Consider the following 144,179-nt stretch of genomic DNA (forward strand, 5'->3'; position numbering starts at 1 on the left):
TGTGTTTCTTGACCAAGAAGAGAAAGATAAAGGAACTTTAGGTCAAAGAAAGGCACAATTTTAAGCTGGAGAAATTAGAAGGCATTACAAGATAAAGGTTAAGAATCACAAGAAAGTGGGGCACCTGGCTGGCTCAGTGGGTGGAGCCTGTGGCTCTCTATCCCCAGGTTGTGGGTTCAAGCCCCATGTTGGATGTGGAGATCAATTAAAAATAAAATCCTTAAAAAAATAAGTCACTAGAAAGTAAGAGGTTGGCTATGTAGAAAAAATAGAAAATGGCGGAAGAAATGGGAGGGCTGTGGAAACATAAAAATGTGGGGACCATGGCCTTGAATAGGATAATGCTCTTACTAAGCACAACACACTATAAAAAATGCATCTCACTCAAGACTCAGTACACACACAAAGATATACACCCAATCATAGATGTAAAAGAAAGTTTAGGAGACAATATACGTCCTTACTGCATGTTACATACCCTGAGATTCTCGCTTTTGCTCTGGTTTATTTCTTGAACCATTGCTGGTCACAACCCACCAAGTTGACTGCATGCCCCACTAACTGATCAGGGCCTAACGTCTGAAAGGACCCTGGAATGAGAGAAATTGCTTTCGGTCTCTAAAACTTCAGTCTCTGAATCTTCCGAAATTAGAAGAAAGTAAAATTGGGAAAAAAAATGAGGATAAATCTGTAGTGATACAGAGGTCGCTGAGGCATTTCAGGACTTCCGGCCTCACGTTTCTTCAAGTAGGAGCTGAGGCCATGGGTGGAAGATGGGGAAAATGGAGTCAGGGAGTGGAGGGTTACACCCTCCAGTGGTAGAGGGCATAACGAGAAGGGTGAAGATTTGGGAAAGACACTGAGGCGAATGAAAGGGGATGCTCTGCCCCCAGAAGGGACAGGCTGCCCAGCAGCACTGGGGGCCCATGGAAGCCAGAAACACAGAGTTTATTGCAGCCTGAGCTTTGATGGTTCTGGCGATCAGACTCTCAGTTCCTCCAGACTTGTCTCACTTACTACTCTTTCACAAGAGAATCTAGTAATTTCCCAACAAATAGTTAACTGAATGAATGTCGACTCAAAGATACTCTATGTACATGAGCTAGTTCAGTGCCTGAGTTAAAAATGTCACACGGACCGTTGCAATTCCTCTCTCATGTGCGGAGAAGATACAGGCACTTTCCTTAGATTCGCCTCCCCACCAGCACCCCCCATTAAGGCTGTTCTCAGAAGCTTTTTCTGCACTCAGAGAATTGTTCAACTGTCAAGTTGAAAGCACTCAACATGGCACTTGGCACCCTGTAGGTGCAAATTGTTTACTGATTGGCACCCAGTTTGCAATATATTGTGGAAGTATGCTATATAACCAGCCTTTGTGTTTATACTGTTTGTCCAACAGAACAATACTATGCGATGAAACTGTGACTACTTGACACAATCTGGCTCCATTCATTCATTCAAATATTTATTGAGCACTGACTACATGCCAGGCACTATTCTAGGCATGGGGATGGAGTGTGAAAAAAGAACGACACGGTCCCTGCACTCAAGGAGCTAACATTCTCTTTCAGAGCGAAGGGGAGATCTGTTTTGTTGTGTTTTTTGTTTTGTTTTGTTTTGTTTTGGTGGGGCGGGGTCAGGATGGGGCAGACAATAACCGTGCAGGAAGGGAGGACGGCACGCGCGAAACTAAGGCTGGGTGTAACATGGAGCTTGGTGCTGGCACGGTCCCGGAACTGAGATAGAGCCAGTGTGGCTACAGCCCAACGACAGAGAGGACAGGCCCAGATTGCGGGCCTTGTAGGCACTTCAGAGACACTCCTCTCCCTCCTAAGAGCAAAGGGAAGCCATTTTAGACAGGGGAATGATGAACAGATTGCCAATCCTGGATGCACCTCGGAGTCTGAGCGCTTATCCAATTGTTTATCCTAGTGAGGCATCTCTCAGCTGGCAGATTGGTCCGAGATCCGCTTTCCGTTTTACTTTGTTTTGCTTTTGCCCCAAATGCAAGTGTTGGCTGAGCAGGGTCTGCTGAGCCACTTCCCTTCCACCCTCACGTTTCACTTTCACTGTCTGGGGGCCCCTTCTGCTTCTACACGCTCCAACTCTCAGGCCAAATGGAGACACAGTCTCTGGGGGGAAATTTACATTAGGAAGAGCCCAGGGTTTGTGAAGCAGATACCACCGGACCCTCAGGAAGAGTTTGGAGGCCAGCTTGAATTTCCACTTCACAACACAGAACGGTACGGGTGTATTTCCCTTTGTCAGAGTGGAGGGTTTTGCCTCCACCCGACTCAACAATACTGACTTTATTCCAGAGGGGGAAATCTTGGAATGAAGTCCATTTTGCCTTCTCAGTTTCCTTCTGGGTTTCCTGTTGCCTTGGAGCCTCGGAATCCACGGGAACAGCTTGCTCCCCTCCCCTCAGCTCCAGAGGTGCCTGCGGATCAGAGCTGGTGTGCAAAACCGACTGCGGGAAGTGTACCAGGCTGGGTGTGGCAAGTGTAAGCTCCGGTGTCCTGCACCGGGCTCAGGCTCCTGTCACTGCAAATCTCCAGGCTTAATGATTAACTAGAATGAGAACAGAGTCCTGCGCAAGGTGGCCGCCCAGGATTCTAGCACTGCTTGCTTGGACTCAGGAAGGCCTGACCACACTTGCCCCTGTGGCCACGGACAAGGGACCGATGCACGGTGTGGATTTTATTTAAAATACCTGCCCTTTGTCAGGGAGGCCATGAAGCTCCCACCTCCAAAGCCACCACCTCCACCCGACTGTGGGGGGGAGGGAGCTAGCTCACCTGACTGTGGAGCTGGTCAGGTTTGTAATTCTCTCCACACCACTTGCTTGCTAACTTTGGATCTCTGCCCCCTATGCATTCTGAGACTCTCCCTAAATTCTAGGAAGTTTTGCATTTTCCCTCAATTCTTTGTGCCTATCAAGCCAAGTTTTCTTTGATCTTTAAAAAAAAAAAAGTTTTCTATGATTGTATCGAAATGCAATTAACTTAGCAAACAGATCTGGCTTTGAGCCCAAGCTCTGTGTTTCACTACTTCAGTAATCTACACCTCGTAGAACTTTATTTTCTCAAGTAGATAATGGTGGGGGTAATAAAAGTCACCTCATTGGGTTGTTTTGAAGATTCAATTAAGTGAGATAATGCAGGGGTGCCTGGCTGGTTCAGTGGGTAGCGCGCGTGCGACTCTTGATCTCAGGGTTGTAAGTTCAAGCCCCGCGTTGGGCCTGGAGACTCCTTAAAAATATATAACCTTTAAAAAAAAAAATGAGATGATGCAGTGTCTGGTCAATAAAGATTAACTGTTACTATTGCCTTCCCCTAATCCAGGCAGGAGGGGATCGTCTGGAAGTTGATCTTATGTAGAAATTTCAGACACGGAAAGAGATCCGAAGTTTGTATGCTGCAGCTCAGTGCTGTGCATTCTTTGGTGTGCACAAGTGAGACAGGATTTCCATCAGTTCTAACAGCCAAAATTTGGAGGTATGGATGGGGCTGAATGCCACCTGCCAGATGCAACTCTGTGTTACACACATGTTCTTCAGGACTGTGCACTCCTCCTAATAAAGGGACTCATGTAATGGAAACACCAGCATCCTTCATTTAGAGTCAAAGTCCCGAGCCAATAAACGCAAGGTTCCAAATTTCTAATTTCCTAGAATCTGGTGAAATCCTCCCAGACAGTGCTGGTGGGTAGGTTTGGAAACAACACTCTAATCAATCCCATGCTTCATCCTTGTCTGTAGCGAATTCCAAAGCCGAGTCTTCTCCTTCCTGTGGCTAAAAATCTTCTCCCTGGGCCTTCTGGCTGCTCATTTCCCACCCTCCATTGCCGTGACTCACAGCTTGTTTACTGAACCTTGGATGGGCTTCTGGGCTCTGTGCAAAGTGTTCCAGAAACATAGCGCCTGTCCTTAAGTTCCCTTCAAGTCTATTTTTTACTAAAATTGTACTTCCCCTTGTCCCCAAACATACCTGGTGCTTTCCTGCCTCCGAGACTTTGACTGTGATGTTTCATTCCCAGAAATGCCACCTCCATTCCCTACTTTCTCTCCCCACGTCCATTACCTCTGTTTTTCAAAATGCCCCATATCGATTTAAGCTCAATTCAAATACTGCTCCCCCCGGCAGCATTTCTCTTATGCTCCCATATCCCTCTTCCTCCTCTCATTTCCAAGATTAGAGTCACTTTATTCAACTTGCAGTGCCGCTTCCTGTGTATACATTTCTCTCCCCTAGTTCAGTACAATATACTCGGGAGAGAAACCTGTGCTACTCGTCTTTGCGTCTCTCCAAATGCTCACAGAACTTAACAGTAAACACTACAGGATGAGTGACTGAGCGAATTCATTCATTCAACAAATATTTATCGACTGCTTGCTATGGGCCGGATACAGTTCTAGGTACAGGAGATAGGTTCTTAGACAAAGTCCTTGTCCTCGTGGAGCTCACATTCTATAGGAATAATTTCCAGAATTGTTTAAAAGGAAAGACACAGGTGGGGCACCTGGGTGGCGCAGTCGGTTAAGCGTCCGACTTCAGCTCAGGTCACGATCTCGCGGTCCGCGAGTTCGAGCCCCGCGTCAGGCTCTGGGCTGATTGCGCAGAGCCTGGAGCCTGCTTCCGATTCTGTGTCTCCCTCTCTCTCTGCCCCTCCCCCGTTCATGCTCTGTCTCTCTCTGTCTCAAAAATAAATAAATGTTAAAAAAAAAATTAAAAAAAAAAAAAAAAGGAAAGACACAGGGGCACCTGGGTGGTTCAGTCAGTTGAGCAACCTACTGTTTTGATTTCTGTGCAGGTCACGATCCTGGGGTTGTAGGACTGAGCCCTGTGTTGGCCTCCACACTGTGCATGGAGCCTGCTTGCAATTCTCTCTCTCTCTCTCTCTCTCTCTCTCTCAAATAAACAAAATAAAATAATTTTTAAAAAGGAAAGACTCAGGAGATATATATATATGTACATATATATCATAATTTTTATAATATATATAATATTATATATTATATATATTAATCCATTGTTAGCACAAGACAAGAAAGTATTGTAAATATTTCAACTCTTGATTATTCCTAAACCAACTTTCCCCATTAATAACTAATATTTATTTAAAATGACTACGATTTATTATTTCTTCTTTGTTGGGAACTCTGCTAAGTGTTTACCAGAAAACACTTCATTTTATCCTCACAACAATGCTAGGAAGTCAGGACTATTACTACATTTGAGGAAACCATGGCTCATGAGATCTAAATAACCTAGATGAGCACAAGAGCATAAATTAATGAGAAAGCTGGAATGTGAACCCAGAGATAGGTATGTCTCCAAAACATACTTTCTACCCACCACTGTGTTAGGCCACCATGAGCTTTGGGGCAAGCATCTCAAGGCCAACAAGAGTAAACCACGTAACCCACAGTTTGCATTTTGCTGGTCTTCTATGAGGTACAATATCCCTGACACCAGACTTCCCGGCCAAAACTTTGCACGCCTCTTTCGATAGACATTACCAACATTTTCTCCACGAATTTCAACAAGTTCCATTGCTGCGTTTAGAAAAACATGACTCCAGCAGTTCCTTTCTCCAAAGGTCATGTAATTAGAAGAGCAGCCATTGTTAACTCGGGGTTCACAATGTCACCTGCAGGGACAGCTTAACCTTTTGACAAGATTGCCACACCCCACATACCTAACACTTCAAACTACTCACAATGGTTCCATTCTCTGCACACTGAGTCAGTGATTAGCTTATAAATTGCATTTTAAAAATTCTCAGTATTTCAACATAGATATTTCTACAGAGATTTGGTGTGATTTATTCAATATCATCCCTTTTGTAACCAGATCCTAATGGAATCAGTTGACCTTAGAGACGGATTCCGACAGTCCTTAAAATAAGGTGCTGTAGAGTGAACTCCCTGAGGAAAAAAAAGGACCGTCTTTCAAATGTGTGTCTCTCTCTACTGACTACTCTATGTCTTGAACACACTCCTTGTTCAACAAATGTCTGTTGAATAAAATAAGCAAGTAAACAATTTATTTTTTTTTTAATCACTCTGAAAATAACTGAATACGAGATGTACAGTGTTGCCAAAAGAACACTGACCCTGCGGGTTTCAATAACAAAAAAGTTTGATTCCTTCCTACTTAAGACCTGCATTGTGTGTGGCTTCTTGCTAGTAAATAAACTGCTCTATAGTTGCGGTGTCATGGGAATGATGTTATTTTGTTTGACTCTGTGAAGAAAAAATAGGATACCGTGGTGGAGCGCCGAACAGTGTTGATACATGGTAGGTCCCCACTAATGTTTCTTTCATCCAAAACAGAAAATCCACTTGTTGGGTTACACTTTTTTGTGAAACAAGAGATCACAAGAGTTAGATTACATCTGGGATGCATCGTTATTCTTGCTTGAAAACTCTTGCTTTGTGGAGGCGGCGGTTGTCTATAATTTTTAAAAGCTACTGATGGGCCAGTCATAGGGCTGAGTTGCTCCACTTTCCAGGAAGTTGGTGGTGGCACATGATCTAGCACTATAGGTCATTGTGCTCCTTGAAACATGTGCAGGATTCACAGAAAGACCATAAGCCATTTTAGCCCTTGATCTCTGAAAACTTCATAATGGAGGGAGTTTCAAGTATCCAGGAGTTCCGATCATCCCACACAGGTGACTGTTACTCTTATTTCCCAGAGCTTTTCGTCCAGTGATCGGATCTGCTATCTCCAGATATCTTGGGGTCTGAATAAAGGGGCACAAAGTGAGCAAGATTTCAAGAAACACTCAAGAGTGCGTGAAACATAAGAATGGAAAGTCGGCTCACGTGGCTTTTCCACCCATGGGCTCTGCCATCAGGAGTGGCTTGAAAAGCTGTAGGTAAGTCTCTGGGTGGTGTTGTCCAGTACATAGCTGACTCTCAACAAATCTTACTTCCTCTCCTCACTCTCCTCCTATAAGAGATCCTCAAATACAGCCACAGTATTTGGGCAAAGCTAAAAGTTGATCAAAGAAAGAGAAACCAGAGACTACAGTGCAGTGCCTTCAGCAGCTGCCAAGCTACGTGGCTTTGAGCAATATTTTTTACTTGTGTTACTGAGTGACAACCACTCACAAGTTAGTTATATTTCTATACCCGATCATCAGTTCTGTGAGATAGGTATCATTATCCTCATGATTACAGATAAGGACAGTGGTTATCAGAAAGGTTAGAAAGTTCCCAAGATCGTACAGCTTATGAGTGTTAAAGCTTGATTAAAACCCGAGGTCTCCTTAACTACAAATTATGGTTCTTCCCTCCGTACCTCCTGGTCTTTGGCCCTAACGTGGCATCCTTAAGGTCTTGTCCCAGCTCTAAGTATCTGTGTGATTTATTATTTAATTTATTCAAAAAACCTTGAGGTTCTACTATGCTAGGTGTAGCTGAAAAATAAACATGAAATTTAAGATCTATGTTGATACACACACAATAATTGTGATGTAAGATAGAACCAAGGGGCTCTAGAAAAAGGGCTCAGGGACTTTAATGGACAGAGGAATTAGTCTTGCTGAGCAAACCAAGAGGGACTTCCTGGAGAACAGGATCTAGACCTCAAATGTCCACTCAGTGTTCAAAAATCCTTCTATTTCCCAGAGGCCGAAACTCCCAAGCTTTTTCTGTTTATCCATTAATGTTGAGAGAACTCCTCTGTGAATGGAGAGCTTCATACTATTTTGGACAATTCAAAGGCAAGAGAACTCCAAGTGCCCGTAATAAAGTACCTTCCCAAGTGCTTGCTTTAAAAGGCCACGACATTTAAGGTTCCGCTCATCTAAATTCTTTCAATTCATCATCTTTGTCATTTCTTCTATAAATCATGAATACATGGATATCCAAGTAATGCCAAAGTCTTACTGTCAAGATGCTCCTTTTGGTTTGTGGAGAGAAGGGAGAGAGTTTAGATTCCAGATCTTTGACAATAAAAAGAACTCTACTTGGTTAGAAATCATATGACAATAGTTAACATGAGTGCCACTCACCGTGTGCCAGGCGTGGTTCCAAGTGCTTTATATATATATACGTATTTTCTATTTTTTTAATGTTTATTTATTTATTTATTTATTTTAATTTTTCTTTTTAACATTTATTTATTTTTGAGACAGAGAGAGACAGAGCATGAATGGGGGAGGGGCAGAGAGAGAGGGAGACACAGGATCGGAAGCAGGCTCCAGGCTCTGAGCCATCAGCCCAGAGCCTGACGCAGAGCTCGAACTCACGGACTGCGAGATCGTGACCTGAGCTGAAGTCGGACGCTCAACCAACTGAGCCACCCAGGCGCCCCTAATGTTTATTTATTTTTGAGAGAGAGAGAGACTGAGAGAGGCAGAGAGAAGAAGACGGAGGATCCAAAGCAGGTTCCATGCTGCCAGCAGAGAGCCTGATGCGGGGCTCGAACCCACAAACCGTGAGATCATGACCTGAGCCGAAGTCGGACGCTTAACCGACTGAACTACCTGGTCGCTCCTAGGTGCTCTCTATATATTATTTTCATTCGATACATGCAACCTTCCTATGAGATTGATACTATTAATATTTACCTTTTACAGATGAGGAAACAGACTCCAAGAGGTTAAATAATTTGCCAAAGGTCACTCAGCTGTCAAATGTCAGAGCCTGGGTGTAAACGAACAAAGCCTAGTTCTACAGAATATGCTCATTACCATTGTTCCACATGGTATGCTTACCCAAACTGATTTACCTGGTTACAAGCAACCAAAGGAGGAAAACTAGCATGATTCTAAACGTTTGGGGAAGCCAAAAGTGTTAGTTTGCTTGTTTTACTGTAAACTTTTGGTTCGATGCATAGCCATAGTTTAGCAGTCCAAATTTTGTAGGCTTAGATTTGAAAACTTATTGTTAACATATTTGTATTGTTATTTTCCTAACTGTAATGTAAATCAAGGTCACTGTAGAAAAAATGTTAAATATAGAACAGATAAAGAGAGAAACAAGTCCCTTAGACAACCACTATTTGCATTTTGGAGTATTTCATGTCAATTATTCTTTCCAGTGTATGTATTTGCGTTCTAGATAGGCAGATTGAGGATCATGGTATATTCAGTTCAGTGTCTCAATCTTTGTCTGTGTTGTACTTTTTTACAAAAATTTCTTCTAAAATCTCATCATAAAGGCAGAAATACATGCCACCAAATGTGTATTCTATAATTTATTTAATCAAATCACTATTTTAGCCATTCGGGTTGTCACCATTTCCCTCACTGAAATAAATGCTTCCAGGGGTGCTGGGTGGCTCAGTTGGTTGAGCATCCGACTCTTGATTTCAGCTCAGGTCATGATCCCAGGGCCACGGGGTCGATCTCCACGTCAGGCTCTGTGCTGGCGTGGAGCCCACTTAGGGTTCTTTCTCTCTCTCTCTCTCTCTCTCTCTCTCTGCCTGTGGCCCTCTTCTCTGCATGCTCTCTCTCTCTGTAAAAAATAAAATAAAATAAAATAAAATAAAATAAAATAAATAAAATTAATGCTTCCATAAACATCTTTATACATTTTTTTCAACAGTATTTCTTTTTAGGCTCCATTAGGATTGTATCAGACTTCATTAATTAGTTAATTCCACAAATACTTACTCAATATGTATGATGTACGAGCTGCAGTTGAGGGGCTACCGTACTATTGTGTTACTGGGTCAAAAGGATGGAATATGGTTAAGAATCTTGACACGTGGGGGGCACCTGGGTGGCTCAGTCAGTTAAGCGTCTGACTTCGACTCGGGGCATGACCTCACAGTCCGTGAGATCTAACCCCGCATCGGAATCTGTGCTGACAGCTCGGAGCCTGGAGCCGGCTTGGGATTTGGGGTCTCCCTCTCTCTCTCTGCCCCTCCCCTGTTCGCGCTCTGTCTCTCTCTTACTCTCTCTCAAAAATAAATATTCCAAAAAAGTTTTAAAAAGGAAAGAATGTGGGCATTCTTGACACATGTGGGCAACTGTTTGACTTGAAAGGCTGTTCCGATATTTTATCCTACAGAAGCTGCTTGAGAATGCATTTTGCTGAATCCCATACGGACCAAGAATCAGATTTTCCAATTTGAAAGGTGAAAAATTATATCTCATCGTTGCCTTTGTACTTTTTTTTAAAATTTCTAGTGAGGTTATACTTCTTTTGTATATTTATTATTCATAAATGTTTAATTTTTAAACTCTTGTTCCGGCCTGGTCTAATTGGAGAAATTTCTCATCTCATATTTCTTTATAGCTTGAGAAAATGCAAAAATGCTCCCTGAAAGCCTTAATGTTGCTTTTTAGTGCCCATAAAAGTCAAGGTCAGGCTTTTAATACATCCAGCTTTCAGGAGTCTGGGTTATTGGAGAACATCAAAATGGCCCCACTGTATGAATTGAGGACTTGGAATGACCTGGACAGGGACATTAAGCAAAATTGGGCAGAAGGTATAAAATCTGTTGGTCTTTTGGCTCCAGGAAGTTAAACACATGCTGTATCAACAGTTGGAGTTCTTCTTTTTACAAAATATTTTTTTAATCCAAGCTTTGTCTCTAAGGCTAATTGCTAATTAACAGAACTTAACGTAAATTAATGTAGTAATGTTACTTAACTAACGTGCATCTCACTGAATCCCATATGCATAAAATACTTCAAAGCCCTTTAAAATGTACTTTTGTAATTTTGTCATTCTCAGAAATGACATCCGTTCACCTTTGCCATATTCTATTAGTTAGAAGCGAGTCACTGGGTCGTTCCCACTCAACTGATCACACAGGACGTATACACCAGAAGGTGAAGGTCGTTAGGGGCTGTCTCAGGGGCTCTATCCTTTACCTGTCTTGTGAGGGACTTGATCTATCTTGTTTGCCACATCACCGTTAGAACCTCAACTGGAACTGGCATACAGTAGGTGTTTAATAAATACTGTTTAGTTAATTAATTTATTGATCTGATAGACGATAATGGACAGGGAAAGAGCTAAGTCTGTCAAGTCAAACAGACCTGACTTGAATTTATGCCTTTGCCACTTGCTAGCTGTGTGACCTGAACATAATCCCTCAGTGTCCACATCTGGGAAACGGGGATAATAATATCTACCTTGCAGAGTTATTACAATTCATTTTAATCATAGATGGATGGATAGATAGATATCATGCATAGTCATTTCATTTCATATCTATCTATCTATCTATCTATCTATCATCACAATTCAGAGGATGACTCTCCTAACCTGGGGGTACAACTAAGCCTGGCAGCTGACACCATGCACTGAGACCCCTTGGCTATAAAGACCAACCTGGAGAAGAGTGTGTGAGTCACTTCCCAGGAGGCTTCACTCCCTCCACACCCACCCCGGGCCTTGTGTGGCCAAACTTAACCATAGAGAAGAGGGAAAGGGGGGGTACCGAAGCAGAGACACGGACCAAAGGTCAGGCACGCACTGCAGGCAGCTCATTTCTAGTTACCATCCAGCCCCAACCGCTCTCATGGTGAGTTTGTGCCAAGCCCTCGCGCTCTTTCACTCTGTACCCCCGGAACCGAGGGGGAGGCCCTGCCCCACAGAATTTCCCTGGTGCCATCTGGGGCTTGGAAGCTAACTGTGCCTAACCCCAAATAAGGGCAGGACTGTATAGGAAGCCAACCATCGGCACACGTACTGACCAACTGAACTGAACTGCTGGGGTCACAATCAGCCGAGATAAGAAAAGTCCATCGAATGACGGTGAAGCTTTTCTACTTCGGCAGACGGTTTCACGCTAAATAAAAAATGCACACAAACACTCATAGTAAATAATATGTCCATGACTTGTCTGTCCACTTACTCCACAGTCATTTATTTAGTATTTGTGTGCAAAGCACCATGTATGGTACAAGAGGATTCGTAGAGAACTGATGTACAGTAGTCCCGCCTTAGGGGCAAAGGATGCGATCTGCGACCCCCCGGTGGATGCCTGAAACACGGATGGTAACAAAACCTATATACACTATGCTTTTTCCTGTACGTACATACCTGTCATAAAGTTGAATTTATAAATTAGATGCAGTAAGAGATGAACGACAATAACTAATAATAAAATAGAATGTTTTGAGATGATGTGAGATAAGATGCCTAGTGAGGAGTGGAAGTGAGTGAGGCAGGCTCCGTGACATAGCATTAGGCTACCGTCGGCAATAGGTCGGCAGGATCATCTGCTTCCAGAGGGCGGTGTGACCACAGATAACTGAAACTGTGGAAAGAGAAACTGGGGGGAAGGGGGTTGGCTGTAGTAACCTTGTGGCTGTGCAATGGGGACTGCAAGGGAGCTCCTAACTCAGGTTTTCACGTAGGTAAAAACACCAACGACAACCACAAAAACTTCGAAATGAGTTTGGAAGAATAAAAGATTCCTTGCTTCAATTCATACTTATCAAGCTCTGAAACCCTATACTAAGGAAAGTGCTAGGTGATGTGGTGGAGAAAAAAATAACAGTGAAAAACCCGCAGTTCCTGCCTTCAAATTGTTCATGGTCTTATGGGAAATAAAAGGGTAGGGGGAATTCTCTGGGGGAATAGATGGCTATCGGATTTTAGAAGAGGGAAGTTCAAGGCTTGGTTAGGAGACAGCAGTGTGGCTACAATACATAAAGCGTGGGGATGAGGGGAACTTGGCAGGGGGTGGTGGGAGGCAGGCCTGAAGGGTGAGGCTTGGTTCTGACACGAAAAGCCTCATGCCAGGCCGAAAAGTTCCAACAGTATTCTGTGGGCGGCATCAGGCCGTAGATGGGGTACATAGGGGGCTGATGTTATCAGTTCTGTGTCTCCCAAGATCCCTCGGGCCCTTTGTATCATATATAGTTGAAGGGGAGAACGGTTTTGCCATTTCCCGGGCAAGAAATAACTGGGCCCTGAACCACGAAGGCAAGAGCAGATGGAAAGATGGGGAAGGGGGGGCACCTGGGTGGCACAGTCGGTTAAGCGTCCGGCTTCAGCCAGGTCACCATCTCGCGGTCTGTGAGTTCGAGCCCCGCGTCAGGCTCTGGGCTGATGGCTCGGAGCCTGGAGCCTGTTTCCGACTCTGTGTCTCCCTCTCTCTCTGCCCCTCCGCTGTTCATGCTCTGTCTCTCTCTGTCCCCAAAATAAATAAAGACGTTGAAAAAAAAAATTAAAAAAAAAAAAAAAAAAGATGGGGAAGGATTCAAGAGCTAGATGGGAGGAAGAAAAACTAAAATATGGGGAGATAACTGCATAGTCTGAAAGGATTTTTGGACTCTTTGGAGTCACCTACGTTACCCCTATTTCACAGCTAGGAGAACTTCCTACCAGAGAGGTCAAGTAACCTGCCCAAGATCACGCAATGGCCAACCTCGCCGGGGCTGAAGCGACACTGGTAATTGTGGTGATCGCCATACCTACTGGTTAGCTCGGGCTGCTTGTAACAAAACACCACAAATTAGGTGGCTGCTTGAAACAACAGAAGTGTAGGGCCTTACAGGCTTGGAGGCTAACATCTGAAATCAAGGTGCCAGGGGGACCGTGTCTCCCCTGAGCCTTCGGGGGGAAACCTTCCTCGCGTCCTCCCAGCTTCCGGTGGTTTGCTGCCAGTCTTTGGTGTTCCTTGGCCTGTGGCTGCATCATTCCAATTCTCTTCACATGGCATTCTCCTTCTTTGTGTCTGTCTCCACGCTGTCACCTTCTTATAAGGCCCCAATTATACTTGGTGAGGGGGACCCGCACTACTCCAGTACCACTCCATCTTAACTAATAACATCTGCGGCAAATCTATTGTCAAAGAAGTTCACATTCTGAGGTACTTAGGACTTCAATATCTCTTTTTCTTTTCTTTTTTTTAATTCTCAGTGGGGAGGGTGGGGCGGGGAGGCCCAAATTCAACTCAACCCATGACACCGTATCAAGTTGTCTTGAAACAAAACAGCATTCTCTTGGAATACTTTTTTTTTTTTAATATGAAATTTACCGTCAAATTGGTTTCCATACAACACCCAGTGCTCATCCCAACAGGTGCCCTCCTCAATGCCCATCACCCACTTTCCCCTCCCTCCCACCCTCCCCCCCCCCCCATGAACCCTCAGTTTACTTTCAGTTTTTAAGTGTCTCTTACGGCTTGGCTCTCTCCCTCTCTAACTTTTTTTTTCCCCTTTCCCTCCTCCATGGTCTTCTGTTAAGTTTCTCAGGATCCACATAAGAGTGAAAACATATGGTGTCTGTCTTTCTCTGTACGACTTATTTCACTTAGCATAACACTCTCCAGTTCCATCCACGTTGCTACAAAAGGCCAGATTTCATTCTTCCTCATTGCCACGTAGTATTCCATTGTGTCTATAAACCACAATTTCTTTCTCCATTCATCAGTTGATGGACATTTAGGTTCTTTCCATAATTTGGCCATTGTTGAAAGTGCTGCTATAAACATTGGGGTACAAGTGCCTCTCTTGGAATACTTTGGCTTCCCTTGCCTAAATACATGTAAAGTTCCGTGAGGACCTATATGTGGAGGTCAAGTCCTCAAAAACAGGCAATCTTGACTCCAGTCAAGGTAAATCCACTTGGATTTGAAGTGATTGGATTAAGGGAGGCAGTGTGAGGGGATCTCACCCTCCTGCAGTGTTTCCCCAGCCAGCCTCTGCATTTTGCCTCCGGTGTGGCCTTTCACAATTTCCAAGCTTGCCCACAAGCTATCAGTTTATCTGGTCGTAAAGTGGGAAGATAGCAGCTTCTTAATGCCTTCTCCCTGGTACAATAAGCCTTGGATGAACAGAGAATCGACAACATTTCATCTTCCATAGCAAATGCATTTTTCAGAGGAAATGCCTGGTGGAAATAATAGAATATTACCACTCTGTAGTTTTCTTGACTGCTGACTAATGAGAAACCAGAGTCTAAAATAGCTGATTTGGTCTCGCCCAGGAAATGCTCTCCCCCCACTTCCTCCTATTTCCTCCCCTGGGCAGCAGCTCTGACCTCTAACCTGCCCTGGGGCTTTCACATCCCCTTGGACTCCCAGTCTGACCAGTCTGCAGAAAGTCTTTCTCAACTCCTCCCGGCACCAGGGAGCACGTCCCCTTGAGGGATGTTCAGACGAAGAAGGGGAAGACTAAGAACAGGATAGCTTCAGATACCTCACGGCTACACCTTTCTTGTAAAGAGTGTCAGGACTTCAGAGAAGCATTCAAAGGCTCACTGCATTCCCTCCAAGCTCCCCCAGAAAGGTAAAACTTAGATCACACTAAAGCACCTTCATTTGGAGCTTGGGGTCATTCAAACAGAGTGTGAACAAAATTTAATTTTGCCCTAGCAGTAAGGATTTGCTGAGCAAATTAATGCAGGAGTGTAAACAAGGCTTCTTGAGTCCGCCTAAGAGCCTGTAAAGGACAGCCTGCTTTCAAGGCTTGGAAGCAATCCTTTTACATGCTAATTACAAACCCTTCGGTGTTTGTGAAAGCGGGTCCCTCTGGGATTTCTATTTGCCAACAAGTTGTTTATTTCCAGTGTAAAGGGAGTGAAGGGTCTATGAATTATTGAGCGGCTACACAGTGTTTTGCCTGTGCGGGAGGAGAGGTTGCTTATCTTTATCTTCACAGCCATCCTCGGAGCTAAGCAGTGCCCCCGGGGTTGCACCTGGGGAATGGAGGTTTAGCCCAAGGCACCGGGAGCCTAGGTAGTAGGTAGGTTGCGGAGCCAGATGCAAAACGGGGGAGCCTGAACGCCCTGCTCCAGCATGTTATCAACGTTTGAACATACTAAGTCTGCTTCCTTCCAAAGTATATTCCCAAATTCAGTCTCCTCAGTATTTCAGAACGGCCTGTCACTAAGCCCAAATTAGCTGACTTTCGGAAACTCTGTTTTCATTTCAGGCACAAGGAAAATGGGGCATTCGGCCGCGAAGCAAGGGGTCAGGGGAGAGGCAGGTCTGGGCTACTACCTGGTGGTCTGTGTGCCTTCCTCAGCTCTACCAACCACTCTGCAGGAAGACACGATGGAAAATCACTCCCTCTTTGTTACATCTTTTCCTCTTCTGGAAAGATGTGTTTTCCCCACTCTCAGCAGAGACAGACTTCCTGTGGTCTCTGGGTGCAGGCCAGATAGGTGAGAAACTTGCTGGGAAGTGTAATAGCCTGGGATGCCAGTTAGGTGGGGTTAACCATTTGAGCCCTTTTCCGGTACTGCAGGCACTGTCTGCTAAGGTCAGAAAACCTGACAAAATGGCAGGCGGTAACATCACGTTCTTAGAACAACTACAGAGGTCTACCCTCCCTCACCGTGAAGCGATATCTACAAGTCACATCATAACCTTCCCACTTAGACTTATTTTTAAAGCATACACAAAACACATTTCAGTGAAATTAGAGAACTGGAGCCTTTGACCCAGAAATGAAACAGCTGTTGGCTTCCAGACTGCTCGTCATTAGAGAGAAGGCTTGAACCTTCAGATGCAAGTTCAAACTCTATAAGGTACAGTATTGAACTTTGTATATAGTTCATGTGCCAAGAGCTGCCCAGCAGCACATAGTGCATGCAACTAAACAGGTTTCCAACAGTTATAAGGCACAACATATAAATCAAGCATTTAAAGTATTTATTAACGTTGAAATTTTTGAGGCAAAAAAAAAAAAACCACTTGCATAGATATGACTCTTATTACCCACAGGACCCACTGTTTGGATGCAAATAATCTTAACTGCTTGCACACCCATTGGTAGCCTTTCAGCTAAGGAGCCATTCAGTCTCAGCTTCAAGTGCAGAGGAAGTGCAAATAGCCTCTGCACTTCAGAGCTGAGTTTGCTTTGCTAGGAAACCGTTGAGCAAAATCCCAGCACGCTCTGATTCATTCTGCCTGCTGATTGGCCGCTCTCCTGGCCGCTGACGTCATCCTGTTGCTGGGTGGAAAACTGCTGCGGAGCCCTGGATCCCGACTTCAGATTCTTGTGAAGGGGACATTGTAATCAACAGCGAAATCAGATTGTAGCTCAAATGGAATGCTCTCCTTCGTGGGTGATAGTTTCAATCATTTTACGCCTCTTTTGTGTGCCTCCCCCCACCCCCACCCCATAATGTGGCAAAAGCTTTTGTGTGGCACTCTCCTCCAAGCCACCCAACCGCAACCCCGTCTAGAATACCTTTCTTCTTTGAGTGTCGGTGGTAGATGTTTTATACACCTCCCAGATGAGGCTGGCTTGCCGATTAGCTTATGTTCGCCTTTATCAACAGAATTGAAGTCTGTTCTTACTTGCTACTGTGAATCGTGAAGTAGCACTTCGGACTTTGTGCAATAAATGCCTTCCCAGCTCTCATTTATTCTCACGGTATTCTATGAGGCATTGATAAACGGGGGAGGTGAATGGCAAAGGCCAGCTGAGCTATTTATTGCCCTTTACAGTTAGCGAAGCACTTTCTATGCTCTTTCTCATTTGCCCCTCACGACAATGCCATGAACTGAGTATATTACTTCCTCCATGTTATAGGTGAGGAAACAAGTCCCCCCCCCCCCCCCCCCCGGCCCAATATTACATTGTTTGCCAGCCACATAATCGAAAATGACAGAGCTGGGATTCACACCCAGGCTTTCTGACTCTCCTTTCTGAATGTTTCTTATTCGGACGCAGCATCTGTAGCCCAGGGGGACTTAAGTGGCTTGCAAGGGTCGGTCCAAAGTAAATGGCTAACCCCGTGCCAGGATCCAGCACATCGCATTCTCAGTACAGGGTCTTTTCTTCTAAACCCCTTGTGAGCTCTCAAGACAGCATTCTTCAGGTTTTCTTTAGGGATGTTCTTAGATACACATTTATTTTAGAAATCTCTAGGCTTTCACGAGCTTTTACTTATTAAGTGAAGCTTTCAGGGGAAAAAATAGAAGGCTAATAATTCAGATGCACATTTGCATACGTTACATAAGGCTTCTATAAGAGGTAGGATTCTCTAGTTGCAGGCTTATTTTAAGTTCCAATGGAATGACTTTGACAGAGCAGAAATCGCAGGCTCCTTACCCAGCTCAGTAACTTAGATGGCAGAGGCATTTCTGCCGTGGAAAGCCGGGCTCCTCCTCGTCCCTGAGGAGACCCTGGATTTCTCTTGTTGATCTCCGGCTGGGCTGATGAGCCGCCATTTGCTTGGCTTTCATCTTGTTCGTTGCTCCAAACTTCTAAGTTGCTCTTCAACTTTTAAGACACATTTGGAATATTTCAGCCTCCCTAAGTAATTTGTACATACGCAGAGCAAAACCCAAGGAGTTACTCCTTGGAGCCCCCCACATCTGGTTTGCTTAGACAAAAACAATACGCCCTCACTCAGCTTCATTTTAAAATGGGACAAAAATCCCTCCGCCACGACTTTGGAGGCTAAAATGTTGGAGGAGGGAATGAGGGAGTGAGGGGCACCGATGCCTCACGGAATTATAGGTGTTTATTTTCTGTCTTGACCTTTGTGACTGCAGCCCCAAAACATAGTACTGTGACTTACACATCACAATTTACGTAGCTGATCTCAGGTACTTGACATGTTTCTGTCGTTCTCTCAATAGTTGCCTTTTCCCCCTTTGGGGACATTGTGGGGCTGCGTGTCCCTCTCGGTCCTCATGTTTCATGACTCCTGTGTGCGACTGACGTATTCACAGGTCACTCTGAATTGCAGCAAAACGCTCTGTCTGAAACTGCTGACACTGCTCAGATGTCCGTGTTTTCACTGCCTGTGGAAGTACAAACATACTGATTCTTGTCTTTCTGTGTTATTTCAAGCCAACAAATCATTTTTCACATTGAAAGCCAGAATCTTGGTCTCATGAACTCTCCAGAGGGACCCCAGGCAGTCTTCACAGCTGATCCTCTCCTCTCTGTTGAGTGAACACACTATACCTTTGCTCCTACCGTCCCTTGCCGGAAATGTGTATCTTACAAAAAGCACAGTTAGCTCTCAGTAAATGTTCAAGAAAAAAAAAAAAAAAAAAGAATCCTACGGCCACATAGCTAGTTGGTGGCACTTGAGATTAAAATTAGATCCTGACCTCACTTAAACAAATATTTTTTTGAGGAAGAAACACATTCACGTAGGTTAAGAAATGTGTACGGAATCCATCTTGTTCCAAAACCCCAGGCATGACAGCTCTCTCCTGGGATCCCCGGAGCTGGATCACCCCTTCCTCTTAATCCATCAACTTCCCCTCCCTGACTCCCACTCTCTCTTGGAAGATTCATTTTGCCTAGAAGGTGACAGAGCAAACCAGATCACGGAACATACATCATGCTCTGAGCTAGATGACCTCAAAGGACACTTCTGCATGGCATCCTAGGTCTTCCGGTCTTAATGCAAAATCACGTGGGCTAGGTTGAGAATTCAGGCCCCGGAATCAGGCCTCATTCAAACCTCAGCTCTACAACACATCAGCAGACTGAGAGGAGGGACAGAAACCAACGTAAATGTGCGGATAATTTAACCTCCCCATCTGTTTCTTTTTTTCTTCTTCTTCTTTTTATCAGTCAAGGACAGTCATGGATGTACTTCTCATAGATGAGGATTAAAGAGCACGAGGCCCATGAAGTCCGTATCGCAGACCTGGGATGTAGGATGTAAAAAAGTCCCAAAAAACGTCCCTGCGTATTTTTGCCAAACGGACAAAAATTCAGATGCAATAAGGAAACAAACCAAGGCGATGAGGGATTCAGGAAAGCAGATTTCAAGAATGAGTGCCTGTGGTACCCACAGTCTCATTAAAGAAAAAAAAAACAAAACGTGAAATATGCAGGGATAAGACGAGAAACTACAAATACATCTAGAAGCTTAACATCAAAAAGAAGGACTTTTGCTGTTGTTCCTGAGCTTTGCCAAATAAAACCGGGGCTTTTATTACATTTGGTATGTTTGTTAATTAGAGTCCTGGGGGCAAAATCCAGCCCTTTTGATGTACTCTGTGGATGAAACTGGGGATCGGTGATACATAGAAGGAGTTGCACATTTCTTTTCTCCTGGTCTCACTGCATCACTTGCAGGCTCTGTAGAAGAAACTCCAGAGACCAAAAACTTTCACAAAATATCAGAAAACGTCTCTGGAGAGCAAAGCGCATGAGGCTGTGGCGCCAACTCTGGGGAATGAACGTGAGTCCGCGTTACTCAATCATCATGGAGACCTGGGAAACGTCTGAAGAACTAAACTTTACATTTCTGTCCTGGAAACGTCTCAAATATCCAGGATGTTCTGTACAATTTCTTCAAGCCTATGAAAAATCATGCAGGCTAAGTTCCTGAACAAATGTGTACTGAGTGTCCACCACATGTAATGCACCTGTGCTCGGTGTGCGGAATCCCCTGATGAGAAAAACAGCCGCCCCATACGGACAGTCAGGTAGGCAGCAAAAGCAAGATACAATGTCACAAGTACTGTGACGTGGGGATTCACAGGGACCCTGGGTTCCCATCAGTACTGCACTTATCTCAGGCTATGAGACAGGGAGACACTTCCCAGGATAACAGTACCATATGGTCTCCAACATGCATTGATTAACCAATCAATAATCACCCAGAACGGAATCTCTAAATACTGCCATGCTAGGGGGCTTAAGGTCCCTCTGAGACCTGTCACCCAATTTTAAAAGTAGGATCTCAAATTAGCAAAAAGAAGACATGTTTATCAGATCTGCATATGGCATCAAGTTGGGAGAGAGCGCTAGTAAATTGACGACTTAAAAAGCAAGATTCGAAAAGATCTAGCAGCCTGGGAGGATGGCCTGAAACCAAGAAAAATGTAAAAATTTGTATTAAAAAACCAAATACATAAAAACAGGAGGAGAGAGAACTGGCTCAGAAGCAGCCTATGTGAGAAGACATAGGGAACGATGAACTGGAAGTTCTTCTTGGTTTGACTAACAAGCTTCTTTAACGAAACAAAATGTCATTATTAAACCGTAATAACCTTAAGGGCAGGGATCACACCTTAAATATTTTTAATATCCCTCCTTTGCCTACCATAGAGCCCAACACAGAGTAAGAGCTCTGTAGGACTTTCTTAAACGGGGTCAGAAGCGAAAAAGCCTCGAGTAATAAGCTCCACTAAACAATGGGTTGTGGTCGGGACCACCGGGGAAAGCTATGAACTCTTCTCTTACGTACAACTTTCTTGATACTGCCCTGGGCTTTCTCCTCCTGTTTCTTAAGCTGATAACCAAAATCAGAATCCTTTGCAAGACTTAGAAGTCTGACTCGATGCCCGCCTCACCTCCAGTCCCACTTGACAGGGTTCTTTTTGTTCACACACTGTTCCAGCTTTTTCGGTTCCTCCGAAGCCAAGAAAAAGTGCTGGGCTCTGCACAGGAGACTCCTCCCCACCCCACCCTTGCCCCGCCTCACCCACAGGTTTTCCACCTGCTTCTCCCGGTTCACTATGGCACACTGCTTGAACTTGCTCAGGGAACCCTCCCTGAACCGCAGCCCAGGCCCGACCCCTCTATTGTACATTCTTCCAGCTCCCAATGCGTCCCCTTGCTAGCACTTTCTACAGGCCTCTTTCAACGTTAGCCAGGGAATTATTGTTGAAAATCTGCCTCCCCTGCTACAGTGTGCACTCCATGAGGGCAGGGGCATTGGCTGTCCTGTGCCTTCGCCACTGGATCCCACGTACCCAGGCCAGTGTTTCTTAAACTTTAGTGCCTATGAATGGCCTCAGGGATCCTGTTAACCTGCAGATTCTGAATCAGGAGGTCTGGGGTGGGGCCTGAGATCCTGCATTTCTTCCAGACGATGCTGACATTACTGGTCTTCTGATCCACTTTGAGAAAGCAAGTTCCGCAGCACAGCCTATGCAACACCCTCTTCCTCCCAGATCACCCAGATGATCTAGTCCCGCCGAGCCGGTCTTCCCGCCTTGGGTTCCTAGCGGTCCAGCCCCTAGGCCGCACACCTTCAAAGTGTCTTTCTGCAGTGTGAACCCAATCATGCTTCCCCCCTTCTTTTCAAAACTTTAGAGACTCCCTGCCACCTTGTAAGAAAAACAAACAAACAAACAAAACAAGCTTCTGGGTATGGCATTCAAGGCTTAACCCTGCCTACTTTTCGGGCCCTACCTCTTCTGCATCACCATCTTACAACCCAGACTCCTGCCCTCTCGAAGCCCTTGCAGATCCTCAGACTCACTAGGCTATTTGACCCCTCTCTACCTTTGCTCAGGCCACTGACTTCCCTTGGAATACCCTCTCCGGCTCCATCTGCCTGTCAGAAAGCCACACTCTTGGGTGGCTCAATCAGTTGAGTGCCTGACTTTGGCTCAGGGCATGATCTCCTGGTTTCCTGGGTTCGAACCATGCATCGGGCTCTGTGCAGAGCCTGCTTCGGATCCTCTGTCCTCCTCTCTCTCTGCCCCTCCCCTGCTCACGCTGTCTCAAAAATAAAAAAATAAACTGAAAGAAAGAAAGAAAGAAAGAGAAAAAGGAAGAAAGGAAGAAAGAAATCCACACTCTTATGCTATGTGAGGGACATTTCCAGGATTCTCCTCTCAAGGAGAACTGGCCTCTGCCTTGTTTGGGCTCTGCTGCAGCTCCTTGTGCTGTTCTAGATTATTTGCAGGACAGCTGTCTCCTTCCTGTCAGTGAGTCCTCTGAGCACAGAATTGTGTCTCATTTATCCCTGTTCCATTTATGCCTGGCACATGGCTGGCACTTAAAGAATGTGGGACACGAATGAATGGGTGTTACCATTCTCTGCTCCAAATGCCGTATTTTAAGGGGGATCCTTTGCCACAGTGGAGCCCTCCTAAGAAAGGAACACCAGCATTGGTCCAAAACCCACATGATACGAGAAACAGTTCAAGAAATGGCCTAAACATAAAGCGTGGAGAAAAGATGTGCCTGCGTTTAGTAGGTGCTCAATAAATATTTACTGAACGAACAAATGAGTCAGAATAGCTCTCTCCATCTGGAGCTCTCAACTAGAAGAGAGATTACCTGCGTTCTGAGTCATCTGTCGTTCCAGGAGCTTGAACATTATACCAAAGGCAGAGATCTCAGTCCAATAAAATGATGAATTTCCTAACCAGACCAAGATGTACCAGATTGCTCTCTCTCTACTCTAGGAGCCATCTAAGCCATCTCTTTCTTTTAAGTGACGCGACTAAGTCTCTGGACCAGTAAGAGTTATGTTTGTGACAAATGACAGAAAAAAATTAAGTCGTGGGTGATTTATTGCCTCCGACGGTGTCACTAGGCGCCCCTCTTTTCCTCCCACCACCACTGCCCCTGTGCTGGCTTCAGTGCAAAGTCCCCACAGCTCCAGCTCACTTGTCCCAACGCAAGGGAAGGACATCCTCCTGCTCCACACTCCTGTGACAGGTCCAGCTGGGACGGTGGCTGAACAAAACCCATGGCCCCAGGAAGGCAGTTCTCTGGCGGAACAGAGTATCACCTGCCAATGTTGGGCCCAGGGCAATTGAGGGAGAAGGACGGGGATAGGGCTGAGAGTGAAGGAGAGGACGATTTCTCAGACCAAGACAGCATATGAGTTACCCAACAGAGGGGCACCTGGGTGGCTCAGTCGGTTGAGCAACTGACTTCGGCTCAGGTCACGATCTCACGGTTTGTGAGTTCGAGCCCCGCATCCGGCTCTGCGCTGACAGCTCGGAGCCTGGAGCCTGCTTCGGATTCTGTGTCTCCCTCGCTCTCTGCCCCTCCCCCACTCATGCTCTCTCTCTGTCTCAGAAATAAATAAACATTAAAAAAAAATGTTTTTTAAAAAAATAAAAAAAAGAGTTACCCAACAGAAAAATAAGAGCAGGGAGACAAAAACCACAGTTAGCCACCACGGCCCAAATCTTTGTTCCTACCATAAAATGTGTAATTGCATTCAATAGTTGATGTGCACATAATATACATTTGGTTGACCACCACTGGTTATTAAAAACTCCCAAGCAATTCAACGCACATGTTACTAACCTGGTGAGAATTCACTAGACCAGAGGACTTTTGTATATTGACTTTTTTTTTTTAATTTATTTATTTTAAAGTTTATTTATTTATTTTGAGAGAGACAGCAACAGCATGAGTGGGGGAGGGGCAGAGAGAGAGGGAGAGAGAGAATCTCAAGCAGGCTCTGAGTTGTCAGCCCAGAGCCAGACGCAGAGCTCGAACTCATGAAACCATGAGATCGTGACCTGAGAGGAAACCAAGAGTCTGACGCTTAACCGACTAGCCTCTCAGGCGCCCCTGTAACATTGACTTTCTTTATTCACCTCTTCAAAAAATGTTTATAATATTGAGGATATAATGATGAGGAGAGCTGTCCTCATGAAGCCAATAATCTCATGGAGCAGGCAAACAGGAACAAAAACAATTGCCAAGCAGGTGCCCAGTAGCATGAGGAAATCACCTATATCCATATTATCACATCAAAATCTAAAAAGATAAAGCGAAAGTTTAATCAAGCTTCTTCACCACTAAATATCAGTTTTCTTGGTTAACGTGACCAGCTGCCTCTCTGAGCGGTGATACAGATTGGCAGAAAAGTTATTTTTGCTGAAGGAATCTCAGTGTTTCCCCGGCGTATGGGAAGAAGAAACGCTACCCCCTGGCTTGGGGCCATCAGTTCCAAACCTAGCAAAGACTCACGGACGTCACATCGCGGATACTGCAATCCCCCACCTTCAGAGCACAGAAAACAACAGCTTACTTTCAATGAGATGAGCAGCTCCTATCAGCCACTGTGTCTATAAAGAATAAAAAAGGAGAAAGGGAGGAGATAAGCAATGTCTTGATTCGCAAACCCTTTAATTCCTTGCGTCACCCATACTTCCGACTTTAGTCCTCAGTTTCACTGACTTTTCTCAGGTTGATGTTTTGAACTTCTACCATGATCCCACTAAGCGTGCGACCTCTCAGGTGTCCTCTTCGCCGTAGACATTCTTTTCTTCGTCTGTAGTAACATGGCCTGCTCCGCGTCCTTCAGAACCTGCCGTAAGTGAGAAGGTTTGAGAATAACAAACCTCAGGCAGAGAGTAACAATGCTATTTTACTTGTCTCTCTAGCCTTGATCCTATATTTCAAGTTTGCTGGGTCCCGCATGATAGCAGTGGTGGCTGAATTTACAAAGCTTACCAGAATTCTGTTCTCTGCTTTTCACCTGGTTTAAAAAAATGTTTCCTGTTGCCTATTGAAATCTTAGCCGCTCTTAAGTAGCACGCTGTACTTATCCTGAGTTAAGGAACATCTAGGAAAGACTCGGGATTATTTTGTTATCCCCTTTTACAGGAAGCACAGATGCGCTACACTTAGGTGATCTAAGAGGCAAGGGGTTCCATTGTCATTGCTGGCCCACACTGTGGGCCCAGCTGGGCTGACATTTTAATTTGTTTCTTTTGTGGCTTCCATTATCCTGGGGACCAAGGTATAAACGTGTCTGGAATCACAATTTGTGGAAAGGCTAGTAAAACTTTGGAACAGTGCCAGGACCATTCAGTGCTTGGGATGGATTCCTTGGAGTCACTCCAAATGTATGGGTTGTCCATTTGTGCCATGTGGCCAGACTTGAGTCTAGAGTAGACAATTAAGACAAAATGATGTTTACTGCAGCCTTGCTGTACAATGGAAAAAAAAAACAAGGGAGCAGTCTGGAGAGGGTTGCCTCTGTGTTTAGAAGACTTCAGAAGGTTCCATAGAGGTATGCTGCTCACATGTGGAGAAGCTTGTAGATGCTTAGAAAGCAGTTGCTATCCAGATATAAAAGATGATTCAAAGGGGAAGTGATGGTTAAGGACGAAAGGGCTCTGCTTTTTGGTAATTGTTCTGTCTATTGAAAGCAAAGGTAGCTCTATGCGATAAACCAAAGCGTGGCATCCTGGTTCAGCCTGGGTTGGTACCCCAGCTTCCCCACTTGTTGGCTGTCAGACTCTGAGAAAGTGAACTTCTTCTCAGAAGAGCAACCGTATTGTGAAGTTAGGGTCAACTTAGGTAATACATACAAAATGTTTAGCATAGTGCCTGACCGCTGGAAAGCGTTCTGACAAGGCTCATAAGCAGACGATCTAAAACATTATATGAATCCAGTGGCTTATAAGGCTTTTGGGGTCTCAAGCCTTTCTGGAAACCTACTGAAAACTATTGGTCCTCGTTCCTCAGGGGGAAAAAAATGCACACATACAAAATGTTTGCCCACAGTTTTAGGGAGTTCAAAGACACAAGGCTGTACAGCAAGGTTAAGAGTCTTTGTTCTAGGGCTAAGTCCATTCCAAAAAGAGAGAAAAGTCCTCAGTTTTATTTTGTATAAGTTTTGATCATTTATGATCAGAATTTCATAACTTTTTAGATTAGGAAGGGATTTTACCTAGTCTAAATCCCCTCCCCTTTGTTTGGAATAACAAAATATTAAGATCCTAAGAAAACACTTGGTGTCAGGGAACTCTATCAATTTCACCTTTACATAATCTAAAAGATAAATTTTCCTTTTATCAACTACTCTTCATTTTGAGATATTCCTTAAGATCTATTGTATGTCCACTCTGTTCCTAACTCTGTACTCTGAGACACATTTACAGTGCTCAGCTCATGTCCATTCAAAGCCCCACGATGGACACAATGACCATTAATTCTGTGTATTTTGATCGGCACATCTGCTGTACCCATTTGATATTGTGCTATTTGTTGAACTATATTGCTGGAGTATAACTTCATCAAGTAGGAATTCGTATGAACAGAGTTATTGAGCACTGAGACTGGGACAGGCTCCATTCTCTCCTCCTAGGATACATGGATGAATAGACAGAGATGTTTTTCTCCCCATGGAGCTCACAGTGAAAACAATCTTTTCTTTTGGACAAACATGGCTAGGGTTGAGATTCTATACGTGGACAGGAACAGAGGTAACCTGCAAGTTTCCAGTCAAGGGAATGTCACCAAAGCCTCCATTACCATTCCCCAAGGACACATGCCTTCATTTGCTTAAACAATAGTTGACAGCATGGACAGCACTAAACACAGAAAAGCCAAAGTGTGTCTGGGCATAATCCCACCCATAACTTCCCTCTGGCAGGAGCAAGAACGATATATCAAGGGGTAAATAGGCTATGTTTAGATAAGTCATCCCTTGGTTTTTCATTGCAAAATGCTTTTAAACACTTCTACTTTGCTTCCAGGATGTTTTAGGTGACTTTTGAGGAAAATGTGAACAAGAGAGCAAAGGCCTCTTAGCTGTTTATAGTTAGAATGGGGCAGAGAATATGGCTGCCAATGTGGAGAAGATGCTGATTCATATAAGGAACAGGAGACTGGAATGTGAAAAATTGGAAGTAGGTCAGATAAGGGACTGGGCCAAAGCAAGAGACACTAAAGGCTTTGAAATCATGGAATCTTGTTCAATCTACTCCTGGAGCCCCAGAAGCAGTAATGACACAAAGTCAGTGTAGCTAACACGTCGCTGGGATCCATGGGCTCTGGGCAATTCACCTGATCTCACTCAGAATACAGGTAGAATGGTGTTGCTGTAGCCCTGAAGACGCAGGGCAGAGACAACAGAGTCCAGGTGGTGCTGACCTGGCTCAGGAGCTGACAGCTGGGGCTAGAGCCTCCACTGACCATAGCTTCCTGTCCTGTCTAGTGGAACGGACTACTGGCTTTCATCCTGAAGCTACTTTGGGTAACACCAGGTCTACGGAAACTATCGCACCAACACACCCAAGCATCTCCTTCCCTTCTTTGCTTTCCTACCTAGAACAATCTCATCCATTTTTGCTGCCCTCCACACCTACAGCCTCATCCTTGTCTGGCTAAATATACTCCACAGTTCTTCGGAAAAGGGGAAACACTCTTCTTGACGTTATCAGGAGGATCTAACTCAGCCTTCACTTCAGCCCTTTTTTACCTGAGACGTGACTGCGCAATAGCCTAAGAACCATAGCGAAAAAGCAAAAATCACGTTCGTCACATCCGAAGAAGGTGAAATTAAGTGAGTTGTGTCGTTTGCTCAAGAGAACAAAATCATTTGCTTTTGACCTGGTAATGCAGTGACCTTTCTTACGTGCACCCGTAATGTGCAAGCCACAGTATTTTTGGCAGAAGACTTTCTTATCTCCCCTCCCAGTGAACGCTTTGATAGACGACAGTATAAATATCCTGTAGCCTGGGTCCTTGGTTTTGTAAACAGCCAGGAAATAAGATATTTTGCCTGATGACCAAGGCAGACTCACAAATAGGCTCCTATAAACAGAGGGCAATTGTAAAAGGCAAAGACAAAACCGATGGTTTGGTCCATGCTTTATATTTATCTTGCCCATTACACCACTCAGAGTACCCTCACAGCCCAGACCTATGTTTAAAAAAAAAAAAAAACAGACCTATGAATATGGTTAAGCCCTTGCTTGAGTCATACAGAATCCATCAGGTATATTATCTTTCATGATTTTGTTCATGTCACAAAAGATAATTGCCTCCCGCAGACTAAAACTGGGGATCCTCAGCTATTGGCTAGTAGGCAAAACTCTTAAAGTATTCCAAGCCACTCTATCTCAGAATTCTAGCTTTTAAATGGATATAATATTTCCTTTTCCTGAGCTGGCAAACTGCCACCCTTCAGTTAAAACCTTAAGTAATAATCCTGACTGTCTATCTCTAGTTTAGCAAAAATAATGCATTGAGCACAAGACACATAAAGGTACATACACATACGTGTGTGTGTGCGCACACTCACGTGTGTACATGTATAAGCCCAAGTTCCAGAGAAGATCATCCTTCTGCACCCAGAGAGAGGTCAGAATGAGGAATACATTGTCGTCACCTCATTTCTCCAAGCACTTATGTTCTTCATTATTCGACGTTATCTCTGACAGGGAGTTCTCTATCTCGGAATGCGATTGGATAGGCTAATGGAAAGCAAAAATGTTCTTTGCAAACACGAGTGCAATAAAGATGCTTAATGATAAACCTTGCATGTCATCAAGCACTTGAGGCCCTTTTAAATCAAAACAAACCGTGGCAAATGGTATGAGGGAACCCAAAACATTAAAATTCAAGTAAACTTCAATGCCTCTTGGAAAAAAGTACGATTGTTGTATGAAACCTTTAAAAATAACAACAGCGAACATCTGTAGAGTGCTCATGATAGGAGGAACACTGTTCTATGCACTTGGCATATATTTTTTTATTTAACCCTCAAACACCCTCTAAAGTTCAATACTTAAAAACGAAATTTGAAGAAACATGAACAGTGACTAGAATACACAATATCGCGATAGAACAAAAAGTTTTCAATTTTGCCCTTACAGAGCTCTTTTTTTAAATTTTTTAATTTTTTAAATTTACATCCAAGTTAGTTAGCATGTAGTGCAATAATGATTTCAGGAGTAGAATCCAGTGATTCATCCCCTACATATAACACCCAGTGTTGATTCCAACAAGTGTTCTCCTGAATGTTCCTTGCCTATTTAACCCATCCCTCCAGCTACAACCCCTCCAGTAACCATTTATTCTCTGTATTTAAGAGTCTTTCACGTTCTGTCCCCCTCCCTTTTTTACATTATTTTTGCTTCCCTTCCGTTCTGTTCATCTGTTTTGTGTCTTCAATTCCACATATGAGTGAAGTCATATTTTTGTCTTTCTCTGCCTGACTTATTTCACTTAGCATAATACCCTCTAGCTCCACCCACGTTGTTGCAAATGGCAAGATTTCATTCTTTTTGATTGCCGAGGAATATTCCATTGTATATATATACCACATGTTCTTTATCCATTCATCAGTTGATGGACATTTGGGCTCCTTCCATGTTGGCTATTGTCGATAGCGCTGCTATAAACATTGGGATGCATGTGCCCCTTCAAAACAGCACACCTGTATCCCTTGGACAAATACCTAGTAGTGTAATTGCTGGGTCATAGGGTAGTTCTATTTTTAATTTTTTGAGGAACCTCCATACTGTTTTCCAGAGTGGCTGCACCAGTTTGCACCCCCCCCCCCCAGCAGTGCAAAAATTTCCTCTTCCTCCGCATCCTCGCCAACATCTGTTGTTGTCTGAGTTGTTATTTTTAATCATTCTGACTGGTGTGAGTGGTATCTCATTGTGGTTTTGATTTGTATTTGCCTGATGATGAGGGATGTTGAGCATTTTTTCATGCGTTGCCCTTACAGAGCTCTTAGGCAACATATTTCAGGTCACTGCTAAATTTGTATCTTTATATTTACATTTATAAAGATGTATATGTATAGAATTATATGAAGGTTTTTCATTTGCTTCCATTCCTCGACATTCTAGCTCCCCATAGGTGTGTGAATCTCTGGAGATTCAGGCTTTCTCAGAGACATAGGAAATGCAAAGTGACAAGTCTCAGACACACGGAAATAACGGCAGAGTGATGTCATCAATAGCAAGTCCAACACAACCACAACCCTTCCCTTATGGCCCAGGGGAAGAGCCATTTCCTTCTCTTCCCCATCCATAAAGCTTTCAAAGGTGTGGCAAGGCACACCTGCAATGATGATCCTCATTGATGAGGTGAAGTACCTCCCTCATTTTCCAAGGGCTTAGCCTAGCCTAAGAACTATTTACCTAGGAGATAGAGAACAGTTCAAGGCTTGCTGAGCTCAGAATGAGCCCAATGTAAAAGAGAGAGAGAGAGAGAGAGGCCTTAGAAACACAAAGGAGCAGTGACTCCCGCACAGGCAAGGCATATGAGGCACAGGAATGGAAACCAAGAAAAGCCCAGATCTACTAAGGCTAGTGATTGGCTCTACAGAAACAGCCCAGTTAGTTAGGAACATTCCACATCTGGCAAGTTGAATCAAATTAAAACACTTCTATGTGTTTATATTTCCAAACCAAAATGACCTCCTCGTATATGCCTGGTCCCCTTTGTACCCCATGAAGACCACCAAAGTGATCTTTAACCTGCAGGCTGACACAAAGTCACGCTCATTCACTTTATCTTTTTCTCGACTACTTAGTTCTTGGAACTAAGGAAATTTGAGGAAATTGAACTTTGATTTCTGTTTGGTTTTACTTTTTTAAAAAATCTTTTTGGTTCAAAAACCCTAGAAAATCATTAAACCCGGCCAGCAGGCATTAAGTCTGAATGAAGAATAAAGAGTGAGCAGGGAGAAAACTTTTTGTCTCCCAAAGTTTTCTTCACAGGCAGTTGCTGGCATGGGCACTTTGGAATCACTTTGGCATTTAACCTGAAGGCGAAAAGCAGTTTGGGTAATAGATTACTGATATCCATTGTGCAACTAGGAACACAAAAAGTTTCTAAAAAGTTTGAGGTTCGTGCAGAGCAGACTTTCTTCATGAAACGTGGGCTGTAAGAATTTTTTATGTGCAAAAACTAACCTGGGGTTTTCTGGCCCAGTGAGTTCTAGTTCTTTCTTCTGGGCTGTCTGACTTTCACATCCATTTACTAATGAGAACTAAAAGTAGTATGTCATATTTGTAAGTGCTTGACATGGAAACGAAGGAAGACTGTTTCAGTCCGTCTTTTTTGCTTGAAAGAAACAAAGGTGCATTCAAGTTACTCCATAAAATTGGTGGCGGGAGGAGATTAGATGGGGGAAGGGAATTATTACAAGAATATGCAGCAAGGACTGAACAGGAAACACATCAGCACTGAAGGCATCTCTAACTACGAGTGTCTTAGTGCCTTTGCTTTCTTTCCGTGTGTTACTATGGCTGCCTCAACATTCACTCTCTATCTGTTCTGATCCTTCAAAGTTTGAGCTTGCATATGGTTCACGGCATCCTCTTACAATCTGACTGCTGCCAACTGGCTTAACATCTTAGCTTCCCATTGCCAAATCTCCAAGAGAGGCATCTGATTGGCCCTGGTTATCATTTTAAGCTAGTCTATACAGATGGCTGGCTGGGTTACAGAACGGTTGCCTTCAAACCAAGTGTCTACCCTTTGGTCCACTCATCTGAGAAGAGGGGCAAAGGCGTGGCATAAGAGCATGACTATTTAGAATGAGGCCCCAGTGGAAAGAGAAAGATATGGATGGGGCAGGCTGAGAAAAGTATCTCTAGTTTGCTGGCAGATTACGGGAAACCAGTTTATCCATCTTCCTTCTGAGTGGAGCTAATCTTAACTAATCACAGCAGACCTGGACTATTTTCGGAGTGGCATGGGAGCATGACAGCGCCATCTTCTTTCCTCTCCCTTGCCCTCAACTTTATCACCTTTATCTCCATTACATCTACCACTCTATCGCCATAACTGACCAAATGCCAAGGAATCTGCAGACTTCTGTACAAAGTATTCGGAATTTCAACTTAGAGCGCCAACAAAAGTATTTCTCATTTTCCAGGGTCACTCAATTGTTTTATTTTAGAGTATCATGCTGGTAGACAATAAAATATTAGAATAGGGATCAGAGATACCCCTTGGCCCACTCCCATGGCATTTATTGCAATAGGAATTCAATCAACAGAAGCGCCCAAACTATATTTGGTGAGGGTTGGGAGATCTAGGTCAGCTGACCTCACCATTTGGTAACCTAATACAGAGAATTGGTTCAAAGAATATTTACAATAATGACCGATTGTACAATGCCAAGACATGATTGCATTAAGACTATTAAACTCTGGCATCAAGCAAATATGGATTCAAATCACAGCTCTGTCTTGCAATATCTGTGTGACTTTGACAAAATTGCCAGTCCCTGTGAATCACTTGTTAAGTGGATGTAATAAGAACCACTTCACAGGGGTTTTGTAAATATCTAGGCAAGATAATATTTATAATATTATTTAAGATAAATAAATATTTAGGCAAGATAATTTAGGCAAGATAAACCTGCATAGGTTATTGCAACATGCCTGGCACATAATAAGCACTTGGTAGGTGATAGTAATGGTTTCTATTGCTCTCACTATTATCATTCACATGGGTGTTATGGGGATTGCAGAATGTGGATGAGAGATGTGAGGATTATCTTCAAAAACGAGACATCTTAGGAGAGATGACACAGACGTACTTATTAGAAGTGGGCATGCATTGAATTTGCACATACACAAGCGGGACTCAGAAAAATGGTGGACTAAGTGGGAAATGTTATGTGTCAAACAATGTTAAGCGATAGTCTTTAATTGGGAAAAGGAGGTTCAAATTCTGGTGAATTTTTAATAGGGATAATGCCTCTGCAAAAAGAAAGGAGAGATCGCTCCCAGTGTGAAAGTGTATCTGCTGTAATGTAACAGGATGCCTAGGAGTTTCATAACTGGAACATGAACCCTATTAAAAGGGGGAATTAGAGCATCGAGCATTGCAAATGGAAAGGACCTACTGGATGGAAGACATGGAAGTCATTGTCAGAAACTAGGGACAGCCCACTGCTTGGGTGTACATTTCACTTCCCTGGGGAGGCTTAAACCTCCCGGGTCAGTGTCCCCTGCTGTATATTCTCTTCCTGTGTTTTCCCTACTAAAATACTCACTACACAGTGGTATTACTTGTTTGAGGTCTATCTTCTGCTTATAAGCTCTGTTTGACCCTGACTCTCCGTTTATCGCCTTGTTTCCGCAACTGGCCAAGTTCCTGGCACGTGGTAGGTATTCCACAAACATGCTGAGTGAATGAACGCATGAATGCAAGAATGAATTAAGTAATGAACATGGAATTCAGAGGTGATTGCATCATATACTGGTCTGCATTGTTCTCTAATATTTATAAGGATTAGTCCTACCTTCCTGTTGACATTATAAATTGCGTTGAGACACAGCAAAAATTCTGCATCATATGTCTCCACCACTATGAGATATCCAGTTACAGGCACAAATGGTCAAAGGTCTTTCTGAGCTCTCTACTAATAATCCTTTTTACCCTCTAGTCTCCATTTTCTATTCTTTTTATACCAATGCAGAAATTATACCTCTGTCTCACTATTACGGTATAAACATGTCTTTTGTTATTTTTCTCACCAGGACTTACCACTTGGTAAAGTCCCTGTAAATAAGTAAGTGACTAAGGGAATATCTGGACAGTACATATTTCAGAGCACACTATCCAAACTTGCAGACTTCTAGAACCTCACACATTGCTGTTGTGATTTCAGGCTTATAGATCATGCAGGAATGCATCACCTCAAGCCAACATTTTGGGTTGAAATTCCTGTCTTTGTTGTTACCATTCACACAAATGTTGAATGTTTCTTCTCTTGTTAACAGGGAATATTTTACTGTTGCATGAAAATATTTTTACAATTTTAAGATAACTTGAGAACTTTTGTTGGTAAAAGTAACACGCTCGGCTGCTTCCTAGTTAGCGAACTCTAATACATCCCATCAGTTCATCCAACAAGCTTTTTTGAACACCTCTTAGGTTCCAAGCACTTGAATTACTCAGATCAATAAGACTGGCCCCTAAAGATGCTCCAAGTCTTTATGTATCATAGCCATCTTCAGAGGGCCTGAAAGTTGAAGTGTAGACTATTCCTTTCTAAGGGCCCCTTCAGTCTCACCTCTGTCCTGCATGTTGACTCCTACAAATCCCTCACAACAGACTACCATGGCAATGGCATTTAAGACTTCTGAGTCTATAGATCATACTTCCTCTCTATGAATTAGATCCTACTCCCAAACTTCCTTACTGTCATGTAGATTTTTCTGTTTTATCCATCTACTTTCCCTTTTAGACAGCATATTTTACAATCATCTTGCTTTAAAATATATAAAATATTCCTCTGTCTGAGTTTTCTCATCTCTGAAAGAAGGACATTGAGAATTTGGGACCACGATTTTGGAATATCAAGGAGACAAACAGGTTAACATGGAGAAATAATCCCTGAGTGAACAAAGTATAAACCAGCACAACTCTGGCAATTTTTAAGAATAGAACTTTTACTTTCTCTCTGCCTGCTTGAAGAACTTCTCCTGCTTCTCCTTTATCCTTCTTACACTAGATTCTCATGGAAATCCTAAGATAAAGCAGATCCACAGAATTTTAGAGCTTGAAAAGGTCTCTGTACTCCAACATGAGTTAACCACGAATAAAATAAAGTTTATGCCTTAGGGTCCAAGGCCCTGGGAGAGGTCCAAGCAATGTGTGCACATTGTTATCTTTCTAATTAAATATCAAAAATAAGGGTTTTTTAAGTTTATTTATTTATTTTGAGAGAAAGAGGGAGCGCAAGCAGGGAAGGGGCAGAAAGAGGGAGAGAAAGAGGTAGAGGGAGAGAATCCCAAGCAGGCTCCACACTGTCAGCGCAGAGCCTTAAGTGGGGCTTGGTCTCACGAACCATGAGATCATGACCTGAGCCAAAATCAAGAGTCAGACATTCAGCAGACTGAGCCATCCAGGTGCCCCAAAAGTAAGCTATTTTAACCATTATTGGTAAAGATTATAGTCTCTGCAGCCTGATTTACTTCCCTCAAACTTCCCCCTTGGGCTGGAGGAACTGGGGCAGCCATGGGTATTTTTGTTGATCTGGCTAAGGAGCAGTTGAGATGGAGATACCCTTAGTCCGGGTATACTGGGTTATATCCACTATATGTGGATCACAGTTGTTTCAGGGGGTAGTTGTTCTTTTGAGTTGTTCCAGTGTAAGGATGGATTCTAGGAATAGTTCCAGTGCCCAGTGGGCTAATTAACTGGCATCATGTCACAAAGATGTAGGATTAGAGGCTGTTTCCTGATGCATATCTGTCTTAGGGCATTCAGCACTGGCAATGTAAGCTAGGGAAAAGATAAATTATCTTTCTATCCTCCCTGAGAAGATAATATTGCAAAAACCATTGTCATATGAAGAGGAAATCAGCCCCCAAAATGTAGGAAAAAAAGTAAGAAAGGGTGGTATCAGATCGTTAATTGATAAACAGTTATTGGATTTTGTGATATTTATGGTATTTCACCCTAAAAATTTGTTGTAATTTTTGTTACTGATTTTAAGTAGCTGTTCACTTTCATAGCTAATTTTGGATCTATGATTTTATATTCTTTTCATAAAAAAGATTCTTATTATATAAGCTTCAGTCTCCCCACCTGGATTTGGCCCCAGCCCTACTTAATCACCTCTCCCCATTTAACAGATGGGGAAACTGAGGCCTAACCATACCACATAGTTCCAAGCAGTACTGAACTAAACCTTAGGTCTCCTGACTTTTTGTCTATTGTTATCTTTACCCACATCATCTTACTTTTGAGAAGTACCTAAAAAATTAAATATCTCTACTAAAAAAAAAAAAAAAAAGAATCAAGTAAAAAAAAAAATCTCCTGACCACGGTATGTAATAATAGTAAACCCTCACATAGCATTTCTTATATGTTAGGCATTGTTTTAAAGTGTTTCACATATAGCTCATTTAATCCTTAAAACAACTCTATGATTAAGCTAATATTGACACCCGCATTTTCAGAACAAAAATTTGTACAAAGAATGGTTACGTAACTAAAGTAAGGTCACAGTTTGCAGAGAATATAACATCCTTTGTACTGTGGATCCAGCAGCAAACATTTTTTAAGGGCTTACAATGTTCTAGGCACTTTGTTAAGCACTATAGTTAGTGCATTATCTCGTTCAATCTTTAAAATCACCTGTTAAGATAAGTAGTATTATTACTTCATCTTATGCTTGAGAAACTGAAGTACAGAGAAATTAAACAATTTGTGCCCAAGGTCATATGTCTGGTGAGGGGCAAAGCCAGGACTCAAATCCAAGCTTGGCTCCAGGGTCAGGGCTTTGAGTTTCTGCATGATACTGCCCATCAAGGAAATACCTTCAATGACCTACCATTGCCACAATTCCTGTGGTTCCTTTCCCCTAAAGTTACAATTAGAATGGGTATGTGGGCAGAATTAGAATAAGGAGTGGGGTTAGCAGCCTAAAGGATATAGTAACCCCTTCTTTGACGACTGTTCTCCACCTTGTGAGATTTATATATAATCTCACTGTACAAACACACACACACACACACACACACACACGTTTGGATCTTAGTGGAATATTTGTTCTTTGAAAAATGAGCTTTGAAAAGAATTATCTTGGTGGTGATGGGTGATTGAGTGTGTGTGTGTGTGTGAGAGAGAGAGAGAGAGAGAGAGAGAGAGAGTCAAGGCCGTACATCATAATACTCCCTGCATCGGATCCTGCCCTCAACTTTTGCTGTCCCTTAGAGATGGCCACTTTATTTGTGACTCATATCCTGTGATAAAGTTAAGAATGACAGCCAGCAGATCAGTGATTTAGATGCTGCAGAAGGTCTATCGAGGTGGCAAGTCCCTACAAGTGTCAATAAGATAATGTAAATTAAGTGGCAAAATGTAATCCCTAGGGAGTGACAGAGACCTCGGTAAATAAAGTAGAGAGCACATGTCCAAACTCGAATAGCAGATACCGGCCTCCAGTAAACGGTTGCCATGTGGCAATATAAGCCTAGTGTGACCATATCTGACCATTCTTCAAGAGAAACTAGAAATCTAGATTTTTGGTGTAAAATCTCCTGAACTGTAAAAATTTTAAACTAATTCAAAAAAAAATTTTTTTGTTTTTAAAGCACTGCGCTCGCTAACATTGTGCAGGCCAAACACACAACAACAAACCCCACATCAGTAGGCCTCTCCCTGGCAGTCTGCTCCAAAGGGGGTTAAATGCAGGAAACTCCGAAATGGGAAATGACAAGGGAGGACTGACAGAAATTTGGATCTTGGCGGAATATTTGTTTCTTGAAAAATGAGCTTTGGTAAGAATTCTCTTGGTGGAGGTGGGTGTTTCAGGGTGTGGGATGGATATGGGCACTAAAGCAGTGGACATTTTGGATCAGATCCTCTTAATTCCTCCTCTGGTGTAGTATTGGTCTTGGGCCCAAGGAAAAAATAGCAGAAATCTAATTAACAGCTCAAAGGGAGCAATCAATTTACAATTGTGTGAAGTGCAAATTCCTTTGTGCAGGAAACAAATTACAGTATTTGCAAATTTGTAAATAATGCAGCACTTTCGGCTATCCAAATGCTTTGGATGCCCCCAGGGAGAAGGAAACAGAAGTCTGAGGAGGCAAAAATGTTAGAAAATGACCTATTGTCTCACGAAATGGGATTTTAAAAACATCTTTAGTAATTGATTTTTTCAATTGAATCCTTATTTAGGAACTATAAAGGGGCCCAGTTCTTAGGTCAGTAGGAGAATATCTAGAGAAGTAAACAATTTCACATCCAAAAGTCACAGCATGTTATTTACAGGGTAACTTGTTTCAAAATTTCTGAACATAAAAAGTTGCCTCCAACTCTTCCTATGCTCTTGGTTTGTGGCTAGAACTTCCAATTTATAAAAAGAGATAGCAAGCCCTGGCCATAACAACCATTATGTTCAATGTCAGAGAAGGAATTGGTGACAGTTCAGGACATGAATCTGGTCTATCTGTTCCATAGCAATAATTTTGTGAACTGTTCAATTCACAGAGATTTATGGAGGCCCTTTTATAAAATGCTAAGCTGTTATTAGAGATTCACAAGGTGCCCTGGAAGAGTGTGTGGTGTATTTAGGAAAGTAACAGTGAAAACTCATTATTTTGGCCCAAGATTTTTGAAGCACTTCTCTTTGGGTTGAGCTAGGAATTGAGAATAAAGTAAACGTAACTTCATCCTTACCCTGAAGATGTTCACAGTCTAATGAGAAAATAAAATTTAAGCCAAACACCTCAATGCGGAGATGGGTGCTAAAGAAGAGATATGAGGGTGAGCGCGTGGACACTTTGACAAGTGCTTGACTCTACCAGGAGATCTTTCAACAGGCGATGAAAATCGCCAGGCAGAAGGGCGTGGAAAGCATTAGAGATAGAGGTAAGTGGACTATTTATGGGCCTTATGTTGGAGAATGACGGTTCAGATTTGTGCTTTTCAAATATTCTTTCCCCTGTGTTCTCATTCACTATAAGAGGAGTGCAAATTGGTTGAACCTTCCCACAAAATATTTTAGCAAATCATTAACAGGACCCTTAAAACATATTCACATCCTTTCTGTTAGAAATTCCATTTCCAGGAATCAGAGGGACTGCCAGAAACGTATGTATGAGGAAGCTTATCACAGCATTATTTATAACCATGAAAAACTGGAAACAGCCTCCATGTTCAATAATGGAGTAATGGTTAAATAAGTTATGGAACATTCAAACCATGTGATTTTAAGCACTAAATGGAAAAAAAAATCACATCTTAAAAGAGTATTTCAAAACAGGCAAAAGTTACTTTAAAAAACAATGTAAAACAAGGGTGCCTGGGTGGCTCAGGTGGTTACGTGTCCGACTCTTGGTTTCGGCTCAGGTCATGATCTTGTGGTTTCTGGGTTCCAGCTCTGTGCTGATGGTGCAGAGCCTGCCTGGGATTCTCGCTCTCTCTCTCTCTCTCTCCCTCCCTCCCCATCCTGTGCACTCTCTCAAAATAAATAAATAAACTAAAAAAAAAAAAAAGAAAGAAAGAAATAAAAGAACAATGTAAAACATTTAATAAAGTATTATCCTAATTTTATAATAAAAAGTTGAAAAGTACTTCCCAGTGTTGGTAATTTTCACCAATATCTTAACTTTTCTGAGGGTTTTTTTTTTTTTTATTCCATACATACCACACAACAAAAGGGAGTTTCTCCTTGTTCTGTGCGAAATCTGAAGAAGTGACTTTTGTTTTCTTCCCTCTTGAAAGTGTGATCCAGGATTCACAAGTCAATTAGCCTCTGAGTCGCATTCTCTTTATAATAACCAGGCTGAGTAGAAAAGGAAGGGAGACCACGTAAGGAATGGAAGAGCAAGGAAGGATCCAGAAGTCGAATGTTAACATGAGAACAGAAAAGAACAAGTATGATGAGAGTGTGGGAGGTGAGGACTAGAAGAAAGGGTGGGGGTTGTGTGCTGAGGAGTTGCCGGATTGAAGATTTCAGGGGCGAAACATGGACTCATACGTAAGGGTTCCATGTAAGAAATGTCCCAATGCAGTACATGGTTAAATGCCAAATAAATGGCCCTATGGACAATTAATGTTATAAAAGTTTGGAGGAGTTTGGTGGAGACCACCATTATTTGGTCACATACATGAATCTATGTATCGGTCAAGCTATTCCTTTAAAACCTCCCTTTAGCAATCTTTGTCAGAGGGTGTAATTGTGTAGGCTCCACTCTCTTGGCCATCTTTTCTGGGGAATTTAGTTACTGAAGAGCTTAAAGAACCATTGTGAAAGGGTTTTAACTACTAAGTAAAAGGAACGGTTATAAGAATACGATGGAAAACAATTTGAATCTGAAGTACTATTTGAGAAAATTCAATCTCTCCACAAAAATTCACTTCAGCCTTCAATATCTCCTATCCTTTAAAATGCATTCACATAAAATCTGCTTTACAAGGGAGAACCAGCCAGGAATATAGCCCAAGAAATTTACCACTAAACAGGGACACATATGTGTTTCAGTTCCTAGGAAAACTGTGCCTTGCTAACTTTCTCCCTGGATTTCTTGGTTCTCCGCATTGACGAGCCTATGGTAATTTCTCTCCTTAATGTTCTTGCTTTTACAGTTTTTTCTGATTGTCAAGCACCTTCCCCACACCATTGCTATTCTAGGCTATACATGTCTACAACAGCATCAAGTGACCTTTAGCTATTACTAGTTAAGTGGATCAACACATTTACCCAACCGCATAACTCAGGCCCTTCAGGGGTTTTCCAGTCAATTTTAATGTATTTCAACCTGACACTGGCAGATTTCCACTTCCTTTGTTCCTTGTGTAGACTTGGTTTATGTGTGTTGGTCTCTAAAAGGGGCAGAGGAGGCAGCTGTTGAAAAAATAAGATTGACAGTTTTAACCACACAATTTGGTCTAATAGCTTTGATATGCTAAACTTGCTAGCTCCTCCAAGTGTACCTTTCTGATTTTGCATTACAACACCACTCTGAATCCCTAAGGAAACCAGGCTGTGTGTGTGTGTGTGTGTGTGTGTGTGTGTGTGTGTGTGTCCGTGTGTTTTTTAATTAAAAAGAAAAGGAAGAAAAGAAAGAAATGCAAACCAGTGAAACCGTTCTTTTACATCATCTCCAGATTCATTCTGCGGACTGCAGGCCTTCCCAAATCCCGGTACACTAGAGACCTCTAAAAAAGGAGAAGCTGAGACTACAGATCATGTTCTAAAGAGCGAAAACAGGTGATGTCATAACGCACAGTCCTGTGTGGTCACGGCCAAGGCCGGGTGGGGAGCCTGGGCTCCAGTGAGCACGGAGCTCCGCGCCAGTGGGTGAAGCAAGTTGTCTCCGGGGCCCAGAGGACACCCGTGAGGACCCGGCACCAATCAGGTTCTCGCTTGGCGCCTGCCTTTGTTCTCACTGGGGAGCAGGTTTCCGGGCGTCTTGCGTCGGGAACCCGCATTCGACCCGCACGCGCGTTGCTGGCCTCCTCAAGAGACCTGGCTCCCCCTTCGCCTGTTCCCCCTCGCTCTGCCAGCCAGAGCTTTCCCCATTTACATGTGGCTTCTCTCCCTAGAGCGTGGACGCCAAAATCCTGACTCACCATTTTTAGCTTTGGAAGAGGCAAGTCCAGCCCAATAGTTTACAGACGATTTGTTCTTCCTTCCAAACCTTCCTTCCAAGCCAAGGCTCTATGCTCTGCATGTTTCTGATCAACTGCCCCAGAAAGGGCTGTTAGGTGAAAGGATAACCCTGTTTCTTTGGCCTTTTCGTGCTGGACGAATAAAGGAACTTTCATTGCTGAGAGGACTGCGAGAAGGTGCTTCAGAGGGAGGAGGAAACCGCTAAACCGGAGGCTTTGTGTCTTTCTCCCCCTACCTCGATTAATGGTGTAAATCTACCTCAAACATCTACCTCTACCCCCAGCCCAAGCCTTAGGTAATTGGTCTTTTGCAAAACAAGGCTCAAGATAAATGATGCATAAAGTTCTTTGAGATCCCTGGATGCCAAGTGCTACGTGACTGCAGTCTTCTTCACAGCTAAGCTAAGATTTTGGCTGGGAGAAAGCCTACTAACTGTCCTGACAATGTGAACGTTTTAGCGACCGCCCCTCTCCCGTCCCCAACATCTCTCAAGAAACCAGGAAATATTTAGCTCAGTTTTAGACCCTCTAGTGAGGCTCTAGCTCCCAGCTATTTATCTCACTCTCCTTACCATTTTTGCAGGGACCTAGAGAAGGGGGCGTGGCCAGTCTTCGGGGGAGGGGCCGGGCCTCCAGGGATAATTTGCATCCGACACACCCTCTTCCTCCTATTGGCGGACCGCACAAGCTGTATTCCCACCCACCCCACTACCTAACTAACCCGCCATCTCTCTTCAGTTCCAAGCCTCGGAGATAAACTTAACTTGCCCGGAGATTCAAGGCGTCCTCGGCGTCTGTGATTGGCCGGCGCAGCTCCCAACCGGGCTCTAGTTGCTCATTGGCTGCGGGCTAGCGGCCCAGGGGCGTGGCCGGGGCTGTCCGAATGGCGGGAGGGGGCGGTACCGGAGCGTGGAGGTGGTGAAGGTGGTGGGGAGGCGGGGGCGGGGCCGCACTGAGGCGCTGCGGCGGCGGCGGAGGCGGCGGCAGCGGTGGCGGCTGCTCGTCCTAGCCTGGCGGGGGCGGGGGTCTGGAGGATGGGGGCGGGAGGAACAACGGGCCGGTGAGGAGCAGCCGCCGCCGTCTCCGCCGGCGCTTCGGCAGCCGCCGCGGTGGTCGCCTCGGTCAGCGCCCTTCACTCTCGGGCCGGCGCCTGCCATCCCGACATCTCGCCCGGGGGAGGCTGAGGCTGAAGCGCGGCCGGCGGCAGGGGGACGGTCCGGCCCCGGCCCCGCAGCGGCGCGGGCGGCCGCAGTGATACCCAGCCCCGGCCCGCCGTCCGTCTTCGCCCTCGGCGCCCGCAGCCAAGATGAACCGGGGCGGCAGCAGCCCGTCGGCCGCCGCCAACTACCTGCTCTGTACCAACTGCCGGAAAGTGCTGCGGAAGGTACGGGCTCGGCCTGGGGTCCAGCCCGAGAGGGGCGCTTCCTGCCGGCGGGGCTCGGGCAGCTCGGCCCGGGGGCGCACTGTTGGGGCGAGGCTCAAAGCCATCCCGGGGCACCTTCCCCACGCCGAGACCGAAGAAGGGGGCGTGGGTTGAGGGTGGAGGTTTGCACTGCTGCTTTTTATCTCCGCCGGGACAGATGCTAGTCCCGAGGGGTTGGGGATTTTTTTTTTTTTTCTTCCGATTTTCTTTTTGCTGCCGGTAGTCTTTTTCGGCTCACCTCCCTGCCTTGCCACCTCCGGCCTGCTCCGCGGGCGGAGGGAGGGGGGGGAGCGGTTCGATCCTCCTCCCGGTGCTGTTGATGGAGGTCGGTGTGAAATCTGAACAGCCTGGTCTGGGCTTGAGGAACCTGGCTGCGTCTTTGCTGTGGCTAACTCTCGGCGGGGGTTGTTTTTGTTTATTCGGTCGCTTCTGCCTTCCTTGCCTGCTCTCCCTTAATACCCCCCCCCTTTTTACATTCTTTTGACGGTAGTCTTGTGTCTGTAGTTCAGTGTTGAAAGGAACTGGTAAAGCAGCTTGAACTTTATGCCCATGGGAAATGCTGTTCGACCTTACAGTTCCTTTGGGGTTGGGGGAGGAGGAGACGGAGGTGGACGTAGGTTATCACTCCTTAGCAGCACCCCCCCCCCCCCCGCCGCCCCTTGTAGGTCCAGAAAAATCAGAAGTACAATCAGTTTATTGCTCCAGAGTGACTGATAGAAAGTTTACTCCAGAATTGTTTAGTTTACTTGGCTTAATCACTCCGTTGAGGGGTGGGGGAGGGGAGTGAAAAGATGTCGCTTTAGAACGAGAAAAGCTTTTAATCAGACTTTAACAACCTCCACTGGGCAATATTATGATCAGTTTATTTTTCTCCAAACTCTATTATTACATTTCATCAAGTGGAAACGTTAGTTGGGGTGCTTCTGTTTGTCCAGTACAAATGAATTAAAATTGCTGAGCTGTGCAAATACATCGGGACTGAAAGACTAGGAGGAATACGGCACCGTTTTTAGTCAATTTCCCCAAATACAGTTCAATTGGGATTGTTATTTATATATTAAAAATATAAAGAAAGCATGTAAGTAAGCAAGCTCAAATATTTGCGCTCTTTGTCCAAAAACTGTTTTTCTTCCTCTGTGGGTCAGGCCAAGTGCCAATCAAAGTTGTTTTTCAAGCCTCTTTTCCCTGCAGTAGGGCTGCTGCTTCCCCCCCCCCTCCACTATTTTATTTGAGATCATGAAGAAAGCAAAGAGATTTTAGATTTGAAGTTAATCGAACAGTTAAATATGCCTTAAATTGTGTTTATTGGATATGTTTCTCTTGAAACAGATTTTTATTAAATGTGCATGTTGAGTATGTGCAGTTATTTTTTTCCATAGACTCTGGGATCGAATTACAGTTGATACTTGCTCAGCTCATTGTAGGGCAGCTTGTGAGAAATGTAATGGATCAGAAGTGCAGATCAGCTTAGTTGAATGTTAACTCTTTCACTTCAGGGTTAGATGTCATTGGAACCTAGCTTTAAAAAAATTATTATTTGCTAACTTCAAAAGTGGTTAGTTATGTTTTTAACACGAAACAAATTGTTGAGACACATTTGCTTAAACACAAGCCTGGTTAAAATAACAGTTATTTTTTTTTTTTTTGACTGAATAAGGAACTATACTGACTTTGACTTTTTTTTAATGCCTCTGGCAATTTGGTAGGCTAATAAATTTGTTTGGAGGTGATATTAGGCTTCAAAATCTAGTTTTTCTTTTAGGGGAACCATGGTTATGGATCCATCACACTTTGCTAGCATTCTTTATATTTTCCTCTTAGCTTTTGAGAAACTATTTCTATTTACCTAGAAAGAACATCCTCATTTCTAGTCATTATTAAAAGAAAGAGGTATATGGAAAATGGATATTCACCATTTTCATATTTTATAATTGCTATGTACCTCTGCCAGTATTCCAGTTTTTAGTAACTCCAAGGTATTTAATATTGATTCATGCAGTAGCATGAAATAACTTTAGATGGAAATGGGATTGTTTGAGCCAGTTATGACATGACTTGGCAACATTTGTAGCTTTTAAAGAGTGCTATTCTTCAGTGCTCTTAAAAGAGATCAAGTGCTCAGCATTTTAAATTCTTTGTCATTCTAAAAATAGCATGGAAGAGTTTATTTCTAATAAAGAGATGATTTTCTTTTTGCTAGAAAGTATATGACTTTAAAATTCATCTGTAACTCTCAAAATGCGATTCTTTGAATTGATCTTGTGTTTTCTACTTAATAAAGTGTTCAGTACTAACCAAGTGAGTCACAGCATACTGAATTTTAGTTCAGCGTAGTCCATAATGAGGAATGAAGCCCGGGTATATTACTCTTTGCTGTTATAATCCTCATTAATGATGGGGAAAGAGTCACCTTTTATGTGGCATGAAGCTATATCTTTATGTAGCTTAATCTGTTGCAATGTGTTGAGTTTGGGGGGAACTTCAAAAGGAACTGGATTCTTCAAATGGAATAACTTGGTTTATTTAACCCGATGTCTGAAAATTGAGCTGTATATTGTATGAGAGTCAACATTTATAATTAGAAGTGCCTTTACAATTTGGATTCAGGGCCATCAAAAGTAGAAACACTTTTTAAAATATTGAATATACCTAATTTGGTATCTTAGGTCAGGAACAACAATATATTTCCCAGATAGGAGAACAAATGAGCAAACAAAAAACTATCCTCCCATCTATAACTCTATATAAAGTCGAACTTGCTCTGTTATCAGGGAAACAATTCAATAAAGCTTCTAATAAAAGAGGAATTGCTTCTACTTACTTTGGGAAAGTTAATGAGTTTTGAAGTGTCATACATTTTACTTGAAGAAATTCCAGTGACGCCTAGATAAATTTTAAAGCGAAGTACCAAACTGCATTAAGGTAGGTAACTGTCAGTCCACTCATTTTCTGATGAATAAAAGGGGGCATATGACAATGTTTTTTTGAGTATTGAGCAGCTAGTGCTACTGAGGTGAGTAGAACTGCATGTAAGTTGGAAGGTTTAACATTTGAAAATTCTTCATGTGTTTAGGTAGTTCTAGTGATAGATCTTTATTGGTTATTACATTTTTCTGCTTTGTTTATATAACCACTTATTTCGACAGCTTTTGGTGGGTTTTTAAGTGAAAAGACTGAAAATAAAATGAGGACTATTAGAAGGAACCATATGAACCACTTTTATAATTAAAATTGTCAATTAATAGCAATTTTTTCAGGTCCAACCAATAGAATATAATTGCTTTGGCTGATTTAGTAGCTATAGTCTACCTCGGTTAATCTGGTTTCTTGCATATAGATTTTTGATAAAAAAAAATAACAGTTTTTATTTTATCTTAACTGAACTAGGTGGAGATTAAGCAGTGAATCAAACCATCATGCAGTGGTTTTCACACTGCTTTTCAGGGAGCCCTAAGAGGCGTCAGTGTTCATAAATGCATGAGTTGGATTACATTTTTCAGTACCTTTAAAATTATTTTTAAGTTTGAACTTAAAAATACAGCTACCCAAAAATATGTCTTCCCAAATTTTAACAAGTTGCTATCAAAGTTATCTTTTGTTACAGGATTATTCTTGCGCAGGCCTTGAATTAAAACTTGTTCCGCTACCTTTGTGCACGTATTTGAACTTTTTTGTTAATATGATATTGTTAGGAGAGATTGTCATTGATTACGAAGGCTTTGGCCTTCAAAAAAAAAAAAAAATCCTCCCTGCACATATCTGTTCATACTTTTACTTGTGAGAACGCAAAGGTATTGTTATCAGTAGTTGTCACTTTATAGCTGAAGCATATTAAAATCCATTGTTTTGTATGTTTATATGTTTCATAGTTCAATTGAAAGTTCATTTGTCAAAGGGATTCTGCTGCTTTCTCCCACCTCCCCACCACCCAGTAAGTAAACTGCCAAAACATAACTGCTAAAGTAGTGATGCTGGAAGCCACAAGATGTACTCATAGGTAGGCCTTGTAATGTGGGGCAAATTAAATTCCTGGAAGGCTAGCTTCCTCTGCAAAATGTAGATAATCTCTACTTGACTTAGGGGTTGCTGCGTAGCTCAGGAGAGGTAATGTGCGTTCGAGTACTTTGTAAACCATAAAGTACAACTATAAATCTAAGAAAAACATGTTCCCAGAAGACTGTAGTTCTTTGTGAGTCGTGGCAATCTATTTCAATACATACTGAGTGATTTGGTTAGTCTTCACTTTTCCGTCCTTTTTAATTATGGTCTATAAATGAGAAGTAAAGATATTCTGCAACATACTGATTTTTGATTTGCATATTTCTATTTGTACCTACCCCACCCCCTCTTAAACAGAGCGAGCCGGTGAGCGCTGCTTTCATTTTTTCCAATAATTAAATAAAATGAAATTGCCTTTTGGGCACTTCAGCAGATGAGGGGAATTAGCATTTAGTTTGAAAAGACTACGAGTCAGAGATGATCATATTTAATACAAGCTGGGGAAAATCCAGCTGGGTTAAGCAAAGAATGTTTAATAATTCTAATTTAGGAGAAGAGTTACGGGAGTAAAGGTGTCTTAGCCTTTTCATCTTCTCCCTTCTCCCTTTTTTTTCCCTTTTGAAACTATTGGGTTGTAACTTCAGTTTGCCTAGACTTTCACAGTTTTTAGAGTGCTTTCACATGATGTCAGCTGTTTCTCACAAACAGAAAATTTAAGTGCCATGACCTCTGTCATAAAAAGTCCATTTAATTCTTAGAACTGCTTCTGTAATAAAACTGTATTCTAATTGTCCCCTGCAGTATTGAAGCTGCCAGGGAGTGTCCTCACTTCCAGCCTCCGCCTCTGTGAGTGCCTGTAGGTCCCCACAAACTCTCCGTCTGGCCATTCTTTTTATTACTAGCAATGAATGTTGTCAGGTGTTCCTGAATTTTCAGGATCGCTTTTTGTATTTTGGAGCAAATATTTATCAACATCATGCCTGGGTAATAGAGCCATTAAAAGTGCAAGCTAGACGAATGGATTTTCCTATATGAGGGTAGAGAAAGTTAAGTTTACTGATAGGGTTTCAGATCCCACATTGTAACTAACAAGGAGCTCTGCTTGTGGAGTTTTGGTGTGCTATCAAAGAAGACGACTCACAGTTAACTCTTTCATTTCTCAACCTCTTATCTGTGTCAGGCCAGATTTTCCTCACATACTTCAGTCAAAACATCGCAACAGATTGCATGCAGAATCAGCCATGAAATTCAGCTGTCTTATATTAAACAGACACTAAAGAGATTTGCACAAACGTAAATGTCACTCTGCTCGCTGTTTTTTTGTTTTGGAAAATAAAGTTATTTTCGTAAAAATACGTGCCTTATGTTAACATGTAATGGTTTTATTATTTTAAGGGAACTAACATTTAACATTTTCTCAGTTTTAACTTCTAATACGGTAAATATTGACAGTTATAACCCACACATCAACAAAAGCTGTTCGGCATTCTCAGTAATTTTTTAAGAGTGAAAGAATTCTGAGACCAAAACATTTGAGAACTGCTGAGTCAGAGTTCATATAAATGTATGGTACATATAAATGTAATTCTCAGGAGTCTATGGGGGAAAATAAGAGGCTAATACCACTGACAGAAAATGTGGTTAAGGCCATCTCATCACCTCTATTTTGTGTGGGGATGACTTACATATGCTGCCTGGCACCTTTTCAGTGACATTCTAAACGCTTCTCTACTACCATAGTGAGACTGAGGCTGACTAGAAGTGATCTTTACTTTTTGTGAGCATCTGGTAGAAACCAGGGTGGGGGAAAACACACATCTCTGGCTCTGAAGGAATATTCTCCTAAGTTCTACACAATGACTGAAGAATGGTCAGATCCAAAGATTATGTCCATTGTGCTCTAATTGGTTTGTTTGGGGCTGAAAAGGAAAGAAAGGCTCTGAGTAGCCGGGTTAGCCTTTTTTTTCTTGAAAGCTGAGACATGTGGGAGAAGCAACCAAAGAAGAGACAAGAAAGAATCAGAAAAGTATCAGTGCAGGCTGCTGATAACAAGCATGGGTAGAATAAAGAAATGAAAACCACCACTGTAGACAGAAGATAGGACGACCCTGAATGTAGGAGTTCCTAACTACTGCAATCCCCAAGGATACAGCGCATTTTCTATTTTGTGTGTAGGGGGTGCAGTTACCCTGTCCACACAAGCTATGGCAGACAATCTGTTCAATGTGGTCCCCAAGGCACCCGCATAAGGATCTATTTATCTGATTAGATCTGATGACACCTGTAAATGACTACCAGTATCTGAACTGTCCTTAGATATCACTGGGGGGGGGGGAGGGGTGGGTGGGAATGGGGGAGGAGGTGGGATTCACCATGTATAGTAAATACACAGCAAAGCCAAAATGTTTAGTCCTGTGTCCCACAGTTACATTAAACAAAGAAGTAGATGTGGTATAAACTGTTTAAAAACACATATCCCATACCATCAAAATCTATAGTTAACATGTAGAATTCCTGCTTGTCTTTGGAAATTCTTCTTCAAAACTCTTAGGACGTCTCAAAAGCGTTTCCTAATCTTTAAACCGTTTTCCTTCTATCTCAAGACTGCCATGGTGTCCATTTATCACACTTCACACGTTAAATTATGATGAACAATTTACATAGATCTTTCTGCTACTAGGTTGCCTGTTCTTTGGGATCTGGTTAATAGAAAGTTTATTTTTAGGAAAGTAGAATTTTGATTTAAAGATCTATTATTCTTGTAACTACTGGCGGTGTACCTATATTGGATACATACAATCTGATAAAATGAAGACTTTTCTCTTTTTCCAAGAGATGTTTGATATTTGTCTGATATATCTGTTCTTTGTGGTCATATTTTGTTCTATTTATGAGGAACACATTGAGAAGTTCAGAACAAAGATGATTTTAGTGATAAAGTCATCTTTGCAACCACGGAAATGTTTCAATGAAGTATCTACTTTTTGTAAGAGGTTCTTTTTTTTTTCTTTTTTTTTTTTAATGTTTTTATTTATTTTTGAGACAGAGAGAGACAGAGCATGAGCAGGGGAGGGGCAGAGAGAGAGGGAGACACAGAATCTGAAGCAGGCTCCAGCAGCAGGCTCCAGGCTCTGAGCCGTCAGCACAGAGCCCGACGCGGGGCTCGAACTCACAGAGTGTGAGATCATGATTTGAGCTGAAGTTGGACACTTAACCGACTGAGCCACCCAGGCGCCCCTGTAGGGAGTTCTGATAGGGAGCACACACGTCAGTTCACTAAGAGGGTCAGGACACTGATGTTAGCTATTGGTCCTTCTGAGAAACATAAAATGTCCATTGCTTTCATATGGACACCTGTTCTGTCTCCTGGAAAGTGCTAGTGTTTTATAAGGGATAGCAGTTTTGGAGTACTTAGGACATACCTTCAAACTTACAAGATTCTTTGTAGGCCACCTCCTAAGGTTCTTTCCACATATTATCCTGGCTGAGGCTTTTCCTCTTCTACTTCCCCCAAGTCCTCTTTTTTGGAAATCTCCCAAGCCAGCTGTGATCTTCTTGGCCAGCACGCACTCCCTTGGTAACTGAACCAGAGAATTGGTCCTAGGCCTGGACTGCCCCTTAGTTAGCTTTCACTTTTCAGATCCACCCAAAAGTGAGTCACTTGCTGGTCCGTGGGCCAGGTTATTGACTGCCTCCTGAGGGGCACCTCAATATTATCGGATATTTAATGGTGGGTCGACATTTTGTTGCTCAAAGCTTCTAATAAGGAGTAACAGGCATTCTACCTTACATTTCATGAAGAATATATTGAACATACCAAATATACATAAGTATGACCAAGTATAAAAATGGCTGATTTAGGGCCATACTCTTTCTTGCATCAGAGATTTCTTAAGGTATAAAATACATATTTGAGTAAGACTTACTTTTTTTCCTAATTAATAGCAACTGGTAATGGAGGCATATGTTCTTATATCTAGATAACATTTTATTTTTACCTCTCCCTTATCGCAAAGATGAAACTAGTCACCTGAAGAAATGAAATCTCTCTTTCTAGTAGCTAGAGGCTGAATATTGAGAAGCCTGAAATTAACCTCATGGCTAACTAGAGCTGGATTTTGTGGAAGATTATTGTAATTTTCTGAGATTGTGACTCTTAGTTTTGAAATGTATTTTATAAAATCAATAACGATACTAGCTTCTTTTGAATACCGCCTATGTGCCATAGACTGTGCTAAATATTGAAACCCTGCATATGTATCCTATTTAGTCATCACAATGAACCTATAAAGAATTATTACTCACATTTTATGGATGAAGAGATTAGGGCTCAGAGAGCTTTAGTTACTCGATTAAGATCATAGTACCAAAACAGGTCTAACTCCAAAGCCTGGCTCATTATACAGGTATAAGCACTGTATTTCCTTACATTCCACGTTTTCTTTATGTGAACGACTCGTACAAGACATAAAATTAATGAAACTTAACAGGACTTGATTACTTAAGAGATTAATAAGAGTGATTTCAAATTCAGATATTTTCTACTAGTTTATTTTTACATTAGAAATGCAAATTTCTCTAAAAGATTAAATTGATTGAGAAATAAATTGAAGTTCTCATTGACAGTTTTGCCCCATCTAGTTAGCTCTCTTCTCTCTATAAATCTGTTGTTAATTATCTTACCAGTCTTCCTAATCCCAGGATACATTTTTCCTAATTTTCCAGCAAACTGTGACCTATTTCTTAGCCAATCAGTCATTCATTAGTTCGGTAACATGGATTCACTCAGTACTGTTGAAATATCTGACAAGGGACACTGTCTAAAAATATTTTAAGTGTTTTGTCTTTTGAATAGGACCCCTAAGAAATGTTCTCAGCTTTCGGTAATGTCTTTGGGTAAAAAAGAGTTATTTATGGAGATAAGAGATCATGTGAATACTCATTTCCACCATTCATTTTGGCCTTCTGTGGTAAGGCAAAAATGATGGTAAAAGGAAACAGAGAGCCCCTGGGACTGCTGTCCTTCCACTGGCTTCCCCACCTGCATTCTGTGTTCTACATCCACAGAAGACTTACAGAAGAGTTTCCAGTCTTACCAAAGGTGTATGTTAGGGAGAAGAGTTTGTGGGAAGATGGCAGTTCTGCTATTCGTAAATTAGAACTCTCGGGAGTTTTCCATAGCAACACAAAAAGATTCCTAGTTAAGCACTATGAATATTACCGGTATACTCAATAGGCATTTACTGATTATCTTGGACACCTAGCCACTAGGTGGAACATTGTTCCCAAGGGAAAATACACTCCAAAATCTAAGTAACTGCTTCACTGGAGGCTTCCCTAACTTTGGTATGCTTAACGCTAAAAAAAGGGTAAGCGATTTTGACAAAAAAGTAGTTTTTAGTATGTTCATTCTGGGAATATGTTTGGTTATTGTGTCTAATTCTGTTAATGCATCTCTATCCAACAGAAAATTCTGTTAATGCAGCTCTATCCAATATTCACGTAACGGTTGAAAAGAAGGGGATAAAAATTGGGTGATAATCAGGTGTTGGGATAACCAAAGGCCCAGCATCAGGCTGGCTTATCCTTGGGTGCTTTGTGTTTACTAAGGCTCTGCCCCAGCTTCGTGCATTTTAAGCTGGGTGGCATATTTTTTACTACCCATTTTGTCTTTAAGGTAATATAAATGAAAATCAATTTTATTTTATTTTTATTTTTTTTAAGTTTATTTATTTTGAGAGAGAGAGCATGAGCAGGGGAGAGGTAGAGAGAGGGAGAGACAGAATCCCAAGCAGGCTCCGCACTGTCAGCACAGAGCCAGACGTGGGTCTCAAACCCACAAACGGTGAGATCATGACCTGAGCCAAAACCAAGAGTTGGGCACTTAACCAACTGAACAAGCCAGGTGCCCCAAGAAAATCAATATTAATTCCTCAGCAAGTTTCCTTTTTATATGAAGTTAGGAATTTAACTTGCATATCTTATTTTTTGGGGTATAAAACGATAAAGAACACAAACCCAGCCAATTTACTTCACCAAAAGAGAATTAAAACAAAAATCACCTAAGCTAATGGTACCTTAGCACTAAACCCCAAGTAATATTCAAATTCTTTTATTTTACATAAACATTTTTGTGTATTAGTTGAAATTAGTGAATTCTCAGGTGGGGTAAAGAATATTTGTTGTAGTCTTAGTTTTTGAAATACAGTATGACCTATATAGTTCATAATCTTCTAAGATACTGTTTTGTATTATGTAACTATTAAGATAACTACAAGGTCTAGGTTTTAATATTCTTGAGGCAAAGTGCATGGTTGAACACCCAAGATTAGCATGAATTTGCAAGTGTTCTTTTATGCAAGAGAACTACTTAGTATTTAGTGCCCTTAGAGTGAGGGACAGTACATGTTTAGGTAAATAAGAATGTAGAAACAATTCTCTCTTTTGGCAAAAGTATATACATTGCCCTTTTATACTTATTCTACATCTCAATGTTATTACCCCTTCATGGCCTTCATACTCTTAAGCAGTCAAGGAATGTAAAGGCTGTTAGCATTTATAAACCACTTGCATACTATATGAATGTCTGTTATATTTATTAATTCAGCTCCTACCTCTTAGGTACTGAACGCACCGACAGCAAGGACATCAGGGCTCTTGCCTAAGCAGTGTCATGAGTTGCAGCATACATCTGGATCTCATAAAGAGAACTTCAAGATTATGCTCCTCATTTGACAGATGGTATAGAACAGTGTTTGGCAGATTGTTTTTTTCTGTAAAGGACCAGCTAGTAAACAGTTTAGGTTTGTGAGCCTAAAGTAAGGCCTAAAGTAGTTGTCTGTGTGACAGCTACTCAGCTCTGTCCCGGTGTTGCGAGAGCAGTAGATAACCCATTACAGAATGGATGGTTTTGTACCAATAAAACTTTGTTTATGGACACTGCAGTTTTAACTTTATATTATTTTCACGTCATGAATATTCTTTTGTGGGTTTTTTTTTTTCAATTATTTAAAAATGTAAAACCCAGGCGGTACAAAAAGAGACAGTGGGCTGGGTTTAGCCCGCAGGCTAGCTTGCTGACCTCCAGGTGTAAAAGACGGTGCAAGGAATTTGGCATCTTCTGAGGTGTGCCGGCTCATACTAACATAGGTAATATGTAATAGGTAATAGTACCTATTTAAAAAAAATTTCTGTGTCATTCTAACTGTATAAAACTAATCAAATGCCACTCTGTAATAAACACTGCATTTATAAAAACATCTAATTGATGGGGCGCCTGGGTGGCGCAGTCGGTTAAGCGTCCGACTTCAGGTCACGATCTCGCGGTCCGTGAGTTCGAGACCCGTGTCGGGCTCTGGGCTGATGGCTCAGATCCTGGAGCCTGTTTCCGATTCTGTGTCTCCCTCTCTCTCTGCCCCTCCCCCGTTCATGCTCTGTCTCTCTCTGTCCCAAAAACATCTAATTGGAATGACCTGTCTATTTAGTACCTGGATAAGTTAGGACGGATCCAAAGTAAAACTTCTAAAAATCTGTAGTTACTAAACACCCTAGAAAGCCCACGTGTCAGGCCATTGAGCACTTATAAACACAGAGTGCTTTTTCACCTCTTTGGAAGTAACACCTTTTCATACCTTGTTTGATTTTCAGTAGCAGAACCGGTATGTATTACAGAGCTTTACATTGTAATTATGGTTACTTTTTTGAGAGTTTTGCAAAACCTAATTTATACGACTGGTTTGGATTGATAGGCCGTAGTGCAAAACTAGTTTCTTAAGAGTCCGAATGTATTTTGTGCTGGTCAGAGTCCCTAGTTAGGACTGCAGAGCTGTGTCATTCATATTGTCTTTGAGGTTTTGGGTGGAGCGGGCATATGATAGTTCCATAGATATTTCTTAGGACTACAGCTAGGCAAGGCAAGAAGCTTAGTACTTTTTCTGTAGTAAATTTTAAACTGTTGAACTCATTGTCTTATTCCATTAAAGTCCTAACTACCTTCCTCCACCAACATTATCACAGTGGCAGTCAAGAAATGTGTCATCTGGTAAAGGAAAAAAACACACACTCCAGACCCGACAGGGGTAGTACCTGAATGCAGAGATGTATGAGCGTTGATGTGGGCAGTGTGTGTGAGGGGAGGGTGATGCAGTGGAGACAAACCCCACCTCCGGCGAGCAGACGTGATGGCTGTCAATACTTTATAAAAATGGAAAACCATTAATTATCCAGAATACTTTTTCGGACAGTGAGCTTTGAAAATTTCACACTGAGCATTTAGTCAGTGAGTAAAATGTGGCACCGTTTATCAGGGTTGAACATTCGTAAAAGCATGAGTATATGATGTTTTTCCGTGGTTGAGATCTAATGATATCCAAAGCAATGACGCAGTTGGTACAAAGTACAAGATTTAGACCCTGTTCAGTCCAGAATTTTCATTGAAATGAAGATCGACAGCTATGCATGTTAATATTGTGTGCTTCAAACAAGATCTGATAGGGAGTTCTTTTGACCAACCCTTGTTATGATTGCATATTGTTATGGTTATACATGGGAGAAATAAATGTGCCTAACCCAAGTATTGATATGGTTGACTATTTTATGTTATGAAGTAACCACTAATCTGATGCACTTGGTTTTAAGTATAATTGACGTACATTATGTTAGTTTCAGGTATACAGCATAATGATTAGATGTTTATATGCATTGCAAAATGATGACCACAATATGTCTAGTTACCACCCAGCACCATACAGAGTTTTGAAGTTTTTTTCTTGTGATGAGAACCTTTAAGATTTACTTTCTTTGAAACTTTCAATTTTGCTATACGATGTTGTTGACTGTAGTCACCATGCTGTATATTACATCCCCACTACTTATTTATTTTATACCTGGAAATTTGTGCCTCTTGATCCCCTTCACCAATTTTGCCCACCCCTCTATATCTTTCCTTCCCTCTCTATCTCCCCTTTCCACCAATCCATTCTTGGTATCGATGAGTTTGATTTTGTCCTGTGCATTCCTTTATTTTTTTAGATTTTCACAGGTAAGTGAAACCATACAGTGTTTGTCTTTCCCTGTCTGACTTATTTCACATAGCATAACACCATCAAGGTCTATCCTTGTTGTTGTAAATGACAAGATTTCTTCCCCCCATCCCCTCCATGGCTGAGTAGTATTCCATTGTGTGTATATATCACATCTTTGTCCATTCATCCGTTGATGGGCGTTTAGGTTGTTTCCATATCTTGGCTGTTGTAAATAATGCTGCAGTGAACATAGAGGTGTATATATCTTTTTAGATTAGTCTTTTTGTTCTCTTATGATAAATACCCAGAAGTGGAATTGCTGAATCGTATGGTAGTTCTATTTTTAATTGAGAAGCCTCCATACTTTTTCATCCATAGTGGCTGTTAGCCACTTTACATTCCCACCAGTAGGATACAAAGCCTCCCTTTTCTTCACATCCTCACTGACACTTGTTATTCCTTGTCCTTTTGATAATAGCCATTCTGACAGGTGTGAGATATCTCATTGCGGTTTTGATTTGCATTTCCCTGATGATTAGTGATGTTTAGCATCTTTTCATGTGCGTATTGGCCATCTGGATGTCTTTGGAAAAATGTCTATTTAGATCCTCTGCCCATTTTTTAATTTGGATTTTTTGGTGGGTTTTTTTTTGTCATCGTATGAGTTCTTTATATGTTTTCAATATTAACTCCTCAGATATATGATTTGCAAATATTTTCTCCCATTTGGTAGTTGCTTTTTTATTTTATTGATGGTTTCCTTGCTGTGCAGAAGCTTTTTAGTTTGATGTAGTACCATTTTTGCTCTTGTTCCCTTTGCCTTTGGAGTCAGATAAACAAACAAACACAAAAACACCAAGAATGATGTCCAGGAGCTTACCACCCTTGTTTTCTTCTAGGAATTACATGTTTCTCATTTTACATTCAAGTCTTCATTTTGAGCCAACTTTTGTATATGGGTTAAGATAGTGATCAGTTTCATTCTTTTGTATGTGACCGTCCAATTTTCCCAACAAATTATTGAAGAGATTGCCCTTCCCTGTTGAATGTCCTTGCCTCCTTTGTCTTAAATTAATTGACCATATATGCTTGGGTTTATTTCTGGGTCCTCTATTCTGTTCTGTTGATCTATGTATCTGTTTTTTTTTTTTTGTTTGTTCGTTTGCCAGTACTGTACTATTTTGATTACTATAGCTTTGTAATGTATGATGTCAGGGAGTATGATCTTTGCTTTTTTTCTCAAGATAGCTTTGGCTGTTTGGAATCTTTTGTGGTTCCGTATACATTTTAGGACTGATGCACTTGGTTTTTTTAAAAAACAAATCCTGTCTGGGGCTCCTGGGTGGCTCAGTCGGTTGAGCATCCAGCTTCGGCTCAGGTCATGATCTCAGTTTGTGTGTTCGAGCCCCGCATTGGGCTCTGTGCTGATAGCTTAGAGCCTGGAGCCTGCTTCGAATTCTGTGTCTCCCTCTCTCTCTGCTCCTCCCCCACTCATGCTCTGTCTGTCTCTCTCCTTCAAGAATAAATAAAAACATTAAAAAAAATTCTTTTAATAAAAAAGTAAAAAACTAATCCTGTGATGTAAAAGCAGCCATTAATGGAAAATATTTTACTTTTAATTGATGGTAAGCTTTTAAAGGTAAGTACATCAGTGCCTTTTTCTTTTGTTTCCTTTACGAATGGCCTTTATTAAAGCTATTGCAGAGAACATATTTGTCACAACGGCAAATGGAAAGAATTGATAACTAACGAGTACCTTGATGATAGCTCCATTTCACTGCAGATATTTATAGCAGCAGTTGAATTTTTTAAAAACTGAGTAAGAAACTCAGAATCCTGCCATCAAAGCGCTGGCAGGTGTTGCATCTTTTGTTGCCGAAGGCCACTAAAATTTGAACCTGTCGTGACTTCATTCAACAATTGTAGCTTTTAATAAACCACTGTGTTCCCATTTATGAAAGGTACTCTGATGTGAAAAAATGAAGTAGTTTGTCCTCTCATACTTCTGACTTGTCCCTCACTTTGTCAGGAACAGGTATGCATTTCATGACCATAAAACAGTAGAGGAGGATATTGTGACTGTAAAAGTCCGTTTCTTTTTATTCGATCGTTATAGTCATTTTAATGCCTTTTAGTGTTTCTGGATGATTAACTATTTTACAGAGCCGTGGAACACTTGAAAACCAAAATGCAGTGTGCTGCCAGTTGTAGATCGGTCAATTCAAGATAAAGGATTCCTAAAATGAAAATGGAAGTCCGTGGGAAGGCTAGACTGGACTCACAGAAACTTGCTACATACCTTTTCTGGAACATATGTAATGCATAATTGGTTTACAGTTGTTGCTAAAAGAAATTTACATTCAAATACTAAGTACCTTTGCACAAGTTTATAGCAGATAGTTGCTTTTCAAGACCAGTTAGTTGGTTCACGGGAGACACAAGCCATTTTCTGATGGGCAAGGGTGTGTTTTCCTGAATGTCATTGCAACCCCAGCAGTGACCTGACCACTGGATAGCAAGTTTTAGGAATTAATTTGGTTTTGATTGAAGTAATATCCTTTCCAAATTGCTAGGATTGATTCTCCCCTTCCACCCCCAGACTGAAGCTATTGTTTTATTTAAAATGGTTCACTTGGGTTGAAGTCATTTATTAACAGAATAACAAGTCTGTAAGTTAGTAAGCTTGTTTAATGTCTAGGACAATGGTTCTTGAAGTGTGGTCCTGGAACCAGCAGCATCAGCATCACCTGGGAGATTGCTAGAAATGCACTCTTTTGGAACCCACTCCAGAGCTGCTGAATCAGGAACGTTGGAAGTGAGGTTTGTCCATCCGTGGTTTAGCAATCCCTCCAGGTGATCCTGATGTACTCTTAAGGATTGCGAACCTCTGGTCTATGGTCATTAACCTAATGCTTATACAAATCAGAATTGTGTGTGTCCCTTTTATTTTCAGTATGTATTATTAATTGAGAAATACGGTGAAAAGAGGAAATTGTTTCAGATTAAATCAATACTAAATCCCTACTCTTTATAGGTAGTAAAAGTAGGACCAGCTCCAGAATCAGAAGGATTCCTTTGCCTGTTTAAAAAATATAGTTGCAGATTTGAGACCATCTGGTACAATATGCTCTCACCTGAAGAAATCTAATGTCATATTCTATTGTTGCTGGATTCTGAAGTTTAGCTTCAGGAAAAAAAGAGAGTTGGGTTTTGGAAGCTATTTTATGACTGAAATCAAATGAAAATATCTTTTGGAATTGCTTGTTTACATAGAAATAAGTGTTTTAGCACCAGCATTGATAGACTTTGCTGGGCCTTACCATCTTAGACTAGTTTTATTTCACAGAAGATTGATGTTTTAAGCTTTTGTGGAGAAGATTATACTGGACATTTTGTTTTTCTTAAACAGAAGGAGAAGTGACACTATTTGTCCTGAAGACAGGTTTAGGATCGAAAGATGGGTTTTTTGTTTGTTTGTTTACTTGTTTGCGTATTGTTTTGAGTCTTTTAGGCAAATTTAAATATGCACGTAAACTACGGATATTCTTTTTTACCTGTAAACTGGTAGCTTACTGTTCAGTTACACACAGGGTGTCAGAAAGCTGAATCAGGACGTCTGAAAAGTGACACAAAGGAAACTTAAGCACTATTTATTATATGTGGGCTCTATATAAATCAAAAGGATAAAAAATTGCTCTTTGAAAGGAAACAGTGTTTTGGCTAGTTGCAGTTCTGTCCAGGATAGTGAATATGAATAATTTTATTTTCTTATTTGGTTGCATATAATTTCGAGGTCATGGGAATTTTTCTCTTATTGTCTCTCGCTGAGTAGGAAAATCTAACCTGTGTTGATCTAACTGAGGAAAAATAATGGATTGTACTAAATTGCCCCCCACTCCCAAATTCCCTTATGTGTTAGCTGCCCCAGAAGCATGTGTAATTACTTGATTCTAACCCATGGAGAGTGATGCGTTTGTATTGACCACTTTTCTATCCTTCTGTGAGGAAAGGACTAATATAGTACCTTAAATAGAACTGTCTCCATGGCAATGGGCAGTCAGCTTTTGACTTTGAGACTCATAAAAAAGGAAATTTAGAGAGGCATTTTCATGGTCTAAAATAGCAGTGCAGCGAAAGTGAGGTATGAGAATATTTCCTGTCAGTTATTGCATGTCTGATTAAGCTAGCATATCTCTTTTTTTTACATAGCACTTTTTATCTGAGCATTTCAAAATGCTACACAATTCCTTCTCTTAATTAATGAGTGATAATCATTATCTTCAGATTAATGGAAAACTTGAGAAGCTCAGATGTATGTTTAGGATTGGGACCCCTGTCTGTGAAAAAAGAAAGGGGGGGGGGGTTGCCTAGCTTTAGTTGTAATTTTATTCTCATGAAGAATAAAAATACTGAGTTATGGGTCGTTCTTCATTATACTGAAATAGAGTTCTCTGGGGAACACTGGAAGCAATGACAAGATTACAAATCAACACTTTATGCTTATGTTTCCCCCCTAACTGCTTCCTATAATTATGAGTCTCTGGATCAGTTCTGTTTAAAAGACTGTCCTGGCAACCTGCCTGCCTTCCTTGTTCCTTCTCGCATCTATACCCACTTAAGAGGCAAAACTTTGGTTGGGCCACCGAGCTTTCAGTAAAGGTCAGTGAGCGTACTGTATCCTAGGGGCTAAAGAATGAGACCACATTATCATTTGTAATCTTTCGCCTTTTCTAGATTTCCTTCTTGACTAAGCCTTATCTCAGTATAGGGTTAATTTCCAGTTGAATCATGTCTTACCTTTAAAGTATCATCATTAAATGCTTAATAGTCTAAGGTTACTTTTAACAAGGGAATTCATGAAACAAACATGCGACATAAATGCAGTGGAATACTGGGCAGCTCTTAGGATTAGATCTATGTATTGAAGTGAACTGATGTCTATAACAGGTTGTTGAGTGGAAAAGACTTTCTTTTTTTCCAGGATGTGAAGTTTTTCATATTTATTTATTTATTTTTCATTTTCATTTTCAAAAAGGTAAAGAGATACAGAAGAGTTAGACTCCAAAATTAATAGTATCAATTCCTCTGTGATGGGATTACTGGAAATTCTTTTTTTATCTTTTACTTCCCTTCATTGTCTTTTGTTTGTTTTAACAGTAAACACGTATTTCACAAAATTTTAAGAGGTATTACTATTTTGAAATTATAAGTTGAACAAATAATTTAATGGCAGGATAGTGCCGAGAGTAAATCCAAATGAGATGGTAAATTAAAGGCCCATTGAGACAAAAACAAAAGCTCATAGATTTAATAGATATCCATAGTAGCTGTGGGTAAATTGCCAAGGGAATAATAATGTGTGTGTAGGTGGTTAATAAGGACTCAGATATGTAGGCATAGATGTACACAATCTGGAAAGGAATGAAGGTATTGTAGCTCTCCGTTATCATATTAGTTATTCCAGGATTTCTCTTGAGGAACCTGATGTCCTTACTAATATTTAAACAGAAAATTAGTTTTTCTCTTTTTAATTTTGAATTCAAAAGATAGCTATAGTTGTATTGTTTTACCTTTATACCATGTGGTAGATAAGACTTACTGTATAAATTCCAGGAATTTATCAATTTTTAATTCGAACACCATCTATTAATCTAGAGGTGTTACTTATTAGGACCTGAAGATAGGAATAGGTGGTTACTTTATGAAATAATTTAGTTAATTAATAATTATATTCCAGCATTTTTGAAGAATAAGAGGGTATGCATAGTATAACCTAGGTTTCAGAGAGCTTCCTGTGTGGTTGGAGAGAAATATATTTTCTAGATAACTATGAAAGAAGGTAAAAAATATATATATATATTCATATATATATATATTCATATATATATATATGAAAGAAGGAAAACATTATTTTGGCGTTTTATAGATATTCATCGATTCTTACTTGTCTTTAGCAATTGCGAAGGCGTGAATAAAATGTCGATCATCTAAATACAATGTGTGGAAAAGGATAGTTAAATATTAAATACTTTTTAAAAATTTTCAAGGCAGAGTGATGTGATCTTGGTGACTATTTTTAATGATTTTTTTTAATCTAAATTTTAATTTTTGAAAATGATCATCACTCAGTAAGGAGTATCTATAACCAATTATTTTGTTAATGAGGGTTTCTCACTTAAGTGGCCGTATTTTCCAATTCCGTTTTCCATTCTTAATTGTCTGGGTCATTTGTTGAGCAAAATATTGAGTTAAAGGACTACTGTAAGCCAATTAATAGTTTTGTAAATCCAGTCTATGCTATAAATCTCTCCTTTAACTTGTTTAATAATGTTTAAACATTTTGACTAGTTACATGGTGCTCTGAGAACTCAGTGTTGCCTAATTCCAATAACAGCAAATATGTAGTTGGTAATATGGCACTGTTTTAAGCAGTTTACAGGTATTCATTCATTCACTCATATAATTTTTCTCACCCTCTGGCTCCTGTGGGAATCTGTGATTGGCTTATTTGAATAATTCCATTCGCTGATAGGGAACTGAAACCTTCTACTCGGGAATAAGCAGGAATTGTACCTGGTCCATTGGTGAGGAGAGTTGTTTGGCCTGGGCACCTTATCCATGGTGAACAGTGTAAGGATAGGACTTTGTAGTTAGGCTATTTGAGATCCTCCTCGTTGTATTAGATGTCAAGGCAGCACATGATATTGAGCCTTAATTTTAGAGTTCACGCCATACTACCCTTTCAGGTAGGTACTATCATTAGCCCCATTTCATGGGATGAAGTTACCAGGTACACCAGGTAACTTGCTTAAAACTATGACAACCATGCCCTCAACTATTTTCTTGTACGTTTGCTTTCCCTCAGCCTAGATGGAAATTCTCAGTATCCGAAAAGAAAAGCGTATAGAAATGAACTAACTCGGCATTTTTATTACTAATTGCCAACGAGTTTTCATCTAAGTGCCCTGATGACTTTATTTCATTTCTTTTCATAAGTCTATAAACTCTAGTATACTTCAATATTTGCATTTCTTGATTGAGAATTGCTACACGTAGTTCTTATGAAGAGAGGTGATAGTTTTGGTTTCTTCTTCAGAGAGCCTTTGAAAGCAGAAAAATAGTAAGATAATTTAGATTTTATTTTATCTAGCATAGAGGGAATGGTCTACTGGTCTTCATTTCTAAAGGCTAGTATTTCTATGAGTAAGTTATATTTTTGATAAATAGGTAAGATACCTTTTGGTTGATAGAAATTTTGCTGGTTTGCTTGATTACAACCTTAGAATTTACAGACTTGATCTGTCACTTGATTGTCCTTATAAACATACTTTATTATACGCCAAGAAGTAATTGGTTATTATCTGAGATATATATCGTATTTTTTTACCCTACTGGTGTCAGGGCATCTCAATATTCTTGATACAATTGGTCATCTTTTCCTGTGAGTTTGGTTTTCAAATAATGCAAATCTAATTATAAATTGCCTAAATTAACTGTTTTTGTTCTTTTATTTTTTTTTTATTTTTTTTTCAACGTTTATTTATTTTGGGGACAGAGAGAGACAGAGCATGAACGGGGGAGGGGCAGAGAGAGAGAGGGAGACACAGAATCGGAAACAGGCTCCAGGCTCTGAGCCATCAGCCCAGAGCCCGACGCGGGGCTCGAACTCACGGACCGCGAGATCGTGACCTGGCTGAAGTCGGACGCTTAACCGACTGCACCACCCAGGCGCCCCTCTTTTTGTTCTTTTAAAAAAATAGGACCAAATCTTTGATGTAAGGAAGATATGCATTTTTATAGAGTATTATTTATAATAAACTATATGACATATTTAAAGGCAAATTTTCCACATTTGAGTTCCTCTCATTCCCTTCATCTTGCCTGTGAACTTTGTCAAGTTAACTTTTTTTACATGAAACAATTTAACTTCAATGTGTTAGAGTCTTGAGTCTGGGATAGTGGGATGATGATAATAAATTTCTTTAGTCTTCCTTGTTTTTGTTTTTTTTTTAAGTTTACTTTTGAGAGGGGGGTGTGGGTAGGGGGGAAGGGGCAGAGGGAGAGGAAGAGAGAATCCCTTGCAGGGCTTGAACTGAGGAACTGTGAGATCATGACCTGAACTAAAACCAACAGTCAGCCGCTTAACGGACTGAGCTACCCAAGCGCCCCAATAAGACTTGTGTTTAAGTGATATAGTGTTGGAATGCAACATGCTGTCAGTTCTTCTAGAACACTTCTGCAAATCTGTTCCAATTGATGGGTTAGGGAAGGATTTGAGCATAACGGTGAATTTTGTATTTGCTTTGTGCAGTTTCATCTGTGAGAAACACGAGGTAAATTCAGAAAAGTACACCCATCTGATCTGACCTACCTAGGAATACCGGAAACACACGTACCTCGAACATCTGCCCTTTTCCTCAGTGCTCATAACCAGTGTTATGAGTTCCACCCATACTCATCTGGTGTTAGAGCTTTCCATCCGATTTCCCATCATCCTCTTTCCACTGCTTTGTAACTCAAAAATGGGGTGGGAGGATATAGTACTAACAATAAGCTAATGCATTTCTTAATGCAGGAAGGTCTTAGGAAAACATAATCCAGAATGAAGGGAAATTAGTAAATCGTATCAGAAATTCTATCTAAAATTTGAATATAGGGCTGCTTTTCATTTTATGCCCACTATATTCCTGACCCAGTACTGGGCTTTTTCTTCATACCTTATCTCATTCCATTTTCATAACAATCTCACAAAGTTGAGATACAATCCTTACTTTATGAAAGAATAAATTGAGGCTTGAAGAGATTAAATATTTACCTGCTGCTTGGATGCTACCGTGTTACCGTTATAATGTATTACTTTTCTTTTTCTCTGGGGAAATGTGTATTTTTTGAAACACTGGTTTATCTTTTTGTAATAAGCAAAGCACTATCGTTCTCCAAATTAGACAAAACACATTTTCTGGGGAAAAGAGTTTGTTAGCTTTTGTGGAGAAGGACACCAAAGCCTTATAATGTTGTAGAATATTACCATTCAAGACTGAAGAATCTGTATGTTGTGTTTTGCCACTATAGAAATAAATGTGACTTCGGTACTTCTGAAGGAACTTAAACCATGCCCTCAGTTCCATGTAGCATTCTTATTTGAAACTTCCATGCTTTTCTCTAAGATCAAGTAATAACATTAACAAAATACAAAAGAAATTATTGGCTATCTGAAATGCAAGAGCCTGTTTAGTGTGTTAAAGTATGTAAAAATATTTACCAACTAAATCTTGCTGGTTAAATAATCACATGTCTAATCAGACTGTTATTAAAAATAATTTTAGTCACATTATGGGCAAGAGTGATTTAACTTTGGCTAAGTTCACTTCTGCTCTTGATCATAATTTAAAATCACCATTTGATTCATCTTTAATTTTAAATGTTTATTTTTGAGAGAGAGAGAGAGAGAGAGCACAAGCAGGGGGAAGGGCAGAGAGAGAGGGAGAGAGAGAATCCAAAGCAATCTTCAGGCCCTGAGCTGTCAGCACAGAGCCTGACACAGGGCTTGAACTCATGAGCCATGAGCCGCAAGATCATGACCTGAGCTGAAGTTGGACACTTAACCTACTGAGCCAGCCAGGTGCCCCAGCATTTGATTAGTCTTTAAATCCTCTAAAAATTATCACTGGACTAGTTCTATTGGCTTAGAAATGTACTTTGTGAACTTAGTCTTTAGGTCTTGGTACCACTTGTGCTGAAGGAACTGAATTGTTCCCACTCTAATACACCGATCTTGGAGCAAAGATAGTCTGGGATGCAACTAAGAAGACTAAAAGTCTTTGCTTTAGAAAGTAAAACTAGGCTTTGAAGGGCTATCAATAAAAACTCATGGGGAAGATCTATAGCTTCAGCCTTTGCCATTTGGACGCTGCTATTTGGAACCCAGCTGCCATACTGGAAGGAGGCCAAAGCAGCCCATGTGGAGGAGAAGCATGACACCCCAGCCAATAGCTAGCACCTGCCAGCCATTTGAGGGAGGCACCTTGACCTAGTAGCCAACCTACACACTCTGATAGTTGTGTATCTGTTTGACATACTGATGATCATATGACTCTTCTTTTAGAAGAGAAGAAAATGTATTTTGGGGAAATTGCATTCTAGTGAAGAAATAGCTGAATTTGAAGACTGGTTAAGATTATGTGAATTCCCTAAAAAATAAGTTATGGAAAATGGACTCACTGAGTTATCCTTAATGGTGAAGCTAAAATTCTACATTATTTATTTTTTTAAATGTTTATTTATTTGTGTGTGTGTGTGTGTGTGTGTGTGTGTGTGTGTGCATGTGCATGAGGGAGGGGCAGAGAGAGAGGGGGACAGAGGATATGAAGTAGGCAGTGTGCTGACGGCAGAGGGCCTGATGCGAGGCTCGAACTCACGAACCGTGAGATCATGACCTGAGCCGAAGTTGGGTGCTGAACCTTCTGAGCCACCCAGGCGCCCCTACAATACATTTTTAAATAGAAATATCTGAGAACAAGACCCATACATCACTGTGAGGACTTTGAAAGATCATTTACAATACTAGATTATAAAGATTTTTAATCTTATAAAGCAGCATGAATCTTTATAAGAAATAGATTTTAAGTTTTTTTTTAGAGTATAGTATGTTTTCTTAACTGGATCATTTATACAGAACATAGAGTGTAGAACACTAAAAGGGTTTTTAGATATGTTTAAAGTGAAAGTCATTCCGTTATAAAAATATGTAAATTATATAGTATATCTATAATGGGTTATTTTCTATTTATATTTCTATAAAATGTTTTATAACATTTTACCAAAAATTCAAAATCTGAGTTTATCAGCTTATTAATAGATTAAGTAAAATGGCTATCTAAAATATAATGTTTGTTTTAAACTAATAAAGACAATGAGAAGGTAATTTGAAAGCATTTTGGTTATTTTGCTTCTGAAAACTCTGTTTCGGCATTTAGGGTTGCTCACAGCATTCTGTAAAACCAGAGAATGTGAATACAAAAAGGCCCTTAGAGATCATCTCTTTCACTTTTCAAATGAGAAAATTGATGCCCTGGAAACTGATTAAGGTCTCTCAGTGCTTAAGAAGGGAAGAGAACTCAGGTTGTTGGTACCTTTTTCATTATATCATTTTGCCTGTAGCATTTAGTTACATAGTATTCTGTTTATTATTGTTTGAGGTTCCTATATCTAATCGCACCAACTAGTTGTAAATTCCTTTAGGTAGCTTTTCTACTTTTTATAGTCTTGAAAGAGCAATTATGTAAGATATTGAACAGTGAAGAATTCAGGTAGTTCATACTGATTGATTGGTTGGTTGATTTGAATGTGTGTTTTTAACTTGGAATGTCCAGTGCAATATTCTGGTTCCTAGTCTATGTCTTTTTAGTGCTTAAAAATTAGTAAAGCTTATGGGGCGCCTGGGTGGCGCAGTCGGTTAAACGTCCGACTTCAGCCAGGTCACGATCTCGCGGTCCGTGATTTCGAGCCCCGCATCGGGCTCTGGGCTGATGGCTCAGAGCCTGGAACCTGTTTCCGATTCTGTGTCTCCCTCTCTCTCTGCCCCTCCCCCGTTCATGCTCTGTCTCTCTCTGTCCCAAAAATAAATATAAAAAAAAAAATTAGTAAAGCTTAGATCATATGAATCATCTTTATTTTGAGTTAACTAAAATACTAGGGATTTAGTCTGCAAACACTCAAGCCTTAAGAAGAGGCTGTCCTTAGTTTTTAAGTTAAATTAGTTACATAGAAGGATAAAGAAGAGAAGGGTGCATGAATAGCATCTGTATACAAGCTAATCTGGAAAATGGGAGGAGATATCAGAAGAATAACAAATTGGAGAAAGTCTTTTTGATAATTAGAAGATAACTTTCAGAGAATTTAATTGTAACATAATTACAGCTCTTTCAATCAAAACTACACTGAGAATTTTGTTGCCAAAACAAATTCAAAATATTTGGATGTGGAATAATTCTATTCAGCGTTAAGTGTGTGTGTGTGTGTGTGTGTGTGTGTGTGTGTTGTATGTGTTAGAAGTAGCATGAGTCTATGATAATAATTGCTTAAGATGGTTGTTGTCCAAAAGTAGCTACTTAATATCATTAAATGTATAACAGTCTTAGTAATGTATAGAGATGTTATATGACCAGTCAACATTTATTGAGCAAAACGTTTAAATTTATTATCAAGTAAGATGGAACCCTTCTTTTATTTTTTTAGTTTTTTTTAAGTTTATTTTATTTATTTTGAGAGAGAAAGAGCACACAAGTGGAGGGCAGAGAGAGAGAGAGAGAGAGAGAGAATCCTTCTGCACTGTCAGTGCAGAGCCCAACATGGGGCTCGATCCCACAAATGTGAGATCATGACCTGAGCTGAAGTCAGTAGTCAGACGTTTAACCAACTGAGCCACCTGGGCACCCCTAGAACACTTCTTTTAGAATTATGTTAGTGAAACAGAGGGAAAATCCATTTAAAGGTATGATCAGGTGTCACTTAAGTGAGAACCCAGAAGAGGATCGGTTTGAATGACTCAATGTAGAGAATGTAGGAACTGAGTGAGGTCTTGTGAGAGGAGTTGGCAACACTTTAATAAATATGAAGAAGAGGGGCACCTCTGTGGCTCAGTCAGTTACGTGTCAACTCTTGGTTTCAGCTCGGGTCATGATCTCACAGTTCATGGGATCATCCCCCACTGACAGTGCAGAGCCTGCTTGGGATTCTTTCTCTCTCTCTGACCTTTCCCTGTTTGTACTCTCTCTGTCTCTCAAAATAAATAAATGAACTTTTAAAAAATATGAAGGGGGCGCCTGGGTGGCTCAGTTGGTTAGGCATCTGACTTCGGCTCAGGCCATGATCTCATGGTTCGTGAGTTTGGGCCCTGCATTGGGCTCTCTACTGTCAGCCCCGAGCCAGCTTGGGATCCTCTGTTCCCTTCTCTCTCTTTTCCTCCCCCACTTATGCTCTTTCTCTCTCTCTCAAAAATAAATAAACCTTAAAAGAATTTTTTTAATATGAAGAAGGAATGTGGCATTCCACCTAGACGTTCAAGGACAAAGGAACAAAAGGCACAGGAATATGCAGGGGCACCTGAGTGGCTCAGTCAGTTGAGCGTCCGACTTCAGTTCAGGGGCCATGATCTTGCAGTCTGTGAGTTCAAGCCCCGAGTCGGGCTCTGTGCTGACAGCTCAGAGCCTAGAGTCTGCCTCGGATTCTGTGTCTACTTCTCTCTCTGTCCCTCCCCCACTCATGTTCTGTCTCTCAAAAATGAATAAATTTTTAAATTTAAAAAAATTTTTTAAAACAGAAAGAAATATGCCAAAGAGTTTTTGGTAGTCAGCACACCAGGGTAGCTGACATGAAGTGCTCATGTCAGAACACGTGGAAAACACATACTGGAAAGCTATGCAAGGGGCAGAAGGTTGAAAACTTTACCTTCTTCTTTCTACTATCCCCTTCCTCCCCCCACCGCACCCCCATAGCTGGGGATATCATGATGTATTAAAATGGGATAGTGGTGGTGGAAATGGAACACATATTCATCCCGAAAAGAGACCTTGTGAGCTGGTAGTAAGATAACCTAGTGTGAGGTTGCTATTAAATGTTAGAGTGTCCTGAATGGTAGGAAGTGCACGCCTTCAAAGTTTTGTTTTGTTTTGTTTTTAATTTTTTTATTTTAGAGAGAGAGGGCACATGAGCAGGGGGAGAGGGGCAGAGGGAGAGAGAATCTTGAGCAGACTCCACCCCCACCACAGAGCCCGACCTGGGGCTTGATCTCAAGACCCCGGGATCATGACCTGAACCCAGATCAAGTGTCCGATGCTCAACCGACTGTGCCACCCAGGCACCCTGGAAGTGTGGGTCTTTAAATGTGGATGAAAATAATCAAACACTTCACTCTTGCCAGCAGTCTCATCTCCATGAAATGCATATCCTTCTGTATACCTGCTTTGTAAACTTCTATCTCAGGATCGTGAGAGTCCACCTAAATCCGAGATGCCTCCTTCTCTTTTTCTTTTTTATCTGTTGGTGTCACCATTATCCATCTATCCACGCTTCCAATTCAGCATTCTGTGAGGCAGCCTAGATTTCTCTCACTACCTCCTCTCGTATCCAGTCAGCCAATCCTGTCTCCCAGCTATTCTCCCAAGTAGCTCTCCCCAAAATGCCTTTTCTTAATCCTTACTGCTTAGTTAACAAGCCTTCTCTCCTAGAAATCATAGTAGCCCTCTAACACGTGTTCTGTTCTCCAGCCTCCCCCACACCAGTCCATTGTCTAGTCGATGTCAGAAATGTTTTCTTAAAAGATAAATAGAATCTGTTTAATATTGTCTGTTATGTATATGAAGTCCTAGACTCTTTGGTATGGCATTCAGGATATGACTCTTGCCTTATTGTGTCTCTAGCCTTATTCCCTCAGAGAATCCCTGAGGGATCATGTAGAACAGCATGTAGTTCCCCAGCTGTGCCACAGCTTTACATTTTCTCTTCCTTTTACCTGGGATGTTGTACCCACATATACCCATCTATTTTCTAGGTGGCCTGAAACACTTCTGTCCCTTCCTAGAGATGTATCCCATTGGGAAAGCCTTTTTGATCCACCTTGCAGGCAGAGCTAAGTATTCCTCCTTTGGTCATCTCCGCTATAGCTCCTAACGTCTATTGTAATCGTACATCCATTTTTATTTACCTGATGTTGCCTGGAGGTCAGCACTTAACGCTTTATCTTCATACTCCCAGTACTCAGCCCAAGCCCTTCCAAAAAACAGCCTTTTAAAAACAAAACATCTGTTGAACAAATTAATAGTTCTTTATAAAAGTCCCAGTGTTTCACTTCAATCTCAGTAAGGTTTAAACACACGTAACACATTTTTTCGTCTTCTAGTTGTATTATAAGTTGCCACAACTTTATTTTAATAATTGCCATGTAATAAGTGCCTGTTATGTGGCAGGTGCACTGATAGGCACCATTAAAAAAATTACCATAAACATATCTAGCTGTACAAAAGCAGAAAACATAGCACACTGAACCTCCAAAAGCCATCGCCAAATTCAGTATTGGTTAAGACTTTGCCACTTTTACTTCTTCGATCTGCTATTGTCATTGTTGCTGAAGTAATTTAAATTCGATCTCAAAACCCATTTTCTTTTTTTTAATTTTTTTTTAACATTTATTTTTGAGACAAGGAGAGACAGAGCATGAACGGGGGAGGGTCAGAGAGAGGGAGACACAGAATCTGAAACAGGCTCCAGGCTCCGAGCTGTCCGCACAGAGCCCGACGCGGGGCTCGAACTCACGGACCGCGAGATCATGACCTGAGCCCAAGTCGGCCGCTTAACCGACTGAGCCACCCAGGCGCCCCGTAAACCCGTTTTCTTTTACCCTTGCTTCGTTAGTATGCATTTCTAAAATACGCGAATACATTGCTGTATAACTACAGTGGTAAACACCACACCTAACAAAATTGGCAGTAATTGCTTAATACCATGTAATATTTCACCGTACTCAATTTCCTCCCATTGCTTCTGTCTTTCGGGTTGACCTTTTCTGAATTAGGTCCACCAAAGCTACGTCTTGGAAGTCTCACTTAAGAGTAGTCTCTCCTCTTTTGCTGCTGTTGTTGTTTCTCAGGCCTTTAAACAGTTGGCTAGTTGTCCTACAGAATATTTCATCATCTGGGTATTTTTCTGTGTTTCCGCGTGTTGTCTTTTAAGTGTGCCTCTAACCCTCTGTTTCCTGTTAACTTGAAGTTTGGACTCAAAGCTTGATTAGATTCAGGTTCAAATTACTTTTAGTACATAGACATTTTCCTAATCCTTTTTTTTTTTTCTTTTTATTTATTTTTGGGACAGAGAGAGAGAGAGAGAGCATGAATGGGGGAGGGGCAGAGAGAGAGGGAGACACAGAATCGGAAGCAGGCTCCAGGCTCTGAGCCATCAGCCCAGAGCCTGACGCGGGGCTCGAACTCACAGACCGCGAGATCGTGACCTGGCTGAAGTCGGACGCTTAACCGACTGCCCCACCCAGGCGCCCCTTCCTAATCCTTTTTTATGGCTGTATCAATGGGATAGATTCTTAGAAGTGACCTTGCTGGGTCACAGGATAAATGCATATGTAATTTTTCCAGGAGTTGTCAAATTCTTGTCCATGAGAGTTCTTTGATTTTGGCATTCCCACAAGTTTTGAGAGTGTCTATTCCCTTACAGTGTTGTCAATAAATAATATGTTGCCTAACTTGGATTTTTGCCAATCTGATATAAGAAATATATTTGCTCTTCTCTTTTATGAGTAATTTCTTCTCTTAATGCCCATTCTTTATCTAGTTTTTGATTTGGTTTTGGTTTTTTTCCTCTTCATTTTTAGGAGCTCATTATAAAATTAGAGAATTAACTATTATCTGTGTTAAGTTGCAAGTATTTGCCATCTGATTTTGCTTACGGTATTTTTGTAGCGTGCAAATTGTGTATGTGTGTGTATGCGCACTTGCGTATGTGTGTGTGCATGTGTGGTTGAATTACCAGGGTTTTTTTTTTTTATTGTTTCTGGATTTCTAGTCATAATTAAGAAAGTTCATCGGTTTGTGCATGTGTTCATATGTCAACACAACTCTTATAGAAATATATTTTACTATATGGTACAGGTAGCCCCCCCACTCCCAAATTGTGCTTCTTCCACAGGGTTGCTTGGTCATTTGTAACTGAATTTTTATTTTACAAATAAGAAAATGAGCACTTCCATAGAAGTTCTGTGACCATGTAGTAATGAGAAAAACAAACCATCATAATTGTTCTTAAGAGTTTCTTAATACTTTGTCTTAATATGAAGGTTAAATGTAGCAATCCTTTTGCGGATGACTGAAACCATTTATAAGGATACATAATTAAAAGAGGGACAAGAGCGTATTGGAAACATTTATTTCAATCAGTGGTTCCCAAAGTGCAGTCTGTGGATCTCTAGACCTTAGCTCAAGTCAGAGCAGAGGCATCACGCAGTAATGGTAACCCCTGTTTTCCTCACCGCCCTGTATTCACAGTAAACAAGTCAATTTCACTCAAGAATAATCTTGATGTTGATGAGACAGTAGAGATTATACATTTTATTAAATCTCGACCATTGAATACTTACCTTTTTGAGTCTGTTTCAGAATAGAGAATATGGGCAAAGCTCTTCTGCTCGCCAGACATGGTGGTTGTCTCAAGGCAAAGCAAGTGTGACTGAGTTGTGAGTCAAACTGTTCATTTTATGGAACACCATTTTTCGTGAAAGGATGACTGATAACCATCGTTTCAGACTTGGGTATTTAGCAGACATTTTCACAAAAATGAACACAGTGAGCCTGCCGCTTTAAGGCGAACAACTGACAGGATTTATTGCCAATGATAAAATTTGAGCTTTCACGAGAAAAGAATTTTAGAAGACTGGTGTCCCTTTACCATGAGCTTTGACCACTTCTCAGTACTTGCAGATGTCTCTGATGTGATCAGTGGTGGTAGTAACAAATCTTATTTTTAATTTTATGTTAAATGTGTCAATATTTTAAAAACCCGCAAAGCTCAGGGAACCAATACTTTCTAAATGACCAGTGGTTAACATTACAGAAGCACAAGTGGGTAAATGATCGATTCAAAGTACAAGATAAGCCAATGGCTTTTAATGTGACGGAGTAAAGAGTTTATTGATAAGGCTTCAGATTCCACAGTGCAACAAACTTTTAAAAACTACCGTTTGTCCGGTTTTAGTGTAGTACCAAAGGATGTGCAAAATTATGTGAAAAGGCTTTTAAAATATGCCTGCTTTTCACAGCTACACCTTTATGAGGCCAGATTTTACTCATGGTGTATAATCACTGCACCAGATAACAACATTTTGAGTGAAGAAGGAAATATAAGACTCCAACTCTTTTTCTTTTTTTTTTTTAATTTTTTAACATTTATTTATGAGAGAGAGTCAGCATGAACGAGGGAGGTGCAGAGAGAGAGGGAGACACAGAATCCAAAGCAGGCTCCAGGCTCCGAGCTGTCAGCACAGAGCCTGATGCGGGGCTCGAACTCACGGACCGTGAGATCGTGACCTGAGCTGAAGTCAGATGCTTAACCGACTGAGCCACCCAGGCGCCCTCTTTTTTTTTTTTTTTTTTTTTTAAATTTTTTAACATTTATTTGTGAGAGAGAGTCAGCATGAACGAGGGAGGTGCAGAGAGAGAGGGAGACACAGAATCCAAAGCAGGCTCCAGGCTCCGAGCTGTCAGCACAGAGCCCGATGCGGGGCTCGAACTCACGGACTGTGAGATCATGACCTGGGTCAAAGTCGGACGCTGAACTGACTGAGCCACCCAGGTACCGCAAGACTCCAGTTCTTTTTAATTAAGCCAGATATTTGCACAAATGTAAAATAATGCTTCTCTTCTTGGTAATTTGTTGTTGTTGTTTATAGTTTCCAAAAAACGCATTTGTGTTAACATGTAATGGGTTTTTTTACTTTTAAATGTAAACAAATAAATTTTTGAAATGTTCGTTGGTTTACTTCCTTAAACGGTGATTATTGAGAGATGTTACTTACATCTGGGGTCAATAATTTTAACATAAAGATGTCCTAACATCAGGAAGTTTGTGAACCATCCATTTAAATGGGCATAACCATTAATGGTTTTCATTGTAATTACGATAGGTGCTAAGCTTCCCTTGTGAATATTAAAGCACAATTTTGTAGTCCTCTGTTTATAGACTTTGACAACTCAGAACAGAAATGAACTTAATGAGAATTTACAGATCAGATTTTTCTATTCCGGGCAAAAATTAAAACACAACAGTTCTTTTCAAAACTACGCAAAAACTTCCATTTTTCTTTTTAAATTTCACTAAAACTGAGGTTGAGTATAATTCAACATAAAATCAAGCATACTTTAATTGGCTCAGCCGTTGTGTTCCTGGAAGGCTGTGTGAAAGGTATTTTCTCCATTCAAAGAAGAGCATGAGTTCTTGTTATTTTTGAATACTCAGTGTGTAAAGAAGTATTGGTTTTCAAGTGGTGAAAATGCTCACATTTTGCGAATCTCTAGAAATCAACTGTATTTAATGTTTTCTTCCTTTGCATCCTCTAAGCTAAGCAAGCGATCTGTATTTTGTTAATCACTGTGGCTTGAAGGATCTGGAAACTGGCCTAGCGTTTTGTGTTCCAGTAGGGTGACGTAAAGGCCTTTTGATTTTCTTACAACCTAGTCAGTAGATGCTGAGTTATAGAAGTTTGATTTAAAACTGTGTTTCCATTGGGGCGCCTGGGTGGCTCAGTGGATTAAGCATCTGACTGTTAGTTTCAACTCAGGTCATGATCTCATGGTTTGTGGGATTGAGCCCAGCGTTAGACTCGGTGCTGACAGCATAGAGCCCGCTCGGGATTCTCTCTCCTCTCTCTGCCCCTCCCCTGCTTGCTTGCTATCTCTCTCTCTCAAATCAGTAAGTGAACATTTAAAAAGAAAAAGACTATGTTTCCCTATATACCAAGGGAACTACATTCACAGCACTTTTTTTGTTTCTCCAAAAGACTTGTACTATCGACCATATACTGATTACCATCAGAATATTATGTAACTGTATTTGTCTCTAATAGGAGTCTTACTTTCTAAAACTCACAATTTTAATTTCTTTGAATCTAACGAGTACATAATTTTAATAGTAAATCTTTGTAAAATCAAGGAGAGTTTTTATTATTACAGAATACCAAACTTTAAAAACTGTTTATAGGGATGTAAGGCTCTTGTCAATACTTTTGGGGAACTTGGGGAGAGAGCCTATAATTGGTGGTAGAAAAGTATATTGTCTATATGGTAATAGGGAAGTATTGAGTTAGGTAGTTATTACAGATTTGCGTTATCTCAGATACAAAGAGTAATAGTTCTCTCTTCTTTTTTTTTTTTTTTTTTTTTTTTTTTTTTTTTTTTTTGAGAGAGAGAGGATATCAAGCAGGCTCCACACAGAGCTCAATCCCATGACTCTGGGATCATGACCTGAGCCTAAATCAAGAGTTGGACGCTTAACTGACTGAGCCACCCAGGCGCCTCTCTCTCCTCATTTTCTTGGGCTTTAGCCCAAAATTTTAATAGCATAGTCAGCACTTCTGCATCTCTTAAAAAAAGTGCTCAATGCTGAAAAACTTATATAGGAGCCTTTGTGGCTCAAGATTAGTGTCACAGCATGTTATAACATTATTACTGATTTCTAGAAAATACTACAGATTATAGGAAATTGCAGATATTGCTTGTTTTATCAATATAAAAAAATAAACAAGTGGGAAAAAGTGTCACATAGGGAACTCAGAGGGTACGAGGAAGGTAATGGATTGATATCCAGGACTGTGTTTATTAGTTTAACTTCTTGTTTCTCAATAAGAATACAGAGAATGACCTCAAGTCCATAGGATGCTCTTGCCGTGCTAAAAGAAGAGTAAAAGGATGGAAGAGCCTGTACCAGACTCCTGTCTCCCAAGTTCAGTGCAACAAATATACGAGTGGCTATTATTTTCATGTTGCTGTGTTACGCGATACTACAGATATTGCATCAGAAATCGATCATGCTCTTTAAGGTGCTTATTGTTTGAAGGAGTAATAAGATAATGATACACATTAATAGCTATAAGAGAAACAAAATTGTGAATCTTAAGAAGAATAGCTTTAAATTCATAGCAGAGCTTGGGAATTGGCAGGAATGGGGGGAGGGGAGCCCAAAAGAGACAGTATTGGAGCTGGATCTTAGCACCTCAAGGAATGGGGAGAATTTCAATAGACATAAAAAAGGGAAGACAGAGTCTTGGGGAATGCTGGTTCAAATATATCTGAATTCCACAGAATACAGAAAAGACTTGCCGTATTAGAACTACCAACTTTCAATTTATAGGTGAATCTCACTTGATGGATTCATGCTACTCTGTGGCATTACATGGAACGTAGAAAGGGAGGTGTGTTCTTTGCTGCTCGCCTCTCGGGTGACCTTGGACATGAACACGATTTTAGATTGACTCCAGTCTGAAGGGTTACCTAGCTAGCAGTATGATATTACTTGTGCTGTTTAAAGACTATCCTAGCTTCCGATTTGTTTTTAATGTTTCCACCTTTGTAAATTTGTGCCACTCTGTGGCTGTACAGGGTGCTAGTGGGTCCTTTCGTTTTTGCAAGTTTGCTATCCCGTAGTCAGTATGAAAATGGAAGCACTTGCCTGCACTTTGCACAGGTGTTCACCGTGTGTTCTAATGAGTAAAATTTAAGAGATTTTGCACTAGCCAACATTTAGAAAGTCATTTAGAAATTTTTTCATTTAGAAATTCAGCTATCCTGCAGTGCAAATTTAACTCAGTAGCTACCCTTTGCTCTATGGATATACATGTTTAATTATTGGTGGGATGAGATGTATTCATCTTTGCGTACTTAAATACACCTACCGCAACAACTATGATTACTGATTCCTGCTAGTGACAAATGATACTTCTCCATAGGTGAGTTTGTCTATCTTTAGGCCCACAGTTGGTAAAACAAATTTCCCAGATGGTTCCTACTTCTTTGGCACACCAAGGTTTTTAATTTTTTTAATGAGAGTTGCTTAATCATGATGTCTCGTTATTTCTTGGAGCTCCTTTTTTGAAAAATGAAATTGATAAATACTATTATTTAAATGACGATTACATAAAACTTCCAGAAATGGACGAGACGTTTCCTTCACACTGTATACTGTATTAAGATGAAATCCTCAAAGATGAACAAGGCACTTTCTGAGCCCACCTGGACTGGGCAGCCTGGTAAGGGAATGAGGAGGTAAAGACATCACTGAAACAAATACACTTGATGAGTGCATTGCTTTTGGTGGAAGTGTTATGAGATTGCAAGTTAAAATTTTCATCAGTATGTGTTGTTAATGCTGAAGTTCACAGTCAACAAGGTCTTTGCATTGTTCTTCCGGTGATTCTACCCAGGGTTGGAGCTACTGTTGTAGGAAGGACTCGATAGGCTTTTACTAGATCAGTTCAAAGGAGTCCACTCCTGGGCCCAGGCCCTGAGAATGAGGCAGGATCCCCTACCTGTGAAGGGGAATTTGAAGTGTTCTTTGGAGTGTCAGTGCATTTCTGCCACACCCTCCGATGCCGGGCTCGGCTTCTGATGCCCAGTGAGTGGTTCTTTGCACCACCCTTCACTGTAAGGAACAGGAGAGATGTTGGTGACATTTCCCCCTGGGTACAATTGCCATTTTCTGCTTTCATATCTTTTCTCACAAAATAACCTTAGATCTCCATTATTATAATATCAGGCAGGCTAATACGTAATTATAATCTAGTGTAGGAGAAGTCACAATTTTGTTAAATTGTCTTTTAGGCCATTTTGGGGTGGTGGGAACATAAGGTATATTCCAGGTCATTACAGAAATTTAAATGTGAATTTACCGTAAAATTACCTCTGTTGTAGTTCATCGTGAAGCCTGTTCTTTTCTCATTAAGGTATGGATAGAGAGAGTTTATATCTCTGTTCCTCTCCATTTGCCCTTTTCCTCTGAAATATGTAATGTCATCAATTTTTATAAAGCCAGCCATTATTCCTGAAATTGTCTGCCAAGGAATAAAAAAATGGCATCAGCATTATTTCATAGCATAGAGCCACCTGTCCATCTCTGCCCTTTTTGCAGTGGTTTGTGCCAAAGTGAAACGTCTGAAAAAAAAGGAGATTCAACAACCGAAATGTACTATTCGTGTTGATAATTGCAGTTGGCTTTCTTATACTCACACTTTAAAACTCTGTTTGGGGCATGTGTTTCATATGTCAGATGTTTTGTCACCGTCATGTGTTAAAAAAAAAAAAAAAGAATGTTGAAGCTATAAAACTGTCTTCTCAGGATATCTTTTAAAACTGTGGGATTAGGGGCGCCTGGGTGGCGCAGTCGGTTAAGCGTCCGACTTCAGCCAGGTCACGATCTCGCGGTCCGTGAGTTCGAGCCCCGCGTCAGGCTCTGGGCTGATGGCTCAGAGCCTGGAGCCTGTTTCCGATTCTGTGTCTCCCTCTCTCTCTGCCCCTCCCCCGTTCATGCTCTGTCTCTCTCTGTCCCAAAAATAAATAAACGTTGAAAAAAAAAACTGTGGGATTAGTATGCTCCGTAGAGTCAAATCTCTGTTTTGCCATCATTTTTAAAAATTTTTATTAAGTTTATTTATTTATTTTGAGAGAGAGAGAGAGAGAACAAGGGAGGGCAGAGAGAGAGGGAGACAGAATCCCTAGCAGACTCTGGCTGTCAGTGTGAGCCTGATGTGGGGCTCGATCTCACAGACTGTGAGATCATGACCTGAGCCAAGATCAAGAGTCAGACGCTTAATCGACTGAACCACTCAGGTGTTCTTGCCATAATTTTTATATGTTGAAGATATAAAAAGAAAAAAAAAAACTTCTTCTTGTAAGTGTCTCTATGTAAAAACTTAATTGTACATATTACTCAGTATTTTTCTGTCCTGTAGAGATAAATTCATAAGCGGTTTTTACATTTTAATAAATAGAAGGTGTATGTGTTTTGCTTTTCCATTGTAAACTGGTGAGATGGGTAAAAATTTAATTAAAAGTATTTAGGAGCAGGAAGTGCAGAAATTAATTCCGCTGAGCAGTCAGCTTTTTAGAGCCAAGTAATTTGTTGATTACCTCTAAAAACTCATAATTTTAGGAATTCCTAACTTCCAAGTATCTTAATTTCCTATTGGGATTAATTTATATAAAGTTATCTGGTAAACTGCTTGGCTGTTGCCTGTCAAAGGAAGCAACTTTCTAAATATAATTAATCTTCATCCTTTCAGTGTTTTCTAGCAGATTATTACTTAATAAGCATAATCTCTGCTGATGAATTTCAAGCACAATTTCTTTCAGCTATAATGACATATCTGAAAAAAAGAAACTTTCCTTATGGTAGCATTCTTGACCTTAAAACCCTTGTAAAACAATCTTAAAACACATAGAACTGACAGAATATCAGTTCCTTTAACTATTTTTTTTCTTGATTGAAATTACAGAGTTTTGTGGGAAAAAAATGTAAACAAATCCTGTGACTGCGAGGACATTTGAAAACAAAGCACAATTACATTTACTGTTGTCTAAAGTTTCTTGAAATTTTCTATACCCTTTGATTTTTTAACACTAAACTCAACATTTTAGAGACTTTCTTCTTTTTCATTAATAATCTGAACATTGTCATCAGATTAAGACTCCAAAGAATGGGATCTTCCGGCTTTTCTGCCATTACACTTAATTTGTTGGATTTCCAGTTTTAATATGCAAATTAACTTTGATTTGATTTCCATAAAGTGACTGTAATACGTGATACATGTTTATTATGCTTATATTCATCCCTGAAATTTTAACCATTCTGTATTTTTGCAACATCCCAGTTGCTAAAGTCAGGACTGATTGATGTTATGGAGCAATGCTGTACCATAGACCCTTTGGCGATGATTTGAAAAGTCTAGATTGGCATTGTATACAGCATGACACTCATTAGCAACATGTGACTATTGCACACCATCAGACATGACAAGTGTAATTAAGGCACCAAATTTTTAACTTTATTTAATGTTAACTTAAATTTCAATTGCCACATTGTGACTAGTGGCTACTGTAATGGACAGTGTAGCTTCAAAAACCTTAAGGGCTAATTTTGGGATTTTAGATGTCTTTACATTTTTTTATTTTTCTAAACCCAACGTGGGGCTTGAACCCACAACCCCAAAGATCAAGAGTCACATGCTCTACCAACTGAGCCAGACCGGCGCCCTGGGATTTTAGATGTTTGTAGGAATAAAACAAGGCCATTGTGCAAGAGTCGCTAGTACGAACAAAACCATTTGTTTCTGCAGAATAAGATATTAGTTTTATACTTAGAAAGAGGAAAATATGGCACTATTCTTCTCAAAACTAATGCAGCTGCAGGTGACTTTCACTTCTAGAACAACCCTTGAATTCTTGAATTAGAGCAGCATCTGTTGAGAAAATATAGCTCTTCTAGTTTGGGTGTTTTGTTTTGTTTTGCATTAGGGAAAATTGGCAGAAGAAAAATAAAACTAAGACCTTATTTTGTATTGTGCTTTGCATTTTTTTTAAATGTTTATTTTTGAGAGAGAAAATCCCAAGCAGGCTCCATGCTGGTAGTATCAGTGTGGGGCTTGACGCCAGGCTGGACCTGGGGCTGGACGCGGGGCCCGAACTCATGAACTGTGAGATCATGACCTGACCTGAAATCAAGAGTCAGATGCTTAACCGGCTGAGCCCCCCAGGTGCTTTGCATTTTTGTGTGTGTTATGTTCTCAAAGCCTCCCGAAAAGAGGGAAAGCTAAGAAAGACCTCAAAGTGAAAATTATTCTTATTTGTGAGAGGAAAATATTTCTCAACTCCTATGGCTGGGGAGGATCTGTGGAGAGGATGACTTAAAGCTTTAGTTGGGAAAAGGCAGTTACAGGATTTGTCGAGTGTTTGAACGCAGACTCGTAGGATGCAGAGTCAAAGAGAACTCTGAATCGGAACCAGGGCTACTGGTGCGTGGCAGTGATTTCATAACTCAGACAGGAAGGTGAGACGGGACAGTGGCTCTGGGATAGAAGGTTAGTTTTAAGCTTGGTTTTAAGGTGCAAAGAGTACAAACAGGTGATATCACAGGCCAATCAAAACGCCCCAAAGCCAGACTGAAGGGCAGAGAAGAGCCAGATACAAGGAGTCCATTGCATGGCTTGCTCATTTTCATTCACCTGCCCTTTTCTCTCCACCCTCCTCTCCCCAGGACAGTGACTGTCACACCATTCAGTAAATGTGGTTTTATGTAAGGAAGATGGAAGCCCTGGAAGAAAATACTCACTTGAGAGAACGACTATTCATGAAACAAAGGCAGAGGATGTCTAGGAAAAGTGTAAAAATGGTCAAAGACTAGGTAGATCAGGTGGTCCGGCGTTATGGAAGCAACCAGGGGTAGAATTGCACAGGAGACACATCTGAATCATGCAAGGAGGCAAGAAAACTGGCCATTGTGTAAGGAGCATCTCAGCTGGGATCTGAAGAGCACGTTTGTGTGAAAACCACAAAAGTAGTGGTTGCCAAGGGCTGGTGGGGGGGGGGGGGAGGGAAAAGCAGAGTTGTTGTTCAGTGGGTATAAAATTTCAGTTATGCAAGAGAAAAAGTCCTAGACATCTGTTGTATAACATTGTACTTAACAGTTAACAATACTGTACCGTACTACCTGACTTGTCCTGAGGGTAGGTCTTATGTGTTTCTTAGCATAATTTTTTGAAAGGGAGAAACAGTTTTTATTTTTCTGGAGACGATCTGTAATACCAACAGAAACGTAGATAACGATTCTTGGAACGGGCCGATTTTGTGTGTTTTTCCTGAATTGTCCTTCTCTGGATTCACTCTTAATTTGAGAGCATTTCTGCAATTACGTTAAGATGCTTGGTTATGGGATTGAGGAGGTGTGATCATCAAACTGATAGCTCAGCAGAGAAATCATTTCTCGTGTCAAAAAGGCATTAAAAATGCCTAAGATGTGATTTTAAAAAAGTAAATGAAGAGTCTAGAGCGGTGCTGTCTGGCAGAACCTTCTGCCTTGGCACACGGGAATGTCTGCACTGTCCTTTGCAGTAGCCATGGGCGCATGTGGCTGGTGAGTGTGTGAAGTGTGACTAGTGTGACTGAGGAACTGTACTTTTAACTTTATTTAGCTTTAATTAATCTAGATGTAGTCACATGTGGCTGATGGCTACCTTACAAGGCAACACAGGTCTAGGGACTTCAGAAAAGTTAATCGGGGTATGAATGAGGTAGGAAATCAGTCCTGGATGCTTGTTGTTGTTATATAAAGTTTCTTTATTTCTGACACACAAAGAGGGAGAGCGTGAGCAGGGGAGGGGCAGAGTGGGGGGAGAGAATCCCAAGCAGGCTCTGCCTTGCGAGCGCAGAGCCAGTTGTGGGGCTCAGTCCTACGAACCCTGAAATCATGACCTGATTTATTAACTGAATTACATAGTGATTTTTAGAAATCAGTCATATTGGTAGTAAATCATTCTTTGTCTCCCACAGTCCCTTTGTACACTTTTAGTTTATTTTTTCCTTCCCTATATTTTCTTTGAATTTTATTTATTATTTCTAAAGGACATAAAAACCTCCACTCATCTCCCCATTGGCATTTTCCTCCTCACACCTGTGATTGGTCCTCACAGTCTCTTAGCTGCTTTTTTCATTTGAAATGATTAGTCATCAAGGAAATTACTTTTCATGTATGACTGCATTAGGCTGTACTATAAAGAGAATATTTGAAATTTTGTTCGCTATAACTTACAGAGGCTAGCAGAGGGAAGAAAGCTGTTATTTTCTTTTAAATTATTTTTCTGGGTAAAACTAGATTGTGGTTGATGTAGACCGGAAATACCAATATTAGAAATTCTAAATCACTCCTTTTTACATGGAGTCCTCTAGTGTATTTGACCAGTAGGCTGTGATATGCTTATCATTACTTGATAAATACAGCTTAAATGCCTTTCTGAAACTTGAGCAGGTTTAGGTGATCATTACTCAATGTATCTATTCTGATACGATTCCGAAAATTGATGGGGATCGTGTGCCAGGCTCATGAGGGCAGGGACCCTTTCTGTTTCACTTCCGCTGTATGCCCCGAGTCTGACGCAGTATCTGATTAGGTTCTCAAAAACTCATTGAATGCCTGGCCGCCTACTTTTGTCAGTTTGTTTTGTAACTGCGATTGAAGTAAGGGATTTGATTAGCTATTTTGTGTTTGGTAGCCTTTCTGATTGTAAGGAATAAAAAAGATTCTGGCTACCTCACGGAGGGAGAAAGGGGCAGGAGGAAGGGAGAAAAAGACACAGGAGAGCCCACGGTTAGACTTGACTTCCTCTAGTGACTCCATAGAAACTCTAATGCTGTTCTCCTTGGAAGCAGGTACTATTGTTGCCTCCTCTAATGCTTCCTTCTTGTGTTCTCTGCTCTGCTTCTGAGTGCTATTTTGTTGCTCTTCTCTCTGTCACAGTGCATTCCTTTCATACAAGTCTAGCAACTCTAGATCTTAGTGGTCCAGCTGAGTACCCTCAATTCGGTTTGGGCAGAACTTTTGCATCAAGGCACCCGTAGGCTGCAGATGAGCCTCTGTGTTGATTGGTCTAGTCTGCTATGACCAGGAGACGAGGTCACGTGAACTAGATACTGCCATCCTTGCATAAGGAACTGTTTAGAGTGGCTTCCTCAGTTTACAGGTTTCCTGAGGAGGACTTGGTGGCATCTGAAACTTAGTACACTCGTTTCCAGTAGACCTCTGTTCTCATGTTTGATTTCCCACGCAGTCTTTATAATCTTTGTCAACCGTGACATTGACATACATTGTGTTAGTTTCAGGTGTACAACATAATGATCCGACGCTCACCTACATTGCAAAAGTCGAGTTACCGTCTGTCACCATGCAGAGTTCCACATTTTTTGGTCTTGTGATGAGAACTTTTTAAGAATTACTTTCTTAGCAACTTTCAAATTTGCTATGCAATATTATTGACCGTAGTCGCCGTGCTGCACATCGATCCCCGTGACTTACTTGTTTTATAACTGGAAGTTGCTGCCTCTTTGTCTTCCTCACCACTTTGGCCACCTCTCCACCCTTCTCCCCTCTGGGAGTCAGCCATCGGTTTTCTCTGTCTAGGAATTTGGTTTGGTTTTGTGTGTCCATTTGTTTTATCATTTAGATTCCACATGTAGTGAAATCACACAGTATTTGCCTTTGTCTAACTTCTGTCATTTGGCATAATGTCCTCAAGGTCTATTCGTGTCGTCACAGATGGAAAGATTCCTTTCTTTTTTATGGCTGAAAGGTATTCCATTGTCATATACAGTATACTACATCTTTATCCATTCATCCATTCATGAATACTTAGATTATTTCCATGTCTTGATTATTGTAAATAATGCTGCAATAAACATACAGGTGTATTTATATCTTTCCAAATTAGTGTTTTCATTTTCTTCAGATAAGTTCCTAGCAGTAGGATGGCTAGATCATATGGTAGTTCTATTTTTAATTTTTTTTAAGTTTATTATTCATTTTTGAGAGAGCGAGAATGCTCATGCAGGTGGGGAGGGGCAGAGAAAGAGGGAGCCCAACGCTGAGCTCGATCCCCCGACCCTGGGATCATGACCTGAGTCAAAATCAAGAGTGGGCACCCCTCCATTCAAGTCTTTAATCCATATTGAGACAATTTTTGTGTGTGGGGTAAGCATAGTCCCTAGTTTTGTGTTACGGTTTCATAGGGCTTCTTTTTTAGAACTTTAGAATATTGCTTTTATTATAGAAAATTAAGTGGCTCTCCTCTCTCTCCTTCTGGCTAAGAAGGACTTCAAAGACTTGAGAGCCTCCCTCTGACCATTTCTGCTCTTCAACATGCCTGCAGAGAAGTTATTATTACCTGATTGAAATATTTCTGGCTTTGTGGCTATCACACTTAAATAGGGATACCAAATATATTTTTAATTAAAAATTTCTTAACAAAAATTTTCTAACTTGAAAACCTCTAACCCTCAGACACACCATTGGCGGTCTACCAGTTCCTTCTCAGTGTAGCAAGAGTTGCGCTAAGCATCACTGTGCTCTCCGTTTCTTGGATTAAGTGAAGCTCCACTTCTCCATGTTTCACATTTTTTCTTAAAGCTTCACAACTTTATCTTGGGCATGTTTATTCCTGCCTTATTCAGGAAAAACCCCCACAGGTCAGGTCATTGCTCTGAGGAGTCGCAAGCAATCCTCTGAATTCCACCTTTCGTTGTAGCTCAGATTGAGGTGTAACAGTCCGCTAGTATAATATCAGATACGATTTTATTCGGGAGGCCGACCATTTTCAGTCATGTCAAAAACGGGCTAAAAATCTCTGGTGCTACAGAATATGACCAAGGGAAATGAAATTTAGAAGCCTACTGTGTATCCCGCGCTGGGATAGGAGCTTGCCCCATTATCTGTTTTTGTTTTTAAGTTTTATTTTGATTCCAGTTAGTTAAACACGGTTTTCCTCTTAGCTTCAGGTATACACTGTAGCGATTCAGCACTTCAGTTACATCACCCAGAGCTTGTCTCAAGTGCACTCCTTAATCCCCATCACCTGTTTCACCCATCCCCCTCCCCCACTCCCCTCTGGCAACCATTGGTTTGTCCTCTGCAGTTAAGAGTGTTTCTTGTTTTGTCTCTCTCTTATTTTTCCCCCTTGTATGTTTGTTTTGTTTCTTAAATTCCACATATGAGTGAAATCTTATGCTATTTGTCTTTCTCTGATTTATTTATACTCTCTAGGTACATTCATGTTGTTGCAAATGGCAAGACTTCGTTCTTTTTCAATTTTTTTTTAATGTTTATTCATTTTTTGAAAGACAGAGAGAGACAGAGCACAAGCAGGGGTGGGGCAGAGAGAGAGGGAGGCACAGAATCCGAAGCAGGCTCCAGGCTCTGAGCTGTCAGCACAGAGCCCGATGTGGGGCTCAAACTCACTAACCGCGAGATCATGACCTGAGCCGAAGTCGGACACTCAACCGACTGAGCCACCCTGGTGCCCCAAGACTTCGTTCTTTTTTTTTGGGGGGGGGGACAGAGAGAGACAGAGCATGAACGGGGGAGGGGCAGAGAGAGAGAGACACAGAATCGGAAACAGGCTCCAGGCTCTGAGCCATCAGCCCAGAGCCCGACGCGGGGCTCGAACTCCCCGACCGCGAGATCGTGACCTGGCTGAAGTCGGACGCTTAACCGACTGCGCCACCCAGGCGCCCAAGACTTCGTTCTTTTTTATGGCTGAATGATATTCCACTGTGTGTATGTATACATATATATACATACACACAGTAAAATATCTCACTTCTTTTTTGTCCATCCATCAATGGATGGACACTGGGGCTGCTTCCATATCTTGGCTATTGTAAGTAATGGTGCTATAAACATAGGGATGCGTGCATCCCTTTGAATTAGTGTTCTTGTATTCTCTGGGTAAATACCCAGTAGTGCGATTGCTGGATTTTCTGGGATCTGAGATTTAAACTTTATTTTGATTTTATATAATTCTATTTATTTATTCAATTTGGTTGAGTACCTCAGCAATAAATCTGTACCAATTTAACTTTCCTTAGAAAGTCATCATTAATACATAAAACTTTTCTTTTAAAAACAGGATAAAAGAATCAGAGTGTCTCAACCCTTGACAAGAGGACCAAGTGCCTTTATTCCAGAGAAGGAAGTAAGTTTATCTGTGTTAAAATACATTAAGTGTGACTCACAAAAAAGCAACTTCATTATATCAAAGAATATTTCCATTTTTTAAAATATTTCTTTAAGTTTATTTATTTTGCGGGGAGGGGAGGGGCAGATAGAGAGAATCCTAAGCAGGCTCCACACTGTCAGCACAGAGCCCGACATGAGGCTCGATCTCACTAACTGTGAGATCATGACCTGAGCCAAGATTAAGAGGTGGACGCTCAACCGAATGAGTCACCCAGGCTCCCCTCTCCATTTTTAATATGGAAGTAAACCTGTGTTTTGCTCTTGTTTCTTATTTATATGTCAGAGAACCACAGAGATATTTCTTTTTGAATGTCACTTACAAGTTTATGTGTATAAGAATCTGCCTTTTTATTTTAGAGTTAGTTGTCCTTTGCGGTTAGAAAAATTAAATTTCACCCTATTTGATTTCAAATATAACTTTTCTGAACAAAGCTGCTAACAGTAATGAAGTTTTTTTTTTTAATTAAGTTTAATATTAACTTGAAGGTTTTTGGGTTTTTAAATAGCCACCATTTCATGGTGAGTATAGGCTATATAAATGTTAAGAAAATAAATATTTTGAAATGAAAATATGAGTTTCCCAACTAAACCTATTAAACAAAACATGCTGTTACATCATTAGCAATTACTCTTTTGTTTTGGTTCTAAGTCTCCGGGCGGAATGTCAATATAATCTGTATAATCTGTACCTTTGGTGAAGGTGGGGAGTCAAGATGGTAAATGCAAGAAAGAGAGGTTGTAAAACATAATGCAAAGGAAATTATAACCAATAGAAGATTTGTGCCTGTTTTGTGGATATACATCTCTATGAAAGATCATAGCAATGTGCAGGACTTCCTAGATTCCTAGGTGCCTCTCAGATAGAAACTTGAGCTAAGAAAAGTTTAAGAACCCCTGATTGAGGAGTTTTTCTCTGCTTGAAGGAGTTATTAACTTACTGAATATGATTGTATATGCTGATTGACTATTTACTGCAGAGACATTCATCTTAGAGCATCAGCGTCATTCCTATACTGCTCTTAAAGTAGTCAAAAAAGATTGTTTACAGAGCAGCTCTTATCTGCGGGGCATTTTCTGAACAGAAGGGAAGAATAGAATTTGAAGAATGTCTACCAGGTCATGGCCAGTGTCAGTTTTTCTTCATCTTCATTTTGCTTTTTTAGTGACCTTACCGTTTGAATGGAAAGGTTAAAGGAAAGTTAACAGTAATGTTTGGAGAACTCGGCATCTCTAGCTGATCTTGGTAGTGACCAGTCATTAGAAAGACAGCTGTGCCGATGCCCATTTTCCTCAGACAGGGTAGGGGCCGCTCTTGGCGGATTGATTGCCTCATATACATAAAGACTTCCAGAAACAGCTATGTTCACGCTGTGTATCTGAAGGTCATCTGGTTTGCAGAAGCCACCACTGTTTTCAGGACCTCTTGCATCTACTAATGTCTTCCGCATCAGTTAAACAAAAGAAACTGCTGGGGAAAACAAAACCAAACCAACAAATCTCTTTTTAATGACACGTGGTTGACCCAGATCTTACTGCTGTTCACATCACTTGGTCCCTGTAGTTGACAAAATGTGGGGAAATGGGCAAATGAAAGTGTATGTGGCTTTTTAACTAGCTGAACTGAAATTGCTTTTTTACACCATTGTAATTAACATTTCCTCACAGTTCACACTTTTCAAACATTGTATTTCCTTTGGGATTACATTTTCCTCAGTCATTAGTGCCTTTGTGTAATTTGTACTTATTTTTTCAGAAGAGACTGTGAAGCCAGCCCTAAAGAGTAAACAGAGTTTCTGATAGCAGTATGGGTCTTTAGAAAGACCATTAGCCTGGACTTCAGAAAATCTGGATTCTAGACCAGGCTGTGCTGTTAACTCGATGCATGAGCTCGAATTGCATTCTGAATCTAAAGTGGGGAAAACATTCTTAAGTCTGGAATTCTAATTCTAAAGTATCAGTAAGTAATGAACCAATCAGAGAAATATTCATCTCATGTCCATTGATTCCCACAGAGCCAGCTCTCTTCTACAAGGTGCTGATAAGCTCTTAGCACCTTCAGAGCCAATTCTTGGTGTGATGCCCAAGCTGTCATTGTGTATAAAGCTATATGGACTCATCTATTCTTGAGAAAGCTCTTTTGATTCCCTGGGATGGAGGACGTCCATTTTAATAACTAACCTTGTTTGTAGTCATTAATAACAATAGGCTGAAAATAGGAATGACCATATTCTAGTGTCCTTACTAATTTTTCCAATGAACACTTTCTACAGATTATCATATTTTCCTTTGTCCCTAAAAGAACTTCAGAAAGCTTTTTATTTAATGTTGAACGAAAACAAGCAAAAGATCAGACCGAAAATATTTGCCTTAAGATTATGTGATTAAGTATCTTCGTGGGCCGTTGCGATAAAATTGTAAATACATGAACCAAACGCCACTGCTTTCGCCCCACCACGAATTGGTGTAATAACGGCCAGGCAAGTGGGCCCTGAAAATTTTGCCTTATGTGCCTGGTGCAGCAGATGGAAGCTTCTTTTCTCCAGACTCGTAGCTGTGTGTATAGTGTTTGATAACTCGACATTTGTTGTCTAATAAATGGTGGTCCCAGAGCCAAGAAAGAGTGGTGCTTTTTTTTTTTTTTATTTCTGTTTCTAGCCTGAGCAACTGCGTAATTTCAGTGTCTGTTCATACGAAAAGAACATTCATTTGCTTCGATGGTGGCATAATTTCGGTCAACGAAAGATACGTTAGTTCTCGGCAATCATTTTGTGCGTTTCTTGACTGTTTAGGTTGTCCAAGCAAACACAGTGGATGAACGTACTAACTTTCTCGTGGAAGAATACTCTACATCCGGTCGCCTGGACAACATCACACAGGTCATGAGTTTGCACGCTCAGTACCTGGAGTCTTTCCTGCGGAGCCAGTTCTACATGCTGCGCATGGACGGCCCCCTTCCTCTGCCGCACCGGCACTACATCGCAATAATGGTGCGCTGGGTTCCCCGTCTCCTGATTCGCGGGACGTCGTCCTCGCGCGCTCCTTCTCCGCCCTTCTAGTGTGTGTGTGTTCGTGTGTGTAGAGCTGCGTATCATTTTGTAGAACTAAGAATTGAAGAAGCCCGTGGCTTTTCGGACACTGTCTCTTGGATACACTTTGACTGCTTTCAAATTCCTTAAGGCACTGAATATTTCTCATTTAAGTGTGTCAGTCTCTTCTCTTGTTAATGATGCGTCTAGGGTCCAAAGCGATAGCCCTAATATCCCACAAGTTTGGGGTTTGCTACTGGCACCTTGTTTTTATTATGAATATGAAACAGGTTGGTTGTGACCTCTTGTTTGGCCGTTTAATACGTGAAGTGCATCACTAATTTGGCCAAAGAAGAGGAAAGTATCAGCACCAGTGGAGACTCTGGATGAGAGAATTCTTAAATGGATGATAACACTGCCAAGTATCGTACTTGGTACAAACTAGTTAATGTTTCGCTGGGGGTGGGGAGAGAATTATAAATCGGGATGGTAGGCAGCAGGAGCGAGAAGGATAGAAAGAAACAGTGTTACAGTTGGACTGTTAGTGGAGAAAAAGAGGAGGGACATGGCCCAAGTGCCATGTGTTGAGAGTGTAGAACAGCTGGGGAGTTAGCAGGCTAGTTTAACGTGATGATCCTGTTTATGCACTCCCTGCGGTTTTAAACAAGAGAAAGGCAGCGTTCTGTGTTCTGTCGACTGATGAACACGCCCGAGACTGTAATTCCCGCTTACAGTGTTGACGACAGTCAGGCCGAAGGCAGACTTAGAACGATCACAAACTAAGAGATAAACAAGATACAGAAAACAGAACGAGCAAACAGTGCTATTTCGCTGAGAGGCAGTCCTGGGGAAGAGAGCCGTGAAAAGTCTGCTTTGCATGGATTTCCCAGGTTGGCGGTTTTGACTGCATAGGAAGGAACGGTGTCCTCCGGCTTTAGTCTTATCTCAGTAGGGCTGATGTGCACAGATAATTCTGAAATCAGAGTTATCTTGCCGGGGTAAGAGAGACGGCCAAATTAGCCTGCCTTCTTGAGTGGGGAGAATACAAGTTAGTGAGCTTTTACTGTGTCTCAGGTGGAATGTAGTTTATATCACTTACCATAATGAAACGGACATGTATTTTCTTGACACAGCTGGAAAAGTGGATTCTAGGTTGATCTGTGCCAGCTTCTGGGTGAGGAAGGAATTGCCTTCATGTGACAAGTGTTTGCTTATACAGATACCAGCCACGTGTATTGAGTCAGGAATCTATGGCAGTATTGTGATAGAAGTTTTAGAAGGCAGAGGAATCTGTGAGAAAAGAATTTACTGGTGTTAAAATTATTAAATGCCAAATAAATGATTTGTTTAGAAATAGTAGACTAAGACTTTTACCATGATGGTTCTGTCACCGAACTCTTTTTGTGTTTTAGGCTGCAGCTAGACATCAGTGTTCTTACTTAATAAACATGCATGTGGATGAATTTTTAAAGACAGGAGGGATTGCAGAGTGGTTGAATGGCTTGGAATACGTACCACAAAGACTGAAGAATCTTAATGAAATAAATAAGCTGCTAGCACACCGACCCTGGCTCATCACGAAAGAGCACATTCAGGTACCAAGTGCTGGGTTGTCAGAAGGTTTACTAATGATTCTAACTAAGAGCTTTTTTGTTTTGGGTTCTTTTGTTTGTTTGGTTTTGGGTTTTTTTTGTTTTTGTTTTTGCTTAAGACTTAGTTTTAAATACTTGCATATTAGAAATTTAAACATAGTATATCAGCATGTAGAAGAGATAAACGTAGAAAGTCTGTAATTTAGGTGCAGATGAATATGCCTCCTTAGGTAATCAGTAATTAGCTCTATGGGTACTTTAGTGAGTGGCGAAGAGAAAAGTTGATTTCTGTTTTCAGGCAGGAGGTGGAACAAAGAAAATAAACTGGCAGTTTAGGATACCTGGGTTCTCACGTGTTTGTGACCTTTAGTGAATTCACTTCTGTGGGCCTCAGTTCCCCCATCTGTAAAATGAGGGGCCTGGATTAAATGAGTTCTAAACCCTTTTCTGGTTCTTAACATTTCATAATTTTGAGATTTGCAAGATACAGTTTTGCAAATACAAAGTGATTTGCCAAGTGGTGTGAACACTGAAATGCTCCGTGGACCCGCCAGCTTAGAGGAGAAACAGAGTTGCAATTGACTAGAGCACTTGGTAGCAGAAAGGAGCTTCAGTGAGGCCATTATGCAATATCCCGGCACTGTGCTTGGCATTTGGTAACTATTCAGTATCTAGCAGCTGTCATCGAAATTACTATCAGAGAAGTCTTAGGTATTTAAAATCTCTGCTTCTAATGTATATAAATGTTCTTGGTTTTTTTGATACTCTTATTAGACTACATTTTTGTTAATTATTTCCCCAGTTAAGCCAAGCGGAGCTTCGGTTATTCTTTATACTCGTAGCTTTTGAATATCTGTCTGGGAACACGTGAAAACATAATGCTGTCCTGAAGTTTATGTTCTGATTTGATAACGTGTAACTTAGATAGAAGTAATCATTATTTTTATGTCATATGTTAATAACTTGGTGCCCTGTGGTTTGGTGGGTCTAAAAAGGGAGACCCTGCCCTTACCCATGCTTGGAATCTAGGGGAAGAAAGAAAGAGAGGTAATGACGATGATCACCGCACCGTAGTGTATGAAGGTATGAATAAAAAGAATGGGACCAGGAAGTTGCATGAAAGAGGTAACATTTGAGACAGGTCTTGAAGAGTAAGTGGGAATTTTCAGGTAGCAGAAGGTATTCCAGACAGACAATGGAAACATTTTATGTTGGGAAAGTAGCCAATAGCTTTGGGTGACTGAATCAAGGGCAGGTTATGTGAGGTGGGGGTAAGAGATGGGAAGAATTGAGAGCATGTTGTTATGACACGGCAGATACTGTACTAAAGAATTTATGTCCTATCCTTAGAAAGCTGTGTTCTCCAGAGTCATGTTATGTCACCTCAGGGGTACACAAGGCAGTTCTTCAAAATGTTAGCAAATCGTGTATATGCACGCATGTGTGCGCATGTATTCTCTCCTTAATCAGTTCCTCTATTTGTATATTTTACAATATTAGTAGTACAGTATATTTTTATAACTATATAAAATGTACTTTATGAGTATTTTTTTTTAGTATGTCTTAATTTATACGTAAATGTACGTGCTCTCAGGGGTTGGGCCCCTCCAACTGGCACTGTCAGAAGTATATGTGATCAGAAAATGTTGATCCTAGGGAATCCCTAGGATAAAGAATGAAGAACCATTAAAGGTTCTTGAGCTGAGTTGTAATATGAGTGTATGTGGTGGTGCAGAAGACAAATCACAAATGGTACAGGCTAGACACAGGGGAGCCAGTCATAAAGCCATTGCTGCAGTCCACTTGAGAGATGACTTTTTTTAAGCCCTGGAGAGATAAAGAGGAGCGATCAGACTGTATGTAAGCAGTCTGCATGAGAAAAAGCAGGGCTTGCTGGCTCATAGAGTGTGAGGGTGGAGGGGGTGGGTGAGACAGGAGAATCAGTAAGGTTTCTACCTTCCTGACCGGGCAAGAGGCAGTGCCATGGGCGGGACGGCATACACGCAGCCCGGAGAATGGAAGATTGTGACATCCGTTTAGTGATGTCCAGTTACCGAAGGAAACACAGGTCTGTGACTCAAGATAAAGGGTAGATTAGAAATAAAATCAGACAGTTATTTACAGATAAACTAAGATCAAGTTGAATGAATGGCCGATCCTTCCGGGGAGATACTGCACAAGGAAAGGAGATCATGGGTAGAAGAGAGCATTTCAGAAGCAAGCAGGAGAAGAAGGGGGCTGGGAGGGAGATGGGGAGACAGGCATCGCAGGGTAGACAGGGTGCAAAACAAATTAGTGGGAGTGCTGAAGGCAAGGGAGGTTAATTTCAAGGGAGGAAGTAAGGAAAGCATAAAATCTACAGAGATCAAATAGGACACGTGCTAAAAAAGAAATAGATCTGCCCTGTTGGAGGTCATATGTGCCCTTAGTGAAAGTAGCTGCTGGAGCTTGCTTCAAAAAGCAGGCTCTAATGAACTAAAGATACAGAAATGAATGTGAGATGCGAATTTCGAGGTGATGAGTGTTGGCTGTCTGTCCTCTCAGGTTTAATACTCTTGGAGAAGACTGACAAAGGCATTGTAAATTCTACCAATCCTTTTGGAAGTCTCTTTGGCAGCATTAGCAAAAGTCTTCACATCATAATTGCCCTAAAAGTCCTATTGGGAGTTGTTTCTAGAATATGAACACAGCTGTAGCATGAAGATGCTATTTATAATAACAGGTACACAAAAAAATAGAAGCAATTGGAGGATCTGACAGGGTATTCGAAGATGGAGAAGTAGTTCCATATTTCCACTGCCATGCGATAGATGGCCCACGCTTAACGTTAAGTAAGACCGTGGAGCCTCGTGAAAATTGAACATGTCAAAATGTGAGGCCCCCCAAAATAGAGGTATCCTCTGATGACATAATTATGCTTACTAAAATAAAATAAAATACATAAAAACTATATTAGGATGGTAGGTTGTGATTAATTTTTCCTTTTTCCTGAGCTTTTGGTAATATATTAAATTTCATTGTGTGTGAGTGTGTGTGTGAGTGAGCGTGTGTGTGTGAGTGTGTGTGCGTGTGGTTAATGGAGAGTAAAGCAAAAGAGGTTTTGGTGGGGGGTTGGCTGTGAAGTGAGCAAAATTAAATAAAAGTTTAGGTTCGTGGGGAGCAGCAGGACACAGACATGTACCCCAAGCAAGAGAGCAAGAACACTGATGGGAAAGAATCCCCAGTGGATTGCCAGATGGAATTGGCTCTCGGAGAAAATGGGGATGGAAGCATCACTGTTTTTAATGGCTTCACTTGTGATTCCATCATTCAGCTGGAGGATGAAGTAAAATAACATACGAAACAGTGCTCTGAAACTTTTGAAGTTCTTATTCAAAGGTGAGGTATGGTTTCTATCATCTGCCATAGGCTCTTTCTCCATCAGGAAAGATATCTAAAAGACGACTAACAAAGTTGCCTTACTGAATTGGGTTTTTTTGTGTGACTTTTAAGGGAAGAGTCTTTACCTAAAAACCTTAAAATGAATGGTTTTGCAAGATCATCTCTAAAGTCCCTTCTAGCTTCCGTGTTCTTTGATTCTCTGAAATATCTTATGAAAACCACATAACATGTAAAAGTGCTTTGGAGGCAGAAGTTCCATTGAGCGTATAAGGGATTTAGAAGAATCTGCCACAGAATTCTATTGTTAGGTTTGACAGTTTAATGCAGTATTGTTTGGCCAAAGCCATATCTTTATTATGTGAAACATTTTCAAAAGGGAGTTTTATGTTTGATTACTATAAATGGGCATAAAACTGGCGGATTTTTCATGCTTTCCAAAATTGCTTTGTAGCATTCTGTGATTTTCATTTTTACTCTGATTTGCTTTTCTCGTTTCAGAAACTTGTCAAAACTGGAGAAAATAATTGGTCTCTGCCCGAACTGGTACATGCTGTGGTCCTGCTGGCACATTATCATGCTTTGGCAAGCTTTGTTTTTGGTAGTGGCATCAATCCAGAGAGAGATCCAGAAATCTCCAACGGATTCAGGCTAATATCAGTCAACAATTTCTGTGTTTGCGATCTCGCTAATGACAACAGCATAGAGAACGCATCCCTTACAGGCAGCAACTTCGGGGTCAGTTTTCTGAACTTTGTTTTTCTTTACTATTTTGCCTTTAAATTTCCCAATGTTAAAAATGTCTAGAAAGAAATCATGGTCGGACTCTACAGGATATCATATACTTGAAATATTTTTGTACAGTTTTTCTTACTGTAAAAATGCAACCTGTACACGAAGTTCTGAATTGTCTTAAGAGGCTTTTAAAGCAAATAGATATTATTACAAATCATAAGGCTGCCTCATTTTTTAAAATAAACTATAATATATGCCAAATGCTAGAATTCTAGATTAAATATATCTATACTTATCAATTTTCTGTGTTTGCAACTGAAGCAGAAACATCATACTTCTGAAAATGTCTGAAATCTGTCATTTGATTCCCTTTGGAGTTAAAACCCACCTAAACTGTGCCCGTGCCACTGTACATAGTAAGGTGACATTGGGAGACAGAGACATGTACTAGAATAATTCTTAATAACACCCAACATGATCTTTCCTGGCTCCAGATTGTAGATTCTCTAAGCGAGCTAGAGGCCTTAATGGAAAGAATGAAAAGGCTTCATGAAGAAAGGGAAGATGAAGAGGCATCTCAGGAAGAAATGACCACTCGCTTTGAGAAGGAGAAGAAAGAAAGTCTTTTTGTGGTCTCTGGAGATACTTTTCATTCATTTCCTCATTCAGGTGTGCTTCTGCCCAAGCCCCCACTGTCTTTGCCCTTGACCTCCTGTATCCCTGACAGACCACCTTCGGTATTTTTCATATAGACATGTAGAAGTGACTCTGCGACCACCATGTTCCTCTTATGTAGGCCTCCTCCTCCACCTGGCCCGAATGCTGGTGCTCTCCCGTTAGGTTCGTGCGTCTTTCAATGCACCCCAGGTCCAGCTGACAGGAACTTGCAGCTTCGCAGGACGCGCTCTGTCCTGCAGAAAATGTTATTCAAAGCAGAACAGTTGCTTAGAAAGTTAAGAGATACCTGATTCATTCTACTTTTGTGATGTTTTCAAGTGATAAGTGAAATCCTGTTTCAATAGATAACATTCTTATAATACATCTCTGCCTTTTTTGTGTGCGCGTGGGGAGCATGTGGGAGGATTGTTCTCGCACTGTTACTTTTCCACATTAGTTCTAAAATTACATTGTACTTGCGTTTGCAAGATTTCTTTGGAGAAATCTTCAGAATTTAATAAAAATGTATTATTTAGGTCATTTTCTTGTATGGGATTTGGAGGAATTCATTCTCTTTTAAAAGGAGGAATTCATTCTGTATTAAAAGCTAGGCTTCTTTGCTCTAGTCTTAAAAATGTACTTTTTTTTTCCTAATACTCTCAGAGACATTGAATTAGGAGACTTTTCAGTTGTGACTAAAAAAGATGTTGAATACCACATAGTAAATGTTATTAAAATAGCATCGACTCGGTAGAAAGCCGAAACCCTTCAAAGTCATCAATCTACATCACATTTTAAAAATAGAGTTCCATTGATTTAAAAAATTTTTAGTCTTAAGCCCAGTCTCATAAATTCCAAGGGTAACTGATTTGGCCATAACTTGTTTGTTAAACATAACTTGCTTGTTAAACATAGCACTGACCAGTAGTTCTCAGAAGTTTTGCCAGAAAGAACAAAAACCCCTTTTATCATCTCCCCTGACGATCTTTTTTATGATAGATTTTATCCACCAAATTGAGTATATTAAGTTCTAGTTTCTCAGAGCTTCTAAGCGGCAGGAAATCCCAAGTAAAGAAACATGGTGTTTTAGGTATTAGCTTAATATCCATTCTACAAACATGCCTTGAGTTCCCTAGATGGTCTTGGCACTGTAGTGGGAGCTAAGGCTTTCAGGCTAAATAGGACACAACTCCTACCCTTTGGGAGCTCCCAGTGCTGATGGGAGAGAAACAATTTCAATATGTAGCAGAATGTGAACAGTATAGGAGCCTAGAAGAGGGCCCTGAATCCACTGTTGGTGGGAGAGGAACGTGCACAGAAGGGGCCCTACAAGACTTCCTCCAGCCATTTGGCTCTAAGAGACTTGAGTGCAAGGGGGTTGGTGGCAAACAGTCAACTGAGCCAAGGCATGATGGTCAGGAAACAGGATGCCGGGCACAGGAACAAGTGGTTCCGTGTTAGGGCAGAGGTGATGATGTAGGTAATGTCATCACATAAGCTGGGTAGGTAAACAGAGGCCTTATCGTGATGACCTTTCTAACCTTCAGCAGCATGCAGTCTGCCATATTTGGGACATTTTGAGCTAAGAGGTCTGGAGATGTCTAGTACACTGCCTCTCAGACTTTCACTGCGTGTGAGTCCCTGGGGGAATCTTGTTGAAATGCCCATTTTGATTCAGTCAGTCTGGGCTAGGACCTGAGAGGCCACATTTCTAAAATTCCCCCAAGTCCTGTCAGTGCTGCCAGTCTGCAAAACACACCTGAGTAGGAAGGGGCTGGCAGATAGTCTGAGGGTCAGGAAAGGGTTTGATTTGTGTGTTTGTTTTTTTAAATTTTTTAAGTTTATTTATTTTGATAGAGCATGTGCGTGCACACAAGTAGGGGAGAGGTAGAGAATCCCAAGCAGGCTCCCACTGTCAGCACAGAGCCTAAGGCAGGGCTTGAACCCACAAACCATGAGATCATGACCTGAGCAGAAATCAAGAGTCAGATGCTTAACCGACTGAGCCACCCTGGTGCCCCCAGGAGAGGGTTTTAAACTCAGGATGAAATTTTGGAAGTTATAGGCATGTAATTGGGAGTTAAAATCAAAAGAGTTATTTATAAAAACCATCCAGAGAGAATACATGGGACAGAGGAAAATTATAAGCTTAGGGTGAACCTTCTAGGTAAACCAATATTTTAAAATGTAAACATTTTTATTAAGGTTAGTAATATCTATTTGCTTTCAGACATTAACTTTTTTTAAAATTTTTTAACGTTTATTTATTATTGAGAGACAGGGAGATACAGAGCGTGAGCAGAGGAGGGGTAGAGAGAGGGGAGCCACAGAATCTGAAGTAGGCTCCAGGCTCTGAGCTGTCAGCACAGAGCCCGATGCAGGGCTCGAACTCACAAACTGTGAGATCATGACCTGAGCCGAAGTCGGTTGCCTAGCCAACTGAGCCACCCACGGGCCCCCAGACATTAACTTTTAAGAGCTTCTCTAACATCACTAGAGCTTGAAGGATAAAAATATTTTATTTCTTTTAGTCGGTTTTGTTTTTAATATTGAAAATACATTCTGGACCCCAGGCTCTGCCTTCTTGGACCCTTGAGCAGGGACTTCTGCCTTCTACAGTGAATTTTTGCTAGCAAGTCTTAAATCCTAGCCAGAAATTATGTTCTAGTTTTGACAAGAGAGGCTGTATCATTTGTAAATCATTCAGGGAAAGAAATCATTTTGTTGTTTACTCTTAACCATTCCCAATACCACATTTGCTAGTCCCACAAAGGTAACAGCAAAAGGACTCTGTACAATGGCTTACGGAGTCATTTTTATAACCTTAACCATGTTGTAAAATGGAAATAGAAATTTATATTTTTTCTGTAATGAATTTCTTGGTTTGACCAGTGTGATAAAGCATTCCAGATTCCATGTGGAGATTCTAAGAATAGCTTTTCAAGCCTTTTGAAGAAAATGTTTAAAATGTTCTACAGAGGTGGTATTCTATAGCTTGGTAACCGAGTTAACTAGCTTTTATTCTTTTTTTGTTTCTCAAGTTAGAAAGCCATCCCACTACCGTAATAGAGTGTTTTCTGTGTTCTGTTAGGGGCAGATGAATCCAGCCTGTGTGCAACATGCTATTTCCTTTGAGTCTAGACTGAAATATTTGTTTTAGATAGAGTTAAAATTGGAGTTTTAGATTTGTTGATCAGAGTACTAATTTTAACTTCTCAAAATAAATTTAGAGAAAAAGCATGTGTAGTTTGAGAGACCTTTGTACATTTCTTTCCGTGGATGAAATCGGCAAACAGGTTTTGATTGACTCTTAATTTTATTTATTTTTTTAAATTTTTTATTGTTTTAAGTTTATTTATTTTGAGAGTGAGAGTGAGAGAGAAAGAGAGAGAGCAAGTAGGGGAAGGGCAGAGAGGGAGAGACGCAGAGAGAGAGAGAGAGAGAGAGAGAGAGAACTCCAAGCGGGCTTCGCACTGTCAATGCAGAGCCTGATGCAGGGCTTGAACCCACGAACCGTGAGATCATGACCTGAGCTGAAGTCAAGAGTCAGATGCTTAACTGACTGAGCCACCCTGGCACCCTAACTCCTAATTTTAAAATGAATAAAGGGATATTATTCGTAGGATAAATTCTATCTTATTTGTTTAGTTACTCATTGTTTATTTAAAAACGTTGAAAGGCATAAGACAACTTTGAAAATGCATATGAGCAAAACAAAAACTAGCATCACCATCAAATGAACCAGTTGTGTAATGGTCAACTCTGGTATCGGTATTTGCCAAATGAAACCCAACTGGTTGTGCAGTGTGGGTGGAAGGATCACGTCAGGAGAGAAACTGTTTTACACACTTTAGTTATCACTCACTGTTCTTGGTTTGATTTTACTTCACCACCCACAAAACTTCTCGTTTTCCTAGCACTGCAGTGATCGCTGCAAATTTTTAATTTTTTGCCTCGTTTCTATTGATTAGTCTGTGATGGACTGAATTAAGGAAAGCCTAACGTCAATCGTAAATGTTAAGAGATAAAGGATCGAAAATGCCATTTTCAAAGTGTTTCCATTTACCCGAAGAGAGTTGTGCAAGAGGAGGAGACAGTGCAGTGGTTGTGGGTTGGGCGAGGGATAAGTCTGAGATTTTGTTTTAGAAAACGGAAAGTCACTTGGAAGCTTCAGATCAGATTACGTAGTCCAGGGTTTCCAAGTTTTCCACATCCTCCTAAATGAATCCGCATGGTATTTCTTACTGACAGTGGTGTAACTGACACTTAGTTTACTTTTTTCTTAAGGAGGTACTTCTTTTTGCATTAATGAAACAAACAAACAAACAAAATAGATACTAAGTACATAGCATAGTACCTTGTATATAGTAAGCCCTCAACAAATGCCAGTCTCTTCTCATTTGGTATAATAAAGAAGTTAGGTAAGAATTTTAATATTTCCAAAGTTGGGTAGCCCGGATGCTTGATCTCTCCTGACATTATCAAGCACCCATTAGGCCATGGCAGTGACCTAAGGAAAGGTTAAACCTTGTAAGGAAAGAATAATTATTGCTAGGATTTTCACAAAAGAACAGAGATTAAAGATAATGACGGCAGTACTAATTGACCACATCTTCTGGATGCATTACTATAATTGCCCTTGTTTATTTAAGCTTCCCAAGACTGTCTGGTTAAGAATTAGTTTTTTTGTGCCATCAAATTGTTTTAGGAGCTATTTAATATTTGTTGATTAGTTACTTATTAAGTATTAGATTTATTTGATACTGATTAAAATAACTTAATAAGAAAACATTGGTCTTTGCATGGAAGGAGTATTTTTTCTCTTATTTTGAAAAGAGCATGTTCCCTTTCTAGAGTAGAAGGTAGTAAATCAAGGTAGCTCATTCCCTTTCAGTGGTTGAAATTGGAAAAAAGTATGAAGACAGACTAACCTAAAAAAAAAGTGAGTTAGAAGAGAATTGTTTTTACACCAAATTAACATGCACTGAGCATTTAAAATTTTTCAGTGGTGGGCTCCTGGGTAGCACTCGGCTGGTTGGGCATCTAACTCTTGACTTCGGCTCAGGTCATGATCTCCTGGTTTGTGAGTTCGAGCCCCACATCAGGCTCCAGGCTCATGGTGTGGAGCTTGCTTGGGATTCTCTCTTGCTTCTCCTCTTTCTCTCTCTCTCTGTCTCAAAATAAATAAACTTTAAAAAATGAAATTAAATTTTTCAGTGGTAAATTTTTACTCTTATCAAGTACGCAGAAGCCAGCTGTCTTAAAGATTCTTGTAGTCTATCTTCCTGAATGCCACGTTTATAATATTTTAATCACAATCTCATCAACACATTGTTTACTTCCTATGATGCATGCAAGCTTTTTTTTTATCTCCGCATGCACAGGAAAGCACACATACATTAGGTGTAAAACTCAGTGAATTTTCCCAAACTGAATCTTCCTATTTTAGCACCCAAGTCAACTAAGAATTGTAACAGTGGTACCCAAAAAGGCCACTTTCCTCCCTGCTGAGTTCCCTTCCCAGGCCCTCTCCGTAAATGCCGGCTGGTGAGCTAATCATGAACTACACTGCACTAATTTTTACCACGCACACATCCAGATGAAACACCATCAAATTTTAACAAAATCTACCTTAACTTTAAGCTCCACTGAGCTTAAGCAAATAAGCCGTAAAGTCAATATTGTCACTTCAGAAATCCGTGGAAAAGCTAAAAGGTGGAGGGAAATGGAACAGTTGCATTGATCTGTATACAGTTTCCTTTATACTAGAATGTTCATTGTTGCCCTTAGATTTTGAAGATGACATGATTATAACATCTGATGTCTCCCGATACATTGAAGACCCTGGTTTTGGGTATGAGGACTTTGCCAGACGAGGAGAAGAGCATTTGCCAACATTCCGAGCTCAGGTAGAGGATGCCTTTCGTTCAGAGGAACTAGAGAATAAAAACTGTCCTCTAACTGTGAAATGTTGAAATGTAAATCCATTGACTTCTAAAGAAATTAATGGTCATTTTGATAGAGTCTGTAAATCCTTTTACGTAACCTTGTTTTTAGCCTAGTCTAATTTGATCTCCCAGTAGACAGCTTATTATCTTATTATTTCTATGTTTCCCCCTCTAAGAAAGCAAAAGGAATCTGTCTTGTTCAGTTACTTGCATTATTACATGGTAATTGTATAATGTTCATACCATTTTTTTTTTTTTTCTTGGAGAGGAGCAGGGAGGAAATCAAGCGATTAAAGTTCCATTTATAATAAAATGGCATTTGGTAATAAGATCACCCACCGGTAGCTCTGGGCTCAAGCACCGCCCTACTCCCACCCCTACAAAACGGAGCCACCATAGCGATATGGCTCCTAACGAGAGTGTAAGTTTGAATTAAGACAGACTCCTTGGCACTTGTGCACGTGATCTGCTGATTGTGTCACTGAGCAGCTTTGGTCACGTAGGAATATTCCAGCATTCTGGAAGGTGTTCTTCCAGATAAGGGTGTCGTTTGCATCCTACCTGACTACAGGAAGTGGCCAGAGTTCATCCCAACATGTCAAACCGTGGTCCCCACTGAGGAGGCTCTCTCATCTACAGACCGATGTGAAAGGTTCTTCGTAGAGCTATCAACTTAGAATTAGAGTTGAAATACGTTCACGTACTTGCTTCAGTAATTATATTTAATAAAAATAGACCGTGTAAATGGAGAGTGACCATTTTGCAACTGGATACAACTTCTCCTTTTAGGACTATACCTGGGAAAATCATGGGTTCTCCCTGGTGAACAGACTTTATTCTGACATTGGACACCTTCTTGATGAGAAGTTTCGCATGGTCTACAATCTCACCTATAACACTATGGCCACCCACGAGGACGTTGACACCACCATGCTGCGCAGAGCTTTATTCAACTATGTTCACTGTATGTTTGGAATCAGGTATGTTCGTTGTCAAGACAGTTTGGAACATTTCTAAATGAAAATTCTGGCCTGAGCCTCGCTTCTGTCTTCTTCAACGCTATATAGTACTAGGGAGAGAATATTACCTGTGGACTTCTGATTTTTAAAAATTCCTTCCATTTTAGAGAAGAACGTTTTTCTTCGTTTAACTGTGGGGAATCTTAGCATGTACCTGTAAATACAATAATAAGAATTTATTGAGGAAGGAAAAAAAGCAGTAATCATCGGGGGATAGGATCGGCTCAGACTCATTTTAAGAATCCTTCCTGTAAGAATCAGGGAGTTAAAAAACCATCTATTATGTCCCTTTAGCTCACTGTCATAAATGTTGGTTTGTTTGTTTATTTTTAAAAGAATAGTCATTAGGGTCTAAATAAAAGGATAGATTGTGTCCTCATAAAGATCACAGGAGAACACTGAAATGAAACCATCAGTCAATATAAATTAATGGCCTCTAACTTTAGAAGATTGGCATTGAGAGAACAGTGAGTACATGAGCGAATGAGACTGAATGGTCTAATCAGGGAAGCTTTTTTGGGAGAATGTGCCTTTTTGAGCTGGGTTTTGAAGGCGTTTATGGAGACAGATTTGCAAAAAGAGAAGATTCGCCGTCATGAATACATTCAACTGGACTCTACTGTATCCTTTCTGATACAGTATCAGAAAACCTTTATGGAATGGAATTAGAATGCCACTTGTTGAGCAAAGTATCTTCTGTAGTTTTAATTTACAGAAAATTTCCTGAAACATCTAAGAGTAAAGCATTCCACCGAGAAGACACTATTGTGATGGTAAATAATAACTGTGCTCTTTGCTCATTTACCAGTCCAGACAATAAATTATCACAGAACCATCACATTTTGAAACACACGCATTATATCTACCTAATTAAGAAAAATAAATACTAACAATTTAATTCAATTATGATAAATTGTATTCAAGACACTAAATAACATGGTGATTATATTTACCTGTTGGATACTACCCAAAAAAGCTCAGATAAAAATCTTTGAGTACTTATGTTTAACTGAGCATAGTTTGGGGTTAAAAATGAACTGAAAACATAGAAGAGAAATCCCACAACCTCCTACTACTGCCTTTACCCTCCCGTCTGCCTCTGTGTCCCTTTACTCTGCTGTCTCCTCCCTCGTATTATGGATGAACTGTCCCCCTGTGCACTTGGGCACAAAATCTCATCTCCTCTCATTTAGGATCCCTATTCTAGGATAAAGGAGATGTGGTATATACATACAATGGAATATTACTCAGCCATAAAAAATAATCAGATCTTGCCATTTGTGACAACAGGGATAGACTTAGAGGGTATGATGCTAAGTGAAATAAGAGACAAATACCATATGATTTCACTTATATGTGGAATCTAGAAAACAAAGCAAAGAAACAGAAATGGACAGTTAAAGAGAACAAACTGATGGTGGGAGGGGGGCGGGTGTGTGTGTGTGTGTGTATGTGTGTGTGTGTGTGGAGGGAAGGCCAGAATTGGTGAAGGGAATCAAGAGGTAAAACTTAAAGTTATAAAATAAGTAAGTCATGATGATGTAATGTTCAGCGCAAGGAATCCAGTCAGTAAGATTGTAATAACTTTGTATGGTGGCAGATGGTAACTACCTTTGCGGTGAGCATTTTGTAAAATACATTAATGTTGAATCACTGTGTCATACACCTATAACCAATACAGTTGGTTGTCAACTGTAATTAAAACTAAAACTTCGGGGTGCCTGGGTGGCTCAGACAGTTGAGCGTCTGACTTCAGCTCAGGTCATGATCTCGCGGTTCGTGGGTTCAAGCCATACGTTGGGCTCTATGCTGACAGCTCGGAGCCTGGAGCCTGCTTCAGATTCTGTGTCTCCCTCTCTCTCTGCTCCCCCGCTCACACTCTGTCTCTCTCTCTCTCTCTCTCTCTCTCAGAAACAAATAAACATTAAAACAAAAAAAAAAAAAGTAAAAATTCTTCCTTCTCTCTCCTGCAAAATCAACTTTACCCTGTTTATTGGATCGTTCCCGTTAGTATGTAAACAATGCTGTTCCTTCTCTGATCTTTAAAAACAAAATCCTTTCTTCATCCTACTTTTCCTTCTGGCTGCTGCATCCTTTTCCTGCTCCCAGGCGCCGCACATCTGTCACCATCTTCTATCCCCCATTCCCCGTTGAATGCACTAAGGTACTACACCAGAGAAACCACTTTTGGAGAGGTTCCCGGTGATCTCTGGACGGCTGCTCCCAGTGCTCGGTGCTCAGCTCCTATCTGATCCGATCAGCCAGCGGCATCTGACACAGTGGATTAACTCCCTCCGCCTTGGAACCCCGGCTCCTGCCTTGGGGCTTTACATGTGCCCTGTTCCTCCTAGCCTTTGCTCAGATGTCAGCCACCCTACCTAAAATCAGCAGCTCCTCCTACCACAGGCTCCAATTTCCTTTTCTCTCTGAAGCGGTTAGCACCACCTGACATATTATGTGCTTGTCTTTTTTTTTTTCCCCTCTTTTCTCTCCAACAGGATTTCAGTTCCATGAGATCAAGGATTTTTTTGTTCAGTCTGTTCATCAGTGTATCACCAGTACCTAGAAGAGGACACGCAAAGCGCACGGCACATAATAGGCACTCAGTGAATATCTGTTAGAACAGTTAGTTGATGAGCTGTTGGCATTTAACCGCTAGACCATAAACCTCTCTTGAGGCAAGTCGAGAAACCGGAAGTTTGATTTTGTCGTTATAAAACTGTTGTCCTCCTGCTCGTAGGTATGATGACTACGATTACGGAGAAGTTAATCAACTACTTGAACGAAGCCTGAAGGTTTACATTAAGACAGTGACCTGCTATCCTGAGAGAACTACCAAGCGCATGTATGATAGTTACTGGCGTCAGTTCAAGCACTCAGAAAAGGTGCGTTGCATGACTGCACGTTCTGTGTGCCTGAGACACGTGTCCACTATCATTAGGAAGGACTGTGAAAAATTGCACGTGAAAGTGTTAATAAATCAGCGCCATTGAAGAAGAGGAAGCGGCGTCATCTGGCTGTCCCTTGAACAATGTTTTCAAATTCAGGTTTACTGAAGATTAACTAAATTTTTGTTGTGTGTTTTGTCCGGTGTGGTAAGTACGGCAAAAGCGTAGAATCAGCCGTCGCAAGACTGGATCTGAATATTGGTATTTTTGAAGTCCATTTAGGAAAATGTCTACCAGTCCAGCGACTAACAAAAATCAACCCTACTGAGATGTGTTAGGTGTGGTTGTGCCGTGCCCAGAAGGTATATCCATTTAGAGATGAACTAGCCATTAGAGTTAACCTATTTGTATGATAGTCTCTCATTCCAATTTGGTAATTTTGTATTTTGACAATATAATGCAGGACCTTTGAGCCAAATATATATACCCTTATGTAAGAATATTTCTTTCGGGGCGCCTGGGTGGCTCAGTCAGTTAAGTGTCCGACTTCAGCTCAGGTCATGATCTCGCGGTTTACAAGTTCGAGCCCCACGTTAGACTCTCTGTGCTGACAGCTCAGAGCCTGGAACCTGCTTCAGATTCTGTGTCTCCCTCTCTCTCTGCCCCTCCCATGCTCGTGCTCTGTCCTTCAATAATAAATGTTTAAAAAAATAAAAAAAAAGAATATTTCTTTGGATGAAATACATAGGAATCATTATGTAAGATCTAATAAATGTTAAGGGTCTTTACCAACGTTGTAGTAGAAGAACTGGCCTTAAATCCTAGATCGTTTTGACCTGTAAGTCCAAGAATCTTCCATTTACACCGCAGGTTCCCAGCTTTTGAGGGTAAGAAAATCCATTTAGGGTCCCAATATTCACTAATTAACTCTGTGGCCTTGACAGAAAATGTTATGGCCTCCATACCTGACGGATTTTATGAAGTCTTTGGGCCAGTCACACATACGATAAATAACCCATTTTGCTGCCTGCATCTTTTCTTGACAGATCTTTATGCCCTATTTATATGTTTGCATTACTTTACTGGGTTGTATCTAGAAATTCCCTTTATTCGTCAAGAGACTATCCCTAACCCGTAGAACATTATCAAAATAAATGCAATCTCAAAACACATTTCTTTGTAGTCTATTTTGAAAAATACATTGGTATTAATTTTAATCTACCAGCTAATGTGTGTCTCCCCCAACACTTAGGGGCTCGTATCAGAAAGACTCCAGGGAAGGTACACATACCTAACAAGGACCAGACAGTGATTGCAAACTGCTGTAAGCTTCAGGTTTTCACTTCCGTACCTTTCCAAGTATACAGGAAGGAATGTTCTTAAAAGCTTTCCGAGGACTGAACATAGGCTCTGAGAAATGTAGAGCTGATTTTTAGCCACATACAACTGGAAGAAGAGAAAGTTGCAATTTATTAGAAAATTGAAAAATATGTGATTTCGTAATCCAGAAGATTGATTGGCTTTATACACATCGTGTGCATTCTGACATAATGCTTGGTACTTTCAAGACTTTTAGGGGTCATTTTTGCCACTCACAAGATCCCTTTCTCTTTTATAGACACAGTTTTGTTATGAGCGTTCCATCATTTACACGCGTAGATATGCCGAGGCATGTGTGTTTGTACGTGGGTCTGTGTACACAGGACAAACCCTTGTGAATGTCTGTTAAAAAAAAAAAAAAAAAAAAAGGAAGTTTTTCCAGTTGTTTGTAATGGTCACTAAGTTGCTAACGTTGTCGTTTCTAGGTTCACGTAAATTTGCTTTTAATGGAAGCACGGATGCAAGCTGAACTTCTTTATGCCCTTCGTGCCATAACTCGGCATTTGACCTGAAGCATCACCCAGCGAAAACGTCGTATGTGTGTAAAGACCTTTTCACACAAGAACATACATCAGAAGCTGTTTGTGATGGGCATCAAAAGTTATTCAATTCTCTAGTGTCAAAGTTTAGCCGTTCTCTTTGGCGGCTGTAATGTGCAATGATGTGTTTTATTTTTCTTGATGCTTAACATTACTAACAATTGCAAAAATAATACTGAGGAGCACTACTTTGCATTGTTTTATAGTTGGAGTTTTGGATACTGATCATAAATCACGAACCTGGTTTATTAATGCTTAACTTCAGCGCTTTTGGGTTTGTATGTATGTGTATTCTTTTATTTCCTTCTTTCTTTTTTTTTATTATTATTATTATTTTTTTTTTTTTTTTTTGGAATAAGGAAAAGCGCTTACAATCTGCTCAAGTGATTGTTTTTCAGATATTGGAATTCAGCAAAGAATGACCTCTTCTGGCCATTCTAAACTTTTAACGTTGTGTCCTAAATCTGGTGGAGGAGAAGCATGCGCTGTTGAACTAAGCTGCTCACAGGACACATATCTGTGTCCCCAGGAGATTATTTGTCAGGCACTGTTTGTGGTTTTTGTTTGTTTGTTTGTTTTTGTTTTTTGGGTTTTTTTTTTTTTTTTTTTACTGCTATTGGCGATAACGTGAAATGTGATACAGCCATTGTCCATAATTTAATGTGAAATTAATCATGATGAATTCTATAGCATGCTACTGAAATGCCAAATTCAGCTCTTTTCTTTCTCTTCTGAAACAGAAGTTTCCGTTTTCCATATCAGATGTATATATTAAAAGCAGAATTATGCACAATCCTTTCTATCACTAACAGTCCTCCTCAGTCATGTAAGTCATCAGCGCTCACAGAGCTGCTCACCGCTCATTCAGTTGGCACACGCAAGCCTGTACCCACACAAGACTGACCAAAAAAGTTTCTTTGCACGTTTTTCTTTTCTCATAGCGTTTTCTATATCGCAGTAAGCAGAGGAAGGTTAATATACTTGTATTTTTTCCTGGTAGCTTTTAGAACTTCTTTCCCATGATTTTTCTTCTAATAGGCTGAGGAGTTGAATATTCAGAGGTAACAATTGTGTTTCTATGCATTAATGTGATTGAACAGCAACAACAACAACAAAAAAAAGTGCAATATGTCGGGAAAAAAATACTCAGCTGAACTTTCCCCCCATTATGTCATTGCAGAAGTGTCCTTGTAAACAGAGCCATAAAGAAATTTTGTTCAAATTTCTTTATTGCACAAGGCTTTTGCCTTACTGGGGTTGAACAATATTGTTTTCCTAATGCCAAAGCACCCCCTTCCCCAGAAAAAAAAAAAAATCTCTTTGGACAACTGGTTTAAAAAAGCTATCAAGTCTTAGGGGAGGAAGAAGCATCCAAAAAGTCACATTTTTGCATCGGTTTGTGTTGCCTGATTAGACTATCCTTACAGAGCACAACATTATGTGTTTCTAGCTTTAATTTGTATTGTGTTAATGAACCAGTGAAGTGCCTAAGAGATGCTTACAACTATCCAGTAGGACACGACCACACTGCTTAAACGCTTTTTGGTTAACTAAGGGTGACTTGAATTTTCACAAATCTGCTAATTTTTTTAAAAACAACTCCATTTTCTCATGGTAAATAATAGAGTCAAAATTCTCCATTAGAGTTCCCACAAAGATTTCATCGCAGACTGACTTATTTGTTGTATAGGACTTTTTCTCTCATGAAAGAATCTTGGGTTTTGTTAAGTCATTTTCCCCTTCCGTTCACCATCCTTTCCTGGTACAATACATTAGGTTGCTTTCTTTTAGAGTTTGTCCCAGATAAGAAAATAGAAAGATGACTGTAAACCTACTAACACAAGGTGGTTCTGCATTTTTAGATTCCAGGATCTCATTTGAAATCTTCCACGTGAGGAAAAAATTACTAATATTTTGTAAGACAGGGTGGTTTATTTAAAGATATCACTCAGAGAATTCATGCCAGATCTCTTCTGTTTATTGGATATGCCATATGTTGACTTCATTCGGCATCACATCATGTAGAAATGTCTGTTAACTGCAAGGAAAGTATTTAGGAAAATGATAAAACACGGATGATAACATCAATGCATATTTGACTTCCCTAACCTGAGAACTTTCGAGTCGAGGATATCTTTTATTCTTGACGGTTTTTTATTTTGTTTTGTTTTTTAACTACAATCCTTTCAGTTAACAACCCTGTATTATTGTGCAGGTGACCTGTATTACAGGATAAAAAAGGATCTTTATAAAATGGAAAAGAAGGAGAAATTGTCACAGAAAAACCATTATGAGCTTTAGACCAAAAGGGGAAACAAGGTGTAAGTAACGAAAATGGCCACTTAGTTTTTGTCTTTTTTTTTTTTTTTTTTTTTTTTTTTTTTACCCCAGAAATGGAAATAGTTGGAGTTTGGGTTTTGGAAATATTAGTGCCTTTACTAGATCTCTTTTCTAGCAGAGTTTCTTTTTAGCTCAGCATTGCTCTACTCATCAGTAATCAGGAACGTAAATTGACTTGGAACTATAAACAAAAACAAAACAATGTATTTATGAGCCTCAGTGAACCAGCCTAGAAAAATTGACTTCCGAAGGTGCTGGGGCACCTACTGAGACGCAGCACGCACAACATGAGTACCATTTTACAGCAAGGTTGCTGTGAACTTTCTCTAATGCAGACTTGAAATTCTGATGCGGTTTTCCAGGGTGGTATTTTTTCAGAGTATTGAATTTACTATGTAGTAATTTATAGTATAGCTTTTTATATTAAAATGTGATATTTTTCAAAGAGATATCTGGTTCAATTAGTGTAACGATATGATTATACGATACGCTAACCTCCACCTTGGGGCTCACATTGTGCCAAACTTAAATGTGCAAGTGTACTTGGAAAAACAGCACATGTGACTGTGAATTCTCTAACTTCGTTGCTTATTACGTTGAAATTAGTCTAACAAGCCACTGATAATCTGCCTGGTTGATGTCTATTTACCTCCCGGCTTCCCTTGTAATTCTTGATTTCTCAGATCACCTTAGGAAATACCTAAATAAAGACTCTCCCACCTGAACGTCAATCTGATCTGTAAACCGATCCCTTGACTGTGGGGTTGGCCAGGCAGCTGGCCCCCTGGATCCTTCAGCTTCGGTCTCCTCAGATGGATCCTTGGTAATCAGAGGAAACGAGGCTTGCTGAGATGAGACCACTCATTACCTTCTTTACCTTTTTGAACCAAGTAGGTTGTCTCAGTCTCAGGAAGAACCTTTGTCCCGTCCGGGGTACTTTTACAATAAAAGATGGCTAATGTGGAATCTGGGCCATGGCCTTGGCCTTTAGTTATGGCTTTAAACCCAAACAATGGCAGAGCAACACAGGGCTGTTTTCAAACAGAAAACTCAGTGGAAGCTTTATATTAAAATCATATTTGAACCAGAGCCCCTATTTTAATTGTTAGGAAGTCCCCTAAGGATTTTAAATTCTTCTAAAAACTAAATCACATTATTCTACAGCAGCTTTTTCCTTTTCCACCTTACAGAGTTTTGTTTTGTTTTTTTTTTTAATCCAAAATCCTAGATTCTTAGGCCGCAGCAAAATAAAATGATCAGCAAACAATCAAAGATCTATACTTAAAAGTAGTTCACCACTTTAGTGCAGAGTGCATGCATGTGTGAAGGTAAGATTCTTTTAAACTCGTAAATCCGGTTCATCGGGGACAAAAATTAATTTCAGTGCATGTTATAAGAATGATTTGCACTGTGATAGCAAAATGAGGTTTTCGTTTTGTGTTGTGTTTTGAAGACAATTCTAAATCATCCCTCTGGAAAGCAAGACCTTAAACTCTTCTCTTTACCTAATGGACTTTTTCTTCTTTTATGCAAATAGACGGTCTTGCATGGAGTAAAAAGTATGCAACAGTAACGTTGTATAAATAGTATATGAAATTTTCTTAGTAGTATAATGCAACAGCACCCTGAAAGACACGGGGCCCCACAGTTCGGATCGAGTGTTAAGTCACCTAATTTGTATAATCAGAACCTATTCTCGGTGGCCGTCATCTTAATCTGTTTCCCTATCGTATCCCTCCGGAGACAGAGAATCAAGTGACGTCGTCTTTCCTCAGAGCAGTACTGTAACATGAATGTATCCCTCTCAGTCCACAGAACTGCAACGCCCCCCTGTGTGTGGAGCCTACGTCCACGCTGATTTGGCTTAGTTAGTAGTGTCTGCTCAGGTGAGAAGTAGAACAAACATCGCTGGGGTGAAACGGATCCTAGAGGTGGAGGCAGAGCCCTGTGAGGAAGGAGAAGGTTTTCAGTGAACGCGTGGCACGTTCGAGTGTGGCCATCCTCAGCATCGTGCGCCTGATATGAAGGAACATTCCCATGTGGGAGTTCCTATCTGCATTCAGTCCCCCCTTTCCTGCCTGCTTTCTTCCCCCAAGTGCCTCAACCTCTACATGCTCGCCATCTTCCCCTTCCCTCAGCCCATCTTGGTCTGAAGGCCTCTTCACAATCCAAACCAAACATCACCAGCCACCTGCTGATAGTCACCAGCATTTACTTTTCTGAGTTCCTTTTTCTCCACTCGTTAAGAATAGGACTTTGTCCCCGCTCCTCTACATCCCCCCAGTCATCCAGCGACATGTCGGCTAACCTTCTCCATAGACACCCTAGCAGATATTATGCAGCACCGAGTGTAATCCTGTCCATCCCATACTCGAATACCCTTTCCCGGCTGCCTCTACCTCATCCCCAAAGAGCCTATAAATTCAGAGTATCCAACCTTTTCATGGATTCACTCTCTGTTGTTCAGTAATGCTACTTCCATAGTTTAATAAATCTTAGAAGATTTTTGCCTTCTATCAAAGTAGAAGTCTTTATATTTATACACGATACAGAAATGGAACTATTTCTACCATGCAGAATTTAGCATTTAGCAGGACTGTAAAGTGATTGATTGAGTTACCACCCTAACCTGGATCTATATTAGGTAATAAATACTGGTGTTAGTCCAAGTTATTTGAATGTAAATGAACAATTCTCTAGCAATCCAGACTGATGTGTAACCCCTCGGGGAAACAGGCAATTTCTGGCATATCCATGGGTGTCGTTACTTGGGCCTTGAAACACGCTTCTAAGAGAAGGACGTATGATAAAGAGTGTTGAGGTGGTCCCATTGGATCGCAGAAGCCCATTTGATATATAACATAGATAAAATACCACACAATTGGGTACACAAGGGTTTTTGAACAAGCTCTCCTGGATTAGACTAGGCTTCTCGCCCCCATTCCTACCTTGTGTTCTCCACGGGGGAGAAAAGTACTATGGGGTGAAAAGGGAATGCACTGACTTTGTAGTCTTTATTCCCCTGGCTGCAGTTCGGGTATATCCAGACTGTCCTTAAGGAACAAGTGCACAGAAGAAGCAACAACAGTTCTTCCTCTCCAGCCAGTGTGCACCCTGTTCATGGCTGACGACTCTGTCCGGTTTCTAACACGGGGCATGTTCATCTACAGATGGCTGGCTGACCCGGTGATGAACCACCCTGTTTGGAAGTGTAGATTAATACAATCTGTGGTGGCATTTGAATGCTTTACATTCCATTCGTGAACAACCCAACCTGACGGCAGAGTCTCTTAGATGCCTTTAAGGTTCCCAGGAGTGAATCGATGCCTCATTGAGAAGTGACACTTAATAATGGAGACCGAAGGGATGGTTCTCGCAAAATTTTATGTCGTGAAGGGTTCATTCTAGCTTAAATTAATGCTGGCTGCACCACCATGAAGTACAGAACTAACAAAGAAAAAATACAGGGGTGGGGGAAGAAGGAATATCTGATTTTTTTCAGTGCTTGTGGAAATCTTTGAGGTAACGATATGCATACTATAAAATAGCCTTTAGAACAAACACCCCATTTTACTTCTAGCTTATAGGACAACATCAAACATTAGTGAGTCTAAGTACGATAAATATAATTTTTGGTATATAAATTTTGCTAAAACAGTCTATTTTCTTGCACCCCTCAGCTTAACCTCTTAGAAATGAATGTATAATTTCCACAGAAAGATTATCAAAGGGAGAGAGAATCTCTGGTATGTAATGCTAAAGTATTGTTCATGAATTCTGATTAGCTAAGTGTATGCACTATGACATTTAGCAGATATCTTTCTTAATCAGTCTTTACAGATTTTCCACTGACTTCCAAATCTTATAAGGAAGGACCCAAAGGTAGGATGAAGGAAACCTATCAGTTGGGTAGCCAAGTCGTTTCCTTTGTAACATTGAGAGACTATTTTCTCCTTTCTGAATTTCACTGGTTCTCTAAAATAAAAGGTAAGAGTTCACCGGTACCCTTGTTCATCAAGGCAAGCGATCCAGACTCTCTATCTCGTGCACATATTTTCTTTGCATCCGCATATCTTCTCTGGAAAGAAAATACGATTTTTCCCTTCCTCTTTCTCTTCATATGTACTCTTTTCAACTCAAAATAAGACAGACACAGGAAGCAAATCAAGCCAGTTCGGCATCATCTCCATGCTAATAGAATAGTCCCATCCACATGCACAGTTTGAGCAAGGTAAAAAAGAACCTTGTCAGGTCAACTCGGAACATGGCCTTGCTTCTTGGATTAGCTCCTTCGAACCTGAAAATAACTTTCCTGGTCATGGAAGAACTGGATGTATCCTTTAGCTTATGAAATAGGATTTGAACTTGAAATCTTTTTTTTTTTTTTTTTAAATCCTGATTCTGCAGGGCAGCTACATAATGAATGTATATATTAAGACTTTGTAGCTGAATTGCACATGAAATCAGATTGCCAACTTCTTGACTTTCAATTTTAGACATCATTTTATCCTTAAGTTGTGAGCGATATATGTAGCATGCTGTGAAACGTCTATTATAGTTCTTTAATTCATCAGTATTAATACAGAATTATCTTTTGCGTTCCTTGGTACTTTTTATTCAGTGTAATCAGAAGCTGTGATGTTTTGCCTTTGTAGTCCTGTGCTTTGTTACTGTAATTTTTTTTTTTTTTTACGAAGCACGTGACTTTGGACTAATGTGAGGCAGATGACATGATCTTTAAGACTGCTATATATATCAGTCTCTTACTATATAAGGTTTTCAATTAGAATAAGCTTTTATCAAATAGATCATTGATGCAATTTAGGATTCACGCAGTTTTCAGCGTCCAATGGCGGTCTTATATTTATAGTTTCAATTCTGAAGATAGCAAACTTGATAAACAGCCACTTTAAACTTGTTCTGGCAAACCAGACCCTGCTCTAGATGTAGTAGTCTAAGGTAGTTAACCATATAAGCCTTTTCAACTCTTATGCCCTCCACAGAGTCAGCAGTTAAGGAGATTATAGAACCCATGAAAGCTTTTTGTATGTATAAGTAGGTTTTATTTTTCTTATGTTGCTGATTTTACAATTCTGACTAAAGCTGACCTGAATGGATCAGTTTATGTGTAATATTCTAGTGCTTTAATGGCTTTTTTTTTTTTTTTGGAGGGATGGGTAATATTATTTGAACAGATGCAGAAGGAACTGTTAGTGAGTCAAGACAAACACATTTGAAATAAAGGAACTGTGTATTAACATGTTAACAATTCATAACTGCACTTTTTATGACATTTTGAAAATCTATTTATAGGTACAGAACAATGGGTTTTGTTAAACTGTATCACATTTATACTTGCAGAAATTTATTTCATTGTTATTAGTAGGAATTTTATTGGTTCAATAAAATTGGCAAAACTGATCCCTGATTATTTGCTTTTATGTATTTACATTTTTATTGGAGTAGCATTCTTGCGTAGGTTTGTTTCTGCTCAATTATTGAGACATGCGTTCGGAAAGACCTCACAACAGTAAGTCGTTTTTTCCCAGAATTCCTGACCCAAAGATTTCTGGTGACAGTTCTTATTATCACTTGATATTGTATTCATGGAATATTGCAATAGCGTTAAGTTGTGCAAAATACATAAATCCTGTTACCTTTTTAAATGTCATTTGTGAGGGGCACCTGGGTGGCTCATTCAGCTGAGCGTCTGATTTCTGCTCAGCTCACGATCTCCCGGTTCAGGAGTTCAAGCCCCACATCAGGCTCATTGCTGTCAGTGCGGAGCCCGCTTCAGATCCTCTGCCTCCCCCTCCGTGCCCGCCCCCCCAAAAGCATAAAATGTCAGTTGTGATCACAGCAAGAGGCAAATTAAGTTCACCATTGTCTCTTGTGAGCCAAAACAGTAATGTAGAATGGGAATGGAGCATTGAACCTGGGGTCAGAGCCTGGCTTCGAAACTTTCTCTTTGTATTCCAGTGTTAAGCTTTGTGACCCTAGAAGTAATTTAATCTCTGTGATCCATGATTTCCACACCACCGTCTGAGGGGAGTAATACCTCCTTGACGTGGTTATTTGAGAATTAGGTGAAATGTAGCCATGTATTCGAAATATACATACAGTGGTGAGTCTGAGCAGCTAAATGAGAAAGCCTGAAAGCAGTGTTGTGGCTAATTGAAACAGGTAAGAACAGATGGGGAAAGGGAGGTTATAATGTGTAATGGGAAGTGATGGTAAAGTCCCAAGTAGAAATGTAAGGTAGGCTTTCGGAAAGCTACAGAGGATGTGTAAAGTCTTTCATGTAGGGTTTTCTAAGCCAAGTCCTAATTTTGATTTATGCTGATTACATAAAAATTCCTATCAAAGGCGAGCGCTTTCCCTTTGTGCCGCCTGTCCAGCTGTAAGGGAGGATCGGCAGAAACCACCTCCTTGCTGATGAGAGTCTGTCTCTTTCAATAATATGCAACATCCGGGGGAGAATTAGGGGAGGGCACATCCGGCCAACTCAGCCAGCAGCCTGGCCCTTCCCCACGGCCTCCCTCAACTCAAAATCCCCCTTTTGAACACTGGTTCCCTGAGAATTTGTTAACAACCCTGAACCATTTTTTAAAGTGAAATAAAAGTCGATGTTTACGTGTATGCTTGGTCGTTTCACATACACGATCTCATTTATGTCTCATGGTAACTTTGAAAAGAGCCACTGTGTCCATTTTGCAGACGAGGAAGTGGAGCCTTAGAGAGCTTTGTCTGCCTAAGAGTTGGCACCTAGAAGAGTCACACTGAGGACCTGAAGTCGTCTTTCTAATATCACTTTTTATACTAAACTTCCCCACCTTTATTCAGCCTATGCTTCTTGATGATGTAAGTACCATCAGCATGATATTTTACTAAAAAATGAAAGGCTAGTCCAGGCTCCAAACAAGAAGTTAGAAAATTTTCCTCTCTGGGTAACTTGCAACTTTTTTGAGTTTTAAAAAATAGGGGGTTTTTTTGTTTGTTTTTTCTTCCAGTCCTGTAGGGGCACTTCTATTTAAAAGACAGTCCCCAGGGGAAAGGTTCCCAGACCAATTATATCAAATCAGTAGCTGTAAATTTAAAAGCTAAAAATTTTTCCCAAGAGAACAAGCCTGATCCTAAAGAAGACTCAGGAAAATTTAAGAATGTATTGCATTTCCGGGGTGCCTGGGCGGCTCAGCTGGTCAAGCGTCCAGACTCTTGGTTTCGGCTCAGGTCATGATATCACGGTTCATGAGTTCAAGCCCCACATCAGGTTTCACGCTGACAGTGTGGAGCCTGCTTGGGGTTCTTTCTCCCCCTCTCTCTCTGCCCCTCCCCTGCTCACTCTCTCTAAATAAATAAATTAATTAAAAAAATTTTTTTAATGTATTGCATTTTTATTCTTAGGAGCACTCTACTATTGGGTGGAAGTTACCAATTCAAAGTCATAGTTTCTTTTTTAAAATTTTTTTTCAACGTTTTTATTTATTTTTGGGACAGAGAGAGACAGAGCATGAACGGGGGAAGGGCAGAGAGAGAGGGACACACAGAATTGGAAACAGGCTCCAGGCTCCGAGCCATCAGCCCAGAGCCTGATGCGGGGCTCGAACTCACAGACCGCGAGATCGTGACCTGGCTGAAGTCAGACGCTTAACCGACTGCGCCACCCAGGCGCCCCTCAAAGTCATAGTTTCTAATGCACCTAACTTTCTCACTACGGATGGAGAAGAGAAGTCAGTGGCAGAAAATGTCTCTTCTCCCTAATCTCACATCCTTGACCTGTGTCAAAACACAGGTGAGCCAAACCTTTCCATAGAGCTCTTTCAAAGGAAGTTGAGGCTAGACTTCTTCATGCTCCCTGTTTGGCATCAGCCTGCTCCTAAAATAAACATTAACAAAGCCGTCATCTTCGTTTCAAGGGGGAATTTCGGAAAACGGCCCTGGTTACACAACTTTCCACCACCCATTAATTCTCTCCTTCACTTGGTCAGATGCATTAGTGCACGCCTCTTGTACACCATTGCACAGTTACGGTGGCCTCTTGCTAACTCCCTCCCGCCTTGCTGCTGAGGCCAGTTGTAGGCCTCCGGCCAGGTTGGAGGCACTGGCCAGGTTCGATGGGGGAGAATGTTCGATGGGCTGTGGACAGCTGCCTTCTGGCTTCTGGCCCTGGGGATGCTCCGAGTGAGTGCTCGTGGCTGGATGCCAGAGCCAACCGCCTTTGCACGAGACGTGTATAACCAGTACTGACCAGCACATTGACAAGGCAGTGCGAGATAGGAGTTTAGAAAACACGTCCTAGAATGAATTCAAATCTCAGTGCCACCATTGCTAGCTATCTGGCCTTGGACAAGTAACTTAATGCTGTGGTTTCTCTGTTTCCTCAACTGTAAACTGCAGATCACAGTATTAAGAAGGACATAGCCCCTGTCCTTAAGAAAGGGGAAGTATGGGTAGGAAGGTAATATAGCGACATCAGACAACATAGAAAAGAATAAAGTAATCGTTTGTAGCCGGGGTCATAAAAATAGCTATCATTTACCAAGAACCTTCTCTCAGTGTTAGGAACTTTGAAGACATTTTATTATAATCTGCAAGTGGGTATTTCCTCCAGTTTAAAGAGTTAAAAAAAAAATAGGCTGAGCAAAATGAAGTGACTTGTCTAAGGTCAAACAGGTGGATGGTAGAACCACCCTCAGGTTTGTCTAGCTTGAGTTGCTCTTCTGTTTCTTCGCCAAATAAAGAGGAAAGTATCACGTTCTGCTTGGTGTTCTGAGTGAAGGTCTAACGGGCGCTTGTAGAATTGCTACGATTTGGATTTGCAGACTGCAGAAGGGCACATTTAGGTAGAGAAGCCAGAGGGAGCAAGCCCCCGAGCGCCATCCTCGGGCCATGGGTGTGGCACTTTGCATTAGAAGGTGAATTTGGAAAGTGTAATTTGCTCAGACTGTGCAGGGTCTTAAGGGTTAGGCTAAAATACGTGTACTTATTCATGGATGAAAACGGATGAAAGCCATTTTCAATAGGTCTTGAGCGCGGGAATGGACATGTCCCGCTTTGGAACCACAGCATCTCCTTGACAACCAGAGCCTGACTAGAATTTCAGGGCCTCGTGGAAGCAGGTAGCTGGGATGCCGTCTTCGGGAGGTGTCCTGAGTATCTTGAATAATTTCCTGAATATTTTCGCACATCCCCGACGGCGATGTATGGCACATCCTCACTGTACCGGAATGAGATCCTGGAAGCCATATTGTGGACATGCAAGGCCTTCCCTTCCCACGCAAGACCCTTCTGATGCCCGGGACCAACCCGAGAGCCATCAGAAGGGAACTTCGTGCCTTCTGGCTGTGCATTACCTAAAGTTCAGGTAGATTGTTTGCATAAATGCAACAATTAATGTCCTTCCAGCAGCCACAACCTTTGAAATGTGACTTTAACAACTTCTCTCATCAGGGGGTAGAGCCTATTTTTCTTGGCTCGTCTTGTGACTTGGTGTGGCCCACAGTATGGCAGAAGGGACATTGTATAAGTTGCAGACCTAGGTTCTAAGAAACCGCGCATGCGTCTGCCCTCTCTCGGAATCCCGCCGTGCCTGGGGCCAGCCTGCCGGAGGATAGGACACCTGCAACGAGTTGAGTTGATCCAGACACTCTGGCCAAGGCCTTGGGTAGAGAAGCTCACCCAAGATCAGTAGCCGTTAGCTGACCTCCACCTGACTGATAGCTCACCGAGCTCAGTGCAGGTAAGCATAATCACCCAGGCGACCCAGACACATGAGCATACCTCGTTATTCCTACTGAGGTTCTCTGCTTGAATGTTAGACAGCATTGTCGTGGCAACAGGTAGCTGGTGTCGTGTACGTGCCGGATGCGGTCAGTACTGCACCCCGTACAGAATCTGCACTGGGAAATTTCTTGCTCAGATCGCAGTTGATGAAGGATAGCCTGGAGAATAGTCTTGGGGATTTTCATTTGTATCTCCAGAGTCAATGCAGTTAGGAACTTACCAATCAGCCCTTTGTCAGCCCTGTCCTCAGAATGTCCATCTACGCGAGGTTGATATATCACATTCCTACTAAGCTTGTTCTTAGGTCTTCACCCTCTATACTTGGGGCCCTTGAGCATGACTGTACCCATACCTGGCCTAGTGAGGTCAGGGCCGAAGTATCCAAACTTCAGAGGGTAAGAATCACTGAGGAGCTTTTTAAAAATCCAGATTCAGGGAACCACCCGCAGCAATTCTGACTGAGCGAGTACAGGCCTCCATTTTTAAAATCTCAAGTAACCGGGGGCCACATAGTCAGACCTGGAAGGAAAATGGTTGGGTTATAAGAACTTTACAGTTCTGGGGCGCCTGGGTGGCTCAGTCGGCTAAGCATCTGACTCTTGATCTCGGCTCAGGTCATGATCCCAGGGTCACGGGATCGAGCCCCATGTCGGGCTCTATGCTGACAGCGTGGAGCCTGTTTGGGATTCCCTCTCTCTTCTCTCTCTCTCTCTCTCTCTCTCTCCCTCCCCTGCTTGTGCTCTCTCTCTCTCTCACTTTCAAAATAAAAAACATTAAAAAATTTAAAAAAGAACTTTGAAGGTTCCTGCTATACTTTTATTGCTCTCTCAGGTGGAGTGTAGGCCAAATTAATAGTTCTCAACCCTGGGGACTTTAAAAATACTGATATCTGAAAACGATCCCCCACCCTGAGACTTTGATGGAATTAGTTTGAGTTGCATCCAGGTCAGTTGGTTTTGAAATCTCTCCTGGTGATTCCAATGCCCGGCCCATTTTGAGAACCAGCGGGCAGAATTAGAACACATCCCACTTGAAGAGATATCTTTCTAACAGTGGAAAAAATTGCAGCCCTGATTTACCACACCGACCTGCAGGCAGAATGCAGAGAAGAAAGATTAGGCAGAAAAGAAAAAGAATTCCCAGCCGCTTCTAAGACGGCGTCCTCACGGTGGGATCTCAGAAGTGCTGGGAAGGTGAACAGGGAAACACACACCCATCTCACGGGACCCCGAGAAAAAGAAGACAAGCGCCCATGCCCGCTTCTGAGCAGAGCACCAGTGCACATTGAAGTCATTCTAGATTTCTCTACATTTTTATATCTGTATTTCTATGTATCTACATTTCTGTGCCTATATGTGTACTTACCAGGATGGTGCATGAGCTACATTGTGTCTTCTGTCATCACTCTGCTCCCTGTAACTTTGTGGTAAGAATGAAATACACCCATGAAAATAAGACACAGGGGGAATCTAAAAATTAAACGGACTCTGCTTTTGGTGATGAATGGATAAAGAAGATGTGGTATATGTGCACAATGGAATATCACTCGGCAGTCAAAAAGAATGAAATCTTGCCATTTGCAACCACGTGGATGGAACTGGAGCGAAATTAGTCAGAGGAAGACGAATATCATATGACTTCGCTCATACGAGGACTTTAAGATACACAACAGATGAACATAAGGGAAGGGAAGCAAAAATAATATAAAAACAGGAAGGGCGACAAAACATAAGAGACTCTTAAATATGCAGAACAAACAGAGGGTTACTAGAGGGGGTGTGGGAGGCGAGATGGGCTAAAGGGGTAAGGGCCACTAAGGAATCTACTCCCGAAATCATTGTTGTACCATATGCTAACTAACTTGGGTGGAAATTAAAAAAAAAAAAATTAAATGGACTATGCTAGATTGCAGTCTAAATTGTGGTTCTCAAACCTTCCCTCGGAGCATCAAAATCTACAGGAAAGTTCCTTAAAAATAAACATTCCTGGAAACACTCAGATTTACTGGATTAGACTAGAAGGTAAGGGCTCAGACGGTTTCCCTTTCTATGAGCTCTGCACATAAATTTTTATGCATTCAGCACCATCCCTCGAAGTCCTGCTTTTGAGAACCATGTAGCTTTTGGGAGCAAGTCTCCTTAGACCACATTATCCACAGAGTTACATGCCCTTAAATGTACCTTGACTGCCTATACTCTCTCTGTGTTCAGTATTGGACTGGGAAACCAGATGGGGTCCAGGAGCTGCCTGGGAGGCTGGGAGGTGAGCAAGGGAGGGGGAGGTTGTGGGCTTCAGAAGCCCCTCCACCCTGACTTCGGGCACCAGGCACGGTGGTGATAGGGGCGAGATAGCTGGTACAGCCTACTTCCTGGGCTCTCGTGGGGCCTCTAGCTGCTCAGAGCTGTACTGGCCTGACTTTTCCGAAAGGAATATGCCCCTTCTCATCTCAGAATAGTAGATGCTAACCAACTCCTTGCACTGAACCCTGCTACGTAATACAGGATTCTGTAACTCTTTCTACCAATTCTGCCTGTGGCCCCCAAAAGGATTCAGGAGAAGGTAAAGTGCCCCCGTATTCCAAAGTGGAATGATGCCCCATGTATTCGGGACTGGCAACAGAGGTGACCCCAATCCTCTCGGTGACCCTTCCTCCAGCCCCGCTACAGGCTATGAAAGAGCCGAGAGAGAAGAGTTCTTTCTTTAGAAAGAACTGGGCTCGAGTCCCAGCTCCCTTCACAAGAGACCACTCTGAGGAATTTATACATGTCTTGGGGAGTTTAGGGAAACTTACAGATTGCTATTCAACTCCGCTCTAAAAGGAAGCACACAGTGAAACTGTGGCCTGGGCTTCCCTGGTGGGCAGGCCAGCCCGGGAGAGAGGGCAAGGGGCAGACACAGCTACCCGCCCAGCACCTGCCGTGGCAAGGATGTCCGCTCCCCTTACGGAGGCCAGGAGGGGTAACCAAGCTGCAGCATTTGAAGGGACACTGTTTAGGAAGAGCACCCTTGGGGCGCCTGGGTGGCTCAGTCGGTTGAGCATCTGACTCCGGCTCAGGTCATGATCTCGTGGTTCTTGAGTTCGAGCCCTGTGTTGGGTCACTGCTGTCAGCACTGAGCCTGCCTCGGATCTTCTGTCTCCCCCCCCCCCTTCCCCTCCCCTGCTCGTGCTCTCTCAAAAATAAAAAAATAAGCATTAAAAAAATAAAAGAGGAAGAGGATCTGCAGAGTAAGGTTGCCCGCCCCACCCCACCCCACCCCCAAACACAAACAAAGGCCAGACTGGGGAGAGGGTCGGCAAGAGACCCCCCCCCCAGAGTACGTCTTCCGAGTGCATCCACTGTGGCCTGCTCTGTTGGCTTTTATTATAAGAGCAACAAAAGCTACAGCAGAGTTTAAAACTGTGTGTGGAGGAGGGAGGGAGGATAGGGACATGATGGGATTTGCATTTCAAGAACATTCTGGAGGGGGCACAGAGAACGGAGGGGCCCAGAATAGAAGTGTGAAGGCTGGTTTAAGGAGGCAGGCAGAGCAGTGAGAGGTGCAGGTGGCACCCACTGGGGTGGGCGCTGCACAGAGGGTGAGAGTAGATGGATTCCAGGACACGTGAGGAGTAGCCGCAAGCACACAGATGCGGGGACAGGCGAAAACAGTAAGAAGGTGTCAGGACGACTCCCAGGTTCTTGCCTGGCCCAAGTCGCCACCTGCTGGAGCCACTGAGAGAACACGGGAGGGGGCCAAGTCATAGGGAAGAGACCATGTGCCTTTTGCCTTGGTCCCTGGGGATCTGGGGTGCCTTTAAGACACACAAAAATGTCACGTAGGTGAGCTGAAGCTCTGCTCCTAGGTGGGATGGCTTAGGATGAAGAGTGAGGGATGAAGGTGACCTGAAAGCCAGCCTGGAGGCCAGGACGAGGAGAAGGCACTGTGCCAGGTTAGGAGGTAGCAAAGGGACTCCCAGAGACGCAGGCAGAAAGGCCGCGTGCCCCACCTGTTCTCAGTGGGAGCCACACAACAGGGGATAAATACAAATGCTCCTGCCCACGGGAACTTTGCAATCCACAAAACAATAGAACTACAAATCGCAGTAAGTGTTGTAAAGGGAAAGACAGGGGGAATAAGGGTGAATTGTGGGGCAGGGAAGGGTTGTTGGAGGAGGGGACGTTCCGCAGATCAGCTCCTCTCCACTGGGATGCTAATGGGGGGACGCTGGTCCCAGGTAAATACGCCCCAGGATCCACATTGATTTCTTAAACTCCTGGATTGAAGACACCAGTGCACAGGGAGCAGGGACGTGTTTGGGGAGGAGGGGTGCTCCTGGCGCCCATTGTCTGCCTCCCCACTGGAGCCCATTCTTCCCTCCCCAACAACTGCCAGGAGGTGCTGAGGACCCATGGGGACCCACTGACTATTTTTGACCAGTGAGTGTCTCCCAAAAGAAGGGGACAGGACTGGTGGGATTGGCCCAGGACGAATGTCTGGCCGGCCATCAATAAATAGGTGGAGAGAAGATACCACACGCCCTGGTCCAGTTGGAAGATGTTTGGGCTCTTGTCCACAGCCCAGGGACATGTACAACCTGGCCTGCACTGACCCGTGAGGGAGCCAAGCCCTTGTTCAAAGTAAAGTGACAGAGAGGGTGTCAGGTACCACTAAGCCCTGCCAAGCAGTCTGCAAAGAAATGCTAACTGGGGTTGCCATGGTGATTTTTGTGGCGAGGGCACCAGGGATTCGGATGGCCTTGGAGATACAGCCCAAGACTTTCCCTGCCCAGGCTGCCTGAAATACACCCCAGACTAAAGGTGCATTTCTCCACCCAAGGTCCCTGTCGGACTGCTTTATTGGATTCCTTTAATTTAATTCTTTGCAAAGTAAACGGTGTGGTATTATTCATACACAATCCCATTTAACCAAGGCAAATGAGAAGCACCCTTGTAAGGCGGCAGCCTTAAACACTGTGAGAAAGCACCAAGTCACTGTGAAGGGAGTCCTTAGGCTCTGGCCTCAGATCCAGATTTAAATGTTTATTTCTTTTTGAGAGAGAGAGCGCGGGGGAGGGGCAGAGAGAGAAGGGACAGAGGATCCGAAGCCGCCCCACCCGACAGCAGCAAGCCCAATGCGGGGCTCGAACTCTCCAAGTTCGACCTGAGCCCAAGTTGGATGCTGACCTGACTGAGCCACCCAGGCGCCCTCCCTGGACTCAGACCCAGATTCAAAGCCCAGCTCTGCCACCTAGCGGCTCCGCCCCAACTGGTTCTGTGACCTTGGGCAGATTCCACAACTTCATCTTCCTTCTCAGTCTTCTAGAATGCCGATAATAGAACTTCCTTCCCAGGGATGTTTTGAGAATTCAGTGAGATAATGCCTGTAAAGGATTTGATGATAATAGGAGTAATTATGATGCTAATGTTGATTGAACACTTACAGTACACCTGATGCGGTCAAAGCGGTTTACATGAATGAACGAGTGAATGAATGACCTATTTCCCAGAACTCCAGGCCTTTTTGCCTGGTCCCGCCTCTCCACATTCTTCCTTGTGCCCTTCCCCCCTCCTTAAGCCCAATACAGGGCCTTGACTCCTTCTTACAGCCCCCACCTTCTCTCCTGCCTCTGACCCCAGGCTCCAACTGGGCTCCCTCCCACCACCTCTGTCTCCCCAACTCCTACTCGCTTTTCAGGTGCAAATCAAATGTCCCCTTTTCTTTGAAGCCTCCGGGGGCTGCAGGCAGGCCGCAGTCAGCTGCACCTTCCTCAGCGCTCCCACACACTTCCTCCACACCTAAGACTGATAAACACAAGCGCCGAGCAATGCACTGAAGTCCCTTAGCTTTCTAAACCCATCAAATAACCGCAGGGACCCTATAATGCGGGTTTTATAATTGACTCTGCTTTAGATACAAAACGTGAGGCACGGAGATGCTAAGTAACTTGCCCAGTGCCACACAGCCCAGAAGCAGCAGGGCCAGGGCACAAACTGCAGAGCTAGGACCGTGGTCACCACACTATGCTGCTTCTCTTGGTGCAGGGTGCCTGGGCCCTTCTCTTCCGTGTCAGGCGGGGAGAGCCGGGGGACTGTGTTCCATCATTCCTGCCCCCCCCCCCCACCCCAGGATCTCAGCACAGTACCCGGCACACAAGCTCATGCAACCTCCTTCCCCCAAGACAATAAACAGATTATTGAAGGAAAAACCACTAATTCAAGAAAACTCACCCATGTGTCCTGCTCTCCTTTTCTTTCTGTCCCTGATTTCTGATTGGGAAATTCCGCTCTGACTCCTGTGCAAGGGGCCAAGTACAGTCTCTTTGAAGTTGTTGTCTAATAAAGAACTTTTAGTTCATCCAATGCTTTTTAAATTTTTTTTTCAACGTTTATTTATTTTTGGGACAGAGAGAGACAGAGCATGAACGGGTGAGGGGCAGAGAGAGAGGGAGACACAGAATTGGAAACAGGCTCCAGGCTCCGAGCCATCAGCCCAGAGCCCGACGCGGGGCTCGAACTCACAGACCGCGAGATCGTGACCTGGCTGAAGTCGGACACTTAACCGACTGCGCCACCCAGGCGCCCCCATCCAATGCTTTTTAAAACAGCTTTTATTTTTCCCCATGGAGAGAAGCCTGGAGCCTAACTATAATCAGAGACATAGCATTTGTAGTGACACCTTTTCCCATTGAAAGAGAGGGATTCTGTTTTGTTTTGCCTTGTTTTTTTAATTTTTTTAACATTTATTTATTTTTGAGACAGGGAGAGACAGAGCATGAACAGGGGAGGGTCAGAGAGAGGGAGACACAGAATATGAAGCAGGCTCCAGGCTCTGAGCTGTCAGCACAGAGCCCGACGCGGGGCTCGAACTCACGGACCGCGAGATCATGACTGACCTGAGCCGAAGCCGGCCGCCTAACCGACTGAGCCACCCAGGCGCCCCAAGGGATTCTGTTTTTAAAGAAAAGAGTAATAGCAGAATTCAAATGGCAATGGGGCTTCCAGAAAGGTCGCTCTCTGGCGGGGCAGCTCCTGGAGGCCGCTGGAGAGCCACAGGGGGAGCACTGTGAAGGCTGCACAGCCCCGTGCTCGTCTCTCGGCCAGAATGCAGCACGAAGATAAGCAGTCCTGAGAGACAGAGGATTTGGGCAAAATCCTTGGAGTTAGCAAGACTGAAAGGCTGCCCGGCTGGTGATTGTCCCTTTTCTTGCCTCCCAGTTTATGGTCTAAATTGCACATCTCCAGGATTCTTTCCTTTCCCATCAGACATGGATCAGGTCTGGGGCCAACTGGTCCTTTTCCCTGAGTGTTCCACGTTCTTGAGCACCCCCCCCCCCCCAGACACACACACTTAGAAACAAAAGGTGTGGCTTTGCCAAGATTAAATGGCCTGTCTTTCAAAACTCCCAAGTCTGGCTCAGTTCAACGCGCACAAGAGGAGGCCTTTGAAGGTGCTACGGCTAATTTTTCTAATAAGGCGAAACTACCCAGCAGGACCGAGGCCAGAAAAAGAACAGACATCTTTCAACTTCGGGTCCTCGTCAGCCCTGAAAAAAATGGATTTTTCAGCCAAAGCTTAAACATGTGCTGAAGCCCCAGATTTGAAAAATGTTTACAGCCAGAACTGGGAGAGGACATGGGAGGTGGTAAGGAAATGTGGGGGCGGGGGAAACACTGGTGTAGGGTTTGGCTTCCAGTCTGCGATGACTGAGTTCATGAGCTTGCACACTCTTGGCCCCATTGGCAAGTATATACTGAGCACGTCCTGGAACTAAAACTTAGTGTGGAATCCGAAGGTGTCAGCCACAGGGCGCCACCCTCCGAGTGATTCATCACCTCACCACGGAGTTCGGGGCCTGAAATAAGTGAAGATCGCTGTATAAAGGACGTGGCACGTGGCAGGGCCTCTCCAAGTCACTTCCTGTCTTCTCTTTGGGCTGTTGGAGAGGAAGTGAGGTGACCACTAGAGATGTCCTGGGGCAGAGAGGTGCACTTTGACCATGGAAAGGGAAAGACCTGGGTGGGCCTGAGTGGCCAGCAGGATCGGCACGGGAGACACGGCCAGGGGTGAGGTGGGCCATGATGAGTGAGCTCTAGCTGGTGCTGGAAGGGAGATGGGAGAGGGGCACAGAACGTTCAGTCAGGGGCCCCCACCGCCAGGCCAACTGGTTTGGATTATCCTGGCTTCGCGATTGGGGTGCCAGACTCTGACAGCTTTGTGTGTGTGTGTGTGTGTGTGTGTGTGTGTGTGTGTGTGTTTGCTTTTTGCTTTACTAGGGATTTCTTACAGATTTGCAAAATCTGACTTTGAATGTCTGGGGTGGGGGAAAATTTGCTCTCCAATTTTCAATTTCGCTCCAGGCCCCATTCCTCCTGCTGATCACCGGATTCATACATTTCTGTTACCCTCCCCCAGGTCCTGTAGGAACTTGAGTTTGTGGATCCTAACCCGATGGGCAACGGGAAAATGGGATGTTTTCAGAAGGATGGAAATGGTGTTTCAGAACTATCACTCGCACGTAGGGTTGGAAGATCAAATACAGATGCCCAGTTAAATTTGAATTTCAGGGGGCGCCTGGGTGGCTCAGTCAGTTGAGCGACTGACTTTGGCTCAGGTCATGATCTCACGGTTTGTGAGTTCGAGCCCCGCGTCGGGCTCTGTGCTGACAGCACAGAGCCTGGAGCCTGCTTCTGATTCTGTGTTTCCTTCTCTCTCTGTCCCTCCCCCACTCATGCTCTGTCTGTTTCTCTCTGTCTCAGAAATAAATAAACACTAAAAAAATTTTTTAAAAATTTTGAATTTCAGGGAAACAACAAAAATATTTTTAATGCGAGTATGTCCCATACAATAAAAAGTTTTCACTGCTTTTCTAAAATTCAAACTTAACTGAGCATTGTGGTTTTGGTTTTGGCTGAATCTGGCAACTGTACTCAGGTGGTGTATATCAGATTATTGGGAGGAAAAGAGAATGAGATCAAATGTGGAGGTTGTACAGGATCCCCCAAAAGAGATAGATAATCCCCCTTACTGGGCAGGTGGCTGGACAGGAGGGGACAGAGGTTCTGAAGCAGGAACAGGCAGAACATCCAGGGGCACCTGGGTGGCTCAGCGGGTTCAGGGTCCGACTCTTGGCTTCGGCTCAGGTCACGATCTCAGTTTGTGGGGTCGGACGGTGTAGATCCTGCTTGGGAGTCTCTTCCTCTCTCTGCCCCTCCCCCACTTGCGTGCGTGTGCACACACTCTCTCTCTTAAAATAAACTTAAGAAAAAAAAAAAAAAAGAACCCACAGTCTGGTCAGAGATGTGGAGCAAAGACAGAGAAGTTACCTTGCCTAAGAGTTAGGCAAGGACAATTCACACTGTCGCTCTGCCACTTAATTAGGCAGGATTCTCCCCGCCTCAGTTTCCCCATTATGTGTCACAAGGAGTAAAGAGGTGGTGGAAATGCCTTACAGGCGCTGCACAAACATGAATTGTTATCACAAGGCCCCAGCCCTGTTCTTCTCCACATCCACGGCTGCTAAAGCCATGTGTCTTCCACGCTCTCTGGGCCCGATTATTTTTTCTTTTTAATTTTTTATTTATTTTTGACAGAGAGAGAGAGAGACAGAGCATGAGTGGGGGGAGGGGCAGAGAGAGAGGGAGACACAGAATCCGAAGCAGGCTCCGAGCTGTCAGCACAGAGCCCGACGCGGGGCTCAAACTCACAGACCGAGAGATCATGACCTGAGCTGAAGTCAGTCGGACGCTCAACCGACTGAGCCACCCAGGTGCCCCGGTGCCCGGTTATTTTGAACGCAAGGGTGAAATGTCACCTTGTCCCATTTCCCCCTGGCCCGTGCCCCTTGGACTTGTACAATTCCCTGCTCTCCCACGTGGGCACTCGCACGTGCTCAGAGGTTCTTTCCCTCGGCAAACTTGATGAGGTTTCCTCCGCTTTTTTAGTGAGCCTGGGTAAAAATGTTTCTGAGGGCAGAGTTAGGGACAGAGCCCCACAGGCTATAAATTCTGGCCTTCCGTCCATGACCAAACACCCTGCGGGGCCCATCTAATGTGCCTGTACCCACACCTGGCTTCTCTGTGCTCAGCCATCAGGCAGAAGCTTGCTCTGGAGATGACAAATGCCGGTGGGTTCGGAGTCCAACCCTCTTCTCTGCCACTTTCCACCTCTGTCACTCGGGACAGGTCATGCGGCTTTTCCATCCAGAGATAAAGTTCCATTTCGCCTTTTGATGTCCTTTTAATTGTTTTTTTTTTTTTTTCTTCATGTCAATTTCATGAGTCTAAACAATTTCTCCCTGGGTTACAAAGGATCGGGGCATCAGATGCTCTCCCCTGCCTGGATTTCCTCAGGTCACCTCGCCCTGGGGAGCGGGAGGGGGGCTCTGCCTGCCTCACACACACACCCCTAAACAGGGGCCCCTTCCAGGACACCGCACCTTTCCTTGGCCTCTGTTGCCACCTGCAGGATCATTTGGGGGAGAGTTCAGTGACCTTGGACGGCAGTGGAAAAAGCAGGTTAACAGCAGCGGGAAGTCTTTGGGCTTCCCTCGCCGTCGGAGACTTCGTGAGGCACAACGTAACATCATCATCCCTCTGGAGCTCACCCTCCAACATTTAATTAGCTGAGGGACTTTGGGCCGGTCACTGCTTTGGGCCTGTTTCCTTATCTCTAAAACAGTATGTAATATGCGTAAAATTGCTTTGTGATAGTGATTGTTGATGGGTCACTCATTCCCTTCTGTGTTCATGAAGTAAACACCACGTCAATACAAAGACGCACAAAAAATAGGTCTTCCCTAGAGGAAATCATCATCTTACAGTGGCATCAGTCAAATCCACGGGAAACTGTTCGTTCGTTGTGACACTTGCTGCAACAGAGGTATGAACAAAGCGTCACGTGAACTAAGTCGTGACTAACTCTGTCGGCAGCAAGCAGGCAAGACCTCACAGTGGAAGAGACATATGCGTTGGGTTTGGAAAAACACATAGGGGTTCACCGGAATTTGGAGAAACACACAGGAAATGCTCCCCATGAAGAGAGCCCGGGAAAGGACATTCCAGAGGGAGGGAGCCCTGAACCCAAATGCTTTGACCTCTCTTGCTCTAGAAAGTTCCCAAGGAGCGACTGAACGTTCAGATTCCGCAGTGGGCCTGGTAGGAGAGAAGTGTAAGGAGAGAGAATTTTGCAAACTTCAAAGCCAGGAGGTAGCCACTCACCTTGCCTGTGGTGAGGCTCAGCCCTGGCAGGAGGCTAGGATGTGGAGGAAAGGGAGCCGCAAGGTGGGGAAAAGAACATTCACTTCAGGGTCAGGAGGTGTGTGCTTCGTGACCCAGGCTCTGCCACCCACTCAGCATGTGACCTTGGCTGAGTTAACCACCCTTTCTATGCTTCAGGTTCCTCATTTGCAAACAAGGGGAATAATACCCACCTCAGAGCACCGTTGCAAGATATACGCAAAAGAGTTAAACAGTGCCCGCCACATAATTAGCCACTGGTGTTACTATTATGTGTCCGCCTTCAGGAAGTTCTTTTACCTCACCAAGCCTACTTTCCTCATCTATAAAACTGAGAATAACAGTGTTTTCCCTGCACGTATTAGGAACTGCGAAGATACCACCAAGTAACACAGACCGTGAAGTTCATAAAACCTGAGTTGTGGGGCGCCTGGGTGGCTCAGTCGGTTGAGCGGCCGACTTCGGCTCAGGTCACGATCTCGCGGTCCGGGAGTTCAAGCCCCACATCGGGCTCTGTGCTGACAGCTCAGAGCCTGGAGCCTGTTTCAGATTCTGTGTCTCCCTCTCTCTCTGCCCCTCCCCCGTTCATGCTCTGTCTCTCTCTGTCCCAAAAATAAATAAAAACGTTGGGAAAAAAAATTTTTTTAAATAAAAATAAAAAAAATAAAAAAGTGTCTACTAAGTGCCTACTATTTCGTAAGGCATTTTCACTTTCATTACCTCATCTAACTCTTCCTGACAGCAATCTTATAAAGTAGGAAGCACGTTTAGGTGGATCTTACATGTAAGAATCAGATGTTCTGTGAGCAGGTACCGATGGAGCCGCGAAGAAGAGAGGATCACGGGAACTACAACCGAGCAAAGGGAACAGCCGCGGCGTGCCTATTGGCAGCCCCGGGTGCAGTGCTTACACGCCTACATCCTACTCACTCTTTCTGGATCTTTCCAAACTCATGCCTTTCAGTGCCACCTCTGTGTCCCCTGACAGCCCCACACTTCTCTCTCCAGCCCGGCCCTCTCCAGACAACCTCTCCAAGGTTCTTCTAGTAGACACCTCAAACTTGAGATGTCCCAAACTTAAGCTTTTCTTTGCCTTTCTCCACAGTCTTCCAGTCTCGGTCGGTGGCGGCTCTATGTCCACAATCAGACAAGAATCTTTTTTTTTTTTAAGACTTAAAAAAAAAAAAAAAAAACTTTATTTTAGAGAGGGAGAGAAAGTGAGCGGGGGAGAGGGGCAGAGGAAGCTCAAGAGAGAATCCCAAGCAGGCTCCACACTCAGTGCGGAGCCTGTCATGGGGCTCGATCCCACGACCCTGGGATCATAAAGGGAGCTGAAATCAAGAGTTGGACGTTCAACTGGCTGAGCCCCCCAGGAGCCCCAAGAATCTTTTTTACTCTAGTTTGAAATGCACACCCACCATGCGACCACTTCTCTCCACCTCCAGCACCCCCCACTGGCCTGAGAGAACACCCTTCTCACCTGGCTCATTACTGTGGCCTCCATTTTGCTTCATTATCTCCCACCGTCTATTCTCAACACAGCAACCAAGGTGAACCTTGTGAAAAGCAAATGTCCACCTGATGCTCAAAACCCCAGGAGTGGCTCCCCATTTCTTTCACCTGAAGGCCAAAGTCAGAAACTGCCAAGCCCTGTATAATCGGCCCCCTTCCAACAGAAACGATTTCGCTATTATATGTATTGTCTATTGTCTGACTGCAAGCTCAGCAAGGAACCATTAACTGGCACAGAGTGAGCACTCTATAAATATGTGTTGAATGGTTAAAGTGACTATTCAGGCACTGAATCGTACAGTGGTAAGTGCTAGAAAGAAGATGCACTTTGGTAAGAGGAAATTCACAGGGAGGGAGGGGGGGAACTCCAGCTGGATGTAACAGCTCCCCAGCCAGGGCTTCTTCCGCCCAGACGGTGTGCACAGAGTAGGCGCTTTCCCATGCGACCTGACTTGGAATCTGAGGGATTCCATACGCCCTGCCCCCCTTGGCCCGCTTTCTTTCTGTGTGGAGACTTTGTGGCTCTTTAAAATGCAAACAGCTCTCAAGAGGACGAATACAGGTACAATCAACCGGACTCACACTGGCTCTGCCAGAGACAAGAGGCGCAGGAGACCCTCCCCGGAAGCCTTCCTGCAAGGTGACCGCGATGGCTGTGAAGGAAGTCACCTAGTCCCGCCTCACCCATTAGGGAGGGAACTTGGGATAAGACTGCCCCCTGCTGGCAAACCTATGAAATCAGCGCACAGAGGAAGAGAGCAGGGATAATAGGAGCAAATACCTGCGGGACTCAGCTGAAACCCGATGCACTTGTTAGCACATCTCAGATGCGGCGCGTCACACAGACACACAAAAGGGCACACGGGTTAGGGAAGGGCGGGCCCTACGGGCCCCACTGAGGTGGGTTAACAGACTGTCCGAGCCTAATGCAAGTGTACCTTTGATTCACCTAACTCCCCTGCTCTGAGTTCACGGTCTTCCAGCAACTTCGCTTGTTCGGGCCTCCCTTGGAGCTCGCCTCCAGGGAGAGACGCTGCATAGGCGGATTCACAGGTGTGGACCCTCCGCAGCCCCTTCTCGGTGTAAGGTCATAAGTGACCCTCAGCCGGGTCAGCGCCTCCCAGTCCTTACCAGTCGGGTCACCAGGTGAGGCCGTTGGCGGTCGGGGGCGCCCAGCTCTGCCGGAGCCGCCAACGCTGGCCGGGTAGGGTCACCCTGGGGCGGGCCGGGGCCCAGACCCCGGAGCCGAGCGCTGGCCTCCCGCGTGCTCCGCCCTTCGCGGGATGGGCTCGAGCCCCAGCGGGACCCTCGGCGGCTACAGGGAGGCCCAGGCGACAGTGCGGAATTGGGTGGATGAGAGTGCCCTTTCCTGGAAGTCTAAGGCCTCCTTCCTTCGCAGCCGGAGGCCGGGGAAGACCCCGCGCCGGAAGGAAGGCCGGGAGGTCCCGCCAGCGAGGCCCCTGGCTGTCCGACTCGTCTCAGCCCTTTCCCTTGGGCCCACCTTCCCCGCGGCGGCGGCCGTCACCAGGGATGCAGGGAGCGGGTGGGTGTCGGGAGATTGGTGGGGCCGCCGCCCTCGGACACGCAGGGCCCTGCGCCGACAGGACCCCACCCCACCTTGTGCCGCCGCCGTCGGACTGGGCCGGCTGCAGTCGCAGGGCGCGCCACCTGGAGGCCGCGGGGCCCACGGCGACCCTGGTGGAGAACCGTTCTCGCTGCGGCGCCTCCGGACCCCCACCCACCCACCCAGGCGGCCGACAGCCCCGAGGGGAGACGGGCGCCCCGCCGCCCTCCTCCCCGAGAGTCCGCTCCACCGCTGCCCTCGAGGGCCCAGGGGCTGTCAGAGGCGGCGCCGGCTTTCCCTGCAGCTGGGCACGAAATGTCTAAGTCAGTTGCCCAGGGACGGCTGCAGGACCGCCAGCTTTCAGAACTGAGTCTCCGCTCAGTCTCCCGGTACTGGATTGGGATAGGGAAGGGGGTTGCATCCCGGTTTGGGCCTTGTGTCCTAAGCATCGGCCTGTCCTTTTGCCCAGGAGGAAACAGGCCGAGCGGCCTCGGAAAGGCGCGCGGTCGCCCGGAGGAAGGGACAGTGCTGTCACCTGGCCGCCTCCCCGACGACTTCGGAACTTGGTGCAGCCACACGCAGAGGTGGGGTGGGGGGGAGGGTGGACAGACTCGGTCCAGCCCAAGAGGAGGAGTGGCTTTCTCCCCCAACTACCCCAGGGGAAAGTAAACAGTCTCTGGCATTTTCCTGCATTCCTGATTTTCAACCAAACTATTGTTGAGATTGGCCACTGTGGGCCGGGGATGGAGAACTTCCCCTCGGGCGGAGCAAACCCGCCCATTCCCAGGCCAGCGGCGAAGTCGGCGCCCGCCCCGGCCGGCCCTCCCAGGAACAAAGCCCCTTTGTCGCCCGCCTTCCCGGGGCCGAGGCTGCCCCGCCACGCCCGGGGCTCCCTCCCCTTCGAAGACTCCAAAGCCGGCCAGGAGCCTCACCACCGTTCTTCCAGGTCCCCTGCCTGCGAAGAAAACAAAGCAGCCTTCCTCATCGCTCCGGGGGAGTGCAAGGGAAGAGAACATTTCCTGCGCTTTGAGTGTGGGCGCCCTTGTCTCCTCCCTGACAGCCTTGACCCCAGGAATTAGTTCTTTCGGGTCCTGCACCTTGTGCGAGGTCCCACAGTTGGTGAATGGCAGAGGGTCTCAGACCCAGCACCGTTTCAGAGAAATTACGTACACACACGCACACACACATGAATATATACACATACGAATTTATACATGTGCATTTTTTTTTCCTTTCCAGCACCCAGGGCTGAGAATGAATGCCATTTCGACGTTGTCCCCTTTCCGTCTCCAGAACTGTGGCTGGTGTGTACTTGCGTCCAGGCCTTCCATGTGCCCCAGCAAATAACACCCTCACTCCCTCCTTCACCCACCTCCCTTTTACCTGCCCCGCTTCCTTGGTTGCTTAGTAGCACTTAGGGTCACAGTGTCACTGCTTTGGAGGTCCCCCCTCATAGACCACCCCCCCCCCCCGCCTCCTCATTTAGATCTGAGAGGTGGTGCCTTCTGCTGGCTGTGCCCCCAGAATGGTCCTCTCCCTTCCGGCTCTGGCTTGTCAGCCCCCCACAATGCTCCTGCCAGTGTCTCAGCACCCTGCCAAGACCTGGGAGGACCTGGTCTCTCCCATCCGCTCTGCAGAAGGGCAGAGCCTCAGGGGTGATCACACCCCTGCCCCACCTTGGGGACCTGTTGGCAGCATCCACAGGCGTCCACGCAAGCTAGAGCCAGTCCCAGACCCAGGATGATTGTCAGAGGCAGTAGGTGCTGGCTGTGGGGCCACTAAGGGACCACAGACCGAAAGTACAGACTGAGTGACTACTTGGGGAGAATATTCACATGGGGGTGTTGGTTATTTTGTGGGAGGCGAAAATGAGGTGCTTGAAGTCACAGCTCCATATGTGACCGAATTCTCCTCCCACCCCCACCCTTTCCCTGCCTGTGCTCCTCCTCTGTTTGCATTGGCTGTGGCTCACTTCGTCTTGCCAGATGACTCAGTACAGTTGGGAAGTTTTGCTTATTTGAGGGAGGCCTGTATACTATATGGGTACCAAGAGTCACACGCAAAAAGGTTGAATTAAATAAATAAAAATAAAATGCCCAGGACTGGGTAACTGATCCCTGGCACACTTGTGATCCTTGACGGATGCTGAATGTTTGGATCAACCAAAAGCAAGACCAGGGTCATCCACGTGGGGCTCAAGGACCCCCCAGTAACCTTGAGGCAGGAGGAACAAGTGAAAAACACACAGGCTCTAACCTGGCTTAGAATCCTGGTTCTGACACTGGCCGTGCCATCTTGGATCGGCTATTCAACCTCTCTGAGCTTCAGATTCATCTTCCACAAAAAATAGAAACCACAATCCTTTATCTTGGTGGGGTTTTTGTGAAGAGTAAATGAAATAACCTATTTGAAAGTGTCTCCTGTGCAGCAAATGCTCAGTTGAGTGTTAATTTCATTGTTGAAAATTCTATTCAAAATGAGGCCAAAGATGATTTCTGTCATCAGTCTCTGGAAAGACAGTCCTTCAGAGGTCTTTGGGCACCTCAAGCAGGAGCTGGAGATATTTAGAAAGGAGGAAACGAAGCTGGAATGAAGACTGGAGGGTTCAGGGCCGTATTTCCTTCTTGGATTCTCCGTTTGAGTGCTAGGGGGAGGAAGCGTGGTTTTCTGGCAGCATGATGGTGTTTTGGCAACATCTTAAAAATGGTCTCCCCTTTTTGCTAAGTGGGCCCAAGTCTAGTCTCCCCCGCTTCCCTCCTCCCTTCACCCCCTTTTCCTTCTCTCCCCTGTTTCTCCCACACCGACTGGATCTCAATTAGTCCTTTTGAATCTCAATGTCCTCATCTGAAAGCTGGCAGAGTAATGAATTCAGAGGGTCGCAAGAAGGGTCAAGAGAGATAACATATTCAATAAGTCAGCCCTATCTCCCTTCAGCCGCCTCATATTTTCCTCTTCCCTGTTGACTTCTAATTTTCCCTCCTTCTCCTTCTTCCCCTTCTCCAAAGAGATGGAAAGTGAGGCTGGATCAACCGCAGAGACGAAGGGTGCGTCTGGGAAATGTGTGCTTCCTTGATATCATTCCACCCTGTCTGGCCGCTACCGTTTGAAGATGACCGCCATTGTGAGTAACTCTTACTATCTTGTCACCTAACGAGCTCCCACCACCAGCAGCAGCCTGTAGGAGTAAACAGCCTCTGAATTATTTACTTTTAGGAACTTTTCACTGGGTGTGTGGTCACAACGTGGAACCCTACAATAAATAAATTCAATACTGTAAGCTGATTCCATTTGGGGCCATGCCTGAACTCAGCAACATTAAAAATGTACCAGCCTGTGCTGAGGGCTCCTCGGGCAGCTTCCTTGAAAGGACTTGCAGTGTTCATCTTAGTGCTTCGTTTGGGCTTAGCGATCTGGCTGCTCCTTTTGAGGATTATCCGGAAGTCAGGGCCTGAATGTTCTAGTGCCCAACAGAAAAGACTGTCCTGGTCCGGGGCTCAGCCCCTTACCCGTCAGCCGGTCCTCCCCTCTGTGGTGCCGCTTCCTTATACAGTTCAATCCGGATTGATCGCTTGATGCAGTTGTTTGTTGGGCAACCATTTACTGTGATCCCTGCTGTGGGGGAGGGGGTGGTAATAAAGCCCCCACGCCTTGCCCTCTCTTCGGGACAACTCTGGAGAGCTCTTCCAGCTTCAAAGCTCTCCAAGGGCCTGCTGAGTCCTTTGGTATGACGGCCACAGCCCACCTCTTCCTCTGCTGGACACTGTGTCCTCTTTCAGGGGTGCTCCCTGAGCACTCATCAGTTACCTTCCATCATTGCTGGTCTCATCTCAGGAATCAGAATTCCTGGGGGCCCGACCTGCAACACGGAGCTGCATGGAAAGTGGCCTGAGACACACCTGTGTTTCCATCCTGCCTCTATCACTCAGTGGCTATGTGACTTTGGGCAAGCTCTTTAACCTCTGGCAACTTCTTTTTCCATCTGGGGGAAACGGATGATGGGAAAGATTAAATGAGTTTATATGCAGTGTGTAAGTACCTGGGTCACTGAAGCAGCTTAACAAACGTGACTTCTGTCTCCGGCCGTACCGCCCCGAATGTGCCTGATCTCGGAAGCTAAGCAGGGCCGGGCCTGGCTAGTATTTGGATGGGAAACAAATGGGACTTCTTTCTTTAATAATACTTGTCAAACATGACATCCCCGATCCTACTGGAACTTGCCTTCCAAGTTTATACATTTTGCTAGAATTTACGTTTTTATATTCTTGAAAAGAATACTGCATCCTTGAAAGGGATAACTCTTTAAAAATTTTTTTTAAATGTTTTTATTTACTTTTGAGAGAGACAGAGAGACAGAGTATGAGCTGGGGAGGGGCATAGAGAGAGGGAGACACAGAATCTGAAGCAGGCTCCAGGCTCTGAGCTGTCAGCACAGAGCCCGATGCTGGGCTCGAATCCATGAACCTTGAGATCATGACCTGAGCCGAAGTCGGATGCTTAACTCACTGAGCCACCCAAGCACCCCAAAAGGGATAAGTCTTTCATTATTAAAGTTTTAGAACTCTGTCTTAAATGAAGCAATAGTGGTTAAGAAATTAGAGGGAGTGCGGATTTGGTTGCCCTTAAATGAGCAAGCTAACCTCATGACCTAGCGAATCATTGCAAAATGTCCTCATCTGTAGAATGGGACATTAACAATACATACTTATGACAGATGGTATTTTCCTTGAATGCCTCTGGTAGTATTTCTCATCCCAGCTGCTCTTCTAAAATGACCTTGACATTCCTCCATCAACAGATGGAGCCTAATTCCCATCCCCTTGCATCCAGGCTGACCTCAGTGACTTACTTGACCATAGAATGTTGCAGAAACAAGATTCTGGGACCTCCGAGGCTAGATTACAGGAGACCAAGTCACTTCATCTGGGTTTCTTGTAGCATCCCTGTTGGAGCCCAGCCGGCATGCGGTCAGAAGCCCAAACACTTGGAGAGGTTGTGGCAAAGGTATCTCCTTAACAGCCCAGCTGACAGCCAGCATCACCTGCCAGCCGACGGAGTGAGCCACCTTGGATGTCAGGCCCCATTGGGCCTTCAGATGCCTGCGCCCCAGCCAACATATAACTGCAACCCCAAGAGGCCCCCCAAAGAACGGCCCCACTGAGCCCAGTCAAACCGCGGACTATCACAGGTAATAATAAACTGTTGTTTTAAACCATGAAGTGATGGGCTGCTTTGTTCTGCAGCAACAGAAACCCAAACACTACCTCCTAGGCCTGTTGCGAAATGCGATGAGATAATGCATACACATTGATTGGTAACTGATTACTACACTTGGAAAAAACGGGTAAGCTGATTTATATGGGGAGATAGAACATGGGGACAAATAAACCCAGCCCCAAGCAGGCATGGTCTGATCCACTCATCTGTCACAATTCAGGCTCTCTATAGAATCATAAAATCGCGGAGTAGAAAGGAATCTTGGAATTCTTCTAGTTCAACTTCCCACCCAGCGAGGACATTCCTTCGTGAATGCTTGTTTAATCCAACTGTTACTTATTAACCCCTGCTCTGTGGTCGCTGGTGAGGATGGGAAGTGGGATAATGAAGGTGACTGAGACCAAGGCCAGCACCAGGGGCAAGCCCACGGACCGGACCGTGGTGGCCCCGTGTGGTATCTGCATTTCCCCAGCACCGAGTGGCCATTTCATTGCTGGCCAGCTCTGGTTATACACCTTCCCTTCCCTGTGCCCGGGCTCCTGCTCATGTATTTTTTGTGTACCAACTTGTATTTTGAGTGGCAGTTCTCAGGCTCTACGCTGTCTTGCTCCGTATCCTGAAGTCGCCTACTGACACGTCCACTTACCCACCTGGGCCCATGCTCACCCTTATCAAGGAAGGCGGGCTCTGCCTGGCCCTGGAACACCAGCCCGTGGGCTCTTTGAGGACAGTCCCTGGATCTGTTGTCACTGGGGCCTCAGCTCCTAGAGCAACCAAAACCAAACAAATGATAAACAAGAAAAACAAAAAGAAGAAAAGAAACAAGAACGACTAGACAACGCAGCCAGTTATGTGTGGGTCTGGAAACATACGAGAGATTCCCTTCCTTCATGTCTGTTTCAGTATATGTGCTACCAAAGCCAGTTCACATTTCATGTTCATTTCAAAGAAGGACAGCATAGGCTGCTTTCTCAAGCTTCACAAATGACACTAAGTTTTTAATAGGCTGGAGTTTTAATAGACAGGGGAAACCAGTTTAAAAAAAAAAAAAAAAACCCAGAAGAGTTCATTACAGCCAAGTAGTTAGAACGTGCTACGGTGTATGAGCCGTCACTGTAACCCACACACAGTCATGTTTTATGGCTTCCTAAAATTACCTATAAAAACGTTTCACGCCCCACGAGCTTCACACAAATATAGGGCTAGAATTTTTATTTTAAACAATAAATGTGAGTTCTGTGCCACAGCTGAGAAAGCCTTTGTCTTCTCTTGAGACACAGAGAACGTAACCCACCAGAGCCCTCCGAAGCCAGCCTTCCTCCTCCCCTGCCTCACCTGCTGAGAGCTTTGCCCCCCTCACGGGTGTTGGGAACGGAGCAGTTTCATTGTCCCTTACTCTTCAGTCAGATCCCTCTCCTCAGTCTCTTCCTCCTCGTTTGAAAATGTCATCCCTGGCTTGTACTACTGTTTCTCTGCAGAGCCGTAATGGTAGTTTATGTACAACAGAACACAGGGCTCTTTTATTTGGCAATTTATCCTAGTTTTTGCTGCTATGATGTATTCATACCATGGGGTGGGGGCAGAATCTGTTCCATCATCTCTGGAGAGAGCGCAGTCCCCTTCACAAAATCACCAGAACTTTCCTACATACTTCCAGCGCCTCCCTGGGAGTTCAATCCTCTGTTCCTGAGCAGAAATGAGTCAGTGGCGGAGGGCATGGTGCCCTTGGCAATCTCTGGGTAATCAGTCTAGAATAGAAGGCAGCCCCAGCCCACCGCTTAGTTTCTCTGCTTGATATTTTATAGGCCAGAGCGCCGAATTTCATCAACTTCTTCATCTCCACTTTGACCCCGTTCAGCCCTGGCTGGGCTACAGAGCCGGGAAGGTCTTTTGAAGTCACGCTGCTTCTTATTTCCAGAATAGGATTTCCGCTTGCTTTCCCCACCTCCCCCCACGTACTTACATTTGCTGTTCTTTGGGAGGAACTAATGCGGGGTCCTCGGCCCTTCCCACGTGGAAAAGACTAGCTGGAGGCCCTTTCTGATAGCGCATTGCTTTGGGTTCTGGGCAGGAAGTGATGGACCTTCAGAGCCAAAACCAGGGAATCATGATAGCCCCTCCTGGATTGAGACGTGTCTAGGGAGTCATGACGGACCCTCCTCTGGGGAGGCGAGTCTGAGATGTTCTGCTGAGCCTTCCTAGGATAAGAAGGACATGGGAATTCATGACACCTCTCCTGAAGTCAGAGGGATCTGTGGAGTCATAACGACAATGCCTGTGGCAAGACAGACCTTCATTCTTCCATTCGGCATTGGTCCCACAGGCCTCCAACTGGGCCACACCCCACAAGCAAATCTCCACCACCTTCCTCTTTCTCCTTTCCTGCTCGGGCGTGAAGAGAGCGCACGTCCTGGTCCACAGCCTCCATCCTCCTCCCGCCACTGACGCTGGCAAACTGCAGGTGCTTTCTGCAGCACCTGCATCTGAATCGAACGTTCACGTTCATGGCGTTCACGGCGGCCCCAGTGGCAAGTGACGCTTCAAATGCATGACCGCCAAGAGAGGTGGAGCCATTACCAGGGCCGCAGCACATCGTGGGGCTTCTGTGCTTTAAAGGGCAGGGAGAAGAAACCACAGCAGAGGGTGCATCCAGTTTCTCAGGTGCCGGGGCCAGATGGTGCCATTAGAGAGTCTGAGAGAAATGCAGCCCCCTTAACATTCCCCCCACACACACACACACACCGGGGTGGGGGGGCTTCGTGGCTTCCGGAGACTCCTTATTCAGTTCCTAAGAGGGGCACCTCCAACTTTTCAGGCAAAGCAGTGGGTGGGATTAAGATCTGCCACCAGCAAGCACACTGTTTACCTGCAGCCAGCGAAGCCTGCCTGGATACTCGGGCCTCGTCCAAGTGGTGGATCAGGTACTCATTCAGGGAAAGAGTATTTGTGTGAAGGTTAGAAACAAAAATAGTTTTCAGTGATGCGCTCCGGCTACATTTTTCAGTAATTAAAAAAAAAAAAAAAAAAAGGACACAAAATCGATCCTGAGTCTCTTTCCTGATCAATTGCATTTTCATTATGGTCACAGCTCTCTCTCCCTCAGGGGGAAGGGACTTCATTTCTCATTCTTGAGCAGTTCATTTCTTCTTTGATCTTTTCACTGACTTGGTCTAAGCCAACGCCCTAAAATTGCTTTTACTCTGTCTCACGAAGAAAGAAAGGTCATGTCCTTATACAACGCTAGCATTTGGAGAAATGCCTATATAATATCTAATTGCTTGAAATGAGCAATTCTGAGACTCGGTCCCTATTGTAAGTGCGCTGAGGAGAGATGTGTGTTAATAACGATCATATCCCCTTCCTTATCTTCTTTGCCCAAAACAGCGGCTTGGAGATGGAGGCCTGTGTAGAGCAGCGTGAAATGCTTCCCCAGGGAAGAGTGTGGCTCAGGGGGGCTGTTGCCTGGGAGCACTTGTGGTAGTATCAGAAATCTGCCCCTGAACTTGACACCCTGCCTCAACTGCCTGACAGTGGAATTTGGAAAGGAGGGTGCATCGCTCACAGCAGGGCTGGCATGACAGAGGTTACGAAGTACTTTCTTTGTGCCCCGCAATGGGCTAAGCATACCTCATCCATATTCTTGCTCTCCAACCACAATACCAGCTTACCAGCTGGTGACGAATACATAATTCTCCAGGTTATGTTGTTCCGGGACCATGTCAGCAACCAACCTAGGAGCCCTTGGAGAACCGATCAATCAGAGGGTCGACTTGACCATGAGTTCCTTGAGATGGGTTCCTCAACCGCATCTCAATTTTATCTCTGCGGACTGAGGCGCTGGACCCCTCACTGACGGTTCTGGGCCGTGGTTAAACAGACTTCAAGGCTGAAGGGAGCAAGAGGCAGTTCGGGCTGCCACTGGAGCCAAAGCCCTTGGTCCTCTTCAAATAAAAATTGGATTTGCTGAGAGATGAGTCTGAACAAGGGACTGTTTCCCTCTGGACTATTTTGCCGTCAAACAGGCAGGGCTGTGAGACTGTGCAAGGCTGCCTGGGCAGACTCCTTCTTCGAAGGAACCCAGCTCTAACATTTGCAGGGTCCCCACGATGTTTATGATCAGTGCTGCTCAATCTTCATTTTTCTGGAGATAACTCTTCCCAGTC

General features: G+C 42.6%; 1 protein-coding gene and 3 long non-coding RNA genes across 8 annotated transcripts; 3 read left to right on the forward strand and 1 right to left on the reverse strand.

Annotated features, from left to right (window-relative positions):
- Positions 1-24,084: 24,084 nt before the first annotated feature.
- LOC102900980 lies at positions 24,085-42,170 on the reverse strand. 5 transcript variants are annotated; one of them, XR_002145501.3, is made up of 4 exons: positions 40,943-41,393; positions 39,491-39,628; positions 24,793-24,922; positions 24,085-24,680 (listed from the first exon to the last, which is right to left on the reverse strand). It is a non-coding gene; the product is annotated as an uncharacterized LOC102900980 (long non-coding RNA). The 5 variants fall into 5 exon arrangements; XR_002736163.2 differs by lacking the exons at positions 24,085-24,680; positions 40,943-41,393 and adding an exon at positions 42,030-42,170 and having other exon boundaries at positions 24,725-24,922; XR_002145500.3 differs by lacking the exons at positions 24,085-24,680; positions 40,943-41,393 and adding an exon at positions 41,419-42,005 and having other exon boundaries at positions 24,725-24,922.
- LOC109491911 lies at positions 41,085-41,621 on the forward strand. The gene is made up of 2 exons (XR_002145506.2): positions 41,085-41,204; positions 41,392-41,621. It is a non-coding gene; the product is annotated as an uncharacterized LOC109491911 (long non-coding RNA).
- A 306-nt stretch (positions 42,171-42,476) lies between the features above and the next one.
- Positions 42,477-116,148, forward strand: SESN3 (sestrin 3). Its single transcript, XM_023239322.2, has 10 exons — positions 42,477-42,841; positions 87,116-87,181; positions 90,015-90,212; positions 91,664-91,846; positions 95,723-95,959; positions 96,451-96,625; positions 102,404-102,522; positions 103,351-103,541; positions 106,321-106,465; positions 108,274-116,148. The coding sequence occupies exons 1-10, from the start codon at positions 42,764-42,766 to the stop codon at positions 108,358-108,360; spliced, it is 1,479 nt and encodes a 492-aa protein (XP_023095090.1). The 5' UTR covers positions 42,477-42,763; the 3' UTR covers positions 108,361-116,148.
- Positions 116,149-135,420: 19,272 nt separating this feature from the next.
- On the forward strand, positions 135,421-140,303 carry LOC123380438. The gene is made up of 3 exons (XR_006586189.1): positions 135,421-136,106; positions 137,808-137,923; positions 139,738-140,303. It is a non-coding gene; the product is annotated as an uncharacterized LOC123380438 (long non-coding RNA).
- The last annotated feature ends 3,876 nt before the right edge of the window (positions 140,304-144,179 follow it).

The sequence above is a fragment of the Felis catus genome, chromosome D1, assembly GCF_018350175.1.
Source record: "Felis catus isolate Fca126 chromosome D1, F.catus_Fca126_mat1.0, whole genome shotgun sequence".
Lineage (NCBI taxonomy): Eukaryota > Metazoa > Chordata > Mammalia > Carnivora > Felidae > Felis > Felis catus.

What these genes read in the sequence shown, in the direction of transcription:
- SESN3 (XM_023239322.2), top strand. Translation starts at nt 42,764, where the DNA reads ATGAACCGGGGCGGCAGCAGCCCGTCGGCCGCCGCCAACTACCTGCTC. An exon ending in GCCGGAAAGTGCTGCGGAAG is followed by an intron (nt 42,842 to 87,115) that starts GTACGGGCTCGG and finishes TTTTAAAAACAG; the next exon opens with GATAAAAGAATCAGAGTGTC. An exon ending in CCTTTATTCCAGAGAAGGAA is followed by an intron (nt 87,182 to 90,014) that starts GTAAGTTTATCT and finishes TTGACTGTTTAG; the next exon opens with GTTGTCCAAGCAAACACAGT.